The sequence below is a fragment of the Muscardinus avellanarius genome, assembly GCF_963383645.1.
Source record: "Muscardinus avellanarius genome assembly, chromosome: 2".
NCBI lineage: Eukaryota > Metazoa > Chordata > Mammalia > Rodentia > Gliridae > Muscardinus > Muscardinus avellanarius.
This window is the reverse complement of record NC_137787.1, coordinates 53,377,887-53,522,065: the sequence shown is the minus strand read 5'-3', so window position 1 is coordinate 53,522,065 and position 144,179 is coordinate 53,377,887. Positions and strand designations below refer to the sequence as shown.

Sequence of the window (144,179 nt, the reverse complement as noted above, 5' to 3'; positions counted from 1 at the left end):
CCAGGTTCAATCCCCAGTACCACAAAATAAAATAATAAAGTAAAAATATAAAAACAGGAAGGTTAAAAAACTCAAAATATGGCCGGGCGTGGTGGCGCACGCTTGTAATCCCCGCGCTTGGGAGGCGGAGACAGGACGGTTGCACAGGTTTGAAGCCAGCCTCACTTCAAACCTGTTTCCAAATAAAAATATAAAATAGGTCTGGGAGTGTAGCCCAGAGGTAGAAGGGTTTCCAGGAACCCCAGTACCACCAAAAAAATAATAATAAAATAAAAAATGCTTATTAGAACCTTTTAATTTTACAGAATAATAGGTTTCATTGTGGCAAATACATACACACACACACACACACACACACACGTGTGTGTGTGTGTGTGTGTGTGTGTGTGTGTGTGTGTATTTATTTATTTGTTTATTTGTGGTACTGGGGATGGAACCCAGGGGCATTCTATCTCTGAGCTACACCCTTATCCCTATATTTTTTTTTAATTTGAAACAAGGTCTCACTGAGTTGCAAAGGGCCTCACTAAGTAGCTGAGGCTGTCCATGAACCATGATCCTCTTGTCTCAGCCTCCTAGGCACTGGTGTTGCAAGTGTGTGCCACCACGCCCGGCTCTCATTGTGGCCTATTTTTACATGTATATACCATATTTTGATCATGTCCCTTCCTCACTACTTTCTTCTACCCTCTTCTCCCCTCCCTCACATCCTCTTCCTCTTCTCTAATAGTCTCCCTCCTACTTTCATGTATGAGGGAAAACATTCAGTCTTGTCTTTTTGAGTCCAGCTTAATTTGTCTAACATATATAAATCTCTAGTTCCATCAATTTTCTTGAAAATGACATAGTTTCATTCTTCTTTATGGCTAAATAATAAACCTTGGGAATATATAGCACATTTCCTTTATTTATTCCTCTATTGACATAACTGGTTCCATAACTTCACTGTTGTAAATTGTGCTGCTATAAATAAGTATATATATATATATATAAATTTCAGTATGCTGACTTTAATTCTTTTGGCTAAATGCCAAGGAATGGTACAGCTGGGTCATATGATGATTCCATTCCTAGTCTTTTGAGGAATTGTTACACTGATTTCCATAGTGGCTGTACTAATTTACAGTTTAGGGCTCCTTTTTCCTGAGTCCTCACTAGTATTTATTGTTATTTATATTCTTGATTATTGTCATTCTCACTGAATTTTCTTTTTATTTGCATTTTCCTGATATCTAAAGATATTGAATAAGACCACCATATTTGTCCATTTGAAAAATATAGTGGACATCATCAAATAAAAAGACAAAGAATAGTAAAATCATTCCTCCCATGTATCTGTCATCTAGCTTTAATATTTAACACATGCCTGATTCTTTTTCATTTATAACCCTTCTTCCCCCATCATTTTGAATCAGATGCAAATTATCATGATAAATATTCATTTGAATAATTATATTAGCCAACAAGAAATCTTTTTTCTCTATAATTCTGATTTTTTTCTACTTTTCTTGGAAACTTCAAAAGCTTCATTGCATATAGAGTACAGAATGAAGTACTGAATTCAAAAATAATAATAACTAGAGCTAGGATAATAATAATACTTCCTGCAACATATAACTAATTTATTATTATTATTATTATTATTATTATTATTTTATTTTTTTTTTTTTTGCTAGTACTGGGGTTCCTGGAAGCCCTTCTACCTCCGGGCTACACTCCCAGACCAGACCTATTTTATACTTTTTTAGTTTTGGAAACAGGGTCTCAAGCCAGAGGGGCTGGCTTCGAACCAGCGTGATCCTCCTGTCTCCGCCTCCCAAGCGTGCGCCACCACGCCTGGCGTCATATAACTAATTTAATACACCAATTATTATTTAAAACTAATTAGTAGCCAGGCCTAGTGGCACACACTTGTAATCCCAGCATTTGGAGGCTTAGATGGGATTGCAGTTCGAGGACAGCCTCAGCTACTACTTAATGAGGCCCTTTGCAACTCTGTGAGAACCTGTTTCAAAATAAAGAATAAAACAATAGGGCTGGAGGTGTAGCTTGGAGGTAGAATGCCCCTGGGTTCCAACCCAAAACACACACAAAAAATAATTAGTGCATTTGTATTTAAAAGTTTATTTATTTATTTATTTATTTGGTGGTACTGAGGTTCCTGGAAGCCCTTCTACCTCCGGGCTACATGCCCAGTCCTATTTTATACTTTTTTTTTAATTTGGAAACAGGGTCTCTCAAGCCAGCGCGGCTGGCTTCGAGCCTGCGTGATCCTCCTGTCTCCGCCTCCCAAGCACGGGGATTACAAGCGTGCGCCACCACGCCTAGCTAAAAGTATATTTAAAGGAAGCCAGGGGCCCCTGCCGAACTGCGCGTAGCACGCCAGACCCCTGGAGAAACCAGGCCCAGTAAGACGCTGGGTTCTGGGCGGGGGTCGCGGGCGGGGCACGCCTAATGGGGCCCGGGTCGCGGGACTCTGGGCCCCTGCCGAACTGCGCGTAGCACGCCAGACCCCTGGAGAAACCGGACCCAGTAAGACGCTGGGTTCTGGGCGGGGGTCGCGGGCTGGGCACGCCAGATGGGGCCCGGGTCGCGGTACTCTGGGTCCCTGCCGAACTGCGCGTAGCACGCCAGACCCCTGGAGAAACCAGACCCAGTAAGACGCTGGGTTCTGGGCAGGGGTCGCGGGCTGGGCACGCCAGATGGGGCCCGGGTCGCGGGACTCTGGGCCCCAGGCCGAACTGCGAGTAGCACGCCAGACCCCTGGAGAAACAAGGCCCAGTAAGACGCTGGGTTCTGGGCAGGGGTCGCGCGCGGCGCACAAAAGCCGGGGCCTGGGTCGCGGGACCCTGGGCCCCGGGCCGAACTGCGCGTAGCACGCCAGACCCCTGGAGAAACCGGACCCAGTAAGACGCTGGGTTCTGGGCGGGGGTCGCGGGCTGGGCACGCCAGATGGGGCCCGGGTCGGGGGACTCTGGGCCCCTGCCGAACTGCGAGTAGCACGCCAGACCCCTGGAGAAACCGGGCCCAGAACAGAAAAAGATAAAGAAAAATATCGGAGAGGTGGTAAGAAAGCCATTATGGATGCCAGGACACTGGAGATGCAGACAAAACTTATCTAAATGCACTGGAACTTATGGAAAAATTCGCCGTGAAAGAGGACTGCTATTTCTCTATATTGTTAAGAATCTCAGACATCACATATAAGGAGAGAGTTTAGCGGAGACCAAGGAGAAATGCGGTGTTGAAAGAGTTCTTCGCGATGGTGGTAGAGACTTGTATTCAGGAGAAGCAGAAACCGGATCTTACCAACTTTATTTTTTTGGAGAAATTACACCAAATGTCGAATGCTACCATCACGCATGCTTAGGAACACTGGACAACATTCAGAGTGGAAAAAGAGCCTGGGAAGGATTTGAAACGGTGGAGGCAGTGGCAATGCCAGTGGCCAATATTTGGGGGAGGCAGAGATCTGATACATTACAACTGGAACCTTTGAAATACTAACCACAGAGACAGTGATCGGAACCTGCTGAGGGGTTAGGCGGGCGCCGGGGCCAGTGGCCGACATTGGAGCTTGCTGTGAGGCAGGGCCACTACTGAGGCCTCCGTGGCCGGGATTGGAACCTGCAGAGGGGTTAGACCGATGCTGGGGCCAGCGAGGCCGGCATTGGAGCCTGCCATGATGCAAGGCTTGTGCTAGGGCCTCCGAGGTCGGGTCCGGAACTTGCTGAGGGGTTAGGCCGGTGCTGGGGTCAGCGAGGCCGGCATCGGAGCCTGCCGTGAGGCAAGGCCAGTGTTGGGGCCCCCGAGGACGGGACTGGAGCCTGCTGAGGGGTTAGGCCGGTGCTGGGGCCAGCGAGGCTGGCATCAGAGCCTGCCATGAGGCAAGGCCGGTACTTGGGCCTCCGAGGCCAGGATAAGAGCCTGCCGAGGGGTTAGGCCGGTGCTGGGGCCTCCGAGGCCAGGATAAGAGCCTGCTGAGGGGTTAGACCGGTGCTGGGGCCAGCGAGGCCGGCATCGGAGCCTGCCTTGAGGCAAGGCCGGTACTGGGGCCTCCGAGGCCAGGACAAGAGCCTGCCGAGGGGTTAGGCCGGTGCTGGGGCCAGCGAGGCCGGCATCGGAGCCTGCCTTGAGGCATGACCAGTGCTGGGGCCTCCGAGGCGGGGATCGGAGCCTGCCGAGGGGTTAGGCCGCTGCTGGGGCCAGCGAGGCCGGCATCGGAGCCTGCCTTGAGGCAAGGCCGGTACTGGGGCCTCTGAGGCCGGGATCGGAGCCTGCCGAGGGGTTAGGCCGCTGCTGGGGCCAGTGAGGCCGGCATCGGAGCCTGCCGTGAGGCAAGGCCGGTACTGGGGCCTCCGAGGCCAGGATAAGAGCCTGCTGAGGGGTTAGGCCGGTGCTGGGGCCAGCGAGGCCGGCATTGGAGCCTGCCTTGAGGCAAGGCCGGTACTGGGGCCTCGAGGCCAGGATAAGAGCCTGCCGAGGGGTTAGGCCGGTGCTGGGGCCAGCGAGGCCGGCATCGGAGCCTGCCGTGAGGCAAGGCCAGTACTGGGGCCTCCGAGGCCAGGATAAGAGCTTGCCGAGGGGTTAGGCCGGTGCTGGGGCCAGCGAGGCCGGCATCGGAGCCTGCCGTGAGGCAAGGCCAGTACTGGGGCCTCCGAGGCCAGGATAAGAGCTTGCCGAGGGGTTAGGCCGGTGCTGGGGCCATTGAGGCCGGCATCGGAGCCTGCCGTGAGGCAAGGCCGGTACTGGGGCCTCCGAGGCCAGGACAAGAGCCTGCCGAGGGGTTAGGCCGGTGCTGGGGCCAGCGAGGCCGGCATCGGAGCCTGCCGTGAGGCAAGGCCGGTACTGGGGCCTTCGAGGCCAGGATAAGAGCTTGCCGAGGGGTTAGGCCTGTGCTGGGGCCAACGAGGCCGGCAGCGGAGCCTGCCGTGAGGCATGACCAGTGCTGGGGCCTCCGAGGCCGGGATCGGAGCATGCCGAGGGGTTAGGCCGCTGCTGGGGCCAGCGAGGCCGGCATCGGAGCCTGCCGTGAGGCAAGGCCGGTACTGGGGCCTCTGAGGCCAGGATAAGAGCCTGCCAAGGGGCTAGGCCGGTGCTGGGGCCAGCGAGGCCGGCATCGGAGCCTGCCGTGAGGCATTACCAGTGTTGGGGCCTCCGAGGCCGGGATTGGAATCCTGCCAAGGGGTTAGACCGGTGCAGGGGCCAATGGCCAGCATCGGAGCCTGGCGTGAGGCAAGTTCACTCCTGCGGCCTCCAAGGTCGGGACCAAAGCCAGCTTAGGGGTTTGACCGGTTCAGGGGCCAGCGAGACCAGAACTGGGTCCTCCCATGAGGCAAGGCCGCTGCGTGAGCCAGCGAGGTCTGGATCAGTCCACTGAGTAGCCAGGCCACTACTGGGACCATCAAGAGTGGGATTGGTACTTGCAACGCAGCATGCACAGAGAAATATCGCAGAAAATATAAATCAGACGCTTCTCTTAATCAGCAATAACTAGGAGGAAAAGGGCAACAGGAAGAGGTTGAGCTATAGAAAGGGCCCTATAGTGAAGCAACTAATGTGATCAATCAGAGGGTATGTAATACTGGAGGACGGAGCCTCTTTAAAATGCAGGAGGTACATAAACAAATGTATCAAAGTAAATCACCAAAGAAGTGTGGGATGGAGGGAGGGGGAGGGAATGGGACGGGGGCTGGAGGAGGGCTAATTGGATGATGTGTGCTTGTATATCCTCTCAAGTCTTGTACTCCAATGTGATTGATATATGACTACAATGCACCAATTTAAAAAATAAATTAATTAAAAAAATAAATAAATAAATTACCAAAAAAAAAAAATAAAAATAAAGGAAGCCATGTACCCTAACTTGTTTTATAGGAACACAAGAAATGTACATCAAATAAACATAACAAATATGTTTTTTGCTTTTATTTCAAGATAGCTATTTTAGCATATTTGATTATTACACAAGCACCCTACAATTACTAAAAAGTACAATTTTAAAATGACTCTTTAAGGCCTGGTGCTCCTAATCCCGGTACTTAGGAAGCTAAATTGGGAGGATCTTGGATTTGTGTCCAGCCTCAGTTACTTAGTGAGGCTCTCCACAATTCGTGTGACTGGTTTTCAAAATAAAGAATAAAAACAGGGTTGGTGGTGTAGCTCAGAGGTAGAATTCCCCTAGGTTCAATCCCTAGTGCCACAAAAAATAAAAAAAATTAAAACACCCAACTCTTTGTATCTTAGAGGTTTTTTTTTTTTTTTTTTTCTTCTCTTTGTAATGCAGGGGATTGAACCCAGGGACATTCTATCTGACATATTTTCTATCTGACATATCTATTCTATCAGACATATTTTATTTTTTATTTGGAAACAGATCTTACTAAATTGTTGAGGATCTCACTAAATTGCTGAGACTGGCCTCAAATCTCCAATCCTCCTGTTTTAGCCTCCCAAGTACTGGAATTACAGGTGTCTGCCACTATGCCCAGCCTAGTCTTTTAAATCTAAGTCTTAGGAAATAAAAGATTATCATAGATGAGAGACTTCTCAAAGATCAGGAGAAAAAAATCTTTTCACCCTATACAGCCCCATCCCACATTAGTTAATATGATTTGATTTTTATTTAGGTTTTTTTTTTTTTTTTTTTTTTTGCAGTACTGGAGATTGAACCCAAGGGCATGCTACCACAGAGCTACACCTCTAGTCCTATGTTATCCTATTTCTTCTCTGCTTTATTATTTTAATTTAAAATATCACGTTATACAAATATTTATTTTAATTTTTTATTTTTTTTATTTTTGGTGGTACTGGGTTTCCTAGAAACCCTTCTACCTCCGGGCTACACTCCCAGACCTTTTATTTTATTTTATTTTTTTACTTGGAAACAGGGTCTTCCTAAGCCAGCAAGGCTGGCTTCAACCTGCACGATCCTCCTGTCTCTGCCTCCCAAGCATGGGTATTACAAGCATGCGCCACCATGCCTGACATAAATATTTTTTTAAAAATTAATAGAATTAGCCTGGCCTGGTGGCGCATGCTTGTAATCCTTGCGCTTGGGAGGCAGAGACAGGAGGAGCGCACAGGTTCGAAGCCAGCCGCGCTGGCTTAAGAGACCCTGTTTCCAAATAAAAAAGTATAAAATAGGTCTGGGAGTGTAGCCCGGAGGTAGAAGGGCTTCCAGGAACCCCAGTACCACCAAAAAAAAAAATTAATAGAATTAAAGATGTTTATAGGTACTCAGGCATGGTGGATCATGCTTGTAATCTCAGTACTTGGGAGGCTGAGACAGGAGGGTCTGGGTTCTCTGCCAACCTGAGCTACTTAGTGAAGCCCTCCACAACTTAGATCTTATTACAAAATAATAAAAACTAGGGCTGGTGTGTAGCTGGGAGGTAAAAATGGGTTCTATCCCCAGTACCGCAAAAAAAAAAAAATGTTTATCAGAAGAGACATTCCAAGAGGAAGTGCGGAGGTCAGCATTCCTGGAGAGTGGCACTATGGCAGTGAATTTTCTGTCATTGACAATATAGTGCTTTCTGATCATGACCTACATCTGACTCTATTTCCAACCCATCTAATCCCTCCTCTGTAATCTGACAGCTGTTCCTGCCACTCCACTATCCTATAAAAACAAAAAATAGACCAGTTGACCTCATTTTATCATATGAAAGCACTGTTTTTTGGTTCTTTGTATCAGAGGCCTCTCTGGAGCTCTTTGCAATGTTGGATAACTTTTCTTTCTTACCTCTGCTTACATGGCCCACGTTTTCTACTGTCACATCATGCTTTCCTGTTTTCAGGTCTCCATTGTTTGTCTCCAGGGCACTGTCCTTTGCTGGGCTTTCTCCGTACTAGCTCCTTTTTAGTATGCTCATATCTTTCCATTCAACCATCACTTCTACATGAACGACTTCATATCAACTCAGAGCCGTGGCTTCATTCACTCATTTATCCCCTCACGAAATATTGATTGAATACTTACAAAATGGCAGGTGTTACCAGCGGGTTCAGTCCTGTGGGGGCAAGTCCACTAGCGGTCCGGGGCCTCAGAAAGATGGGATAAAAGGCAGGCGACGTACTGCAGATTCTTATCTGCAGCGGTTCCTTTCCCTCTATGAATTCCTCAAGTTTTTAGTTACGACGTTTTGGAAAAGAAACCTGAAGTGGACAAAGGCTTCTTGAGCCAATGACACTTTATTATGAAAAACCCAAGAAATTTATACACTTCACCAGTAAAGTTAAGAGAAAGGGGGGCGGGTGTCTCTCAGCTGGCTGTTGGCCTTTGAAGAATTAACTTCTGTTTCTCTCCAAGGTCTTGCAGATAAGCAGTTGCAGGTGGCAGCCTCCCAGAATAGACAGGAATAGTCAAGGCTTGGGAACTTCTCAGGGGAATCTTCTTTTAACCCTTCCTGGAACTTTCCATCTTTTGGGCTCAGTTCATATAACAAGTGTGGGGAGATTTGGTAATTCAGGTATTGGCATCTTATCTTCTGAATCTGAAAGCTTAAGCATACTCACAACACAGTTTGGCAGACAAAATACCACAAACAACACCACAAGGTTCCCAGTTCCAATTGTCAGATGCATTTCCTTAACTGCTGAGCACTCTTCCTTAAACAACAAGCCTATTAAAAGAATCCACTTACCTTTAATAATCCACTTCCCTGTCACAAACTCTCTGCAACCTGCTTCTAACTTTCTAATTCCTTTCTTTCCCAGTTGGGACTTTCTTATGATAAGCTCTTCCTCATGCAAAAATGCTTTTCTTACTCTTACGGTATTTCTTTTCCTTCATACATATATATATTTAGAATGTCTGTCCTTTATTCTGTCATATTCATTTCTAACTATGCGGCCATTTTTTCTGTCTCCTGGGGTGCTCACACTGAGGTAAAAGTTAACAGTCTTTTTTTTGGGTCAATTGTATTTGGGCAGCTAAGTTGTTTCTTTAAGGTCACACACAAGGTTTTTCTCTGTCTCTAGGCAGGATTTCAAGGGTGAATAATTATTTTGAACTGAGCTACTTTTGCCGGAGTGATAGATAGTGATGAAGGTCGGAGGCCATTTGTGATTGCTGCAGCTGGGGTGCTTATCACAGTACCTGAATTCTGGCCAGTTTATTGTTGAGCAGAGCCAAGGACGTTTAGACAAATTATTAGAAAGTTTATCTCCACGGACTCAGTTTCTTTTTATAGTCCTAATTTCACATCACTGGAGCAATTCGTGTAGAAAGTTAAAAGAAATAATAGTGAAGGGTATCTAAAAGTGGGGGGTACTTTGGCCAGAGACAATACCTCCTTCTCGGGGCGTCCTTGCCGATTTTACTATGTGGAGTGGGGGTTCTCAACACATAGATGCCGAGGCAGCAGGATGTCTTGGCAGGCAGGAATTAAATAAATATGTTGGCATCCTCCCTTAGAAAAGAAACTCATCAGTCGGGCATGGTGGTGCACACTTGTAATCCCTGCACTTGGGAGACTGAGACAGGAGGATCATACAGGCTCGAAGCCAGCCTCATTTACTTAGTGAGGCTCTCAGCAACTTAGTGAGACCCTATTCCCAAATAAAATATAAAAAAAGAAACTCACAACTCTTATAACACTAGTGTGCGGCAGACTGGCTCAGCCAGGCACAATAAATCTGGCACTGAGTCCGCTCGAGACCGAGTTTCTCAGAAAGATGGGCAAAGGCTTCGGTTGCAGTTCTGCAGCCACTTATCTGCAGCGATTTTTTTTCCCTTTTTATGAAATAAACTCCTTTAAGTTCCTATTCACGGTGCTAAAAGTGGAGATTCCTCTCCAAGAAAGAATCTGACATGGACAAATACCTCTAGTGCAATTGACACTTTATTACAAGAACCCAGGAAAATTTATATCCTTCACCAGTGAGATTAATAGTTAAAAAAAAAAAAGAAGAAGAAGAGAAGTGTAATCACCACAAAACATGTAAACAAAGTAAAAAAAAAAAACAAAAACAAAAAAAAAACACTAGTCCGGGCATTCAGGATTAGCTCCGATTAGCTCCGGATCCTGTGACCAAATCCAGCCCCCTGCCCTTGAGCCCCCTGCCCTTGCAGACAGGCGGCTCCAAAGGGCAAATTCCAGAAGACACAGGCACGCCCAGGGCTTGGAGAAGATGGCCTCTTATGGAATCTCCTTTAACTCTTTTTGGAACTTTCCGTCCATATGGCAGGCATGGGGAGATATGGCGATCCAGGGGGATGTGATGGAGGTCTCCCAGGTTTCGTCCGCATTGCCATCTAAAGTCTGAAAGCTTAAACAAGCTCATAACATAGTTTAGCAGATAAACACCAAAAAGTAACATGAAGTTTTTAGATTTAGTTGTCAGATGTACTTCTCTAGCTGCTGAGCACTTTTCCTCAAACGATAGGCTTATTAGAAGCCTATTCCTCTTTTAATAATCCATTTTCCTATCACAAACCCTCTGCAACTTCCTTTTCTTTTCTGATTACCCTGATTCTCTCTTTCCCATTTGGGACAATCTTAGGATAAGCTCTTCTTCATCCAAAAATGCTTTCTTATTCTCACCATATTTCCTTTCTTTTACACTTACACATTTATTATATCTGTCCTTTGTTCTGACATATTCATTTCTTAACCACGTGGCACCTCCCTGTCTTGGGCAGCGCACATACTGGGTGTAAAGGTCAGAATCTTCCTAGCCTTCAGCTCTATTGTATTGGGCAGTATTAGCTGCTCATCAACTAGGCTGCTTTGAAGTAACACACAAAGTTTATCTTCTCTGTATCTAGGCTAGATCACAAGGAGAGGGAGTAAACAGAGGCACCGGTTGCCTCCCTTACAAGTTTTTAGGGCTAATGGTTTCAGGTGACTCTTAAGGCTTTTACTGTAGGTTAATGATGAAAATGAAGGTCAGAGATAGAGAGGAATTCTGCGTTTGTAATTGCTGTAGCTGGAACGCTTCCACAGCATCTGAATTCTGACTAGATTTTATTACCATTTGAGCAAAACCGAGGGCGTTTAGAGGCTTAGACAAATTACTAGAAAATTTATTTTCCACAGACTCAGTTTCTCTCACAGTCCTGATCTTACATCACTGGAGCAATTCGTGTGGAAAGTTAAAAGAATCATTACCAAAAGAATAGTAGTTATGAAAGAATATCTAAGAGTGGGGGAGTACTTTGGCCAGAGACAACACTTCCCCTCGGGGCTCTGCTTTCTTTAAGCTTAGTCAATTTCTTGCGTGGGAATCACATGCAGATGCCGAGGAAGAGGCGGCACTAGTGTCCAGTTTCCCTGTCTAGAATTTGTCAAGTCATCTTTGATGAGTCTTTTTCCCAATCCCTATAGTCATTGCTTCAATAAGGTGTCATTAATTTTTTGGTGTGGTGCTGGGCATTAAACCTAGGGACATTCTGCCTCTGAACTACACCCCCAGTACTTGGGAGGCTTGAACTAGAAGATCGCAGGTTCACTGCCAGCTTCAGCAACTTAGTAAGACCCGGTTTTAAATTAAGAAGTAAAATAGGGTTGGGGAATGTGGGTCAGATATAGAATAGCCCTGTGCTCAATTCCCCATACCATCAAACAAACAAACAAACAAAAAGTTTTGCTGGGCGTGGTGGTGCACACTTGTAATCCCAGTGTTTGGGAGGCTGAGACAGGAGGATCTCACAGTTTCGAAGCCAGCCTCAGCTACTTAGTGAGGCTCTCAGCAACTTAGTGAAACCCTGTTTCCAAATAAAGTATAAAATAGGTCTGGGAGTATAGCCCCTGGGTTCCACCCCCAGTACCACAAAAATTTTTTTTCAAAAAATTTTTTAAGAAGCTATAAAAGATCTTACTTTTTTTTTTAAAGCTACTTAAAGGTACTTAAACATTACTAAAGACTTTCAAATTTAAAAATATTTTAAAAAATGCAGAAGTTTCTACTTGTTTTTTTCTTGTTTCTTTGTGTGTGTGTGTGTGTGTATGTGTGTGTGTGTGTGTGTGTGTGTGTGTGTGTGTGTATGTGTGTGTATGGTAGTAAGGATTGAAATCAGAGGCATTCTACCTTTGAGCTACACCTCCAGCCCTATTTTTTTTATTTTTTTTATTTTGAAACAGTGTCAATAAGTTGTGTGGAGGGCCTCACTAAGTAGTTGAGGTTGGCCACAAACCTGTACTGGGATTATAAGCATGTGCCACTAAACCTGGCTTTTGTTGCTTCTTTTTATGTTATCACTACAACATAAATAAGGTAAGCCAGGTATATATAAGCAAAAACATGTTGTGTAACCAAAATAATCCATTAAAAAACTCATAGACCATTATATTCATAAATAAATTTATATTCAAACTTATTTTAATTAGCTAATTTTTTGAAAGTGCATTTGTTTATTTATTTTTGTATGCTACTGGTAGTTGATACAGGAGTGCTCTACTATCCCCACTAGCTCTTTTCATTTATTTTTTTCATTTTGAAACAGGATCTTGCTAAGTTACCACACACTAGCTTGAATTTGCAATCTTCCCATTTCAGCCTCCCAAATACTGGGATTACAGGCATATATCAGCACTCCTGGCTTGAAAATGCCTTTATAAAAATCACATGGGGAGCAGCTGCTATAATCATGAGAGAGTTTTTCCTCTGTATTCATTTCAGGCTGTATCTTCACGTTCCTGGAGAATTGCAGAATCGTGATTACTAACAAGCCAGAACTGTAATGCAAAGCACTGAATTCTTGATTACAGTATTTATAATGCTTTTTACCCATATAAATCATATCTGAGTGAATAAAGTGTACATATCCCCACAGCAGATTTTATCAGCAGTACCTCAGAGTATGTAATATAGTAGAATGAAAACGGGTAGCTTTTGAGATGGAACAAAAGGTCCACTGCTTACTCGTTCTTTTCAGTTGCTTTATCTGAAAGTGAGATTTAAAGAAGATTAGAGGCAATACTTGGAAAAAGATTAGCATAGCTTCTGGCATAGGCACATTCTACATCTGCTAAAAAGGGACATTATATGGAGCGTACAAAAACATACTCCTGGTGTACTCACACTTTCCATTTCTCTTCAGACCCAGGCCCCCTTGGCTCTTGTAAGGAAGTGTCCCTTCTTCAGAACAACTTCTTACCAACCATGTGCTCCCACAAGCAGTACCTCTTCCAATGGATGGAATCTTAGGCTTGGATCTCATAATATTTGCCTCCTCTTTCTTTACAGTGATAGGGGATTGAGAGTGGAGCTTTTTCCAATATCTCTGCAGCAGGCTGTCTTAGTGAAAAGGGGTTTTCCCCTTTAAAAACTTTTTGGAAAGCTATATAGTACAGGAGAATAAACATCATCTATCATATCATTGGGAGCTGAAATCATGACTTTAGATGAATTAGTTTATTTCTTTTTTTGTGTTTATGTGGTACTGGGGTTACTGGAAACCCTTCTACCTCCAGGCTACACTCCCAGACTTATTTTTTATACTTTTCTTATTTGGAAACAGGGCCTGTTAAGCCAGCGCGGCTGGCTGTGAACCTGCGCGATCCTCCTGTCTCTGTCTCCCAAGTGCGGGGATTACAAGCATGCCCCACCACGCCCAGCATTAGTTAATTCCTTTGGACCTTGGTTTCTCTTCTGTGAAAGGTTATATTGAGTTGGACAGAGTTTAAAAATTAGTATATTAGTCCTTTGTAGTGCCACACGCCTGTAATCCCAGTTCCTGGGAAGCTAAGACTTGAGAGTTGCAGTTCAAGGGTAGTCTCAGCAACCTAGTGAAGCCCTCAGGAATTTAGTGAGACCCTGATTCAAAATACAAAATAAAATAGAAAGCTGAGCATGGTGGCACACGCTTGTAATCCCAGCATTCAGGTGGCTAAGACCAGAGGATTGCAGTTGGCGGATAGCCTCAGCTACTTAGTGAGGCCCTTTGCAACTCAGTGAGACCTGGTTTCAAAATAAAGAATAAAAAATAGGGCAGGGGGTGTAGCTTGGAGGTCGAATGCCCCTGGGTTCCATCCCCAGGCCTGCAAATAAAATAAAATAAAATAAAATAAAATAAAATAGGGCTTGGGGTATATCTCAGAGGTAGAATGGCCCTGGGTTTGATAACCACATATACATCAATGTATTAACATCCAATGCTACTGCAGGCATGTTAAATATTATTACCAGGGATAACATATAACAAAATGTAAACAAAAATTCTATCCATCCTCTAAAGAATGATGTATTGCAAAGAACACTTGCTTTTGAGTAAGACTATGTTCAACCAGCCGTGTTACTATAACCTAACAGAAATATATACTGTGTGACCAAAGATTTTAAGTTCTCTATAATCATGAAACAGATACTGTGTACTTCACTGTGTTGTCATAAAGGCTGATTGCAATATTGTTTGTGTACTGGGAGACATAGCATCTGTTTCTCTTGAGGGGACCTTTAAGTTAAGCACTAATGCTAGTCTTCACTTTACCCAGCACTCAGTAACATATGACACAGCTGATCATACTTTCCTTTGAAAACAAAACAAATAACACAGTCAAGAAATGGGCAATTAAATTAAATGGACACTTCACAAAAGAAGAGATACAAATGGTCAAGAGATACATGAAAAAATGTTCAACATCATTAGTCATCAGGGAAATGCAAATCAAAACTATGCTGAGATTCCATCTAACCCCAATCAGAATGGCAAGCATAAAGATATCAAATAATGTCAAATGCTGGTGAGGATGTGGAGGAAAAGAAACCCTTTTACACTGTTGGTGGGAGTGCAAACTACTTCAGCTGCTATGGAGATCAGTGTGGAGATTCCTTAGAAAACTGGGAATGGATCCACCATATGATTTGGCTATACCACTCCTGGGTGTCTTTCCAAAGGGGTTGAAATCAGAGAACTACAGTAACATATGCATACCCATGTTCATAGCAGCATGATTCATAATAGCCAAAATATGGAACCAACCTAGGTCTCTATCAACAGATGAATGGATTGCAAAATTATGGAAAATACACACAATGGAATTCTACTCAGTAATAAAGAAGATCAAAATCATGTCATTTGCAAGAAGATGGAAAGACTTGGAGAACATTATGTTAAATGAGGTCAGCCAAGCACAGAAAGAGAAGGGACATATGTTTTTTCTAATATGCCCAAACTAGAAAGTATTAGGGATACCAAAGGGACTCCTGATAATGGAGGGGAAGCCTCAGCAAAACTAGAATGGAAGGGTAAGAGCGGAAGAAGGCTGAGGTCAATTAATGGAAAAGCTAAATTTGAATATGTGTAAAAGTATGAATGTAGCTTGGTCAACCTGGACACTCATTGTTGGAAAGGGGTAGGGGAAGTGGGGGAGCACCAAGCACTGTCTGATTGTATGCCATTTTCAATATGATCCACATTAAAAAAAAAAAAAACCCACATTCTTTACTTGTATTTTCAGAACTGTCTCTCTTTCCTCCCTCCTCCTGGACCTCGCATTCTTAGTCTCCCATGCTGAGTTCACTTCACCTCTCTGACCCGGTAAGAGCGTACATGGGGCTTCTCATGCAGCCCTCACAACCTGATCACATCATACAATTCACAGCTTCAAAATGGCACTTTTAGCCCGGCGTGGTGGCGCATGCTTGTAATCCCCATGCTTGGGAGGTTGAAACAGGAGGATCGCACGGGTTCAAAGCCAGCCTCAGCTACTCAGTGAGGCTTCCAGCAACTTAGTGAGACCCTGTTTCCAAATAAAATATAAAAAAGGTCTGGGAGTATAGCCCAGAGGTAGAAAGCCTCTGGGTTCCACCCCCAGTACCACCCAAAAAAAAAAAAATGGCACTTTTACGCTGATTACTTCAAAATCTACATTTAGGAAGATTGCTTTATTATAAAGTCCAGATTCATAAGTACAGTTGCCAACTTGACATTGTCATTTGGTTGCAAAAAAAAAAAAGACATGTTAAACTTAATATATTTAAAACTTCTTTTTGGGGGCCAAGATGGCGGCCACTGCAAGGATAGCTGGCAGCGGCCAAATAGGACATGTATTCCTCTGAAAAACCCCGGACATCAGATTTTGGTTTAATATCTAGTTGGAACAATATATAGAGACATTTATTACCATGACATCAACCTAAAATATAAGAGAGAAAAGACAGACCAAGATGGCGGAGGCGGCGGCGGTGGGAGTGGCGGTGGCCAGTATTCAAAAGAGGTAGATAAATCCAATCCAGCCTGCCTTGAACTGTTGGAGAAATCTCCCCCCAAAAAAGACAGCTCCTGCCCCACATGCTCAGGAATTCTGGACAACATACTATGTAAGAAAAATGTTTGGGACTTCCGGGAAGATGGCGACCGAGAAAAGCGGGGCTTAAGAGCCCCGCTAACAACAAATATCCATTACTACAAAATCAGCGCCTTTCAAAGCCAGAAAACAACATCACCAGAGAAACAAAAAAAAATCACCAGGCTCCAGAGAGAAAGCGGACTGAGAACAGAGCCACAGAGGAGATCCTCACGCCCGAGGACGCGGCAGCAGCGCCATACTGCCGGCGGCATCGGCGAATTCACGGGATGGCCACAGCAAGCCGAGGGGAGCCGCTGCGGAACAGCCAGGCGGGATTTCTCGGCGCAGAGGACATCTAAAGCTCCCAGTGTCTGAGCTCAGCACACGCTGCAGGGATTCAGAGTGGAAATCAAAACCAAGAAAAAAAAAAACGCCAGCCCAACAGCCGAGGGCGTAGCAGCGGCGCCATATTGCCACCGGCGGCAGCAGCAGAGAATTCACTACAGCTACATCTGCGTACTCAAGAACAGTGAGTCAAATTGCGGGCCACAGCGGAGAAATCCCAGTACTGTACTCACTGGGACTTGACCCAGTGGGAGAGGGGCGGTGGCAGTGATATCACACCATAGGAGAACGTGCAACCTGGCACCCCACACAGTCTAAAGCAGCCTCTATCGACTCTCTGGGTCGGAGACTCTGTGATACAACCCAGTAAAGGAGTAGTGGGGTCTGAGATACTACTGACTCGAGATCCAGAACACCTTAAGTGAAGTCATAGTGACCCAAGGGAAGAACCCAGAGAAGGCACAAACTTCCGAAATCATGGGAAAGAGGAATAGTACTGGAGCAATGAATGCCCACAACCCCACAACATCAGAACCCGATAAAACAGAAAATCAGAGATTTCTAGAAGATCAAATCAGGAAAATAACTGTAGAAATAATAAAGGTGCTTCGAAAAGAACTCAGAGAGAGCCAAAAAGAGATAAAGGATGCAATTAATGAAGTAAAGGCCTCAATTCAAAGCACAAACAACCGATTAGAACACATGGAGAACAGAATCTCGCTCTTAGAAGATGATCATTCCAAAAATGAACGCATAGTTTCTAATCTAGGAAAAAATATCCGACAGCAGGAATCTGATATTGAAGAAATATGGGCCCATTTTAAGAGAGCTAACCTAAGAATAATTGGAATAGAGGAGGGAAAAGAAAGTGAAACCAAAGGGATCAACAATCTCTTCAAGAAAGTAATAGCAGAAAATTTTCCATACACAGAGCAAGAGGTCGATACGCAGGTCCAGGAAACGTATAGAACTCCCTTTAGACAGGATCGGAGAAGAGGATCCCCACGCCACATAATTGTCAAAATGACCAATGTGGAAGCCAAGCAGAGAATCTTAAAGGCAACAAAAGCAAAGGGCCAAGTGACATTCAGAGGCAAACCAATTAGAATCACTCCAGACCTCCCAAACCAAGTTATGAGAGCCAGAAGGGCTTGGAGTAACATATTTCCAATTTTGAAAGAAAACAACTTCCAGCCAAAAATTTCCTACCCAGCAAAACTTTCTATCAAATTAGATGGAGAAATAAGAAGCTTCCATGACAAACAGAAACTGAAGGAATTTATGTCTTCAAAACCAGCACTAGAGAAAATACTCAAAGAGATTAACTACAAAGAAGAAATAGGTAACACACATCAGAACTAGAGAAACAAGATTTTCCATCCAACAGACAACTAAGATTGGTTATCTGTGGAGATTCATTATTTATGTTAGTCTGTTACCTATCTCTAAAGGGTATTGTTTGCCTTTATTGTTGTTAATTTTTAGGATTTCTAGTTGGAATATTAATATACCTTCAGATATAGCATTTGGAAATATTTTATCCCATTCTATTAGTAACTGTTAACTCTGTTTACATTGTCTTTGGATATACAATATGTTTTTTATTTTTTAGGGAGTTTGTATACTCTTCTGTTGCCTGTGCCATTGAAATCATATCCAAGAAATCACTGCCAATTTCAATGTTGTGAGGTTTTATGACCCAGATCTTCTCCTAAAAGTTTATAGTCTTAAGATTTATATTTAGGTCTTTTATCTATTTTGAGTTAATATTTGTATATGGGATTAGGTAAGGGTCCAATTTTATTCTTTTCCATGTAATTATTATTTTTCAACAATATTTAGTTAAAAGATTATTATTTCTACCACCAAATGTTTGTGGAAACCTTGTCAAAAATAACTTGACAATATAGGGAAGAATTTAGGTCTAGGCTTTTATTTAACTCCAATGGTTTATATAGCTGCCTTTAGAATAGTACTACACTGTTTCAATTATTGTAGCTTTATATGGTTTGAAATCAGAAAATATATATCTTCTAGCTTTGTTCTTTTTCAAGATCGTTGTGGGTACCTAGAGTCCATATTCCATATTAGGATAGATTTTTTTTTCTGTAAAATAAATATATAAATATATGATAGTTTCACCTAAAAAATAGAAAAAAATAGATTCTCTGTTAAGAAAGAAAGCAAAAAGAAATATTGAAATGTTATCTTTAAGTCATCAAAAGTTTGGTATCAGACAAATGAAACTGTTATGTGAGATTATCATTTTTAATTTTTGATAAATTGCTATAATACTAGATGTCAACTACTAAGCCAAGCATAGGAGGGGGGGATAGGGAGAGAACGGGGTGGGGATCGGGTGGGGACTGACTGGGCAATGTGTGCATGTATGTCTACAAAAGTATGTATCCCACTATGATGTAAGAATACAGTGCATCAATTAAAAATAAATATGAAAAAAAAAAAGAAAAATGCTTGGAAGAAGAGCCAAGATGGTGGTGGCAGCAGCGGCCAGTATCAGGGAGAGGCAGGTAGATTAATTCTAATCCACCCTGAACTTTTGAGGAAATCTCCCCGAAAGTAGACTGCACCTGCTCCGCATGCTCAGGGTCCCTGGACAACATACTATGTAAGAAAAATGTTCGGGGAGCATCCGATGGAGCCCCGCATAGTCGGGTCAGCTGGCGCCGTGCATCCCAGGAGCCAAGGGCACTCCTGGCCGCCGCACTCCTCTGCACAGCGCTGGGGTGGGTGTGCTAGGAACAGCAGAACCCGCTTTCCGTGGTGAAGCTGTGGCAGGGAGATAAAACACATTGCTACTAAGTACTTGGGCCCCCAACTCCTGCAAAAGAAACGTACTATTTTATTTTATTAAAAAATATTGAACAGGAAGAAAGATGGCAGTGGCTGCAGAGGGACCTAGCCCACAGCGGTGACGGTTAGCAGTGGCTGAATAGGACATGCATCCCTCTGAGAAATCCTGGACAACAGATTTTGATTTAATAGCTGATTGGAACAACACAAGAAACATTTCTAGTCATAACTTCTTATCTGAAATATAGGAGAGAAAGTGGAAAATGGTAGAATTAGAAGCAAGATGGCAGTGTGGTGCCCGCCACTGCAAGAAAACTGATTTTTGGAGGGATATCCCAGAAGGGATCAGAAAGCAGACTGCTCCTGCCACACATGCACAGGAATACTTAACAACAACATACTCTAGAAGACACCAAGAAGGTGGGGGCGGCGGCCAGTATTCAGGAGAGGCAGACAGATCAAACCAAATCCACCTTGAAGTTTTGAAGAAATCTCCCCAAAAGTAGACTGTTCCTGTCCCACATGCTCAGGAACCCTGGACCACATACTATGTAAGAAAAAGTTTTGCAGAGATGGTCCAAGATGGCAGCAGCAGGGGTGGCCAGTATTTGGAGAGGCAGACATATCCAATCCAATCCACCTTGAATTTTTGAAGAAATCTCCCCCAAAGTAGACTGTTCTTGCTGCACATGTGCAGGAATTCTGGACAACAAATTATGTAAGAAAAATGTTCGGTGCAAGGCGGAGGGAGCTTCGCCCGTATTACTGGGCTGGCTATCTGTGCGGGGCATCCTGGGAGAGTTCAATTCATGGCCCCTGTGCTCCTTGGCACTGCGCTGGGGGCCAGGGTGTACTTGGAGCAGCAGATCCTGCCCTCCATGTTGAGGCTGTGAGTCTCTGTTTTCAGTGGGGAGATAAAATCAGTTGCTGCTAGGGAATTGGGCTCTCAGCTTCTGTAAATGACATGTGCTATTTTCTCCTATATATCTGTCAATGTCCTGCCTACAAAGACAGGGACTACAACCTGCCCCACAGTGAGGTCAGGTCTGGAGCCAGCAAGGCCAGGCCCTGTGCCTGTTGCGCAGCAGGCCTGGCACTGGGGCCTGCTCCACAGCAAAGGGTTCCTTCAATTGTGTGGCCAGGAAGCACTAGAATCTGCTATTGCCTCACCTAATCTCTTAGCAGATCCAGGTAACCTCTATTAAAAAATTATTGGTTGCGAGTGGATCATTTTGTCAAAGTTACTCACCTTCTGGCTTTCGGGTTTTCAGTAAGTGGGAATAAGTGTGAAGAAATAGAAGCTCTGATATATTGGTGGTGGGATTTCCTTCTTAGAAGAAGGAAAACGAACTTACCATATGATCCAGCAATACCACCTGTGGGTATCTACCAAAAAGAATGAAAACCCAAATACCAAACTAATGTATGAGCAATCATGTTCATAGCTGCACAGTTCATCACTGCCAAACTGTGGAACCAGCCAAGATGTCCTTCAATGGATGAGTGGATTTCAAAACTATGGGATATGTATACAATGGAATTTTGCCCAGCCATAAGGGAGAACAAAATTATGGCATTTACAGTGAAATGTCACAAAAAATAAGAAATTAGATGCTTTTCTTAATGTGCAAAATATTAGGGAGAAATGGGAAACAGGAGGAACTCTAGATGAAGAAGGGACCCTACAGAGGAGCAATTAAGGTGACACATCTGAGGGGATAAGAGGGAGGATAAGGGAAACTCTTTAAAGCACATGATGTACTTAAACAAAGTCAATCAGGAAGCCAAGCATGGGTAGGAGGGAGGGGGAGGGAAGGGGTTAGAGATTGGGTAGGGGCTGATTGGGTGATGCGTGCATGTATATCTCCACAAGTTTTTTTTTTTTATCCCATTGAGATGTATGACTACAATGCACCAATAAAAATTTATTTAACAAAAACTTCATTTTTGCATTTCATGTCTTGGTAAATGACATGTCTCTTTTTCAGTTTGATAAGTTAATAACTTTGGAATTATTCAAATTTCCCTTGTATTGGTCTAATAATAAATTCTTCTTATTATTATTTATTCCTGCTGGGCACAGGAAGTGAACAGCAGGCTCCCAGTCAGCCACACCATCATGAAGGTAAACAACCAGCAGTCTACACGGTGTTATTTTGCTAAGCTGTGATGTTCTATAGGTTATGTGTTTTTGATCCATCCTTCCTTCCTTCCTTCCTTTCTTTTTTTCATGTGGCACTGGAGATTGAACCCCAGAACATTCTACCTCTTAGCTACACCTCCAGCCCTTTTTTCACTTAAAAAAAATTATTTTTATTATTTTTATTATTTTGGTGGTACTGGGGTTCCTGGAAACCCTTCTACTTCTGGGCTACACTCCCAGACCTATTTTATACTTTTTTAAAATTTGGAAACAGAGTCTCTTAAGCCAGCATGGCTGGCTTCAAACCTGCGCGATCCTCCTGTCTCCGCCTCCCAAGAACGGGGATTACAACCGTGCGCCACCACACCTGGCCAGTTTTTATTTTGAAACAGGACCTTGCACAGTCAAAGAAACTTCTCTAGTAAGGAACTATAGAAATGATTCTTGAAAGTATAGTCTTTGAAACAGGATCTTGCTATGTTGCTGAGGCTGGTCTTGAGCCTGCAATTCCTCACCACCCCCAAAATATTGGGATTCCATGCTTGCGCCACCACACCCAGCTCAATACACTTTCAGTTTACAATACTTTCAATTTAAGATGGGTTTCTTGTGGCTGCAACTCCACACTAAGTTAAGGAGCGTTGTGCAATGAGCACAACACAGGATCTATTACGTCATTGCTCTTCCCAGTTCCCTTCAGTGGCTTCCCATGTCACTCAGAATGGATACAAAGTTAGCAGCATTTCCCTTTGTCCTCACCTCCTCCAGTTCTTCCGCTAACTCACTCCCCTAAAGCCACATTAAGCACTGAGCTGTCTCTTGAACTCCTTATCCTATCTGCCAACCATTGTCTCAGCATTTCGCAAAGCTCATGACATAGACAATAAATGTGTTAGGTTTATCCCTCTGACAGAGAACTAATACCTAGAATATACAAAGAATTTCAAAGACTACACTAGCTCAGTGGAGCCAGAGAGGTGAAGCCAGAGAGGGAAAGGGAGGAGGAAGACTGAGGTTCATTCATGGCCATACTACTATTGGCTCTGTGTATATATGTGAATATACTATTGTCAGTCTCAGTACTCTGTATTGGGATGAGGGGAAATGGCAAGGTGAGAGGGCACCCAGTTCTGTGTGCATGTATGTCATTGTCAACATGATTTGCATTGTGATGTGAGACTATAATGCACCAATAAAAGCACATTAAAAATGTGTTAGGTTTAGACACTTCTGTTAAACATTTCCCCAAGTAGGGGTAGTGTCTGCACTTTAAGTCTCTGTTCACATTTCACTTAATCAAAGCTGGGCATGGTTGTGTGTGCCTGTATTTCCAGCCACTCTGGAGGGTAAGGCAGGAGGATTGGACATCTGAAGCCAGCCTAAGCAACATATGAGATCCCGTCTCTGAAACAAAATAACAACAATAAAAAATTCCACTTTACTAGGGAGGCTTTCTCTCACCAACCTGTAGCAAATAGCACATTGTGTTTTCACTCTGTTCCCTCATTTCATTTGATTTTTCATTTTAGCATTTATATGCATTTATGTATTTATTTATTTATTACAGTACTGGGGATGGAACCCAGGGGCATTCTTCCTCTGTGCTACACCCCCAGCCCTATTTTTTATTCTTTATTTTGAAACAGGATCTCACTAAGTTGCAAAGGGCTCACTGAGTAGCTGAGGTTGACCACGAAACAAGATCCTCCTGTCTTGGCCTCCCAAATGCTGGGATTACAAGCGTGTGCCACCATGCCCTGCTTCTTTTTAGCATTTAAATGATGACCCAACTTGGTTACACACACACACACACACACACACACACACACACACACACACTTTTTTTTTTTAATCAGTTCATGAATGTCCTCCACTCTTCCCTGGAGTATACGATTCATGAAAGAGGAAAGGGCTTTCTTTGCGGCTATAGCCCCAGTGATGGTAACAGTGCTTGGCTCATAAGCATGTGGAGTCCACACCAACCACTATAATAGTGCTTGGTGCTCAATATTTTATTTTGGGGGCATGGCAGTATTCCATAGGAAATAAGAATTAAGGCACTGGACTGAAATAAGCCTAAGTTTTATTTGTGGTCCTAAACACATTATCTATGAAATACAGACTATGTGATATATTTTGTCTGCATCTGAGTTTCTTCAGTTGTAAAATGTAGATGACAGTGTGTATTTTAATAAGCTTGTGGTGAAGTCAAATGGGGTATTATATCTAAAGCATTGTTAGGTGCTTAACATATAACACTAAAAATCTAAAAATTATAAGCACAGTGCTTACCATACATGGTAAGTGCTCAATTGTTATAATAAATATATGGATTGATTTATAGTTAGGCTTGTTTTTGATGAACCTGTGATTATTTAAATGATGCAAATAATTTCCATAATTTATTTTTTATTTTTTGCTGTACTGGGAATGGAACTCAGGGGCATTGTACCTCTGAGCTACACCCCTAGCCCTAATTTTGAGTCTTTTTAGTTTTTGAAACAGGGTCTCACTGAGTTGGGAAAGGCCTCACTAAATAGCTGAGGTTGTCTGTGATCCTCTGGTCTCTGTCTCCCAATTCTTAAGTTTACTGTTCTTTAGTAGATAATCTGGGATGGAAAGTACCTCTTTTCTTTTCTTGGTGCTGGGGATTGAACCCAGGGGTGTTCTTCCTCTGAGCTACACCCCTACTCCCTTTTATATTTTTAATTTTGAAATAGAGTCTTGCTAAGTTGCTGAGGGTGGCCTGGAACCTGCAATACTCTTACTTTAGTCTCCTGAGTACTGAGATGACTGGCTTGAGCTACCAGATATAGCTAACTACCATTTTATTTTATTTATTTTTGTGGTACTAGGAATTGCATCTAGGAGTGTTCTACATTTGAGATATAACCCCAGCCCTATTTTATGTATTTTATTTTGAAATGGTCTAAGTTGCTGAGGCTGGCTTCGAAATTGTGATCCTCCTGTCTCAGCCTCCCAAGTATTGGGATTACAGGCATATGTCACCATGTCTGCCTTAACTACCTTTTTTTTTTTGGTAGTACTGGGAGTGGAACCCAGAGGCTTTTTACCTCTGGGCTATACTCCCAGACCCATTTTCATATTTTATTTGGAAACAGGATCTCACTAAGTTGCTGAGAGCCTCACTAAGTAGCTGAGGCTGGCTTCGAATCTGTGTGATCATCCTGTCTCAGCCTCCCAAGCGCGGGGATTACAAGCGTGCGCCACCACGCTCGGCTTAACTACCTCTTTTGAAGACAGAAAATTTTGGTCAATAGCTCAGTCTTCTTAAGCCGCCAAAACAAAACACCATAAACTGTGAGGCTTCAGCAACAGAATTTCTCAAAATGTGAAGGCTAGGAAGTCCCAAAGTTAATGCGCAAGGTGTTGGCCTATTCGGTGTTCGTGGTGAGGGCTCCCTTCCTGGCTTTGTAGACTGCTGACTTCTCCCTGTGCTCTTACATGGCCTTTGCCTAGTCGGTGGAGAGGGAGGGAGGAGATCTCTTCCTGGTCTCTTGGAACCACAAATCTCATCAAGAGGACACTATCCTTATGACATAATCTGATCCTAATTACCAAAGGTTCCATCTCCAAATACCATCACATTGGGACTTAGTTATGGCTTCAGTTTATGCATTTTGAAGGGATACAAACATTCAGTCCATAACAGTCTATTTTAACTTTATGTAAGAAAATTTCAACAGCACAAATTTTAGTATGTGATGTTGGAGAATAAGTTTTCACTAACTGAAACTTCTTCACTTTATACATATGTCTATATATTTTGTCTAAGTCCACTTTATTTTATTTATTTATTTTGGTACTGGGGATTAAACCTAGGGGCATTCTATCTCTGAGCTATGCCCTTTTAATTTTCTGTTTGGAAATAGTGTCTCAGTAGGTTGTTGAGAATCTGATTAAATTTGCTGAAGATAGTCTCAAACCAGCAATCCTTCTGAACCTCTCAAGAACTGCGATTACAAGTGTGTGCCACCACTCCCGGCAAAATTGCACTAATAAGGGTTAGAAAAATTCTTACCGAAGAAATTCTGTAAACTAGGCATGGTGGCAGATGCTTGTAATCGCAGCATTTGGGAGGCTGAGACAGGAGGATCAAGGTTCGTGGCCAGCCTCAGCTACTACTTAATGAGGCCCTTTGCAACTCAGTGAGACCCTGTTTCAAAATAAAGAATAAAAAGATAGGGCTGGGGGGTGTAGCTCCAAGGTAGAATACCCCTGAGTTCCATCTCCAGTACCGCAAAAAGAAAGAAAGAAAGAAATCCTGTAGTTTCTTTTGCCAAACAAATCATCTTTTCATATTCAGAATCATCATTTTACTATTTGTTTTGTAAATCTGGATGTTTGCACACTTAATCGCTCTCAACTATGGGTGGAGGAACTTGCAATGTGTTTTTTAGAGTGCATATTTACTGCATTAAACCTTCTGCAGCTCTTCAACAGGTAAAAATGCTCTGCAGCTCTTCAACAGGTGAAAATGCAGGCAGAAAGTCCAAAAACACATAAACTTTAAGTCTTGCTAATCTACATATATAATAATTTAAAATTTTTTCAAATTTCATTTAAATTGTTGTCTCCCAAATACATGTAGCAGGGTTTTGTTTTGTCGTTTTTTTCTAGAAAGCGTTCCTCTTTCCAGTAAAAACATAAGCGAGGACACAGGAAGAAAGGCTTTCAGTGTCTGTGTCAGGGCCGGGGGCAGGCCTGACAGGAGGCGGCCGGGAGGGTTTGCACCGTGACTCAGGCGTTTGGTATGAGCCGGGGTGATTCACGGCCTTACCATGAGTGATACCAATCGAACATATCCAGAAAATAGCTGCCTTTAAAGAGCCAGCAGATATCATCGCTCTCTTCAATTCGGTCTAATGTTTTGCCATTCGGCATATATACTAAAACTAGATTTAAGCAGCTACCACCATTCGATGATTCTCCAGCAGATCCTTAGGTGCCTGCAGGGAAGATACAGCTTTTCAGCGGACAGGAAGAAGAAACGGCACCCAATCGGCGCCCGTTTCTCATTGGCCAATCAAAGCTCGTCTTACAGGCGGTTTGGGGAGCGGAGCTGGACCGGCGCGGGCGGGGCGGGCTGAGCCCTCACCTGGCGCCCGCGGTGCTCCGAGCCTGAGCAGCACCGGCCCGCAGTCCAGCCCATCTTTGTGACTGCGGGGTTTGCCGGGGGCTTTGCTCCCTGCCACTGCACTTGTAATGCACTCCCTTAACCAGGAAATTAAAGCATTCTCCCGGGATAATCTCAGGAAGCAATGCACCAGGGTGACCACGCTCACTGGAAAGAAAATTATAGAAACGTGGAAAGATGCCAGCACGCGCGTTGTGGAGGAAGTAGAGCCGAGCGGGGTGGGTGGCTGTGGCTATGTGCAGGACCTTAGCTCCGACCTGCAAGTTGGCGTTGTTAAGCCGTGGTTGCTCCTGGGTGAGTACATCGACTTGCCGCTCAAGCACCCAGTCCTTTCCACTGGTTTCTCATAACCCCTCACTCCTGTGTCTGTCCTGTCGGCTATCCTGATAAAAACTGGAACGTTTCCTTTGGGGGATGTGGAACTTCCGTTAACCAGATGGAGTCGTTTCTGCCCCCGCAATACACCCTTAAGAAGCATGGTTTCTAGTAGCACTTGGCACCTGGTATTTTGATTTTAGAAAAAGCTCCAAGCTCCCCCTACCCCCATTTTTCTAACTTTTCTGGAGGATAACACATGTGTTTTCTTGAATTATAGAAAGCCTTTAAAAATCTAATTAAAAGTGCCCACCCCCGTACTGGGGATGGAACCCGGGGTTGTTCTACATCTGAGCTACACTCCTGCCCTATTTTATTTTTTATTTTGGAATAGAGTCTCGCTAAATTGCTGAGGGCATCGCTAAACTGCCGAGGCTGGCTGAGAACCTGCAATCCTCCTGTCTCAGCTTCCTAAATCTTGGGATTACAGGATATGTCGCCACGCTTGACAAAAAGAATGCTTTTATCAGACAAAACAAGTAGCAAGGGCAAAAGTTACAGAAGAGTTGATAGTCGTAACTCTATGGAATATGTATGCGCCTCCTGTGGCCACATCTGGTCAAGCTGTTTTTGCAGTGTTGAGAAGGAAAACTTTTGGCTGTAAGTCTGATGGTTTTATGCTTTCCTATAATTTGGAAATACTGAATTCCTAAACAAGCATAGTCTACACAGAAAAAGGAGCAGGGTTGTAAAAGTACTAACTTGTATGTAAAAAATATGGTGTGGTGTTCTTAAAAAAATAGTGACAACGTGGGTCTAAATTACTTTTCACTTATGAATAGAGAAATTAAGGCCTGGAAAGATTCAATGACTGGACTAAATTTACCAGTCAATTTATTTAAGCATTCTTGAGTTATTATGCAGTTAATTTATGCATTCTTGAGCAGAACAGTGAACCAGGAAGCAGAAGGACCCAGGTACTATGTGAAGTGCACATGGCATATTATCCCTTCTAAAAACTCTGTGAAGTAGGGAGTAGAAACTCCATTTTACAAAGGGGATGTAGGAAATAAGATTGGTTAAGTAAGTTGCACAAGGCAACAGACCTAATCAATACCACAGGTGGGCATCAAGTCCAAGTCTGACCCACTGTTGGTCTTTATCATTATATCAAACTGTTTCAAATTAGACCAAATTTGCAGCTCTGCTCTGCTTTTACTTATCTGGGGTTAGCCTGGCTGTTCTATCAAAAAGCCAGGTGCATTAGTTGAAGTGACAGAATCTGCTTATTTCATAGGGCTGTATGACGTTGTTGTGAAAGGTTTTACAAAATCAATTGTTGTATATATATATTATATTTATCATTATATTATATATTTTATGCATTGTTAAATAAGATGAATTTATATTTATTGTACCAGGGGTAGAATTCAGGCACAGTCTACCTCTGAGCTGCACTCCCAGCTATTTTATTTTTTATTTTGAAAAAGGGTCTTGCTAAATTACTGCATGCTGGCCTCAAATCTCCTGAGATCCTCCTTTCTCAGCTTCCTGAGAACTGGGATTATATGTGTGTATTGCCATGTCCACCTTAAACAGGCTATCTTTAAATTCACTGAATAAATATCTCCAACTAGTTTCTGGAGCCCAGTGAAAAATGATAGCATATTCTCATCAAATAAAAATTTAAGTGAACCAGATAGCCAACTTGGCAGGTTCACCCAAATCTTGCTCCCCATATCTAAGAAAGAAAATATGTTGCCAGGCATGGTGGCACATGATTATAATTCCAGTTCTTGGGAGGCTGAGAGAGGAGGATCACAGGTTCCAGGACAGCTTTTACAAGTAAGAAGGTGCTCATTAACTTACTGAGATTCTGTCGTAATATAAAAATAAAATAGGTCTGGGGCTGTAGCTCAGAGGTAGAATGTCCCTGGGTTCAATCTCCAGTACAAAAAAAAAAAAAAAAAGAGAGAGAGAGAGAGAGAGAGAGAGAGAGAGAGAGAGAGAGAGAGAGAGGAAAAAAAGGAAAGAAAGAAAGAAAAGGAAAAAGAAAAAGAAAGAAAAAATAAGTCAAGGCACATGTTTCAGTTATTTGGCTTTCATTGTGGAATAATAGTTTAAGATAGTTATGGTTATTTCTATTATCCACCAATTCAGAGTCTTTATAAACTTTGCTTTCTTAAAAAAAGATTATTTATCTATCCAGATTGCACTGATCAATGACTGATCTAAGTATTGTTCTCATATTGGGGTTGGAACCTTCTCCAGGATCCTGAGAGAGTTCTTGGAAAGTGTGTAAATGGTACTGGGGATTGAACCCCTGAGGCGATGTTCTACCTCTGAGCTATACTTCTAGGTCTATTTTATTTTTACTTTGAAACAGAGTCTCGCTAGGTTGACGAATCTCACTATTTGTTGAGGCTGTCCTGGAACCTGTGATCCACCCATCTCAGCCTCCCATGTACTGGGATTACAGGGGTGTGCCACTACACACTAGCATGGGAGGCACTTTTGATATTAGTCTCCTCTCTCGACCAGGGAAGGGGACACTTTCACCAGGCACAACCTTTAGTCTTCTGAAAGACAGTAGAACATTTTTCTGCCTAGCCACCAATGCCTTATTCCTGAGGGACCCATGGATAGCTCAGTCTAAAGTTCTTCCACATGAATGATGCAGGGTTTTTTCTGGCTAGACTTGGTTTCTGTCTGGGAGATTAAAGTTGTTTCCAGGTTGATTCTAAGACCTTTCACCTCCTCAAAGCAGCATAGTTTCTTCCCAGCACTGCACTCCAAGCAATTTTTATTTTTGGTGCCATATACAGAAAATGGAGAACTGTGAAAATGTAATCTTGCCTTTTTTAGATAACTTATAAATGCTGATGAGCTATTGTATTTCAAAAATCTTACATAGTTTCTTGAATCATCTAACAGGTGGATAAAGATCTTGGTAAGCATTTTTGTCCTGAGTTTTGCAAATTATATTTTTACACAAACAAAAATCACTAAGACTTTTTTTTAAAATCCAGCTTGATTTGAGCTAGTAGAAATTTCCATTTCTTCTGAGTAGTTAAAAGGCACACTTAAATTTGTTATATCCATTCTGTTAACAAGTCTAAGCTGATGATATTTTGAGATTTTTCTCTTCAATTCCAGGCAAAAAGCTTGAGATACTTTATGAGGTCTATGTATCTGAGATATAGGAAGCCCAATATTCTTGGGAGATATTACATTGAATTTGTATAGTTCTTTATAATGTAAAATTGTTCACAAATATCATGTTGCCTTTAAGTTCTTATTTTTATCCACTAATGAATCTTCACTGCTACAAATTTATTGTGGTGCTGGAGATTGAATCCAGGGGCATTTTGCTTCCAAGCTATACCCCAGCCCTCAGCCCTATTTTATTTTATTTTTGTTAGGAAACAGGATGTTGCTAAATTGCTAAGGGCCTCACTAAGGTGGCTTCAAACCTGCAATCCTCTTGCCTCAGCCTCCCAAGTACTGAGATTACAGATATACACCACCATGCCTGGTTTAACTCTAAAAAATTATGCAGTAAAATTGACTTGGAATACATCTATCAATTCTTTCTTTCCTTCCTTCCTCCCTTTCTTTCTTTCTTTCTTTCTTTCTTTCTTTCTTTCTTTCTTTCTTTCCTTCTTTCCTTCTTTCTTTCTTTCATCTTCAGTGTTGGGGACCAAACCCAGGACAAGTATAGATTCATGTAACCACTGTTAAAATCATAACTTGAGTCTGGCATGGTGGCGCAAGCTTGTAATTCCAGTACTTGGGAGGCTGAGAAAGAATGACTGCAGATTTGAGAACAGCCTCAGTAAGTAGTAAGACTCCCACCAACCTAGTGAGACCTGTTTCAAAATAAAAAATATATATATCTGTAAGTAGTAAGACTCTCATCAACCTAGTGAGACCTGTTTCAAAATAAAAAAATATATATCTGGGGGTGTAGCTCAGAGGTCGATGCTCCTGGGTTCAATCCTTAGTATAATCCCCCCAAACATTAAATTGATATTTGTTTTTAATTTTACTTAAAATATTTTTACAAAAGAATGACATTCTACTTTTCCAAAACAAAAGTTTTTTTGTTGTTGTTTTTTTTTTTTGAATTGGAGATTGAACCCAGGGGGGACAGTCTACTGAAGAACTAGAACTACAGTCCCAGCCATTTTGTAATTTATTTTTTATTTTTTGTGGTACTGGGGATTGAACCCAGGGGCATTCTACCTCTGAGCTATACCCACCCCAGCCCTATTTTTTATTCTTTCTTTCTTTCTTAATTTTGGTGGTACTGGGGGTGGAACCCAGAGGCTTTCTACCTCCAGGTTATACTCCCAGACCTTCTATATATTTTATTTTGAAAGAGGATCTCACTAAATTGAAGAGGGCCTCATTAAGTAGCTGAGGCTGCCCATGAACCAGTGATCTTTCTGTCTCAGTCTCCCTCCCACATACAGGGATTACAAGCGTGTGCTACCACACCGGGCTGTAAATTTTTATTTATTTTTAATTTTTTTTGTGGTACTGATGGTGGAACCCATGGGCTTTTCTATCTCCAGGCTACATTCCCAGACCTATTTCTTATACTTTATTTGGAAATAGGGTCTCACTAAGTTGCTGAGAGCCTCATTGGCTTGGAACCTGTGCAATCCTCCTGTCTCAGCCTCCCAAGTACTGGGATTACAGGCGTGCGCCACCATGCCTGGCTTATGTTTTTATTTTGAAACAAGGTCTCACTGAGTTGCTGAGGGCTTCTCTAAGTTGTTGAGGCTGGCCTTGAACTTGATATCCTCCTGTCTCAGCATCCCTGGTACTAGGATTACAGGCACGCACCACTGTACCTGGCTCTAAAACAAAATTTTAATTTATTTTTTATTAAAAAAAATTTTTTTGTGATACTGATAGTGGAACCCAGGGGCTTTTCTACCTCCGGGCTACATTCCCAGACCTATTTCTTATACTTTATTTGGAAATAGGGTCTCAGCAAGTTGCTGAGAGCTTCACTAAGAAGCTGAGGCTGGCTTCGAACCTGTGTGATCCTCATGTCTCAACCTCCCAAGCGCTGGAATTACAAGTGTGCGCCACCACGCCTGGCTAAAACAAAGTTTGTTTGTTTTTAAAAAACAGTTTTAGAGACTTCCGGGAAGATGGCGACCGAGAAAAGCGGGGCTTAAGAGCCCTGCTAACAACCAATCTCCATTACCACAAAACCAGCGCCTTTCATAGCCAGAAAACACCATCACCAGAAAAACAAAAAAACCACCAGGCTCCAGAGAGAAAGCGGACTGAGAACAGAGCTCAGGGCCACAGAGGAGACACACGCGCCCGAGGACGCAGCAGCAGCGCCATACTGCCGGCGGCAGCGGCGAACTCATCGGACGGCTACAGCAAGCCAGGTGAGCCGCTGCGGAACAGCCAGGCAGGATCTTTCGGCGCAGAGAGGATTTAAAGCTCCCAGTGGCTGAGCTCAGCACACGCTGCAGGGATTCAGAGTGGAAATCAAAACCAGAGAAGAAAAAATACGCCAGCCTCATGGCCGAGGGCGTGTCTGCGGCGCCATATTGTTACCGGCGGCGGCAGCAGCAGTGAATTCGCCGAATCCAGTACAGCTACATCTGCGTACTCAAGAACAGTGAGTCAAATTGCGGGCCACAGAGGAGAAATCCCAGTACTGTACCTCACTGTACCCAGTGAGGGAGTGGTGGTGGCAGAGATATCACACCATAGGAGAACGTGCAACGTGGCACCCCCCCATAGTTTAAAGCAGCCTCTATCGACTCCCTGGGTCGGAGACTCTGTGATAAAACCCAGTAAAGGAGTAGTGGGGTCTGAGATACTACTGACTCGAGATCCAGAACACCTTAAGGGAAGTCATAGTGACCCAAGGGAAGAACCCAGAGAAGGCACAAGCATCCGAAATCATGGGAAAGCGGAATAATACTGGAGCAATGAATACCGCCCACAACCCCACAACATCAGAACCCGATAAAACAGAAAATCAGAGATTTCTAGAAGATCAAATCAGGAAAATAACTGTAGAAATAATAGAGGTGCTTCGAAAAGAACTCAGAGAGAGCCAAAAAGAGATAAAGGATGCAATTAATGAAGTAAAGGCCTCAATTCAAAGCACAAACAACCGATTAGAACACATGGAGAACAGAATCTCGCTCTTAGAAGATGAGCAATCCAAAAATGAACGCATAGTTTCTAATCTAGAAAAAAATATCCGACAGCAGGAATCTGACATTGAAGAAATATGGGCCCATCTTAAGAGAGCTAACCTAAGAATAATTGGAATAGAGGAGGGGAAAGAAAGTGAAACCAAAGGGATCAACAATCTCTTCAAGGAAGTAATAGCAGAAAATTTTCCAGACATAAAGCAAGAGGTTGATACACAGGTCCAGGAAACTTATAGAACTCCCTTTAGACAGGATCGGAGAAGAGGATCCCCACGCCACATAATTGTCAAAATGACCAATGTGGAAGCCAAGCAGAGAATCTTAAAGGCAACAAAAACAAAGGGCCAAGTGACATTCAGAGGCAAACCAATTAGAATCACTCCAGACTTCCCAAACCAAGTCATGAGAGCCAGAAGGGCTTGGAGTAACATATTCCAAACTCTGAAAGAAAACAACTTCCAGCCAAAAATTTCCTACCCAGCAAAACTTTCTATCAAATTAGATGGAGAAATAAGAAGCTTCCATGACAAACAGAAACTGAAGGAATTTATGTCTTCAAAACCAGCGCTAGAGAAAATACTCAAAGAGATTAACTACAAAGCAGAAATAGGTAACACTCACCAGAACCAGAGAAACAAGATTTTCCATCCAACAGACAACTAAGATTGGTTATCTGTGGAGATTCATTATTTATGTTAGTCTTTTACCTATCTCTAAATTGTATTGTTTGCCTTTATTGTTGTTAATTTTTAGGATTTCTAGTTGGGATATTAATATACCTTCAGATATAGCATTTGTGAAATATTTTATCCCATTCTATTAGTAACTTTTAACTCTGTTTACATTGTCTTTGGATATACAATATTTTTTTATTTTTTAGGGAGTTTGTATATTCTTCTGTTGCCTGTGCCATTGAAATCATATCCAAGAAATCACTGCCAGTTTCAATGTTGTGAGGTTTTATGACCCGGATTTTCTCCTAAAAGTTTATAGTCTTAAGATTTATATTTAGGTCTTTTATCTATTTTGAGTTAATACTTGTATGTGGGATTAGGTAAGGGTCCAATTTTATTCTTTTCCATGTAATTATTATTTTTCAACAATATTTAGTTAAAAGAATATTATTTCCACCACCAAATGTTCGTGGAAACCTTGTCAAAAATAACTTGACAATATAGGGAAGAATTTAGCTCTAGGCTTGTATTTAACTCCAATGGTTTATATATCTGCCTTTAGAACAGTACTATACTGTTTCAATTATTGTAGCTTTATATGGTTTGAAATCAGAAAATATATATCTGCTAGCTTTGTTCTTCTTCAAGATCGTTTTGGGTATCTAGAATTCATATTCCATATTAGGATAGATTTTTTTTCTGAAAAATAAATATATAAATATACGATAGTTTCACCAAAAAAACAGAAAAAAATATGCTCTGGTAAGAAAGAAAGCAAAAAGAAATATTGAAATGTTATCTTTAAATCATCAAAAGCTTGGCATCAGACAAATGAAACTGTTATGTGAGATTATCATTTTTAATTTTGGATATTGCTATAATACTAGATGTCAACCACTAAGCCAAGCATGGGAAGGAGGGATGGGGAGAGAATGGGGTGGGGATCGGGTGGGGACTGACTGGGCAATGTGTGCATGTATGTCTACAAAAGTTTGTATCCCACTATGATGTATGAATACAGTGCACCAATAAAATAAAATTAAAAAAAAAAAAAAAAAATAAATAAAAAACAGTTTTAGTAATGTATGATTTATAATATTTCTTTCTTATTCTTTCCATTAATAGTTTTACATAAGACTACAACATAAAGCATTCATTTAAAATTGGAGAAATCTGTTTCTGGAATTTAGAGAGAATTAACTGAAATTAATATTACCAAGTATTACATGAAAAACACAAACTGATTATCTGAAATTATGTTTTCTGATTTAAATTGTCTCCCTATGCTGTTAACATTCATTTTATTTTCTTATTGTTTGAAAAGGCAGAACATGCAAGTTACATTTGTTTTTGTCTCAAGAATGTTAATTTAAAGTGGTGGGGCACACCTGTAATCCTAGTATTTGGGAGGCTGAGACAGGAGGATCAAAGGCTCAAGGACAGTCTCAACTAGTACTGGGACTCTTGGCATCCTAGCAAGATCCTGTTTCAAAACAACAAATAAAAAGGGGTGAGGGGTGTGGCTCAGAGGTAGAAGGTGCCTGAGTTCAACTCCCAGTATAAATAAATAAATAAACAAATAAATAAATAAATACCGCTGACTTATATCCCTACCTCTTTTTATTTTTTTTTATTTTGAGACAAGCTTTCAGTAAATTGCTGATGCCTTAAATCCTTTTACCTCAGCCTGCTTCATAGCTGAGATTACAGACCTCTGTCACTATACCAACTTCAATACAATCATATATTGGAAGCCACTTTCAAAATACAAACAGTTTTGTGTTTGATTGTGTGTGTGTGTGTGTGTGTGTGTGTGTTTAATGAAAATTATCAAAGCATCCAGCATTGATAAATGTTTATAATAACAGTGTAGAGTAGGAAAAAGAAAAAATTTATTTTAAGTCATGTTTCAGGTTTTTTTTTTTTTTTTTTTTTTTTTTTTTAGTGGTACTGGGGTGGAACGCAGGGGCTTTTCTACCTCTGGGCTATACTCCCAGACCTATTTTATACTTTATTTGGAAACAGGGTCTCACTAAGTTGCAGAGAACCTCACTAAGTAGCTAAGGCTGGCTTTGAACCTGTGTGATCCTCCTGTCTCAGCCTCCCAAGCGCTGGGGTTACAAGCATGCACCACCATGCCCAGCGTATGTTTCAGTTTTTGCTAAAAAAAATAGAAATAGAATAGTGAAATCCTTTGTAACTCAGTGAGACCCGTTTTCAAAATAAAGAATAAAAAATGGGGCTGGGGTGTAGCTCAGAGGTAGAATGCCCCTGGATTGCATCTCCAGTACCACACATACAAAAAAAGAAAGAAATAGAATAAAATTATTTAAAAGATGGCATGTATACTAAATCACCAAATTCAGATTAACTTATTTTGAACCTATTTATCCCCCCCAAGGTTAAAACTTCCTACTGTAGAAAACTGAGAATTTTTAGAAAAGTTGTAAAGTATTTCAAATTTATAGAAAATTAAAGAAAATAATATAACAGACAATTATGTATCTACCATCTGGCTTTCACAAATGTGAATATTTTCATAGGCCAGTTTTTAAATTAGAATAAAGGAGAATGTGTGCTCAGTAAACAGCCTGTGAGCTTCATATTATCAAAAGAATATTGGCCTAAGAGTGTATTTGCTGGCCTTCAGCTACCTAATATCATGTAATAAAAGCTGGCTGATTTCCCAGATAAGGTGAGAAAAACACTGTTTATAGAGATGGAATCTAATTTTGGGAAAGTAAAATGCTTGAAATCTTTTAAATATAAATGCCCTATTTTTTAATTCTCCCTTATGAATTTTCTTATTAAGCCAGTTTCCAAGAGTGGGAGATCTGGGAAGCCAACTTTGACAGAAAAGAGACTAAAAGGGCACAGGCCTGCTGTTCGCAGAGTGTGGGTGGATCCTGCAGACTTCTAAGCTACTGGGTGGTTCCAAGACCAGCTGGAGCTCAGTCATTTTGTGTTTGCCTGATTTTCTTAATACCCACTTAGTAGCTTTAAAAGAAAGATATTTATTGTAAAAACTACAAATGAGTATAAGAAAATTACCTGTAACCCCACTGTTAGCATTTTGTTCTTTATACTTCATGCCATGCCTATTTTTAAGCATATATAATACTTTTGGTTCTATAAAAATGTCTGATGATGTTTTATAACTTGTTTTTATTACCTTTTATTTTGAGAACTTGTTTACATACATAAATGTTCTTTATTTCTTTTCTCTCTCTACATATATATGTATTTATCAACACCACTATATAATTATATGGTGGGATTTTTTATTTTTTTGGTACTGAGGATTGAGCCGAGGCATTCTACTTCCATGCTATACCCCCAGCCCTATTTATTTATTTATTTATTTATTTATTTATTGGTACTTTGATGGAATCTAGGGGCCTTCTATGTCTGGGCTACACTCCCAGACCTATTTTATATTTTATTTGGAAATAGAGTCTAAGTTGCTAAGAGCCTCACTAAGTAGCCGAGGCTGGCTTTAATCCTCTACTATCCTCCTGTCTCAGCTTCCAAAATACTGGGATTACAAGTGTGCACCACCACACCCGGCTTTATTTTTTATTTTGAAACAGGATCTTGCCAAGTTGCTGAGACTAGTTTCCAACCTGTAATCCTCCTGTGTCAACCTCCCAAGTACTAGGATTACAAATAATTGTAGGCTATGTGCCACCACACCCAGCCATAATTACATATTTTTATTTAATCCAGTTCCTATTTTGGCCTATTAGTTGCTTTATTTTTAATATTACAAAATATTGTGGTGAACATTATTATAGCTGATCACTGCAACATCATGTGTTGCACACAGCACTTGGTGAGCTTCCCCTCAGCTCCCATCCCACTCCCTCACCCTCCCTGTACACACCATTTAGATCACCACTAAAAAATTTGTGCATATACATCATGTCCATTAAAATATTTTCTTCATTGAGTATCCCTCCCCTTCTCTCCTCCTTCCCTTACCCCCCCCCCCCCCCGCCATCACTCGACTGGGATTTCTCCTCCTTTGTCTGGAGTCCCTCTTGCATTCAAATTTCTCTCTAGCTCCCACATAGGAGGCAGAACATCTGACCTTTCACTTTTTGTGACTGACTAATCTCACTTAGTGTAATGTTCTCCAAAGCCATCCATTTCTGCAAATAACATAATTTTGTTCTTGTGTATATCCCATAATTTTACAATTCATTTACCTGTTGACAGACACACGAAGATGGGTTCCATAATTTGGTTACTATGATTGTGCAGCTATGAACATAGATATGCATGCATTACTATGGTAGCCTGATTTCAATTCTTTTGCATAGATCTCCAGGAATGATATAGCTGGGTCATATGGTAGGTTCATTCCAATTCTTCTGAGGCCCCTCCAAACTCATCTTCAAAGTGGCTGCACTAATTTAGAATCCCACCAAAAAACATATCAGAGTTCCTACTTCTCTTCCTCCTTGCCAACATTTATCAATATTTGGCGGGGGAGTTGATTCTGGGGATGGAACCCAGGGGATACACTCCCAGACCCTATTTTATATTTTATTTGGAAACAGGGTCTCACTAAGTTGCTGAGAGCCTCACTAAGTAGCTGAGGCTGGCTTTGAACCTGCACAATCCTCCTGTCTCAGCCTCCCAAGTCCCGGGATTACAAGCATGAGCCACCATGCCCGGCTATATTTGTGTTTTTTTAATGATTGTCATTCTAAGTGGAATTAGGTGAAATCTCAATGTAGTTTTGATTTTTATCTCTCTGATTGCTACTGATGTTGAATACTTTTTCATATACTTGCTGGCTATTTGCATTTCTTCTTTTGAGAAGTATCTATTTAGTATAGTTGCCCATCTTTTTGATTGAGTTATTTGTTTTATTGGTAGTAAGTTTTAAAAAGTATTTGTATAGTCTTTTTTGATGAATATTAACAAATTGCCCTTCAGAAAATTGAACTGAAGTCCTGAATTGTTCATTTTTTTCTTTTTAAAGAGTAACCCAATTGTTACACAAATTTTTGTGAAAAGATAGATAATTATGTTCAAGGTGATAATATGATTTATTTATTACAGGGTCACAAGATGCTGCTCATGATCTGGATGTATTGAAAAAGCACAAGGTAAAAAGAAAACAGTGCTTCAAATCTGGTACCACATGTACAAATTATCTTAACTGTTAAATTTATTTAGGAAAAATTGTATTGGTTTATTTTTGGTATATTTCAGTTTAACTGTTAACATTGTGGATGTTATAACTTTTTTTGGTACTTCAGATTGAATCCAGAGGTGGAACTCTGACCTACACCCCCAGCCCTTTTTATTTTTTATTTTGAAGCAGGGTCTCCTTAAATTGCTGAGGGTCTAAGCTCCTGAGGCTGGGCTTGAACCTGAGATCTTCCTGTCTCAACCTCCTAAGTACTGAGATTACAGGCATGAGCCACCTTACCAAACTCAGGCAGTCATTTTAATAAAGTTGCAAAAGTAATCACACCTAATTTAAGTATGTGGATCTATAATCCATATTGATTGTGGATTAATTATAATATCCAAGTTTGATATTCTTCTCAACCTCCTTCACATAACCTCGTGACCCTAATCTTTTTTCTTTTTCTTTTTTTTTTTTTTTTGTGGTACTGAGGATGGAACCCAGGGGCTTTTCTACCTTTGGGCTGTACACCCAGACCTATTTAATACTTTATTTGGAGACAGGGTCTCACTAAGTTGCAGAGAGTCTCACTAAGTGGCTGAGGTTGGCTTCGAACCTGTGTGATCCTCCTGTCTCAACCTCCCAAGCGTTGGGATTATAAGTGTGTGCCAGCACACCTGGCTTTTTTTTTTTTTTTTTTTGGTAGTACTGGGGATGGAACCGAGGGGCATTCTACCTCCGAGCCACAATCCCTGCCCTATTTTTTATTCTTCTTTTTGAAACAGGGTCTCACTAAGTTGCAGAGGGCCTCACTAAGCAGCTGAGGCTGTCTGTAACTGCGATCCTCCAGTCTCAGCCTCCCGATGATGGGATTACAAGCGTGCGCCACCATGCCCGGCAAAGATCTATCTATGCTTTGAGTCTCAACTCATATACCGTCTCTTTCCTAGTTCCATTTTCTCCCATCTTCTTTTGTCCAAGTGATGTGATTTATGAGGCTATCGTAGTAATTTTAAAAAGATGACGATGCTGTATATAAGGGTGCAGAGGCATAGAGAGAAGCAAACGGAGAGGGTGAGGTTGAAGGAGAAGGAAGAGTCAGGGCTCATATCTAGTTTTCTTTGGCAACTAAGTATAGTCCATGAAATATGGGACAAAGCAGAGAAGACAGATTTTGGAGGAAAAATAATGAGCTCAGTTTGGGCCATTTTAATTTCAGATGCCATAGATTATCTAGGTAGAATTTTTGGTAGACAGTGTGATATATGGGGTCTAAAGTGTGGGGGAGAGGTGAAATCTAGATTAGGAAGCTGAATACAGCTTAGAAATGTGACTGAAATCACTGGCACAGGTGAAAACACTTTGGGGTAGTCAAAAGGCAAGAATCTCCACTTGCAGTAATGTGGAAGTATAACATTGTGCATCTCACTGGCTTATCTGTTCATAAAATATTAAACACCTTTTTTGTGCTAGTCCCCTTTCTAGGTGAAGATGTAGAAATACATAAGCAATAAGATCCCTGCTCTTAAAATATGATATTTTCAGATGAGAATATATTCTATAAAAAAATCAAAACATGCAATGAGAAGAATGGTGAGGTTATCTTGAGGTGATCTAGACTTTTCTTGGGATGGGACATTCTGCATTTCACCTGGGACCTTAGGATGCGCATCATGACTTAGATAGGAAAAGAGCAATCTTCAGGCTCAGAGAATTGCAAGTGTGAAGGATATCAGGGGAGCAGGTTCAGTAATCTGTTCTTTCCTTTTGGTTCTGTAATACTTGGTTCATCTGCCATTAAAGAACATGTTTTCTCTTCCTCTGTTATTTATTAAATGTGTAGAGAATAAAGACCTTGTTCTATTTATCTTCATCACCAACAACTCAGAAATTCTTTTTGGATAAAATTGAGAATGAACATTTGCAATTAATTCTCCAAGGAAAATAACTACTGATCATTAATCTGGAATTTTTATTTTTAGCTTACTGACTTGTATTTTAAATGGGCTCTCCTTTGTCCTTTTTTTTTTCTTTCTTTTTTTTTTTTGGCAAGTATGGAGATGGAACCCAGGGGCATTCGACCTCCAAGCTACACCCCCTGCCCTATTTTTTATTCTTTATTTTGAAACAGGGTCTCACTAAGTTGCAGAGGGCCTCACTAAGTAGTAGCTGAGGCTGTCCGCAAACTGCGATCCTTGAGTCTCAGCCTCCCAAATGCTGTGATTACAAGCGTGTGCCACCACGCTTGACTTCCTATTCTTAATACTACCTGACAGTGAGAAATAATGGCCTTAAATTACATAAGAATGTGGGAATCACTGTATTTTCTAACAGGAATCTTTGTTTATTAGTAATTTAACAAAGGTAGAACAAGTTTCAAGTCTTGTTTCCACTAACAAATCAATATTTTTTAGGGTAAAATGACAGAATCTGGAATTCTTTTTGCATTGGCCAGTGTTTTTATCTTATTTCTCTTGATATCTTAGTTCAAATTTAGCTTAACCTTGGTGGTGTGAAACAAAGACTTTTTTTTTGGTGGTACTGGGGATGGAACCCAGGGGCCAGACCACCGGGCTACACTCTCAGACCTATTTTATATTTTATTTGGAAACAGGGTCTCGCTAAGTTGCTGAGTGCTTCACTAAGTAGCTTGAGGCTGGCTTTGAACCTGTGCGATCCTCCTGTTTCAGTATCCCAAGCACTTTGATTACAAGCGTGCTCCACGACGCCCAGCTTGAAACAAAGACTTTCTAAAAGATCTTGCTATATCTGTACACAGTGACCCTGTTAATACTGCCTGGAGAAGGCAAATCCAAATTCAAGTCATTGAATAGAAGGTTTCTACACAAATTTAAGGATGCTGTAAAGCAAAAATATTTATTTATTTATTTATTTATTTATTTATTTATTATTTTGTGGTACTGGGGATTGAACCTAGAGGCATTGTATCTTTGAGCTACACCCACAACCCAATTTTATTTATTTACTTATCTATTTTGTGGAAATACAGGTTGAACCTAGGGGCATCTACCTACTAGTTGTGTAGTGTAGTTGTGTAACTACACCCTAGCACAATTTTATTTTTTATATTTATTATTCATTTACTTATTTTGAGGTACTTGGGATTGAACCCAGGGGAATTCTACCTCCATGCTACAACTCTAACCTTTTTTTAAAAATTTTAAACAAGGTCTTGCTAGGTCGATGAGAGTCTCACTACTTGCTGAAGCTGTCTTCAAACCTGTGACCCTCCTGTCTTGGCCTTTCATGTACTGGGATTGCAGGTGTGCTTCACCATGCGTGGCTTTTATTTTTTATTTTGAAACATGGTCTCACTAAGTTGCTGAGGGCCTTACTGAGTTGTTGAGGTTCCTGTCTCAGCCTCCCAAATACTGGGATTACAGGCATGTGCTACTGTGCCTGGCTAAAATTACTGATTTAAATATCATGGCATAGCCGGGCGTGGTAGCACACGCTTGTAATCCCAGCGCTTAGGAGGCTGAGACAAGAGGATCGCACAGGTTCAAAGCCAGCCTCAGCAATTTAGTGAGGCTCTCAGCAACTTAGTGAGGCCCTGTTTCCAAATAAAGTATAAAATAGGTCTGGGAATACAGCCTGGAGGTAGAAAAGCCCTTGGGTTCCACCCCCAGTACCACCAATAAATAAATAAATAAATAAATAAATAAATAAATATCATGGCATATTTCAAAACAGTATCTTAGGATTCAGTGCTGTAACTAGTAGACATTCTCTTGTGGAGAGCATCTCCAGAAATTTATATAGGAATTTATTTTTAATGTTTAAGAATGGTAATAATGACTGCATTCTTAATAAGGTACTCCTTGAGTACCTGGTGTGTGCCTAATAAAAGTACTTTGAAGATGGAAAATTAACTGTAAGATATAAAATGTTCCAATTTAAAATTACAGCACTGGCTATATTAGCAAATTACTGAAAATAGCTCTCTCGTTTAACAGTAGGGAACTGGCTAAATGGACCTAAATACACTCATACTATAGAATTCTATGTGGCTATGAAAGAGAAGACTAAAATAGTTCTCTATAAACTGATATGAACAGGTCTTCAGGACACATTTAAGTAGGGAGAAAAAATCCAAAGATGTTATCTTTGTGTAAGAAAGCCAGTACATAAATTATTTGCATAAAGACACTCCAAAAGAGTATGCAAAAGCCAAGTGTGGTTGTGCACACTGTAATCCCAATACTTGGGAGGCTGAGACAGTAAGATCTAGGTTTGTGGCCGGCCTTAGCTGCTTAGTGAGACCCTGTTTCAAAATAAAGAATAAAAATTGGGCTGGGGATGGAGCTTGGAGGTAGAATGCCCTTGGATTCAATCCTCAGCACCACAAAAAAAAAAAAAAAAAAAAAAAAAGAAGAGTACATAAGAAATCAGGGAAGGTGGTTACTGTGAAGGCGGGAGGTTGTGAGAGTAGAGACAAAGTAAAAACAAGACTTATTAATATTTCCTTTTTTCAAAAATTTGATCTTTTAACCAGTCAGAAACAAAATGTCAAATGGAAATAATAATGGCTAAATAAGAGGATTAAGTGAGACAGCCTATATGCCTGGCACATACTAAGTACTGAATAAAGAGACTATTCTTAATATCCCAGTTACAAAGACATTCCACCCCAAGGACAAGCATTATTAGGAACTTTATGACTAAGTTTTAGTTCACTGTGCTTTATTACCAGAAGGGTTTTAGGCAGGGTGCACCAGCACCACCTCAATTCAGTGTAGTTCTCTATGGTCAGAGCCATTCATTTGGCCAACACAAAAATAAATTGCATCTTCAGACAGCTAAACCACCCAGGCATTGGACCATTTAATAATCTACAATATTTGTAATGTGCTTTTATCTTTTAGTTGTTTTCCTAAGATTCTCATTTGGTCTTCTTCATAATCCTGTGATATATAGGGAATATATATATATATATATATATATATATATATATATGAAGATAATAAATTATGAAAGTAGTATAACCTTGTAACTGGTCTTTTTGGGATATAGAATATAGTTGTGAAGATGAAACAGGCACATCTGTTTTATAAAACATAGGAAGATGTTTTATAAGTCAGTGCAGAATCATTTAATCCTGACCAGGAGTACTACAGGGATGAGAGACTAACTTGACACAGTCAGGTGAGACTTCAGTGGGAGAAACAGAAGTACATTTCATACTGTATCATCTGAAGTTGCTCTTCCTTCTTTCTAGTTTCTCCTAGCTCTTTTTAAAAGTCTTTCCTAAGTAGATGGTTGAATATTTTTCTTTTATGTTGTCTTTCTTCCATGAGGCAGTTAGGCTAATAAATGGCCAATGCTGTCTGCATGAGACCTGTCTCTGAGTTTCTTATTCAAACAACCTGCCATTGTGAGCCACAGAAACCAACTTCGGCAGCCTGAGTGAGGAAAGAGAATGTCTATAATGATGCAAGGGAGATCCGTGGGCCCAAGGGCAAGGAGTGGTTATGCCTTGCTAGAGACTGAAGCCAGAGAATGGAAGGCCATCCAGGATAGCCCCTCCCTCCCACAGCCCTCTCTGCACATCTACTCCATTCATCTCATAAAATTACAGGAATTAGTTTCTCTCAGCCTGTAATAGAAAATGACCATGTTAAAGCTCTTGAGTTTGTGGATCACTCTACTGTTTTTTAAATGTATTTATTCATTTATTGGAGTACTTGGAATTAATCCAGGGGCATTCTACCTCTGAGCTATACCTTCAGCCTTTTTTTTAAAAAATTATTTATTTTGAAAGAGGGTCTAAGTTTTGGAGGGTCTCACTAAGTAGCTGAGGCTGGCTGTGAACCTTCAATCCTTTTGTCTCAGCCTCCCAAGTAGTGGGATTACCAACACACCTGGTTTAAATTTATTTAAAGATAGTCTGATCAGCCTAGTTTAGGTCAGCTATCCACTCAAATCTAGTCAGCTGTGCTGGGCAAGGAGTGGGACACTACCAAAGCCATGCCATGAGGGTGATAGGGGGTAAAAGAGGCATGGTGAAAATACCTGTGAAATTCCCCAAAATACTGAGGGTAGGCAAGACCTAATTTCTGTACTAAGAAAAGAGAATAGATACAATAAAAAGCCTTGTCATGATAAGAAAGAGTAAACTTTTTTTTTCTGATCCACTAAGCCTTTGGATTCATATTCTCTGTCTCTCTGTCTCTCACTGTCTGTCTCTCTCTCCCTCTTCCTCTCTCTTTCTCTCTCTGTACTGGGCATTAAACCTAGGGACACTCTACCTCTGAGGTATACCTGCAGCCTTTTTATTTTTTGTTTTGAAAAAGAGTCTAGCTAGGTTGCTGAAAGTCTCACTACATTGCTGAAGCTGTCCTTGAACCTTCAATCCTCTTGTCTCAGCCTCCCAAGTACCGGGATTGTAGGCATGCACCACCACATCCAGTTTCTACTTAATTTTTTTTTTCCCCCAGTACTCGGGATGAAACCCAGAGGCATTGTACCTCCGAGCTAAACCTCCCAGTCCTATTTTTTAGTCTTTTTTATTTTTGAAACAGTCTCACTGAATTGCAAAGGGCTTCACTAAGTAGCTGAGGCTCACCTCGAACCACGATCAGTGATCTCAGCCTCCCCAGTGTTGGGATTTCTTTTTTTTCTTTTTTTTTTTTTTGTGGTACTGGGGTTCCTGGAAGCCCTTCTATCTCCGGATTACACTCCCAGGCCTATTTTTACATTTTTATTTGGAAACAGGGTCTCTTAAGCCAGCCCGCGAGGCTGGCTTCGAACCTGCGTGATCCTCCTGTCTCTGCCTCCCAAGCGCGGGGATTACAAACGTGTGCCACCATGCCCGGCAAGTGCTGGGATTTCAAGCATGTGCCGCTACGGCCGGCTTCTTAAGTTTTTATATGTCTATTCCCGGATTTATGAGACAGATACTTTAAGCACTTTGTGCCAAGCTCTCTCACAGTGCTTACTTATCATAGCAAGTTGAGCATGTGCCTACCCTCGGGGAGTTTCTAGTGCAGTGAGGGACACGGGTGGTCTCTATGAGAGTACACAGAAGATGCGCTTCTGAGAGCCCTGAGGTCAGGGAAGGCTGCCTGGAGGAAGAACCATTCAACTTGGCCATGTTTAATTTTTTTTTTTTTTTGTTATTCTTGTTACACATATCAATATCCAGGTCTCTTTTTAGGTAATCTGATTCATGGGACTTAAAAAAATTGTTTTTCTTTCTCCTTAAGGTGACTCATATTCTCAATGTTGCATATGGAGTTGAAAACGCTTTCCTCAGTGAGTTTACATATAAGAGCATTTCCATATTGGATCTGCCTGAAACCAGTATCCTGTCTTATTTTCCAGAATGTTTTGAATTTATTGAACAAGCAAAAATGGAGGTAAGTTCTGTTTTGATCCACAGTTCTTCAAAAGCAAAAAATTGAAAAGTCTGGATCTGCTATCTAGTTTTTGTTTTTTTTTGTAGTGACTGTGAAAACACATTGTGAAACTTTCCCTCTCTCAATTTCCACTAATTTCTAGTGGTTCAATTCTCTAATTACTGTTTTTTCAATAAGATATTTACTTTTCACACTGATTCACTTCCTTATCTGACTGAGAAATGTTCATTCAATTTACTGAATTTTCCTTTGTAAATATGTAGTTAGATTTCTTTTGAAGGTTTATAACTGCCCATTCTGTGAGTAATTTGCAAAATAACCAAGTGGACTCTAGGATACATACTATATTACTGTTGTTAGTGTATATATGATGATTAATAGGCATTCATTTTAATGACTGAAGTAGGGATTATGTATCTTCATTCCTACCAATAGACTTTTAAGACTAAGACTACCTATGCATTGTTTTACTGAGACTATATGAAAATGATAATTAAAATGTACATTGAATTTAGAAGATCAATAGGCAATATAGTAGTTTAATCTTGGTGTTTGATTCAAGTCAACATTCTGACAGGCAGTGCTTCTAGGTTGGCTATTATCAATAATTATACTATGAAATGATATTATTTTATAGTAAGTGATTCTTTGTGTATTTTCTATGTATGGTATGAGGGATTTAACCTAGGGGCTACTCTGATTGAACTCCAAGCTATACCCCTATAGCTCCAGCCCTTTTGAAACAAGGTCTGTTGAGCTTGTAATCCCCGCGCTAGGGAGGCTGAGACAGGAGGATCGCGCAGGTTCGAAGCCAGTCTCAGCTGGCTTAAGAGAGCCTATTTCCAAATAAATATATAAAATAGGTCTGGGAGTGTAGCCTGGAGGTAGACAGCTCCTGGGTTCCATCTCCAGTACCACCAAAAAAACAAAAAACAAAAGCTATATAAGATGCCAGACGTGGTGGCACATGCTTGTAATCCCCGCGTTTGGGAGGCTGAGACAGGAGGATAGCACAGGTTCGAAGCCAGTCTCAGCTACTTTATGAGGCTCTCAGCAACTTAGATCCTGTTTCCAAATAAAGTATAATAATAGGTCTGGCAGTATAACCCGGAGGTAGAAAAGCACCTGGGTTCCACCCCTGGTACCACCAAAAAAAAAAAAAAAAGTTATGTAAGACAAATAGATGGGGAAGTATGGTGCACTTACAGAGAGACGTGTCTTCCCTAGAGAAACTAGCAATGACAGGACTAGGATCCAATTTAACTAAATTCTGCTTTAATGGTTTTCCCTTTACCTTCTCTCCTCCCCTTTTGCTCTCCCTTTCTCCCTTCCTCCCATTCATCTAGTAATATTTACTGAGTGCTTTATGTGCCTAGCACTATTCTAGGTGCCTTACAACCAGAGTACAAGAAAATAAAAAACTAATCAACTCTTATGTTCATCAGCCTTATTTAATAGAGGATATTTGGATGAAAATAAAGGAAATATTTTCTAATGTAAAGGCTAATATTGGTTATCCTATTCTCTTTTATTTTTTAATTTTTTTTTTCATGTGGGTCTGGGGATGGAACCCAGGGGCATTCTACCTCCAAGCTACACCCCCTGCCCTATTTTTTATTCTTTATTTTGAAACTGGGTCTCACTGAGTTGCAGAGGGCCGCAGTCCTCTGGTCTCAGCCTCCCGAATGCTGGGATTACAAGCGTGCGCCACCATGCCCGGCTTCCTATTCTCTTATAAACATTTTTTTACAGGCTCTAGAGTGTAGCTTTACAGTACAGCACTTAATAGTGTTAAAAATAAAAATGATATGTTTCTGAGCCAGGTTTGGTAGCATATACCTGTAATCCTAGTACTTGGGAGGCTGAGGCAGGAGTATCACAGGTTCAAGGCTAGTTCACAGTAACTTAACAAGACCTTGTTTCAACATAAAAACAGACTGAGGATTTAGCTAAGATATATAATGCTCCTGGGCTCATTCTCCAGTAATTAGCTGCTTTCCAAAGGAAATGTAGAATAAGTCTTAGGTAAGCTGGATGTGGTGGCACATGACTGCAATCTCAGTACTTGGGAGGCTGAGACAGCTGGACATGTTGGTGCACACTTGTAATCTCAGTACTTGAGAGGCTGAGATGGAGCACGGTTCTTGGACAGCTTCAGCTACTTAGTGAGACCCTCTGCAACTTAGTGAGACCAGAATTAAAAAAAAAAAAATAGAGCTGCCGGGCGTGGTGGCGCATGCTTGTAATCCCCGCACTTGGGAGGCGGACACAGGACGGTCATGCAGGTTCAAAGCCAGCCTCTCTGGCTTACGAGACCCTGTTTCCAAATAAAAATATAAAATAGGTCTGGGAGTGTAGCCCGGAAGTAGAAGGGCTTCCAAGAACCCCAGTACCACCCCCCCCCAAAAAAAAAGAAAAAAAAAAGAAAAAAAATAGAGCTGGAGGTATAGCTTGGATGTAGAATGCCCCTGGGTTCCATCCCCAGTACCGCAAAAATAAATAAATAAATAAATAAATAAATAAATAAATTTTGCATTATATTTTAGAATTGGTTATTCCAAAATTCATTTATTTAGTTTTCTTCTATGAGACATAGAAGCTTTTTCCAATATTTTGTTTAATGTAACAGCTTACTAGAGAAACACTGTAAATCTAAATAAACAACTAAATTCACCAAATTTTTAGGCGCACCTTCCAGTTTACTTAGAACACGTTACCCACTACTGTTTGCGTTTGCCACGTGCATCAATCCATTTATTGTTTTTGTAATGAAAGGTTTCTGGCTGAGTCATCTGTAAAGACAGAAAGCTGATTTAGATCACGCTTTGGACATAGAAAGTCCAAACGTCCTGGGCCTGGGAAGGGCCTCCTGGTGGGTGATCACAGTGTTGGGACACATGTGAGAGGGAGAGCTTCAGATCACCACACAGGAAGCCACAGCATAGGGAGGGGCCCTTCTTTAACAATTTGCAAGAACTAGCCAGGGGTCCACAAGAACCGCATTACTCCCTTCCAAGGGCATATCCCTGGGGACCTAAACACCTCTCGTAAGGCCCTACCTGTAAAAGGGTTGCACCTTCCATCATTGTCCAACTGGGGACCAAGTTTCCAACACAGTAAACCTTGGAAGACATGCTCAAACCATATCCAAACCAAAGCACCACGTTTGCATTGTCCAGTGGTAGTGTGGATAGGCATGAGTGCTTTCAAAGTGACCTGCTAAAAGTACGGTCCAGTTTATTACCAGCCCTCAGCAAGATACTAGGGTTGCACTCAAACCTTGTTTCATTTGTTGAGAGATTCATTCTTTCCCTCTTTCTTTCTTTCTTTCTTTCTTTCTTTCTTTCTTTCTTTCTTTCTTTCTTTCTTCTTTCCTTCCTTCCTTCCTTCCTTCCTTCCTTCTTTCTTTCTTTCCCTCCTTCTCCTTCTCCTTCTCCTTCTCTTTCTCCTTCTACTTCTTCTTGTGGTACCGGGAATTGAACCCAGAGGCACTCTAGCTCTGAGCTATCCCCCAAGACCAATTTTTTTTTTTTTTTTTTGAAACATGGTCTCAATAGGTTGCTGAGAGCTTCACTAAATTGTTGAGGCTGCCCTCAACTCTGCTGTTCTCCTGTCTCGGCCTCCCAAGTACTAGGATTACAAGTGTGTGCCACCATGCCAGGCTCATTGCAGAGATTCTGACTACCAAAATAAAGGAGAAAGGGAGGGAGGAAAGAGTGAGGGACTAATCTAAACACTAGACTTAGAAACAGTTGATTTTCATTCTTATCATTTATAGGCTGTTGTCAAACACTTGCAGATCACATTATGTCCAAGTTTTGTTGGAAGTTATATGTAAAGAAAAACTGGCTCAGTTTCATCCGTCAACAAATATTAATTATTCATTCTGGGAAGATGTGAGGGATCCAGACTTGCTCTTAAGGAGTGTGAAGAGCTATTCATAGCATTCTGAGAACAAAGAAAACTGTGAAATGCAAATGTCAAAGCATAATTGCTATCTGTCCAGAGCAAAGTGGTGATTTGAATTTTGAGAGAATAAATTTTTGTCACAGAAATGCAGAATAAATTAACTCATTCACTTAGCAAATATTTATGGAATACCTAGTATATGCCAAGAACTGCACTAAGTACTACTAAGCTTACAAGGATGGGCAAGATGTTTCTCCTGCCCTCGTCTCACTTGGAGAAAGGCAGTCTTCTTAGGGCAGAAGCCAGAGTTAACTATATCAGGAAGAGCAAAGGCCTTCCAGGGGGAAGAAAACAGCAACTGCAAAGGAGAAATTTGTTTTACAAGTTACTTGTCTTTTATTTTTGAGTTTTGGAAAAAGGATATGCAATCAATAATTTATCTGGAAATATTCTCAAGGATAATATGACACCTAGGGAATAATTAAAGTGTAGAAAGTAGGTAAATTAAAAGCTATAGAAAAGCAGCTGTTATTTAAAGAAAATAGTAAGAGAGAAGAAAAGATAACTAACATTAAAAACATTAGCTAGCCGGGCATGGTAGTGCATGCTTGTAATTCCCGTGCTTGGGAGGCTGAGACAGGAGGATCGCAGGTTCAAAGCCAGCCTCAGCTGGTTTAAGAGACCCTGTTTCCAAATAAAATATAAAATAGGTCTGGGAGTGTAGCCTGGAGGTAGAAGGCCCCTGGGTTCCATTTCCAGTACCACACACACACACACACACACACACACACACACACACAAAATTAGCTAGCTGGGTGTGCTGGCACATGCTTGTAATCCCCGTGCTTAGGAGGCTGAGACAGGAGGATCACATGGTTCAAAGCCAGCCTCAGCTACTTAGTGAGGCTCTCAGCAACTTAGTGAGACCCTGTTTCCAAATAAAGTATAAAGTAGGTCTGGGAGGATAGCCCAGAGGTAGAAAGTATCCATTATAAAACAGAAACAATATATAGCCATGAAATATTAAAAATGACCTTGGAGAATGTCTCAGTTATTAATCTTATGCTAATCTTAAAGCTTCTTTGGAGTATTTAATTAATTCATTTAAAGCTAAATGATGATCAGTATTTTTTTTCTAGTACTGAGGATTGAACATAGAGTTATTCTACCTCCAAGTTACAGCCCTGGCCCTATTTTTATCCTTTATTTTGAAACAGGGTCTCACTAAGTTGCAGAGGGCCTCACTAAGTAGGCAAGGTTGGCCATGAACCTGCAATCCTTCTGTCTCAGCCTCCTAAATACTGGGATTACAAGCATGCACCACCATGCCCGGCTCATTAATTATTTTCAAATTATTGTAATATACTTTTTGACATCTTAAAGTCATAAAAATGAGTTATTGCTGTAAAGTGAGAAAAGTTCCATATATATGTGTGTGTGTGTGCGTGTGTGCGCGCGCGTGTGTGTGTGTGTGTGTGTGTGTGTGTGTGTATGCCAAGTGAAGAATCAGGAAATAAAATACCTGCAATATCTAATTCTGTAGGTGTGCTCACAGTTCACTCCAGTGCATTCAGATCATTACCTTTTTAGAAGCTGGAAGTAGACCAGGCTGTATCTGCGCTGTTCCATGAACCCTATCATGTACATTATTCATGCAGTATTGTCGCATCAGCGCTGGTCTTGCACTGTGTCCCTTTTCACATGGAAAGTATCCTTTGCGAGTTACCTGAAACAGTTTTCATCTGTTAACCTCATGCTGGTGTCTGGTTACCTTTTCCACTTCATATTGTTATAAGCTATTTGTATCATCATGATTACCTCATAAGTTTAAATATTTTAAAGTCACTTTCTCTAGAATAAAATAATGTCCAAGGGTAGAATTTATTTCCCTTTGTGATATTTGTTCAGAGATTTCCATGTCAGTAACACTAGTTTCAGCCAGGTGTGGTGGCGCAGGCTTGTAATCCCAGTGCTTGAGAGGCTGAGACAGGAGGATCGTGGGTTTGCTGCCAGCCTTACCTACTTAGTGAGATCCTCTGCAATTTAGTGAGACCCTGTTTAAAAATAAAGAATTACCGAGCATGTTGGCGCATGCTTGTAATCCCTGCGCTTGGGAGGCGGAGACAGGAGGATCACGCTGGTTCGGAGCCAGCCTCGCTGGTTTAAGAGACCCTGTTTCCAAATTTAAAAATATAAAATAGGTCTGGGAGTGTAGCCCGGAGGTAGAAGGGCTTCCAGGAACCCCAGTACCACCAAAAGAAAGAAAGAAAGAAAGAAAGAAAGAAAGAAAGAAAGAAAGAAAGAAAGAAAGAAAGAAAGAAAGAATAAAGCTGGGCTTGGTGGCGCACACTTGTAATCCAAGCATTTGGGAGGCTGAGATAGGAGGATCGTGGTTCATGGTCAGCCTCAGCTACTTAATGAGGCCCTTTGCAACTCAGTGAGACCCTGTTTCAAAATAAAGAATAGAAAACAGGGCTGGGGATGTAGCTTGGAGGTAGAATGCCTCTGGGTTCCATCCCCAGTACCACAGAAAGAAAGAAAGAAAGAAAGAAAGAAAGAAAGAAAGAAAGAAAGAAAGAAAGAAAGAGAGAGAGAGAGAGAAAGGGAGGGAGGGAGGGAGGGAGGGAGGAAGGAAGGAAAGAAGGAAGGAAGGAAGGAAGGAAGGAAGGAAGGAAGGAAGGAAGGAAGAAAAATAAGCCTGGACGTATAGCTGGGATGTAGAGTGCCTATGGGTTCCATCCCCAGTACTGCAAAACAAACCAACCAACAGACAAACAAAAACCACTAGTTGCTGTTTGAAAAAGTTATATGGACCTCGAATGCCTCTAGCCTTCTGTTTCATTTATAACTGTGGCTTTATTTGTATATTCTGTGATTTTTCTCTTATTTACATACATGTGGCTACTAAGTAACTAGGGTTTTAAGTGTACTTTATGGGATTACTTTAATCTATTAAAGATACTGTTTCAGAATTCCAAATATACTGTCTCAGCACTTCAGTACTGGGTAGGCAGTTAGGGTGGGGAGTTGGGTAGAGGTTGGTTGATAGATTACTTGATTGATTTTCCATTCATTGCTTGCAATTAATTATATATTTGATTAATTAAATCTAATGAACCAACAAAATAGAATACTTACTTTATGGTTGTATGTAGCATAAGACTGTATAATCAATCTAATAAACATTCTTAAATGAATAATGCAGATTTTTCAAATTTTATTGCAGGACGGTGTGGTTCTTGTTCATTGTAATGCAGGAGTTTCCAGGGCCGCTGCCATTGTAATAGGCTTCCTGATGAACTCAGAAGACATCTCATTTACGAGTGCTTTTTCTTTGGTGAAAAACGCAAGGCCTTGTATATGTCCAAATTCTGGCTTCATGGAGCAGCTTCGTACCTATCAAGAGGTCAAAGGTCAAAGGAAGCAAGAAGTGTGACCAAACGCTGCCGGGACTGGAAAGAGGCCAAGCAGATAATGGGCAGATAGGATTCCTGAACTGACCTTTGAAGCTGTCTTTCCCCTTTCTTTAGAGGGTAGGATAGTAAAAATTCATTATTTTCCTACTTTTTAGAAGTAGAAATGGAGATCAATTTGATTGTTCTGAGCTATATTTGGATAGATTTTTAAATGATATTACTTTTTTATTATATTATTATAATGTTTTGTTAAGTGTTTCTTTAAATTATTAAGGGAAAATACCAGTTATTGATGTCCATAGAAGAAAAAGGTTTAAGTTTAAAATGCATGTTAGAGCATGCATTTTATATATCAGTTAATGAAGTCATTATTATTTTTCTATTCCAGCACCTATTTCATAAGTGAAAAAACTTGAAGTACGACTTGCCATATTATTTCAGAGGGAGGTAAATTTTTTTTGTAAAGAATATTTTTAAAGATAAAATATGAATGCCTTCAACTCTCAAAAGAGTACCAGAATCTAAAGATTTATATAACTTAATTAGTGGTTACAATATGCACAAAAGGAGTCTTCTTATGAAAATAATACCTAATCATTTTGATTTTTTAATTTAGTCCTTTTTCTTTTCCATTTCTCAAATGTTTGTATAGATGCCCTCCTCTTACATTACTATCAGTTTGTGATTCTATTCTCTTACATTTTTTGTGTGTATGTTTTTTTTTTTTATCTTGGGTACTAAGCGTTCTGCTTTTTGGGTCTGAAGTCATAATTTTTTAATGTTCTTGAATCTGTGGGGAAATGTTCATTTTTTAGATGTGATTTGTCCAATCACCTGTTTTATACTTCAGTATTCTAGAGAAGAGAGAGGGGAGGGAGGGAGGGAGGGAGGGAGGGAGGGAGGGAGGGAGGGAGGGAGAGAGAGAGAGAGAGAGAGAGAGAGAGAGAGAGAGAGAGAGAGAGAGAGAGAGAGAATGTGTGTGTGTGTTTTTTATTGGGGATTGAACACAGAGGCATTCTATCTCTGAGCTATACCCCTAGCCCTTTTTAAAAAAAAATATTTTGTTATAAAACAGGATCTTGCTAGGTTGCTGAGAGTTTCTCTTGAGTTCATGAGGTTGATCTTGAATCTGCAATCCTCCTGTCTCAGCCTCCCAGCTACTGAGATTACAGGCATGCACTAACACATCTGGGCAGGAGAGGGAGTACTGGGGATGGAACGTTGGGGCATTCTACCCCCTAGCTACACCCTAAGCCCTATTTTTTTATTCTTTATTTTGAAACAGGGTCTCACTGAGTTGCAAAGGGACTCACTAGGGAGCTGAGGCTGTCCGTAAACTGTGATCCTCCTGTCTCAGCCTTTCATATACTAGGATCACAAGCGTGCACCACCACACTTGGCTTGAGGAGAAGATATTTTTAAGAAAAGAAAAGTTACGGTTTTGTAAAAAATTTCAAAAGCATTATTAGGAGACCTAAAATCACTTAATTTTTGACCAGAGGCTTTGAATAGCTTCCTTTTTTTTTTTCCTGCAGCATTTCCATAGTAGTATGACTGAACATTATAAATTTGCTTTAAGATTTTAAATTTATCTTTAGCATAAATTATACCTAAAATTATCTAGGGTTATTAAGACAGATTTTATTTAATAATTTGTTTTTGCAGTACTGTGGATTGAACTCAGGCATTCTACTTCCAAGAGACACTCCAGCCACTCCAGCTCTATTTTTTTTTTTTTTTTTTTTTTTGGTGGTACTGGGGTTCCTGGAAACTCTTCTACCTCCGGGCTACATTCCCAGACACCTATTTTCTTTTTTTACATTTTTATTTGGAAAAAGGGTCTCGTAAGCCAGCGAGGCTGGCTTCGAACCTGTGCGATCCTCCTGTTTCTGCCTCCCAAGCGCAGGGATTACATGCGTGCGCCACTATGCCCGGCACTCCGGCTCTATTTTATTTTTATTTTGAAACAGGGTCTCCTGAGGTTGATGAGAGTCTCACTGCTTGCTGAGACTGTCCTTGAACCCGTGATTCTTCTATCTTAGTCTACTAAATACTAGAATGAGAGGTGTGTTTCACCACACTCAGATCTTTAGAAGTTTTCAAGTAGTCTTTTCTGACTTAAAAAATATGATTGCCATGAAGATTTTATCTTAAAAGTTCCCCAGCTTGCCGGGCGTGGTGGTGCACGCTTGTAATCCCCGTGCTTGGGAGGCGGAGACAGGAGGATCGCACAGGTTTGAAACCAACCGCACTGGCTTAAGAGACCCTGTTTCCAAATAAAAATATAAAAAATAGGTCTGGGAGCGTAACCCGGAGGTAGAAGGGCTTCTAGGAATTCCAGTACTACAAAAAAAAAAAAAAAAAAAAAAAAAAAGTTCCCGAGCTTGTCTTCAGTTCTGTGCATGGAATATACCTGTGCCTCTGGGAAGGCAGGATTTCTAAGTGCTGTCATGAGCAACAACTAAAAGTGATAAATATAAGTTGTATCTTGAGATTGCTTAGTCTGACAGGGTGCCATCATATGTAATGGTTTCAACTCTTGGCTTGTTTGAAGCATCCGCCCACATGTAATTAACCTGTAGTGAGCTGTTTGAAGCCACCCAAGTGAATCCCCCTAAGTAAGAGATTGATGTATAATGTTGTTTTTATGATCAGTATTGATGAGTGTTTGCTGGGTGAGCCATGAAAGCATTTATATAAACACAATTTCTTTTGCTGAGTGCTGTTTATTTTTTAGCCATTAAATCCTGTCACACGGGGCTCTTCTCTTATTTCTTCATGGTAGAAGGCATATTATTTTGTCTTAGTTTGTGGGCTGAGCTGTGCCTGCAGTGATCTGGTTATGATTCAAACATGTATCTTCTGTATCCTTTCCAGAAGTGTTTTGAGCATCAGTTTTGTCTTAACCTTAAATGATAGTATTATGCCACATCTAAAGTAGATCAATAGGAGCCAGGCATGATGGCACATGCCTATAATCCCAGTATTTGGGAAGCTGAGACAGGAGAATCACAGGTTCGAAGATAGTCTCAGCAATATAGTGAGACTCTCATCAAAATAAAAATAAAATGTGTTTGAAAGTGTAGTTCAGACATAGAATGCCTCAGATTCAATTCCCAGTAACACATACACACACACACACACACACACACACACACACACGCACACATACGCACACACAATCACACACACATCAATAAATGTAATTTGGTTATTTATTTATTTATTTTTGTGGTACTGGGGATGGAACCCAGGGGCATTCTACCTCCGGGCTACACTCCCAGACCTATTTTATATTTTATTTGGAAACAGGGTCTCTTAAGCCAGCTGAGGCTGGCTTTGAACCAGTGCGATCCTCCTGTCTCCGCCTCCCAAGTGCGGGGATTACAAGTGTGCACCACCACGCCCGCCTACAAGTTATATATTTAGAGTATAAGCTAGTTTAGATGTATGGAGATGAAGTAAGATCTCATTGGTATGACTGTGGCTGAATCTGCAAAGAAAACTCAATAGAACCTGTAAGCCTTTCAAGTTAAGAAAAGATGCTGAATAAATATTAGAATAAACTAATGAATATCGTAATTATGACTACAGTGAGACTGTTTGGACATAGTCTGGCACCCACCCCCATGTTTATGCACATTACTTCTTTGACCTCATTGCCTGAAGGTACTTTCTCTTGTGGTACTGGGGATTGAACCTGGGACCTAGGGACATTCTACCTTTGAGCTACACCCCCGGCCCTTTCTAATTTTTGAAATAGAGTCTTGAGCCTTGATTCTCTTGTTTCAGCCTCCTAAGTACTGGGATTACAGGCATGCACCACCAGGCCCTGCTGGCTTTCTCCCTTTCTCTGATTCAGCCTTGTGGGCCTCTTTGCTATTCCTAGAGTACACACTCAAGATCCTCTCCTTCTCTTCTGTTGTTCCCTCTGCTTGGAGCACTTCCTTCTACCCACCAGGGATATCACACCTTTGTTCAAATATTAGCTTAGTAAGCCTTCCCTGACAAACTCACTTAAAATTGCCAATTCCCAACACTTCTGTCTCCTTTTCTGTTTTATATACTGTACAGTTTTAATTATCATACTCTGTGTACTTTATTTTGTCACTGTTTTTCCCATCCAAGCTTGGACGCTCCGTGGTTTACTGTGTTGTTTATGCATAGCAGGCACTGAAAAATTTGTGTATCCCAAACAGGCATTTAAAAAGTGCTTGTTAGAAAAAAATGAGGGAATTTTTAGATTTTTAAAATACATATACATAATGAGATATCTTGGGAATGATACGCAAGTTTAAACATGAAATTCATTTACTTCTCATATCACATAGCCTGAAGGTAATGTTATACAGTATTTTTTAGTGTTCCTGAATTTTGGCTGTGACCCATCACAGCCAAATGTAGAATTTTCCATTATGGCATAATGTCAGCAGTCAGTTCCTATTTTGGAGCATTTTGGATTTGGGGTTTTTGGATTAGGGATGCTCTGTTTGCTTATATATAAATCTCCAAGAGCAGAGGAAGAAAATAATCAGTGTTACTCATTAAGTAGAAATTTTAAACAATTTCTGAAAGGTCACATGCAGGATTAGGGATAAAAGGGAGTATAGCTCAAATCATGTAAAGCTAGAATTACTGTGAGGGTAGAGTCATTCTAGGGTTGCTCAAAGCTCAGAAACTGCAGATGTGTAGAATCCAGGGAAGGAGTATGGCCATGAGGGCTGGACATGGAGGGTTGGGGGATGAGGAAACAGGCATTCCGTCGGCTGTTCTCCACGCACTTGTGCCAAAAGCGGTGGGGGCCTTTAGCCACTGGCTTAAACAAAGACATGGATGCTTGGGGTATTGAGGTAGATAGCTACATGGAATAAGGGACAATCCCTCATTCTACCACCACCATTGAAAGACAAGCTCCCCAAGTCCTCCTCATCACAATTAGCATAATTCAAATAGCATGATTTCCCTACAACAAGAAAGAAGGTCTTTGGCACAAAGTGGAGTACAGAACAGACCCAAGGATATATGACTATGAATTTTCTTCTTCAGGTCACTGATAGTTGGACTAGGACAACTCAAAGCCCCAAGCTCTCAGATTTACAATCTAATTAGAGATGGAGGAGACAAGTATTATATAAAAAGAACTTAACCAGGCGTGGTGGCGCACACTTGTAATCCCAGCATTTGGGAGGCTGAGACAGGAGGATCATGGTTTGCGGACAGCCTCAGCTACTACTTAGTGAGGCCCTGCATAATTCAGTGAGATCCTGTTTCAAAAAAAAAAAAAAAAAAAGTCAGACCTGAGTGCAAGATTGGTCCTTGGGGATGAACGTTTAAATGATGGGTAGAAAGCTGGGCATGGTGGCTCATGCTTGTAACCCCAGCATTTGGGAGGCTGAGACAGGAGGATCGCAGTTCAAGGACAACCTCAGCTACTACTTAGTGAGGCCCTTTGGAACTCAATGAGACCCTGTTTCCAAATAAAGAATAAAAAGTAGGGCGGGGTTGTGGCTCAGAGGTAGAATGCCCTTGGGCTCCATTCCCAGTACTACACACGTACGCACAAAAACTGTGGGTAGAGGAAAATGAATCTAGAAAAGACACCTAGCCATATGGTCAGAGATGGAGAGAAACCAAGAGTACAGTGTCAGATAAATCAAGAAGAGCCTGGAGAGAGTGCTCAACAGAAGCCAGTACTGCTAAGAATTTATATAAGATGAGGACAAGAAAAATCTTTGATTTAGCTTTGTGAAGGTAATTTAAAAATTTTTTAAACTTGGAAAGATCTGTGTTGGGGGAAAAGCCCAATTAATTTATTAAATGCTATGTATTATGCTGAATTGCAGATAAGATCAGTAGGTTAAAATTCAGTTATAAATATGCATATATATCATTGAATAAGTCTGTACTACACATGAGATTTGTAGTAGTATACCCATAATTCAAATGAAACAACTAAGCTAAGGCTTAGTAATGTCACATAATTAAGTAGTTAAAGCCAATATTTGAACCTGTCCTCAACAAAGTACTTGTTCTTTAAGACAATTATCGAGCAAGGAAATAATTATTTTTTTTCACTGACTTTTTACATAAGGTAAGACAGAATATATGACTATTGAATACCCTGGAATTTAAGCTTATTGATTTTTTGAATAAAACTTATTTAGAAAAAATGTATCTAGGAAGTTATAGAGTAGCATAGTTAATTACCACCAACATTTATAAACTCATGACTTCTCTTGTTTAATATATACCTCAGCGATCATCTTTCCTCTTCCCTTGCTACTCTCCTTTCTCAGCAGTTATTGCAAGGCAAATCCCAGACATAACTTTCTAAAGTCAGTTTTGCTTTTCTCTCAAGTTTTTGATTAAACCAATCTGATAGTTCAAATAGAAACCAGGAAATAAAATTTCATTGGAAAATTATATAAATACCTTTTTTATTTTTGGGGCGGCCGGGTGTGGTGGCAAACATTTGTAATCCCAGTACTTGGAAGGCTGAGACAGGAAGATGACAGTTTCCTGTCCAGCCTCAGCTACTTAATGAGGGCCTCTGCAATTTAGTGAGACCTTGTTTCAAAATAAAGAATAAGATAAGGCTGGGGTATAGCTCAGAGGTAGAATGCCCCTGGGTTCAATCCCTGGTACAGCAAAAAATAAAAATAAATAAATGAATAAATAATTTTTAATGTAGGGAATCAAATCCAGAGACATTCTCCTAACAAGCTCTACTCTCAGCCTTTTACAAAATTTTTGTTTTGAAAAGGGTCTCATTAGGTTGCTGAGAGTCTTGGTAAGTGGTTGAGGCTGGACTTGACCTGTGATCCTCCTGTCTCAGCCTCCTAAGTACTGGGATTACAGGCATGCACCACCATGCCAGGCTCAGAGTATGTAAATTTTGAAGTTACTTTTTCATATCCAAAAAGTGAAAGGACACATTTAATGGATTAAAAAACAACAGGGGACTCATCTGCACTCATGTTTCTTTTGATGTCTGGTTGCCTCGTTTTTGCTTGTTTATGATATGGAATTATAAGAAAACCACATGTAGTTTTTTTTTTTTTATGGTGGTGGTACTGGGCTTCCTGGAAGCCCTTCTACCTCCGGGATACACTCCCAGACCTACTTTATATTTTTTTAAATTTGGAAACAGGGTCTCTTAAGCCAGCAAGGCTGGCTCTGAATCAGTGCAATCCTTCTGACTCTGCCTCCCAAGTGCGGGGATTACAAGCGTGCACCACCACGCCTGGCCACATATAGTTTTAAAAAATGTAAAGTCATGGCTTTAGTCATTGTTGTGTATAGAGGTAAAAAATGCAAATAGTGAATGGGTTTGTATTTTTCTGGAGCTGATCCATACATCTTAAAAATCACAAAGGTCTTTTGGAGATCACTGTTTTGGGGCAGATGTTCTATGAAGTCATGATTTCTGTGTGCTTTGTGTGACATCACAGTGTGTGTGAAGGACAATGTGTGCTACACTGGCTGCCAGAGGCAGCAATGTTAACAGCAGGAGTGATCCAGTGCTCCCTCTCCTTGCTCTTTCTGAAGGTGACAAATTCCATCATTTTCCTAAAGTCTTGGTAAAGGTGGATATCTTTTCAAATTTTAAAAAGTTACTTGCTTCTTATAGAGTGATCTTTTAAGACCAACAAATTGACTATATATGTACAAATACTGCGTATTAGTAGACATTTGTAAATTGGTTGCTAAATATTCTGTATAAATGCTAGATACTGAAGCAGTTTGGCTGTGAATTCGGCAGCTATTGAAAATAAATAAATAATAATATTTTACATATTACTGTCTTTTCCAAAATGTAAGTAGAGAAGAAGGTATATATTTCAGAATTAAATTTCAGGTTGAGGTCTCTTTATATAATTAATTTTAAATATATGAATTAATTTTCAGGATGAGCTCTCTATAGCCCTATGTTTTCTACAAAAGAGTTTCATTTTTTAATTTGTTTCCACCAAATTGTTTCAGGGGTCACCTGAAGGTATGTTGATCAGAAGACAAGTTAGGGGACGAAAACCCTAACTTGTGCCAGGCGTGGTGGTGCACGCTTGTAATCCTAGCATTCGGGAGGTCGAGACTGGAAGATCACGGTTCACGGATAGCCTCAACTACTTAGTGAGGCTCTCCACAATTTAGTGAGACCCTGTTTCAAAATAAAGAATAAAAAATACAGCTGGGGGTGTAGCTCAGAGATCAAATGCTCCTGGGTTCCATCCCCAGACCCGCAAAAACAAACGAACAAAAACAAAAACAAAAACCTAACTTGTTTAATGAGTCTTAGAAGCCTCCTGATTTTTTTTTAGGCATCTGCATTGTACTTTGTGTGTGTGTGTGTGTGTGTGTGTGTGGTACTGGGGGTGGAAACCAGGAGCCTTCTAACCTCCAGGCTATACTCCCAGTCCTATTTTATATTTTATTTGGAAACAGGGTCTTACCAAGTCACTGAGAGCCTCACTAAGTAGCTGAGGCTGGCTTCGAACCTGCGTGATGTTCCTGTCTCAGCCTCCCAAGTACTGGGATTAAAAGCGTGAGCCACCACTCCAGGCCTTGCATTGTACTTTTGAAAAAAAGGTTCTCTATCAATGATCTATACAAATTAGCACTTTGATGAAATTTTATGTCTGAAAGGGCATTCAGTAAACTACTAATCCAGAACAGAAATAGGAATAGGTTCTACTTTGACATTTTATTCATAATGTTTTGAGTAGAAAGTAGACAGGCAAATATTATAATTGAAATAATAATATTCATGTCATAAGAATATGGTGAACATGATATTTTTAAAGATTGTAGTTTAGCCAGGCATGGCGGCACACCCTTGTAATGTAATGCTAATATTTGGGAGGTTGAGACAGGATGATCACAGCTTCACAGTCAGCCTCAGCTACTTAGGCCCTCACATCTTTGTTTGCAGAGAACCTGTTTCAAAATAAAGAATAAAAAATGGGGCTGAGGTATAGTTTGGAGGTAGAATGCCCCTGGGTCCAATATCTAGTACTGGAAAGAAAAAAGGAAAAAAGATTGTAGTTTAACAAGAAATATAAAAATAATGAAGGATAATCCAAGTTTTGGAAACATCATTATACAAGAAAGCAACAACTAGAATTATGAACAAGTATAGAAGTCTTAATTTATGATAATAAACATTATTTTTTGGGGGTAACTAGGATTGAGAACAGGGGCATTCTGCCTTTGAGCTACATCCATCCCTTGTAATTCTGAGCTACACTTCCAGCCCTTTTTATTTTTTGTTATGAAACAGGGTCTTGTTACATGGCTGAGAGTTTCATTATGTTTCTGAGGCTGTTCTCAAACCTGTGAAAATGAACTTAAGCTGGGCAGGGTGGCACACACTTGTAATCCCAGCATTTTGGAGGCTGAGACAGGAAGATCTTGGTTCATGGCCAGCCTAGCTACTTAGTGAGGCCCTTTGCAACTCGGTGAGACCCTCCTTCAAATTAAAAAGAATAAAATTTGGCTGTGGGTGGTAGCTTGGAGGTAGAATGTCTCTGGATTCCATCCCAAGTACCACACACACAAACACACAAAAAGAGAAAGAAAGAAAGAAAGAAAGAAAGAAAGAAAGAAAGAAAGAAGAAAGAAAAAGAAAGAAAGAAAGAAAGAAAGAAAGAAAGAAAGAAAGAAAGAAAGAGGAAGAAGAAAGAAACGGGGTCTTGCTAAGTTGCTGAGGCTGTCCACGGATCTGAGATCCTCTTGTCTCACCCTCCTAAGAACTTGGATCATAGGTGTATGCCACAGTGCCTGGCTGGGAAGCTCATTTTAGAATTCTCATTGTTTTACTCCCATGCCAAAGTGTTTGCTGCAATTAAATTTTAGAAAGCCTCAAAAGAAAGCCAGGCATGAGTGCACACACTTGTAATCCCAGTTCATGGGAGGCTGAGACAGGAGGATCTAGGTTCATGGCCAGCCTCAGCTACTTAGTGAGGCCCTCCACAATCTAATGAGACCGTTTCAAATAAAGCATAAAAAATAGGGCTGGGATGTAGTTTGGAGGTAGAATGCCCCTGAGTTCAATCTCCAGTATGGAAAAAAAAAAGCCTTATAGGAAATAGCAGAAGATGGGTGGATATTTGGGGAATAATAAGCTTGGTGGGACCAGAATTCATCCCAGAATATATAACATGTTTCAAATTATTATTGTGGTATAGGAGATTGAATCCCGGGACATTCTGCTTCTGAGCTACACCACCAGCCCTTTTGTTTATTTTTTTGTTTTTGAGATAGAATTTCTCTAGGTTGCTGAGGGTCTTGCTAATTTCCTGAAGCTTTCCTCAAACCTGAGGTGCTCCTGTTTCTGCCTCCCAAGTACTTGGATTAGAGGCATGGACCACCAAAGCAAATTGTTTTCATAAAGTTTGTAAATGGCAAAAGTAAGCAATATAGTTTTATTATACACATATTCAGAATGTGTGTGACTAATACTTGATGCTTTAATGCCTAAAGAAAAGCAGCAATGTGAAGGGGATGACAGAGGGGCACACAAGATTCTGCAATGTGGGGAGTTCTCATACACACGTCAGTAATATTCTTTTAAAAACACAAACAACAACAAATGCTGGTGAGGATGTGGCGAAGTGGGAACTCTAATCCATTGTTGGTAGGAATGCAAATTAGTGCAACCACTTTGAAAAACAGTATGGATGATCCTCAGAAGAATGGGAACTAACTTCCCATACGATATGATCCAACAATACCACTTCTGGGTATCTACCCAGAAGAAAGGAAACCAAACTACCAAACTAATGTGCTTATCTATGTTCATAGCTGCACAAATCACAATTGCCAAACTTTTGAACTAGCAAGATGTTTATCAACAGATGAATGGGTCACAAAACTGTGGGATATATACACAATGGAATTTTACTCAGCTATAAAGAAGAACAGAATTATGTCATTTATAGGGAAATTTATGGAACTGGAGAACATTTTGCTAAGTGAGTCACAGAAAATAAGAAATTGGATGCTATCCCTAATATACAGTAGCTAGGGAGAAAATGGGTCATAGGAGCAACTCTGGACAAAGGAGGAGAAACTATAGAAGAGCAAATAAGGCGACCTAACTGAGGGTGATGGGCTGGAAGAGGAAAATTCTCTAATGTACATGATGTACTTTAACATACACATCAAAGTCAATCACTAAGCTAAGCATGAGGAGGAGGGAGGAGGAAGGAATAAGGAAGTAATTGGGTAAGGGCTAATTAGGTGATGTGTGTATGTATGCCTCCACCCTCTTATACCCCATTGAGATGTATGACTACAGTGAATCAATAATCAATCAATACATTTTATGCAATAAAATAGCACACACAAGCAATGTTTTAATGTAAAATTGTGCCTAGGTTAACACAAAATTTAAAAGCAATTACATAGAGATAGTAGAAAAAACACTTCAAGAAAGGAGCGTCATGTATTAAATGCAGAAATCGACCCTTGGAAGAGGTACCGTTTTTTCAAGTCTACGTTTCCAGGTGTAGTAAAGCTGATGGATGTCAGTATTAGAGAAACCCACGTTAATTATGAAACAGTAAAACAAACAAAAAAACAAGAAAAAACCTGTGGGGACCAAAACCACTTTCGGAAACACAGATCCCACACTGGTCCACTACATTCTTTTTTTTTTCGGTACCCAGTACCGAATGGAACACAGGGGCATTCTACCTTCGAGCTATTTTTAGTCTTTTATTCTTGAAATAGTCTGTTCGTGAACCGCGATTCTCCAGTCTCAGCCTCCTGAAAGTGTAAGGCATCATGCCGGAGGCCCACTACATTTTCTTTTTTTTTCTTTTTTGCGGGTTTGGGGATGGAACATTTGACCTCCGAGCTACACCCCCTGCCCTATTTTTTATTCTTTATTTTGAACCAGAGTGTCACTACATTGCAGAGGACCTAGGCTGTCCGCGAATCTCGACCCTCTGATCTCAGCCTCCCGAATGCTTGGGATTACAAGCGTGCGCCACCGTGCCCGGCGGCATACTACATTTTCCACGAAAATCCTTGAAGTTTCCGAGGGTGGAGCAAAGACACTTGCCCAATTTCGAAATGGCTCCAGCGCCGACACTTTAGGAATGGCGCATGTGCGGAAGTCACGTAGCCCCATAAGGCAGAGCGCCCCTGGCCGTGGGGAGGGTTTCCGCCATTTTTGAAAATTGGGAAGGTCCGGGGATAAGAGTAGTTGCCGCCGTCGCGATGGCAGCCTTCGCGGTGGAGCCACAGGCGCCCACGCTGGGTGAGTGAGAACTGCTTTACTTGCTGGCACTGCCACCCACACTGCGAGCCTGGAAGCGGAGAAACCTGGAAGGCAGCGGCCATCAGGCTCTGTATACTGGTTTCAGTTGCGGAGGGGGCAGCCTCTGGGTCTCCCCAAGTTCCGGGTCAGTAGCCCTTGGGGGTGTCGCCGCCCTGCAGCCTCCTGGAAGCCGCAGGCACTGGCGGGGCGGTGGCGGGGCGAGGGAGGGCCCGGGCCGGGACCGAGCTGGGTTCTGGGGCCCCACGCAGCAGCCGCGCCATGCTGGCCATACCTGAGACTCCCCGCCACGCCCGCGACCCCAGGCTGGGTTACTGGCTTCCGGGGCTCCCGGAAGCGTCTGTGGGAAGGGACTGAGGGGCGGACAGGTGGGTGGGCGGTGCCCGGGACCGTGGGTTCGGGCTGCAGCGGCTGGTCACCTGTGCCTGTAGTTCCTGTTCTGATTCCTTCCCTCTCGCAGGCTTTGCCGAGGAATCTGTTATTAATGGAAACGTGAATCGTGTGACTTGTGATTAACCAGGTGCTGGTAATCATTGACAGCCTTAATAGTATATAGTAAACAGTTTGTACGGTTTTTCCCGCCTTTATTTTCGGAATGTGGTCTATTGTAGGTCTTTTCCCTTAATTAGTCACGGAATGATATTTAAAAGTTTCATTTCTGTTATTTATTGGGGAGGCTAGTTGGAAGATGTCGATTTTTTTTTGATTATTGTTATTATTATGTGTGTGTGTTACTGGGGATTGAACCCAGGGGGCATTCTACCTCCGAGTTACACCAACAGCCCTATTTTATTTTTATTTTGAAACAAGGTCTCCTTAGGTTAATGAGAGTCTCACTACTTGCTGAGGCTGTTCTCAAACTTGGGATCCGCCTTTCTTAGCCACCCAAGTACTGGGCTTACCAAGTTAAAGTAAAGCGTATGTACACATGTTGGTTTATTTATTTTTCATATTATTTAGAGGCAGAAAACTATACCTTGTCAATTCCAGGGCTTTCTATTCTTTTTGTTTCTGAGGATTGAACCCAGAGCCTTCACACAGGTGCTGTTGAGCCACAACCCCCAGTCCTCAACAAAGACCTTGTAGTGTACACATTTGGTGGGGTTTCAAATGGAAATAAACCCATTGCCTGACCAGAAGTCTTGACACTGGCTGGTATTAAATTGTTGGTGAAGTCATCATACTATGGATATTCTGGGCACCCTCCATTGTGACATTCCCAGCATCTATTGATACATTAAGTCAGTCAACAAAATGCACTAGCTGAGTAAAGAACAGTGCAGGACTATTTAGGAACACAGATGAAAATGGAATTTAAGACATGTAGGACCAATTAGTTAAGCTGTTGTAACTGAAATTTAGCCTGAGGGATGATTACTGAAGCCCAGATTGACAGCCTGTTTTGGGCTGGGCTGGTGGCATAGTTTGTAAGTCCAGTGCTTGGGAGTCTGAGACAGGAGGATCTGGTTTTGATGATGCTAGCCTCAGCAACATAGCCAGGTCCTCCAGAACTTGGACCCTTTTTCATAATAAAAAATAAAATAGGGCTGGAGTGAATCTCAGAGGTAAAATGCCCCTGGGTTCAATCCCTGATAACCTCCCCCGTCCCACAGACACACCAGAGCTTGTAGTTCCCTCTTCTCTTCTCTGGTGCATTCTACTATATCAATATATATCTAGATATATCAGAACTTTCTTGACCTAATTATTATGCTTGTCATATACTTTTTTCTTTTGGAGGATGAGAAAGTGAAGGTAGTTTGTACCAGAAACTTTGTATTATATTGTTAGGGTTTTCTACATATCTGTTCAGAATATGCTTTTGTTTTGTCTAGGTTTGAGTTTAATATATATTCTTTGGAAGTATGTAATAGTATCATGCAACATAATTGTCACTTGCAAAATGACTACAATGTAGCCGGGTGTGGTGGTACATGCTTGTAATCCCAGCATTTGGGAGGCTGAGACAGGAGGATGGATTCATGAACAGCTTCAGCTACCTAGTGAGGCCTTTTGTACCTCAGTAAGACCATGTTTCAAAATAAAGAATAAAAAATAGGGCTGGGGATGGAGCTAGGAGGTAGAGTTCCCCTGGGTTCCACCCCCAGTACCAGCAAGGGGGAAAATAACTACAATGTAATAACAGTTCTTTATGTCTTATTCAATATATACTTTATCCTTTTCCTCAATTATTTTGCTATTTTATATGCTCTTATTGTTAATAGCTAGGCTTACTATAATGATAAATAAGAGGTGGGATAAATAACTGACTTTTTTTGTGTGTGTGGTACTAGGGATGGAATCCAGGGGCATACTATCTCCAAGCTACACTCTTAGCCCTGTTTTTTTTTTTTTTTTTTTTTTTTTAAATTTATTTTGAAACAGGGTCTCACTGAGTTGCAGAGGGCCTCTCCAAGTAGCTGAAGCTGTCCATGAACCGTGATCCTCCTGTGTCAGCCTCCTGAATAATTGATAGTTTTTTAATAGCAAGAAACAATTTTTTGAAGTTAAAAGTAATAGTTAATAAAAAACCATATAAATAACATATTAAACATTTGACCTTTCTGACTGCTCTGAGTCATATTCAGACTTGTCCCTTAGTTAAAAATTAAGTTTGCAGAAATTGCAAACTGTACATTTACACATTAACCACTAAACATTTTTTAATTATAAGATACTGGTAAGCTAGGTGTGGTGGTACACGCTTGTAATCCTTGTACTTGGGAGATTAAGACAGGAGGATTGCAGGTTCATGTCCATGTCCATCCTTAGCTACTTAGTGAGGCCCTCTGCAACTTTGTAAGACTCTCTGCAACTTAGTAAGACTCTGTTTTCAAAGTGAAAGATAAGATAGGGCTGGGGGTGTAGCTCAAAGGTAGAATGCCCCTGCGTTCAATTCTCAGTACCACCAAAAAAAAAAAAAAAAAAAAAAAAAATCCAAACTAGTTACTGGTAGTAAAACGACATCTAGTATTTATTGAGCACTTGCTGTATGTATATTTGCTATCAGGTCAAGAGATGTACTTGCTGGAATTCTTTTTTATTTAAAGGGTCCCACTAAGTTGCTGCACGTCTTCACTGGCCTTGATCCTCGTCTTAGCCTCCCAAGTGCTAGAATGACAGGTGTGTGCCACCATGCTGAACCGACTTGCCGACTATTCTAATAAAACCTCTGTTACCCTTATGCCCGCCCCCCATTTTGATAGTAGGGATTGAACCCATGGCCATTCTACCTCCGAGATACACCCCATGCTCTATTTTATTTTTTATTTTGAGACTGGTTCTTCCTAAATTGCTGAAACTGACCTTAAGCCTGTGACTCTCCTGACTCAGCCTTCCAAGAACCAGGATTACAGGCATGTGTCGTCATGCCTAGCTCCTTATACCCATTTTATTAGACATCTTGAGCTCCATCTCTGACATAATAACTGTGCTTTTCTTATTGTGCTATTTTTCTCTGAAATTAGAATATGTTATAGCTTCTTCATCTTCATAATGAGAATATGTGTCCTATAAATTGGGAAGATTGATTTTGATTGATAATTTTGATGTATTTATTCTCTCCTTAAATTTACTTTTTAAAATTTTTTTGACAATACTGGGGATTAAATGCAGAGGCATTCTACCTCTGAGCTACACTCCCAGCCCTATTTTATTTTTTATTTTAAGACAGGGTTTCACAAAGTTGTGGAGGGCCTCATTAAAGTAGCTGAGGCTGGCCATGAACCTGTGATACTCCTGTCTCTGCCTCCCAAATACTGAGATTACAAGTGTGTACCACCACACCTGGCTTAAAATGACTTTATATTAGGGCAACTTACTGGTTTTATCTTATTTATTTATTTATTTATTTATTTATTATATTTATTTTTTGTGTGTCCGGAAATGGAACCCAGGGGCATTCAACCTCTGAGCTACACCCCCTGCCCTTTTTTTAATTCTTTATTTTGAAACCGGATATTACTGAGTTGCAGAGGGCCTTACCAAGTAGCTGATGTTGTCCGCGAACCCTGATCCTCTGGTATCAGCCTCCCGAATGCTGGGATTACAAACGTGCACTACCACGCCCAGCTTACTTACTGATTTTAGTACTCCTAACTTTAATGATTTTAAAAAATGATCCAAAAAATAAATCTGTAACTCTTTTCAATATATTTCTGAGTTAGGATGCTTTTATGTCTGTGATTTCTTAAGTGCTATACTGTGCATGATTATAGTTATATCATGAATGACTTGCTGTTTCTATGTGTGTGGGGGGAGAAGAAATGGGACATATAGCAAGCCAAACCTGTTGATTATTATTTACTAATACTTTGTGTAAAAATCAGAACTCTCTTTGCTTTTAATTGTTGCATTGCAGCTACTTAGTGAGGCTCCATAACTTAGTGAGACCGACCCTGTTTTAAAATAAAGAATAAGAAATAGGGAAGAGGCTGTAGCTTGGAGGTTGAATGCCCCTGGGTTCCATCCCCAGACCTGCAAACTAGCAAACAAACACAAAAAGAACAAACAAAACAAAACAAAACACTTCTGGCTCCGAGCCACACCTCCTGCCCTATTTTTTATTCTTTATTTTGGAACAGGGTCTCACTAAGTTATGGAGTGCCTCACTAAGTGGTTGAGGCTGTCTTTGAACCCCAATCTCATCTGTTAAAGATTAATATTATAAAAATAAGATAATTTTATGTTTTTTAGAAATTATTTTATTGGCTTTTAGCTGGGCGTGGTGGCACATGCTTGTAATCCTAGCATTCGGGAGGCTGAGGTCAGAGGATCACAGTTCGTGGACAGCCTCAGCTACTTAGTGAGGCCCTTTGCAACTCAGTTGAGACCCGGTTTCAAAAAATAAAAAGACAAAAAAATAGGATTGGGGGTGTAGCTTGGAGGTAGAATGCCCCTGGGTTCCATCCCTGGTACCAGAAAAAATTATTTTATTAGCTTTTAAAATAAATCTAACTATTGTTTCATAATACTTAAGAGTTTTGATTAAATTTTCAAAATTATTAATGCTTGATTCTTGCATCTTGTCATATTATAATGGAAAAGTCATTCACTTATTAATTTGTTTATTAATTTAGGATCGGAACCAATGATGCTAGGTTCACCCACGTCTCCAAAAACAGGAGTTAATGCCCAGTTTTTACCTGGATTTTTGATGGGAGATTTACCAGCTCCAGTGACTCCCCAAACTCGATCAATTAGTGGCCCTTCAGTAGGAGTAATGGAAATGAGATCACCTTTACTTGCAGGTAAGTAAGTTGCTTACAATAGTTTTACAGTATATCAATATATCTACAAAATTTTAAAAGAGTAACAGGTGCAGCATCACCCTCTTCACACTTTTAACAATGTAAACAATTAAATAGTAGCTTTATTATAAAACATTACCTTTAGCTGGGCTTGGGTATTTTGTTACAGTGATAGAAAGCTAACAACACATTATAACTATTTATAGAATTCATCTCTGCATTTTCAAATTAGACCTCATTTGACTGAATATGTATTGTTCTTATATTTTAACATAAATTATTAAATGAAATTCAGTTCGATAACTTATTTCATCAATTCTTTGTGTGTGGGGCAGGGGGTACTGGGTTTGAGCCCAGGAACATTCTACCTGTCAGCTACACCCCAGCCCAATTTTATTTTTATTTTGAAACAAGATCTCACTAGGTTGATGAGAGTTTCACTACTTGCTGAGGCTGTCCTTAAACCTGAGATCCTCTTGTCTCGGCTTCCCAGTACAAAAAGATTATAAGCTTTCGCCACCACATCCACAATCTTTCATCAGTTCTAAGAGGCACTTTCTGTCCCTTCCACACATACACATTTTTTGTAACATCTCTGAAACAAATGGCATCTTAGCACTGTATCATATTTAGCATTTTTCTTCCCTAGTGATATTTGTTTATTTATTTGTTTATTTATTTTTTGCAGGTCTGGGGATGGAACACACGGGCATTTGACCTCCAAGCTACACCCTCTGCCCTATTTTTTATTCTTTTTTTTTTTTTTTGTGGTACTGGGGTTCCTGGAACCCCTTCCATCTCCGGGATATACTCCCACGGGCTACATTCCCAGACCTACTTTTTTTACTTTTTTATGTGGAAACAGGGTCTCCTAAGCCAGCGAGGCTGGCTCCAAACCAGCGCAATCCTCCTGTCTCCACCTTCCAAGCGTGGGGATTACAAGCGTGCGCCACCACCCCTGGCTTATTCTTTATTTTGAAAACTGGTCTCACTGAGTTGCGGAGGGCCTCACTAAGTAGCTGAGGATGTCTTCAAACCACGATCCTCTGGTCTCAGCCTCCCGAATGCTGGGATTACAAGTGTGTGCCACCACCCTAGTGATATTTAAAATCATGGTGAAATACAGCATGTATGCTCATATGAAATATAGCACAAATTTTTTTTTTGATCAGTGGTTCTGGAAGTTACAGTAATTTATACTGCTTACACCTCTATCCCAAGAGCCTTAAAATGAAGGCTTTTTTTTTTTTTTTTTTTTTTGGTGATACTGGGGATGGAACCCAGGGGTTTCTACCTTCAAGTGATAACCCTAGACCAATTTTTATTCTTTATTTTGAAACAAGGTCTCACTGAGTTGCAAAAGGCCTCACCAAGTAGCTGAGGCTGGCTGCGAACTGCCATCCTCCTCTCTCAGCCTCCCAAATGCTGGAATTATAAGTGTGCACCAAGACGCCCGCCATATAACTATTGTTTTTATTTGGCTTTTCTGTAGTGATCTTCCTGTCTCAGCCTTCCAGGGACTGGAATTACAAGAGTGCGCTACCACATCCGGCTTAAAAACTAAGTTTTTATTTTTACTAACTTATTATTTTGAAACCTTTTACTCAAAGTACAGTCTGTGGATCAGCAATTCTGGTTTCATTTGGGAGCTTGTTAGAATAGTATAATCTCAGACTCCACACCACACCTTTCAAATCAGTGTCTGAATTTTAAAAATACCTTCAGATGACTGTTAGGCATATTAAAGTTTGCATAGCTCTAGGAGACAAGAGTTTCAGTTTTTCAAAAATATAAAATTTAAGCCAGGCTTAAATCTTATAAAACACCTTTAATCCCAGCATTTGGGAGGCTGAGACAGGAAGATCACAGGTTGGAGACCAGCTTCAGCAACTTAGTGAGGCCCAGTTTCAAAATAAAAAAATAAAAATAGGGCTGGGGGTATAGCTCAAAGGTAGAATAAGAATAACAAAATCTTACTAGAAAGATGACAGATTCCCTTGCTTTCTCACCTGGCTTTACTGTTTTGTACATTGTAGGTGGCTCACCACCGCAGCCAGTTGTACCAGCTCATAAAGATAAAAGTGGAGCTCCACCAGTTAGAAGTATATATGATGACATTTCCAGCCCAGGACTTGGATCAACACCTTTATCTTCAAGAAGACAGGTGATAAACATCTTCTCATGGTCCATAACTATGTTTTTATGTGGCTATACAGCGAGGGTCAGTAATTTGAAATTTTTTCCTTGATCTGTCTAGTGTAACTGGTACACAGAATAAACATTACAGATATTTATCATAGAATCTACTTACATGATATTTATGAAAAATCACTTTTAAAGCTCAGCATGGTGGCACATGCTTGTAATCCCAGCATTACAAGCTGTGAGACCCTGTTTCAAAATAATGAATAAAAAAAAAGGACAGGGGGTGTGGCTTGGAGGTCGAATGCCCCTGGGTTCCACTCCTAGTACCGCAAAAAAAAAAAAAAAAAAAAAAAAAAATTAAATAAAAAGTACTTTTATTAGCCGGACTTGGTGACGCACGCTTGTAATCCCAGCATTTGGGAGGCTGAGACCTGGAGGATCGTGGTTCGCGGACAGCCTCAGCTACTTAGTGAGGTCCTCTGCAACTCACTGAGACCCGGTTTCAAAATACAGAATAAAAAATAGGGCAGGGGGTGTAGCTTGGAGGTCGAATGTTCCTGGGTTCCACCCCCAGACCCGCAAAATAAATAAATAAATAAATAAATAAATAGTATTTTTATTTATTTATTTTTGTTGCACTGGGCATTCTACCTCTGAGTTAACCCCAGCTCTATTTTATTTTTATTTGAAACAGAATCTCTAGGTTGATGAGAATCTCACTATTTGTTGAGGCTGTCTTTGAACCTATAATTTTCCTGTGTCAGCCTCCCAAGTTCTGGGATTACAAGGGTCTGCCACCATGCCTGGCTATATATTTTGCCAGGATCCAGCCCTAGCAAGAGTTGGGGGTCCGTGAGCAGTGGGGTGAGGAGTCAGCGAAGTACGGTGGAGAAACAGCACACAGACTCAATGGAGAGTGGCTGCTCTCTTTATTTTCGGTTTTGGCAAGCATTTTATACTTTTCTTTTTTGGCTACATTTTACTCTTAAAATTTTTTCCAGAATTAATTCTTCAGTAAGTATACAAAGAACTAATACATCAAGGCAAGGTGACAGATGACCAGTTTCTTTTTTAAGGGAACATTTCCTCTTACAAGCAACCATGGCAAAGATCAGAAGTTTATTATTAACTACTAATATAATATCATCATAATATCCTCTGCTAAGCATTATACTCTCTGATTAATATACACCATTGTTTTTTAATCAATAGGCACTACTGAGGAGAGGAACGTTTCATACTTTCCCATGTCCCAAGGCTGTGCCTGGGTACCCATCTATTCTGCTGCTGTCCACGTACCCACTATACAACCAAAGGGGGTAGGGTTACCGGGGGGGTCAGTAGCCACTCTACCCTAGCCTACCTCTGATTAAATATGCTGGCTTCCCAGAACTCATGATGGTGGGAACAACTTGTCTTGGTTCTGTTTTAGGTTTATTGTTAATATTTGTTTGGGAAAAGCCTGGGGAGGATCGGTTGCCTTTAAAGCTTGTTCTGCTTGTTATTGTCTGAGTCTTTATAGAATTTTTGTTAGATGGGTCATTTGTAAATTTAAATACAACCCATGCATAAATGTTACAGCTTCAGGGAGTAAATCTTAAATTACTTTAAACAATTTTGGGCCATTAATAACATTAAGTCTCAAATATCTTTTTGGTAACAAGGCCAATTTTAAAAAATCCCCAAATCCCCATACCTAATACCTTTTCCCCAGAAGGAGATTTCGCGTGCCCGTTCCAGGGAATGTCTGCCGTGCAGCGTTCCTGCTAAAACCAGCCGTGCTCAGTTTTAGGCTGGGAAGAAGGCGCGGCAATATTTATTTTCATGTGGGTAATTCTGTGGTCTTTTAAGTATTTTATGCACTTGCCTATGCCCCCAACCTATTTATATACATGTAGAATATGATTATGGCTTAAATCATTCCAATTCTAATTATTTAAGAAGTTTAATATTTATACATAATTTTGTAAAAGAATAAATGAAGGTTTAAGATTTTATCCAGATATGGAGTGTTTGGTAAGGATTTGAGATTTTTGTTTTGTGAATGTTTCTGTTAATATAAGCTGGGTGTCTTTTGTTTCCTTTTCTTTCTTTCTTTCTTTTTTTTTTTTGTGGTACTGGGGATTAAACTCAGGGACATTTTACCTCTGAGCAGCTCCCACCCCTTTCCCAGCCCTGTTTATTTTTAATTTTGAAATAGGGTCTTTCTAACTTGCTAAAGCTGGCTTCAAGTAATGGAATTACAGGTGTGTGACACCTTGCTCAGCCTCTTATCCTTTTATAGCTATGTTCAAAAGAGCTATCTTCTGCATATTTATGAGCTGATCATTTAGTTTGTTCTTGGTGTAGGTATTCTGATGGAAGTGCTATGTTCTGGTTGGTCTAAGTGTTCTGATGATGTTCTTTTTGGTCAGCATTATATTCATGATACCAATTCTGTTTTTAATGGGACTGAAAGAAACATGATTGTCTTAATATTTAAAAAGTACTTGCTACTCTGTACAAGCCCTGATCTAACTTCTCTCATATGTTTTAGTCCTCACAAGCGAAGCTACGCTGTATAAAATTTATCACTGAGAAAGATGAAGTAATTTGTCAAGATAAGGCAGCTAGATTATGGATGACTTCAAACTCTGTGCGGATCTAGAGGCATTGTGTGTAATAGGCAATGCTATTACCATGGTAGCTGTTGTCAGTTTGAAAAATAGTGTGGCTGCTGCTTTTCTTGTATGTGCTACTAGGGATTGAACCCAGGGGCCTCTATCTTTGAGCCCCACACTCAGACCTGTTTTATTTTTATTTGGAAACAGAGTCTCACTAAGTTGTGTTGAGCCCTCACTAAGTAGCTGAGGTTGACCACAAACCTGTGATCCTCCTGTTTTACTGTTTTAGCTTCTCAAGTACCGGGACACAAGGGTGTGCCATCACACTTGGCTTGGCTGCTGCTTTTTTTGTGTGTGTGATACTAGGGATGGAACCCAGAGGCATTCAACCTCTGAGCTATAGCCTCAACCCTATTTTTATTCTTTATTTTGAAACAGGGTCTCACTTAGTTACAGGCTTCACTAAGTAGCTGAGGCTGGCCGAGAACCTGAGATCTTCCTGTCTCAGCCTCCCAAGTACTGGGACTATAAGCATGTGCCACCACGCCTGGGTTTGGCTGCTGCTTTTTCTTCTTCTTTTTATTTATTCTTTTGTGGTACTGGGGTTCCTGGAAACCCTTCTACTGGACTACACTCCCAAACCTATTTTATATTTTTATTTGGAAACAGGGTCTCTTAAGCCAGCAAGGCTGGCTTCGAACCAGCGAAATCCTCCTGTCTCTGCCTCCCAAGCGCAGGGATTACAAGTGTGTGCCACTATACCCGGCTTGGCTGCTGCTTTTAATAGGAAGTTCAGTAGCTTTTCTAGTTATAAGGGTTCTTTCCTATCATTGTTATGTCTAGTTGAAAAAAATAACAGTTAAATTGATAAGTTCTTTATTAAATGCTTCTGCTGTTTGATTTGGAGACTTTTTTTTTTTTTTGGTGGTACTGGGATTCCTGGAAACCCTTCTACCTCTGGGCTACACTCCCAGACACCCATTTTTTTTATATCTATCATTAAATCATATTTAGTGAAGTTTTTTTTTTAAATTTTTAATTTTTTTTAATTTTTTTTTCTTTTTGGTGGTACTGGGGATGGAACCCTTCTACCTCCGGGCTACAGTCCCAGACCTATTTTATATTTTATTTGGAAACAGGTTCTCTTAAGCCAGCAAGGCTGGCTTTGAACCTGCGGGATCCTCCTGTCTCCACCTCCCCAAGCACAGTGATTACAAGTGTGTGCACCACCACGCCCGGCTTTGCCACGTGTTTTGATAACAGAGCTACACCCCCTGCCCTATTTTTTATTGTTTATTTTGAAACTGAGTCTCACTGAGTTGCAGGGGGCCTCACTAAGTAGCTGAGGCTGTCCGCGAACTGCCATCCTCCTGTCTCAGCCTCCTGAATGCTGGGATTACAAGCATGTACCACCATGCCTGGCTGGTCAGATTGTTTAAAATGCTCATGGGTCATAATTTATAGAGAATCTTTTTGACTTGAACATTGATTCCAGAGAATTAAGGTGGAGTCCCTAAATCATTGCTTCACCTCGCTAGTTATGAAAGAAGTCGAATAATAAAATTATATCTCCTAGCCGGGCGTGGTGGCACACGATTGTAATCCCCATGCTTGGGAGGCTGAGACAGGAGGATCGCGCAGGTTCGAAGCCAGCCTCAGCTACTGAGTGAGGCTCTCAGCAACTTAGTGAGACCCTGTTTCCAAATAAAATATAAAATGGGTCTGGGAGTATAGCTCAGAGGTGGAAAGCCTCTGGGTTCCACCCCTAGTACCACCCCCCCCCCAAAAAAAAAAATTATATCTCCTAGTATTCTCTCAGGTTTGGATATAGCTGGAGTTCAGATTTCCTTAGTTTAATGAGAATCTGTTTTTTAAAAACCTTTGTATATTTATTTGTAGAGAGTCTATTTTTGTATTTTGACTGAATATTGTCAGTTCTTTTATAGAATGACATATAAGAACCTTACTCTTTATTTTTTTTCCTATATAAAGGGGATATTAATGTAAATTTTTAGCTTTGTAAAAAGCTAAAATTTTACTAGTAGTGGTAGGGGTATGCTGTCTTAGGTTGTATAGACTGATTTCAGTCTGTAGTATTTCATGATTTGTGACTGTTTAAAAAATTCTGTTAACTTTCTGTTTTTCCATATGAATTTGGTTATTTGAAGAAGTACTGTTATCGCTCTCATTTTCTATATTCTGCATGTGCATTAGGAACTAAAATACATACCATGTTATAGTCTATAAAAATTTTCTTACCTGGGCGTGGTAGTGCATGCTTATATTCTCAGTATTTGGGAGGCTGAGACAGGAGGATCAGACGTTCGACTACTTGGTGAGTCCTTCTGCAACTTTATTTTGACCCTGGCTCAAAGAATTACAAAAAAATAGGGCTAGGGATATAACTTGGAGGTAGAATGGCCCTGGGTTCAATCCCCAGGTCTGAAAAAAAAATTTTTTTTCTACTGAAACTTTTTTCTTTTTCTTTTTCTTTTCTTTCTTTCTTTCTTTCTTTTTTTTTTTTTTTTGTGGTACTGGGGGTGGAACCCAGAGGCTTTCTACCTCTGGGCTATACTCCCAGACCTTTTTTATATTTTATTTAGAAACAGGGTCTCACTAAGTTGCTGAGAGCCTCACTAAGTAGTTGAGGCTGGCTTCGAACCTACGCGATCCTCCTGTCTCAGCCTCCCAAGCGCGGGGATTACAAGCGTGCACCACCACGCCTGGCAACTTTTTTCTTATTGTAAACAAAAAATATTCTAAATGATCTAGCATATTTTGGATTAATACTGCTCTACTTAAAAATAGAGAGATTGGTGTGGAGCACACATGCCTATAAGACCAATACATGGGAGGCAAAGATAGAAGGATCAGAGTTTTGAGGCCAGTCTTAGTAACTTAGCAAGACCTTATCTTAAAATAAAAAATAAAATGTGTGGGGGATGTCCTACATGGAGATAGAATGCCTTTGGGTTTGCTGGGCGTGGTGGCGCACGCTTGTAATCCCCGTGCTTGGGAGGCAGAGACAGGAGGATCGCGCTGGTTTGAAGCCAGCCTTGCTGGCTTAAGAGACCCTGTTTCCAAATAAAAATATATTAAAAAAAGGTCTGGGAGTATAGCCCGGAGGTAGAAAGGTTTCCAGGAATCCCAGTACCACCAAACCAGCAAAAAAAAAAAAAAAAAAAAAAAAAAAAAAATGCCTTTGGGTTCAATCAGTAACACACACAAAAACACACACAATACCTTTGGGACTGTGCACTAATTAGAGGTAACTATAGTACTTGATAGAAATGTGGTTGTTTTTTGAACCAAGCCGTTCAGTAATTACTGTGTTTATGTTATGGTTAGCATGTTGCATTTGTATTTTAACCCAGTTTGTGCCATTGTTCTGGATTTGGAACAACTATAAAAACTTATGTTGAGCGCCGGGCCTGGTGGCGCACGCTTGTAATCCCCGCGCTTGGGAGGCGGAGACAGGAGGATCGCGCAGGTTCGAAGCCAGCCGTGCTGGCATAAGAGACCCTGTTTCAAAAATATAAAATAGGTCTGGGAGTGTAGCCCAGAGGAAGAAGGGCTTCCAGGAACCCCAGTACCACCAAAAAAAAAAAAAAAAAAAAAAAAAAACAAAACTTATGTTGAGCAACAAATATACTACTTATGGTAACTTTGAAATAATATTTGAATATTTATTACTTTTGTAGAATGGAACTTGGCACCTAATGTCTTAATATTTTCTTCTGTTTTCATTTAGACAAACATTTCAGTAATGCAGAGTCCATTGGTTGGAGTTACAACTACCCCTGGAACAGGTAAGCAACTCCGATCTATTCTGTACTTTTTCACTAATCGATGCCCTTTGTTGATAACTGCCAAGTTTTTTTATTTTATATTTTGAACTTGGAGACTTTTTTTTAGATGTCAGTAACTTTCTTCAGGAAGGAAATGCTTATATACATTGATTATTTTCTGAACTATAAGTATGATAGGATATTCTATCCCCCCAAAAGGATATTCTATCCAAAATATTGTGTTTTAGATAACATTGCATCCTTAATGTTTGAAGTGTTCTTTGAGTCTTTTAAAAAATTGTAATTAAAAGAGTGGTTTCAGGCCAGGCATGGTGGTGTACTCTGTAATCCCAGCATTTGGGAGGCTGAGACAGGAGGATCACAGTTCTCAGGCAGCCTCAGCTACTTAGTGATTTTGCAACTCAATGATCCCCTGTTTTAAAATAAAGAATAAAAAATAGGGCTGTGGGTATAGCTCAGAAGTAGAATCCCCCTGGGTTCCATCCCTAGTACTGGAAAAAAAAGCAAAAAAAGCCATTTCAATTAGGAAAAAAAAAATTCAGACTGAATATTAAAGGTATTTTGAAAGATATTAATGCATAACTATAAATCTGTATGCCCGACTACAAAGAACCATTGATTATATCTAGTTCTTTTTTAAATTAATGACATCTTTTATCACCAACAGTTACCATTATTAGCACGCAATTTTTTTTTTTTTTTTTTTTTTTGTGGTAGTAGGGATGAAACCAAGGGGCATTCTATCTCCAAGCTATACCCTAGCCCTGTTTTGTATTCTATATTTTGAAACAGGGTCTTACTGAGTTGCAAAGGGCCTAAGTATCTGAGTCTGGCTGCAAACCTGGATCGTCCTGTTTCACCCTTCTAAGTGCTGGGATTACAAGTGTATGTTACAACTTCTTACTGTTCTCAAGTGGGAGAACACAGGAATAAAATTAAATAAACAGCCTGTTGTTAACTTTTCCCCTAGTACAGCAACTTCCATAGGGATGTTATAGTTGTAGAATAATTTATTAAAATACAAAAACTATAAACTGGGCATGGTGGTCCATGCCTTTAATTCCACTATTTGGGAGGCTGAGACAAGAGATTTGCAGGTTATGAGATCAGCCTTAGCAATTTAGCAAGACCTTGTTTCAAAATGAAAAATATAAAGGGGAGAGGAGATATATCAGAGGTAGAATCTCACTGGGTTTAATCTCTGTATTCCCTCCAAAAAACAAAAGCTATGATAGGAAAAATACGCCTATTATAAATTGGCCACTGGGAGCCACTGCTGCTTTTACTTTGAATTTAAGGAATTTATATATAGAAAATCTTAATGGGGGATAAATAAAAGAGAATATTTTTGAAAAGATATGACAGATGTGGGTGCTTATGCGTGGCTAGTAATAAGCAAGATATAGAAAAAGGAGCCAGGTGCAGTGGTACATGCCTGCAGTTCCAGTATTTGGGAAACTGAGACAGGATTGCACGTTGGAGGTCAGTATGTAGTAATTTAGTGAGACCGTGTATCAAAAATAAATATTTAAAAAAGGTCTGGGGTGTAGCTCAGAGGTAGAACCCCTCTAGGTCCAATCCCATACCACTACCCCCCCCCCAAAAAAAAAAAAAGATATTGAAAAAGGAAGTTGTTTGGAGAAAATTAATTGAGAGGAAAACCTAGACTTCACTTAATATCTACTTTTTAAATGTCTGTATTAAGCATTAAATAAGTGCTAGTCTTTTGTGTAATTTGTAATTTTAGCTTTCTGAGATTGGCAGGTTTTGTAAAGAGATGTCATGGAATATAATGGGATAAGCATTGTTTTATGCTTGGTTTTTTTTTGTGTGTGTGTGTGTTCAATAAGGAGTAGTTTGTTTTTAAATTCTGTAATTGGTGTAAAGATCTCTTTTAGAATCTTATTTCTGGTGTAGGAAAATCTTGGTCATATGGGAAAAAAACAAAATCTGCATTAAAGAATATCAGAGTCTTTCAACTGTAGGCTACAATTGCCCCGGTAAAGAATATTGAGTATGTTCTGTCTTTGTTCTTCCTCTCAGTTTTATTTAGCTGTATTTTAATTTTTCCCCTACTTCTTCCCTTTTATTTTTCTTAGTTTTTATCTTGAGAAGTTCTTTCACTTATTTATCAGCTCTCTTTCTAAACAGTAGGCCATTTATTAATGAACTAGAATCCTTATTTATCTTAGCATATTGTTAATAGATTAAATCTGCTATTAGCTGATACAGTATTTTCTGGCTTTTTTTTTTAAAGTGGGACTGAGTTCTAATAATGTTCCCAGAAATGGAGAAAAAAGATATTTTTCTTTTTTTGATCTAGTTTAGTGGCCCCTTCTGTGTGCTTCTGTAGAGTTGTCTGTGCCTGGTTCTTTATCCATTATTAGTTTATCAGTTCTTTCAGAAAAGAGACTTTTTAAAAATATCTTCAGTGTATACCCATCATAGAACCAGGCTTGAAGGGGTCTCAGTAAAATGTTCATTGAATATGTTGATGTGTCGGGGATTTCTCTCTGGCACTTGGGAGGGAGAGACCTGAAATGATGGACATGGACAATTGCCTCTCATGCAACTGACAATTTTATTCTCTTAAAACTAGTTTCTTTATACCCTTTTTTCAGCTAAGTTAAGTATCACATCCTTATGGGAAAAAGCAAACACCGAAATACCCTGGGGAATGTTAGGGATAGGGAAGGTGTCATAAATCACTAAGATACAAAGAAACTACCAAACACAGGGGAGGGCAGAGAGACCTAGTAAAGGATTACTAAAAATGTGATTAAGATAAGTTCCCACTCCCACTGGGGGGCCTTGGGTTACGAATTCCGGAGGGGACTGGAGTTCCACCTGGAGTCTTGGGGGAGTCTGACCTTTCGCCAGCCCCCCTTTAACTCCTTTGGAATCTTTCACTCAGGCTTTGTCCATGTCCTTCATCATTGATGGATGTAAATTGTAGTCAGTTGAATAGAACAATATATCCCTATTCTAGTTCCTGGAATCTGTGACTATTACCATTATGGCTGCCAAAATAAGATTAAGGATCTTGAAAGGAGGTGGTTTGAGAGATAAAGAGGTGGCTGTGGGGTGTGGGCTTGAAGAAGGTGATCCTGGATTGCCTGGGCGATTCCTAAACCTAATCACAAGTCTCCTTTAAGAAAGAGGCAGAGAGAAATTTGACATAGAAAGGAGATGTAGAGAGAAAAGTGATGTGAGACAGGCAGAAATTGGAATGTTGCCCAAAGCAGGACACAAGTGATGGAATCTCCCCTCGAGTCTCTAGCAGACACCTACCTTTGCATGCTGGTAACCCAGCTTGGAATTCTAGCCTCCAGAACTGTAAGTGAATACAGCCTGTTTTTGTTTTTGTTTTTTGTGGTGATAGGGATTGAACCCAGGGGCATTCTGTCTGGGTTACATCCCCAGCACCCCCGCCCCTTTTGTGGTACTGGGCATGAAATCCAGGGGAATTCTAACACCCCAGCTATACCCCCAGCCCTATTTTACTCTATTTTGAAACAAGGACTCACTAAGTTGTGGAGGGCCTCACAAGTTGCTGAGGCTGGCTGCAAATCTGCAGTCCTCATATCTTAGCCTCCCAAGCACTGAGAGTACAGGCTTGTGCCACCACACCCAGCTCTCAGCCCTTTTTTATTTTGAAGCATTGTCTCTTCGGATTCATCTAAGTTTCTAGTGTTGAGTTTTTTTCTAGATAGCGTTTCTTTCCCTTTTCCTTACATTCTTGTTTTGATAAAGAACAGGTTTAAGTAGCTTTCTCAGGAATCTTACATACAAAGTAAAATTTAAGACCTTGTGGTGGAAATGTTCTGTTTCTTTGTACTGTGTTCATACTTGTTTGGCTGGGTATACTATTTTATTTTATTTATTTATTTTTTAATTGAGTTTTTTTTAATGGCTGAGTAAAATTCCATTGTATACGTATCCCATAGTTTTGTAATCCATTCATCTGTTGATCTTGGCTGGCTCCATAGTTTGGCTGTGGTGAATTGTGCAGCTGTGAACATAGATACACATGTATTAGTTTGGTTTCCTTTCTTTTGGGTAGATACCGGGCACAGTATTTTAGATTGGAATTTCAGAGGCACAATTTCATTGTCTTCTACCTTCCAGTGTTCCATAGAAGTTTGCTGCAACAGTTCTGAGTATTCATAAGTGACCTGTTTGGGGAGAAATTTATGATTTCTCTGTTTTTGTGTTCTTAATTTGATGAGTAAGTATGTTTTGAGGAAGATGAGTATGTTTTTTGCTTCTTTTACTAGGGAGTTGATGGATCCTTTTAAAAGTCAGGACACATCATACATTTTTGTGAAATTTCCTTGTACTCTTTGATAATTTTCCTTTGTTTTCTCTTACTGAAATTTCTTTGTGTGTGTGTGTGTGTGTGTGTGTTTTATTACTATAGGGATTTCTAATTTTCTAATTTTTTCTTACATTGTCACTTATATCTGTATTTTACTTCCCAGAGATTTCCTCGGTCAAGATTTTCTTTTGCCTGTCAATTTACATTTGTGTGTGTGTGTGTGGTACTGGGGATGGAACTCAGGGGCATTCTCCTTCCGAGTGACACTCTTAGCCCTATTTTTTATTGTTTGTTTTGAAACAGGGTCTCACTGAGTTGCAGAGAGCCTCAGTAAGTAAGTAGCTAAAGCTGTCTGCGAACCTGTGAGCCTCCTTTCTCAGCCTCCTAAATTTTGGATTACAAGCGTGCGCTACCACACCTGGCTCATTTTACATTTTAATTTCTTTTTTTTTTTCTTTGAATACTGGGGATTGAACTCAGGGACATTCTACCTCCAAGCTACACCCTCAGTCTTAGTTTTTATTCTTTATTTTAAATCAGGATTTCACTAAGTTGTGGAGGGCCTCACTAAGTAGCTGAGGCTGGCTGCAATCTGAGATTTTCTCGTCTCAGCCTCCCAAGTACTTGGATTACAAGCACGTACCACTATACCTGGCTTGTCATTTTAATTTCTAAGAAACATTTTTCTTCCTTTTCTTTGAATGTACTTAGACATGTAAAATGTAAATATCTTAATAATTATCATTTTTATTCATCTTATTGTCTTGATCTATTTCTTGTTTTCATTTTTCACTTCTATTATTATTAGAAAAAGCACATTTAAAGCTGGGATTGTAATCCCAGTACTTGGGAGGCTGGACAGAAAGATTGAAGGTTCAAGGCCAGTCTCAGCTACTTAGTGAGACCCTATTTCAAAATAAAGAATGAAAAATAGAACTGGGGGGTGGAGCTTGGAGGTAGAATGCCCCTGGGTTCAGTCCTCAGTACAGCCAAAAAAAAAAAAAAAAAAAAGGGAAGGAAAAGCACATTTATTGAATGAGATACTAAAAGGCTCCTTGGAATCTTATGTGTGTATGTAGGGCTCAAGCATTGGCAGAGGTAGGGGAGAACTAATGGAGAAGAATCTGTTTAGAATCTGTTTTTGCTTTTTCCTAGGTTTTGCTGTAAAAGGATTGAGATAGAGGTTTGTGTTTTTGTTGTGACAGCTCAATTTCAGCTTCTTATAAGTTTTCCCTAAGAAGAATCCTCCTCTTTTATACTTTTACTGGTGCTTTGTAACCTTATGTCATAATGTAATAGCGATAGTGACATACATGTACACAACACGTGGTGGGCTTTCCCCTGGCTCCCCATTCTCCCTTTCCTGTACAGGATATTGAGATTGGCATTGATATTCTCACATATGTATATAATGTCAGTGGAAGTATTTCCTTCTACAATTCTCCTCCTACCCTCCCCAAGACCATCCCCTTCGCTTCACTGGAGTTTCTCCTTTATTATTTAAAGTCTCTCTGTATCCCAGTTAATCCCTAGCTTTCTGCATATGAGAGAATACATATGACCTTTTACTTTCTGTGGTTGGCTAATCTCACTTAACATAATGTTCTCCAGGTCCATCCTTTTCCTGCAAATGACATATTTTGTTCTTTATTGATGAGTAGAATTCCATTGTATGGATATCCCATAATTTTGTAATCTATTCATCTGTTGATGGGCACCTAGGTTGGTTCTATAATTTGGCTATTGTGAATTGTGCTGCTATAAATAGGGAAATGCATGTATTGCCATATAATCTGATTTCAGTCCCTTTGTAAAGACACCCGGCAGTAGTATAGCTCGATCATATGGTGGGTCCATTCCCAGTTTTCTCGGGAATCTCCACATTGATCTTCTCATAGCGGCTGCACTAATTTGCAATCCCACCAGCAGTATTCCTATTTCCCTACATCCTCACCAGCATTTATTGATATTTGACTTTTTGTTGATTGCCATTCTAATTGGGGTTAGATGAAGTCTCAGTGTCACTTTTCTTTTTCTTGTGGTACTGGGATGGAACCCAGGGGCATTCTGTCTACAAGCTATACCTGCCAGCCCTATTTTTTATTCTGTAGTTTGAAACAGGGTCTCACTGAGTTGCAAAGAGCCTCACTAAGTATCTGAGGCTGTCCTCAAACTGTGATCCTCCTGTCTTAGCTTCCCAAATGCTGGGATTATAAGGATGCACCACCACACCTGACTTTCAGTGTCAGTTTGATTTGCATTTCCCTGTTTGCTAATGATGTTGAACATTTTTCCATGTATTTATTGGCCATTTTATTTCTTTTGTGAATTGTCTACTTATCTCTTTAATAGTTCAGTTGTCCATTTCTTCATTTCTTGATTGGGTTATTAGTTTTTTTAATGTTAAGTCTTTAAAGTTTTTCAAATACTCTAGATATTGGTCCTCTTTCAGAGAACCCGTGGTCTCCAAAATCTGAGGCTTTCAAGTGTGATTATCATTTGGTGTTGGAGGGACTAGAGGTGAATACAGGTGTTCTGATTCACCATGCTTAATTAGATGTTCTATCTGTTGTTCAGTGTACTTTTGGGTATAATGAATTGTCAAGCTGCAAAGTCTGACAAAAAGAGTTCCCACAAGAACTTCAGACACCAGCTGAAAGTTTAAGGATGTCTTCAGGGCCACCACTAATTCAAATTGCCTAGCTATAAATTTGGTGGTTCTAAAGATTTGATAATTTACTGGAAAGACTCACAGAAACCATGGAAAGTATTGTTCTGATGACTAAAGTTTTATTAGAGCAAAAAGATGCAAGCTAGAACCAAAAGAAGATTCTGGGAGGATTCCATATGTGAAATTACCTTCCACTCTGATCAGGGGACAATTCATATATGAAGTATGCACAGAATATCACTAAGTAGAGGAGTTGATTGGTGCTTCTGTGTCCAGAGTTTTATTGGAATTTTATTATGCAGGTATGATTAAATCATTGATCAAATGAACTCAAGCATTAGTCCCTCTCGTCTTCCTGGAGGAGGGATGATATCATGTGGCTCAAAGTTTCTACCTTGTTACTCTAAACTATTAGTCTAGTCTGAGGATAAAGACACATATTTTGCTGAGGAAATTCCCAGGGTTTAGAGGTTGCTTCCTAGGAACCAGGAATACCACACATCACAGTGGGATGAATCCAAATTATTTTTTTTCTTTCGGTTCTGGGGGTGGAATCCAGGGGCATTCCACCTTCGAGCTACACCCACAGCCTATTTTTTATTCTTTATTTTGAAACAGGGTCTCACTGAGTTGGAAAGAGCCTCACTAAGTAGCTGAGATTGTCCGGAACCGCAATCCTCTTGTCTCAGCCTCCCAAATGCTGGGATTAAAAGCCTGTGCCACTACACTGGCCGAAATTCTTAATTTCACATTGTGATACTTTGTTTCATGGTTAGAAGGTAACATAACTGCCAGGAACCTCTTTTTGCTGTGGTTTAAAATGGACTACTCGTTTTATCTTTTGTTTTTATTGAGTTCAGTGGTCTATTTTGAAATAATTCAATCTGGTCTTTAATCGAAGATATTTTCATAAAGGGTAATGAAGTCTTTTGCTTTCCACTTTAAATTGATTTTATGAAGAATGTTTGAATAGTGATTTACCAAGGGAGACAAATTATAATTCAGTCTCATGTAGTTTGATAGGCACACTTTATTTTCATCTTATAAAGCATAGTGTGTGGGTACTAAAAGTGTGATTTAGAGGAAGTGAAATCAGTGGGCAATTAAACATTAACTAGGTGGGGCAATTATGCTAAACTTATGTAAATACTTTTAGATTACATATAAGTAATTATATTTTTAAGAGTAGTTGACAGGACAAAAATCGGATTGCTTATTCATTTGAGACCTAATTTTGATTTATTTTAGTTTTAAAGGTCATAATGGTTTTCTCAATTTGAGCCTTCATTTAATTTCTTGCTTGAAGGTTATTACATGATGTAGCATAACTAAATTGCACCTTCATAATGGCAGTACAGGATGTAAAAGATTGGATTGGCTTCAGATTTTATAATAAAATGCTTTTTACTGTCTTTGGTTTGCTAAAGCATGTCTTTACAGTAAGAACTAAGTTTATTTAAGGGTCTCTTCTATCAGTATGTGCTTCTGCTTAGTTTCTAAAGGATTAGTTAATTGGTTGATAAGCAGATTTTTTAATTTAATTTTTTTGTACTGGGAATTGAACCCAGGGGCATTCTGCCTTTGAAGTACACCCCAGCCCTATTTTATTTTTATTTATTTTAAAACAAGGTCTTATATGTCTTATATGTTAATGAGAGTCTCACTAAGTAGCAGAGACTGTCCTTGATCCTGCAATCCTCCTGTCTCAGCCTCCCAAGTACTGGGGTTACAGGTGTGTGCCACCATGCCTGGCTAGCAGATATTTTTAAAATATACATTTGTCAAAGTGGAGTGTTTCATTTTAAGTGAGCCATGTTTTAGAAATATGTTGTACCTATTAGATGCATCTGTGGTGATGAGGGGAAAATTGTAAAATGTATTAAAGCATATATGTAGTATAGCATTCCTTTAAATTACTTTGAATTGTCTCTTTTTATTTGAGTGTAACCAGTTTTAAGTTGTGTGTGTGTGTGTGTGTGTTTTACTGGGGGTAGAACCCAGGGGCTTTTCTACCTCTGGGCTATACTTTCAGACCTATTTTTATACTTTATTTGGAAACAGGGTTTCACTAAGTTGCTGAGAGCTTCACTAGGTAGCTGAGGCTGGCTTTGAACCTGTGCAATCCTCTTGTCTCAGCTTCCCAAGTGCTGGGATTACAAGCGTGCACCACGACACCTGGCTTTAAATGTAACCAGTTTTAAAAGTCAGGTAATTCTGTAAGAATAATGTTTGTGTTATTATTTCATTCTTTTCTATACCTTTTTGTTTTTTATAGTTAATATTTATTGGCTGTTTTCATTTGCTATTATAAAATATTTGAATATTTGCTTTTCAAACTTTCTGGCATATATAATTTGCTTTTTAGCCTTGACTACTGGTTGAACATGAACAAGTAGGGTCAGGCTTGAGCATCCTTCCTTTTTTCTTAGAGGATCTGGATAGTTATTATCTTCCTTGGCCTAAAAAATTTAAATGAAAATTCCAGAAGTAAACCATTTTGAATAGTGTAATGCAGACTTACATTGTTTCTCTGCATCTTGCCCTGAATCATCTGCCCAGCACATCCATGCTATATATTCTTCCTGCCTGTTAGTCACTTGGTAGCCATCTCAGTTTTCAGATCTTCATTGCTTGTGTTCAAACCTGATTTTCCTAAATAATAACCCAAAAGATGCTGCAAAAAGAAACTATAGGGTTGGGATGTATTTCAGTGGTAAAGTACTTGCCTTGTAAGTGCAATGCCCTGGGTTCAACCTTGGTACCTTCTTCCTCCCCCCTCCCCCCAAAAGTTTGCTTTAAGTGGTCAAAGTTTTTGACTTTGTAAGAAAAAAATCATATGCTGAAGTTGCTAAGATCTGTTTTGATGACAAACCCTCTGTTGAATAGGAAAAATTTGTGAAATTCCCAAAAAGGCACAAGAACATAAGTTTGTGTTAGTTTTGCTGTCACACATCAAACTCCAAAAGTTACTGCCACAGTTTATGATAAGTGCTTAGTTAAGATGGAAAAGATTTTCAGTTTGTGGTTTGGGGCCGTCTGTGGTTTTACATGTCCTTTGGAGGTTTTGGAATTTATACATTGCAGTTAAGGGGGAACTAATTGGAAGAGCAAATACACAATAAATATTGAATAGATTTTGTTCTTTTTCTTTTTTTGGTACTGGGGATTGAACACAGGGCATTTTACTTCCAAGCTACATCCCTAGCCCTATTTTTTATTCTTTATTTTGAAACAGGGTCTCACTAAGTTCGCTTAGGCTGGCACAAACCTGTAATCCTCTTGTCTTAGGTTCTCAAATACTGGGATTACAAGTATGTGGTACCACACCCGACTCTTGAGTGGATTTTATGTATTTGATTTCCGGTTATTTTATTTTCTCTGGAGTAAGATATTTGGATTTTGTTTTGTAATACTTTTTGGGCAGAGGAACTAACAAGGAAAGTGGTAGGTTCAGAAGATTTATCAAACAGAAGTCCTTGAGGTTGTCTGAAAGGTTTTTGTGGTAGGTTTAACCAGAAATTAACAGGACATTTGGCAAACATATAGCAAGCAAAACATTTGCAAACTCTTAAGGCATTTCCAGTGATAAATGACTTTGTCTTCTATGGAAGTATGAAATTGACATGTAATCACAGTTGTGTGTTTTGAAGTATTTATGTAATTGTCAACTTTAATATGTTTCCTTTTAAAATCAAAATCATTGTTTTAAAAGAAACCAAAGTGTTTATATTGTTAACTAACTTACTAAATATATTACTGTAGGACAAAGTATGTTTAGTCCAGCAAATATTGGTCAACCACGAAAGACGACACTATCTCCCGCCCAGTTGGATCCTTTCTATACTCAAGGAGATTCTTTGACATCAGAAGATCACCTTGATGACACTTGGGTGACTGTGTTTGGGTAAGGTTTTGAGGTTTTTTAGAAAAATGCTGCCACCCCAACATTTGAAAATGATTATCATCAAATAATTTTGAAACAGAGTCTTACAAAGTTATTGCATTCCAGCCTCAAATCTGTGATCCTCCTATCTCAGCCTTTCAAGGACTGGGATTACAGGCATGTATCAGTCACTCCTGGTCTCCTAGATACATTGCTTTTCTTTCTTTCTTTTTTTTTGCGCAATACTGTGGATGGAACCCAGGGGCATTCTACCTCCGAGTTACACCCTCAACTCTAGTTTTTATTCTTTTACTTTGAAATAGGGTATCCTGAGTTGCAAAGGCCTCACTGAGTAGCTGAGGCAGGTCGCAAACCTGGATCCTCCTGTCTCAGCTTCCCAAATGCTGGAATTGCAAGCATGAGCCACCATGTGCGGCTCCCTAGATACATTTTGAATAGACTTTTGTAGTTGAACAATAATTTAAGTGTGCTTAATTTACAGATGAAGAAATGGAAGTATAGACAGATAAGGTGGTTTGTTTAGAGGTTCATGTCTAGTTAATAGTAAAATTAAAGCAAAAGCTGAGCATTGTAGTGCATGCTTGTAATCCCAGTACTTGGGAGGCTGAGGCAGGGGGATCTCTTTTTTATGTATACTTCCAGAGGGATTTTATGTGTTACTGGATTCTATTTTGATAAAGAATAGGGTCATTGAATTCCTTTGATGTGCTGGAAACCCCTGCTCATCTCTATTTTCATAGCCTTTGGGCTGGCTTCTTGAATTTCTTTTATATTTAAAATTTTACTTCCCCTCATAAAATATCTCTTGTTTTTGAACACTGATTTCTGTTTCTAACTCTGTTTTTTAGGCTCAATAATAATGGTTTCAGTTATTCCTAGTTATTAGGTAAACTATGTACAATACTTTGTCTTTTTTTTTTTCTTTTATATTTATGATACTGTTCTAAGCTGGGCGCCATAGTGCATACCTGTAATCCCAGTATTTGGGAGACTGAGATAGGAGGATCAGGTTCAAGACCAGCCTCAACAACTTAGTAAGACTCTTAAAACCTAGTGAGATACTGCTTCAAGACAAAAAGGGGTTAGAAATATAGCTTAGAGGTAGACTGCCTCTGGGTTTAATTTCTAGTACCACACACACACACACAAAAACAAACAAAAAAAACCAGGTATTGTCCTAGCTCTTCGTTTTGTTTTTTACTAACCCTTTATATGAATTTATATTTTTCATAAAAAATTTATTGTTAACAAAAACCAACATCACTTTTCCATATCACCTCCAAAACATGATTTGCAAGATCCTTGGTAACAGGATCTTTTTATTTTTTATTTTTATTTTGCCATGTGTAAGAGAAGGTACTACTTTTTTTTTTTTTTTTTTGCGGTTTGGGGATGGAACTCAGGAGCATTCTACCTTTAACTTACACCCTCAGCCCTGTATTTTATTCTTTACTTTGAAATAGGATCTCATTGATTTGCAAAGGTCCTCACTCAGTAGTAGCTGAGGCTATCCACAAATTGCGATCTTCCTGTCTCAGCCTCCCAAATGCTCGGATTACAAGTGTGCGCCACCGAGCCTGGCTTTTTTTTTTTTTTTTTTTTTTTTTTGGTAGTCCTGGGTGTTACGGATTGGGAGAATATGGGTTGTGGGGAAACTGTTCCTGGGGACCTCTACTAAGGTCTCGGACACAATTTCCCTCAAACCACAACAAAACCCAAAACGACCAAAACCAGAAAATTACCGCGGGTTCTTGTCCTAAGCTAAGAATAAATATACATAGCTTGGACAGTTGCTGGAGATTTAAAGAACTTTATTAAAAGATAGAAATACAGAGGATAGGTACAGCTCCATACCAGACTGGCATGGAGGGGTGACTCGAATGAATACACCAAAGGGATCACACGTAAACCGGAATTTTTATACCCATGACCTCCATCTTGTTTATGTGATTCTGACATAGTGAACTCTCTGTAAGGTACCTCCCCTTACCCTGTAAGGTACCTCCCCCAACAAGGTGTGGCAAGGTGTCTCCTTTCATGAAGGTCGACCCCTCCTACCATCCTAGCTAGCTTATCTAATCATGTAGATCTGTCTTTAGATAGAGAAAGGCCTAGTTCTCCTCTCTTATTGACTTGCTAATTACATCTAACTAAGTCAATCTAAGTTTCAATAGCTGTTTGCTACCTGACCAAAGCCAAGCTTTTCTCTCTTCAGGTCTGCCGCCATTTTGACACAATTATTTTTGAAATATCTTAATAATCAGAGCTTTCTCAAATCTTCGTAGGCCATTCCCAATACTGGTACAAATATTTTACTTATATAGATCTTATATATGTTTACTTTCTTGCTTATTTTTGTTTTTTTTTATTATTTTTATTTTTTGTGGTACTGGGAGTGGAACCCAGAGGCTTTCTACTTCCGGGCTATACTCCCAGATCCATTTTATATTTTATTTGGAAACAGGGTCTCACTAAGTTGCTGAGAGAGCATCACTAAGTAGCTGAGGCTGGCTTCGAACGGGGTGATCCTCCTGTCTCAGCCTCCCAAGCGCAGGGATTACAAGTGTGCTCCACCATGCCCGGCTCTTGCTTATTTTTGTGAGTCAGATTTTTTTAAGGGTTTTAATCTGAGCTCCAGATTATACAAACTTCTAGATAAATGTTTCTCTATTGCTGACAGTTATTGCTGCTTTTAACTATTTTTGTTTTCAAATAGAAAAAAGCTTTATTTTTTGGATGATAAAAAAGTATTATCTGAGCCGGGCATGGTGGCGCATGTTTTTAAAATTACCCGCTCTTGGGAGGCTGAGACAGGAGGATCTCACAGGTTCGAAGCCAGCCTCAGCTACTTAGTGAGGCTCTCAGCAACTTAGTGAGACCCTGTTTCTAAATAAAGTATAGAATAGGTCTGGGAGTATAGTCTGGAGGTAGAAAAGCCCCTGGTTTCCACCTCCATTACCACCAAAAAAAAAAAAAAAAAAAAGTATTATCTCATTGCCAGATAGTCATACTGTAAAAAATTTTATAAAGAGGTAAAAACCACTTAAGAGTTTTCTTATTCAGAGATATAACAATCTTTTATTTATTTGTATATTTTTGGTACCGAGGTTTGAACTTAGGGCATTCCACCTCTGAGCTACATCCCCAGCTATACATGAGTGTGTGTGTGTGTGTGTGTGTATGTGTGTGTATTTTAACTTTGAAACAAGGTCTTATTAAGTTGCTGAGACTGTCCTTGAACACTGTCCTTGCCCTGTTTTTGTTTCCTAAGTACTAGTACTATAGGTGTGCGCAACCACACCCAGCTTGATTACCATCTTTTGAAATGACTATATTCTATGAATGTTTATACTGAATTTTATTTATTTATTTATTTATTTATTTATTTATTTATTTATTTATTTATTTATTTATTTATTGGTGGTACTGGGGTTCCTGGAAGCCCTTCTACCTCCGGGCTACACTCCCAGACCTATCTTTTTTACACTTTTTATTTTGGAAATAGGGTCTTCTAAGCCAGGCGTGCAGTTGGCTTCGAACCTGCGCGATCCTCCTGTCTCTGCCTCCCAAGCGCGGGGATTACAAGTGTGCGCCACCACGCCCGGCCTAATTTTATTTTTAAGAACTAAATTTCAGAATTTTTAGGCAGTGTTGAATGTACAGTGATATTATATAATTTATATTTTTCTCTTCTAATAATCATGATATGCCAAAATACTACATATAAGTACACATATACTATGAAATAAATTATATGTAGATATGCAGCTTTGTAATCATATTTGAAGGGCAGTGGTAATGGCTTTGAGAGTGGAAATTTTAGAGATTTCAGAGATGGACTCTGGGAATAGAGAATAAGAGTCAAAATGAATGTTAGTGTATTTGCTTTTGAGTGATGGTTATTGATACAGTTAGACTAAATGGAGAAAATAAGATGATTAGGGATCTCTCAGTAATGTTCTAATCATAGATTTCTAAATTCCCAAACTTATGCTTACTGCCCCTTTTTCAGAAAAAAATTACTCTTGGGTGGCTCTACCTCTCCCTTATTTTTATTCAATACCATCTGATTATATCCAAGGCTATTGCCCTACCTCTGGGTACTCCTACCACCCGATTATTTCTATTCAGTGCCATCCAATTATAACCAAGGCTATTTGTCCTCCACCCCACCTACCACCCCATTATTTCTATTCAGTGCCATCCAGTTATAACCCAGGCTACTTCCCTAACCCTCACCTTCACCTGTCTTCCAGTGTCTTCCCCTTCAAGTGAGGGGGACCATATCACAGACCATGGGAATCTATATTCCCAAATATAGATTGGGAGTAATAATTTATCGAAACTTATAAGTTTGGTAATTTGCATTTGTATTAATAGTGAAAGTTGACTGTTTGTCTGGACAACTCTTTTTTTCAGGTTCCCTCAAGCATCTGCTTCCTATATATTGTTGCAATTTGCGCAGTATGGAAATATCTTAAAACATGTGGTAATGTATACTTTTTTTTTTTCCAATTCAAGATTTTAGCTAAGGAATGAGAAACTGAATTGAGGGAGACTGTTTCAGAATTATGTCTATTTTTTTCCTACATCAAAATTCTGTCAAGTTTTGAAAGAATATGTCCTTTTAAGTCTGGAGAACTCAAAGTTGCTTACTGTTTGATAAAAAGGAATGGAGAGAAAAGATAAGAGCATGAGAGTTTTGGAATTCACCCCTCCTTTCTCAGATAGTTTATGGTTTCTTAAAGAATGATGCATTATGCCAAATAGTATATAACTTTTCCAATTTAGTGCTTATAGGGAACAAAGGAGGAAGAGGAAGTTTCTGAACTGTTAAGTTTTTAGAGCTCTTTATCTTATAGAGGGCTTAAAAAAAAAAGATCATACCTTGCACAACAAAGTATACCAATTTATTTTCCGATTACTACAGACTTAACTCCTTTACAAAATCATATTGAATACAGTTTAAGAAGATTCCATAGTAAATGTTGATGAATCGTTTTACAAGAAACAATTATCTTTTGAGAATTACTTTTAGAAAATATTTGCCATATATCCTTTATTTAAAGAATTGAGAGCTGGATAGATGTTAAGAAACTGTTTCCTTAGGGTTCTTGTTGAATTCTAATATATAGCTTTTCACAGAGCAGCATATAAATAGTGAACATTCAATCTGGGCGTGATGGCACACGCTTATAATCCTAGCATTTGAGAGGCTGAGACAGGATCGCGGTTCGTGGACAGCCTCAGCTACTTAGTGAGGCCTCTGCAACTCAGACCCTGTTTAAAAATAAAGAATAAAAAATAGGGCTGGGGGTGTAGCGCAGAGGTAGAATGCCCCTGAGTTCCATCCCCAGTAGTGCCAAAAAAAAAAAAGAACATACAAATTTATTCTCACACTTCTATTTTCTAATAGAGTTCATTAGGTATAGATTTTATATTTTATATCTTACAATATAACTTTATTCTTTGCAGATGTCTAATACAGGAAATTGGATGCATATTCGTTATCAGTCTAAACTGCAGGCTCGGAAAGCCTTAAGCAAAGATGGGAGAGTATTTGGAGAATCCATCATGATTGGTGTAAAACCATGTATAGATAAAGTAAGTTATTGGTGATAGAAGGACAATAGCCTAGTCTATATGAAGAGCACAAGATGTTGGTTGGCCTTGGTTATTATGCCACTTGACTTCACTGTACCTCTTTTTCTTTGTCAAATAAGATACTTGAAGTACTTTTTTTTTTGCGGGTCTGGGGTTGGAACCCAGGGACATTTGAACTCTGAGCCACATCCCCTGTCCTATTTTTATTCTTTATTTTGAAACAGGGTCTCACTAAGTTGCGGAGGCCCTCACTAAGTAGCTGAGGCTGTCTGCGAACCACAATCCTCCAGTTTCAGCCTCCCAAATGCTGGGATTACAAGCATGTGCCACCACGCCCGGCTACTTGTAGTACTTTTTGTGGTAAGCAAAACTTATTTAATTAAAGCCTCAAAACTTTAGAGATAATCAGTCATAACCCCTTTATTTTTTGGATAAAGAGGCCAGTAGGGACTAAGTAACTTGCTCAGAGTTGTTCAAGGTGAGGCCTAGATTTTAGGTCTCTTGACTGCTAACCATTCTATTTCTTGTACAGAGCAATATTATCCATTCTTTTTCTGGATGAACTAGTTCACAGGAATGGTAGCTTATGCCTAACTTTTATGTTTTTATTTTTAGTACTGGGAATTGAACCCAAGGATGTTCCACCTCTTAACTCTACCCTTCAGCCATATTTTGTTTTGAAACAGGATCTCATTAAATTGTTGAGGCTAGCCTCAAACCTTCAGACCTGTGATCTTCCTGTCTTAGCTTCCCAGATACTTAGTTTACAGGCATTTGCTACCACACCTGATAATTCGTTAGGTATAGATTTTATATCTTACAATATAACTTTATTCTTTGCAGATGCTAATACAGGAAATTGACCTCTATTTTCTTTTAATTTTGTGTGAGTGCTCCTGTGTGGTACTAGGAATTGAACCCAGGGGCATCCTACTTCCAAACTACATCCCCCAGCCCTTTTTTAATTTTTTTGTTTTGAAAGAGTCTTGCTACGTTGCTGAGAGTTTGCCAAGTTGCTGAGGTGATCTTGAGCTTGCGATCCTCCTGTCTCAGCCTCCCAAGTACTGCAGTAAGTTACTGAGTGTGCCTTCACACCCTGCAGTGGTTAACTTTTAAATACTAGAAGCCTTTTGTTGCTCATTTTTGTTTCAAAACATTTAAATATTATTTTATATTTATATACATATTAAGTAATACTGAGTACAATTTACTTTATGGCTTATAAGTTTATCGTGAACATTCTTTGGGTAAATATATTCAAACTTGTGCTACATATGGGCAGTATGCATGTTGTTAGTATACATAGGTTAGTGAACACAGCTGTGGTTCCTGTCCTTAGTCCATTGTGGCTGTACAGTTGCATAGTTACTGTATTACACTGTAATAGATGTTTGCAGAGAGTAGAGGGATTGTTGGGGCACTAAATAGCTTTGGACTCTTGATTCTCCCTTCTACTCCAAGTTTCCCTGAGAATTCTTGTATTTTATCCTTGTTTATTTTTTCATGGTGTTTGCTAGAAGATTCTTATGTTTGTGGTTCATAGTTGTTGATTAAGGTAACTAAGTTGGGAATTTTGGCTGATCATTAGATCTCAAATGCTTGTAAGAAGCATATTGTCTTCTCAAGCCTAAAATTATTTGAAGGATTGAGGTCAAATAAAGTATGCCTCCTTTAATACATTTCTGGAAGTAATATAATACTGGATAATCTGTTATGTTTATAAAATAAGAAATTGTTTCTCTGTTTCTCCAGAGTGTCATGGAAAACGGTGATAGATATGCACTGTCATCTCCATCTCTAGCCTTTACACCACCAATCAAAACCTTAGGTACACCAACACAACCTGGAAGTACTCCTAGGATTTCTACCATGAGACCTCTTGCTACAGCTTATAAAGCTTCAACGAGTGACTATCAGGTATTTTAATGATTGGACGATAACGATGTATTTAAAGGCTTAGTGTATAACATGTTTCACTGTTTGTTGGATTGATATTATGCATTTCTTGCTGAGGTGTTTGCCTTGTTGAAATATTTAGAACTTCTTAAGTTTTATATTTTAAAGTTAAAATCTTTGCTCAATTAGAAAGTTGCTTTGAATTTTTAAAAACATTCTTTTCTGGCACTGGTGATACAGCATAGTGGTAGAGCTTTGCTAGCATAAGCAAGGCCCTGGGTTTGATGGCCAGCACTGGAAAATGTTTGCCATTTATTAAGACAATTTGAAGTTTGTTTTTGTTTTTTCTCACTTTTTTTTTTCTTTTGGTGGTATTGGGGATAGAATCCAGGGGCCTTCTACCTCTGGGCTACACTCCCAGACCTATTTTATATTTTATTTGGAAACGGTCTCTTAAGCCATCTGAGGCTGGCTTCGAACCTGTGTGGTCTTCCTGTCTCAGCCTCCCAAGCATGGGGATTACAAGCGTGCGCCACCACACCTGGCTTTTTTCTCACTTTTCTATCAAAAGAAGACTATGAAAAAGCTCTTTATACCTGTAATCCCAGTATTTAAGAGGCTAAGATAGAAGGACCATAGGTAGGAGGCCAGCCTCAGCAATTTCACAATGTCCTCAGCAACTTGTAGAACCCTGTAACAAAATAAAATAGGGTTGGGAGTGAATATCAGAGCTGGAATGCCCCTGGGTTTCATCCTCAGTACTACAAAAAACAAAAAAGTTCATTACAGTTTTTGCACACAGAAGCATGACTTATATTGTCCTTTACTAGTTAGACAAGAGTTGAATTTAACCAGCTGTAGGCTCCAGTCCTAAAACATATAAAATGGTTGTGCCTCCAGTAGGTCAGAGAGTGAGAGTTTAGTTTTTTTTTTATTTCCCTGAAATTTGGAGATCATTTTCGACCTGCTTTTTCCTTTTTTTTTTAACCTGTCTGTAAAATTCCTCATTACTTTCAGATTCTGTGTTATTTACTCAGTTTTTTTAATTTAAAGAGATGTAATTTGCTTTCCCAAGAGAATGTGATTTTGGCATTCTTAAAAGGATAAATATAGGCCAGGTGTGGTGGCACATGCTTGTAATCCCTGAGCTTGGGAGGCTGAGACAGGAGGATCGCACAGGTTCAAAGCCAGCCTCAGCTATTTAGTGAGGCTCTTGGCAACTTAGTGAGACCCTGTTTCCAAATAAAATATAAAATAGGTCTGGGAGTATAGCCCGGAGGTAGAAAGCCTCTGGGTTCCACTCCCAGTACTACAAAAAAAAAAAAAAAAAAAAAAAAAAAAAAAGGATATATATAGCCAGGCATGGTGGCGTGTGCTTGTAATACCCGCGTTTGGGAGACGGAGACAGGAGGATCGTGCAGGTTTGAAGCCAGCCTTTCTGGCTTAAGAGACCCTGTTTCCAAATAAAAATATAAAAAATAGGTGTCTGGGAGTGTAGCCCGGAGGTAGAAGGGTTTCCAGGAACCCCAGTACCACCAAAAAAATAAATAATATATAATATATAAAATATATAAAAATAAATAATATATATAATAAGATATATATATATTTTTTTTTTTAAAATTGTTTTCTGCAGGGCTGAGGGTCAAACCCAGGGCTTTGTATGTCCTAAGCAAGTGCTCTGCCACTGAATTAAATCATCTTCATCCCTACATGAATATATTATAAGCCCATACATATTTAATCCTTAAAATATATAATTGACTGTTATAAGTATATTATATATGTTAAATTGGCCATTACAGTAGAATTGACTGTCACTGAAGAAACTATAACCTAATAGTGTCATTTTTTCCCCCCTGTGTGTTGTATGTGTTTTATTAGGTTATTTCTGACAGACAGACGCCAAAAAAAGATGAAAGTCTTGTATCCAAAGCAATGGAGTACATGTTCGGCTGGTAGTATGATATGAACTCAGAACTCAACTCAACATGGAGGCTGCTACATTAAAACCAGAGTTAGCTGGGTACTGCCAGTGTCCTTCGGTTAGTTGTATAACCACATCTGGCAGTGTTGGATAGCTATCTCACACATCTTTTAGAAGCCTTTCTTTAAGGACACAACCTATTTGTAGCTCCCACTTAAAAGATGCTTGAGGATACATTTTGAAGAAAACCAGATATCTCTGTAGATAGGATTTTGTGCTTTCTGATACTGCATGCGTAAGCACAAAAAAACTCAGCATTTATTATTATTAAATAATTGAATTTGTGGTGAGGCTTCATAGTCTTCATGAGCAGATGGGTGAATTTCGTGAAGGAGAAGTACAGCTGCTTCTTCCAAGACACAAAAATTATAATTAGCAATTTGAATTATGGTCTTTTAATTTAGATAGTATTTAATATTTTAATTATCTTTGTATATGTCCTTTTGTGGATTGTCATCTTTTGCTATTCTTAAAACTAAGCACCCTTTTTAAGAACCTACTAAAGTCTCTTGATAATAAACTATCAACTATATGTACTAAATCTTTTTGAAAGGTTGATTTATTTGATTATGAATTATTGTAATATTTTGGTGTTCATTGAAATAGAGAAAATGTTATTAATGTTGATATACCTGTAATTCAGCTTCAGTTACCATTAAGTTTTGTATACTTGGTGCATCCTTGTCTCAGATGTGGTATAATTTTAACCTAAATACATAAAAAGTTACAGTATCAATATTAACAAAGTTCTTAATTTCTTAATATCTAATATTCAGTCAATTTAAAAATTTTCTATTTGTCTTCATAGTGAAAATTTTAGTTTGAGTCATGATCTACATTAGGTATACGCAGTGCATTTTGTTATTTTGTCTCTTAAGTGTCTTAAAATCCCAATTGGCTCCCTCTCTCACTATCCAACACACTGACTTTGTGTCACGTAGGAGCCATATGAGTTGTATGGTGTCTCACTGGCTGAGTTTAGTCAGTTGCTTTCTTGTTCAGCTTGCTCACTATTTATATCCTCTAAGTTTATTCTAGAGAAGATTAATTATAGAGTCTAATTTTATTTTTCCTGGAAGGAATACTTGATAGAAATATGTCGCACTTTATATTATATTAAGTCAAGTGTCCTTTAATTCTAATTGTCTCACTTTAAAGAATAGTTAGCTTGATCACTTGGTATATTATACAGAAGCCTGACATATTCATTGGAAAGTTCTCTGCAAACTTTATATGTAAAAAAAAATGCAATAGCTGGGCATGGTGGTGCACGCTTGTAATCCCCGCGCTTGGGAAGCTGAGACAGGAGGATCCCACAGGTTCGAAGCCAGCCTCAGCTACTTAGTGAGGCCCTCAGCAACTTAGTGAGACCCTGTTTCCAAATAAGATATAAAAATAGGTCTGGGAGTATAGCCCGGAGGTAGAAAGCCTCTGGGTTCCACCCCCAGTACCACCAAAACAAACAAACAAACAAACCCCATGCATTAATGTTACTTTCCCGAATCCAGTAATTTCATTACGGACTGTGAAATGATTTCTCCAAATCTTATTCCTCTTGCATTTATGAGCTGGAATTCTTGTATGTGGAAGAAACTTGCTACCACTAGAAGATTGCTTGGTTACCATCTTGTATACATGTGTTTACACATATGTATTCTACATAATGGCAGGATAAATACTTAATCCTTTCCCTTTATTAGTTTTCTGAGTAATAATGTAGTCCTTTGGCAACTGCCAGTATTATTTTGTGAGCCTGAGAAACTTATTTTTCTTTTGGTAACACTATGCACTTGGGGCTTTTAGAAAAATTCTTTGTGTCAGTCAGTTGCAATTGTTTTTGTTTCTTTTTTGAGACAGGGTCTCCTTAAATTTCCCCCATTGACTTTGAATATGTAATCCTCATTTCTCAGCCTTCTAAGTACTGGAATTATAGTTATGCCATGTGGCAATAAAGGAGGTTTTTAATTGAAATATTATTTGACCCTGGTATTATATAGATACCTAGGTATTTAGGTAATCTGCATCTGTCCTCATGATAATACATTTTTATAAAGAGTAACTAAATTCATATTGTATCGAAGGTTTTGATATGCTTCTTAAATCACAGCAAACTACAATTGAGTATTTTAGTTGTGAGAAAAGGCATGGTACTGAGGAATGCGCTGGAATGGATGAAAGTTGATTTGCCATCATTGAGTATTTTAGTTATGAGAAAAGGCATGGTACTGAGGAATGCGCTGGAATGGATGAAAGTTGATTTGCCATCACAGTTACAGTGTTTATTCAGAGAAGTGGTAAGTTGATGTCTTTCTCTTCTAACTTAATAGGATTATATCTTATATCCTTTTTCCTTATAGGCAGACCTGAATTATTCAAGCAAAAACTGGCTACTAAACTCCATTAAAACATCCTTGTAAGCCGGACATGGTGGTGCACGCTTGTAATCACTGTGCTTGGGAGGCTGAGACAGGAGGATCACACAGTTTCGAAGCCAGCCTCAGCTACGTAGTGAGGCTCTCAGTAACTTAGTGAGACCTTGTTTCCAAATAAAATATAAAATAGGTCTGGGAGTATAGCCCAGCCCTGGGTTCCACCCCAGTATCAACCAACAAACAAACAAACAAACATCCTTGTAGTAGATGTCTTAATTTAGTGTGTATGTGTGGGTGTTTTACTGGAGATTGAACCCAGGGCCATTCTACCTTTCAGCTATACCTCCAGCTCTTTTTATTTTGAAACAAGATTTTGCCGAGTTGCTGAGACTGGCCTCAAACCTATGATCCTCCTATTTTAGCCTCCCAAGTACTGGGATTACAGGTGTATGCCACCTTGACTGGCTACACATATCTTTATGAAAGAGCTGTTTGTTGTTTATTGGAGGGGACATTTTTCTGGGTAGATCTTCATGAAATGTGAAGTCTGCTTTCTGGCTAAAATATATATATATTTTGCTACATTTAGTTTTGCTTTTTCTCCTAATGTCATTCTATCCATTTGTTATGGTTTGAATATTAAATGTCCCCAGAAAAATTCTTGTACTGACAATGCAGAAATGTTCAGAGATGATGTGAAATGTTGATTTTGGGGCCCAGCCCTATCAGTGGATAAATTCATTCCAGTAGAATCACTGGGTGGTAACTGTGGCCCGTGGTGTGGCTGGAAGGGACTGTGTCTTTTCCCCAGCGGCTCTCCTTTGTCCTACCCTGCTGCCATGTTTCTGCTTTGGAACCAGCTAACCATGGACTGAATCTCTGAAAACATGAACCAAATAAACCTTTCTTCCTCTAAGTTTGTCAGGTATTTTGGCACAATGACAAAGTTAACTAATATACTATTGTTGAATAGTCACATTTATTTTAAAAGTTCTGGGGAAATCTTGGGAAACAATGCTGCTCTATTTCTCAGCACTATACAAAAACTACAGAAGGGAGATCCCCATGAAGCTAGAAAGGCCCTGAACCAAGCCTCCTACTACAAGTTCAGAAAAGCAGGTTAACACAGAAATACCATAAAATCGTACTCATATTAAGTTAAAAAAATAAGATGAGGAAAAAATAACATAACCATAGAAATTCAAAGCATATCAGAAAAGCATCCATAAAATCGATAAAACCATGATGTTACTTAAAATTGCGTTATAAAAATGTTTAGAAAATGATACAGGATGTGAAAGAAGAGCAAAATCAGAATTTGAAAAATTTAGCCAGGTGTGGTGGCAAATGCCTATGATCCCAATACTTGGGAGGCGAGATAGGAGGGTCACAGGTTCAAGGGCAGCCTCAGCAAGTAGTGAGATTCTCATCAACCTCATGAGATCCTGTTTCAAAATAACAATAGGGACAGGGGTAGATGAAGTTCTGCGGTAGAATGGCCCTGGGTTCAATCCAAGAATTTGAAAAATTCTGAGAAAGATATTAGAAATAAAGGAAAAAATCCAGAAATTTAAACTAAAGTAGAATAAGCAAAAACAGATAAGAACTTAAGGGAATAATAATGCCCTGAGGGGAATGGAAGCTAAAAAAAAACGAAGGTTGGTAGACTCTATCAGTATTGACTAAGTCCTTATATTTAATACATGAGTGTTGAAATGCCTGGTATTTTTCATTATATGGTTACTCTGAAAAATGTAGAAGACACGAGAGAATTGCATCTGTATGTACTTGCTATGGTTGCTATGGCATTGAAAAATTCTTCTTTAACCAAAACTGGCCTCCTTTTTAGTCCAAGTCCTAGAATTGGCTTATATATGGAAGTTGGGTAAATGTGATTTTCTGAGTTCAGCTGACATTAATCATATATAAAAGATATAAGTATATATGAGATGTGTATATATATAATCTGTACCTAATCTTTTAAAATCATAACAAGCAATACCATTTCTAGCCGCTTCATTTAAATCTATATATTTTAGATAGTATCCTATATCAGAAGATAGCTGGCAGAGATTTTTCTCCTAGTCTGTAGTCTCTCTTCAGACTTTATAGTTTTCTTTGCTGTTCAGAAGCTTTTGTTTGTTTTTTTGTACTGGGGATGGAATCCATAGGCATTCTACCTCTGAGCTACACCCCCAGTTCTATTTTTTATTCTTTTTATTTATTTATTTTTTGGTGGTACTAGGGGTGGAACCCAGGGGCTTTTCTACCTTCAGGCTATATTCCCAGACCTATTTTATGCTTTGTTTGGAAACAGGGTCTCACTAAGTTGCTGACCACCTCACTAACTAGCTGAGGCTGGCTTCGAACCTATGCGATCCTCCTGTCTCAGCCTCCCAAGCGCAGGGATTACAAGCATGTGCCACCACGCCCGGCCTATTTTTATTTTTTTTAAAACAGGGTCTCGCTGAGTTGCAAAGGGCCTCATTAAGTAGCTGAGGCTGTCTGTGAACTGTGATCCTTTAGTCCATCCAGAAGACTTAATTTGTTGCTGTCTCACTTATTGATTCTCATTAATAGGAGGGATCTGGAGGAGATCACACTAAATGCTTGTACATGTATTTTGTATCTCTTTGAACCTCACTATGATGTATAATTTCAATATCCCAATTACAAAATAAAGCATCTTGGTAAGTCAAGAGATAGAAGCTAAGCTGGGTATGGTGGGGCACACTTATAATTCCAGCATTCAGGAGGCTGAGACAGGAAGATTGCAGTTCGCAGGCAGCCCCAGCTACTACTTAGTGTGTCCCTTGCAACTCAGTGAGACCCTGTTTCAAAATAAAGAATAAAAACGAGATGGTGTAGCTCAGAGGTAGAATGGCCTGGGTTCCATCCCCAGTACTGAAAAAAAAAAAAAGATTGAAACTTATAAACTCCACATGCTCCATTCCAGTTTCATTTTTCTTCCCAACACAAGCACTATTGCAAATTTTAAGTTATTATCCAAGTGTGTATTCCTAAACAGTATAGTTTTTAATCTTAAAAATTAATCATTTTAATCATTTTAAGTATTTTATTTATTTTGTGTGTGTGTGAGTCTGGGGATGGAACCAGGAGCATTCGACCTTTGAGCTAAACCCACTGCCCTGTTTTTTCTTTATTAATATTATTGTATATTTTGAAACAGGGTCTAAGTTGCAGAGAGCCTCACTAAGTAGCTGAGGCTGACTGCAAACCGCAATCCTCCGGCCTCAGCTTCCCAAATGCTGGGATTACAAGTGTGCACCACCATGCCCGGCTTTTAAGTTGTTTTTAATCTTCAGCCTATCCTTAATTTTTTTCCTTTTACGGGGATGTGTTGCATTAGGATGTTTCTGTCATTGATGAACCACATATGTGACAGTGGTCTCATAAGATTATATCACTTAGTGACATCATGGCTGTCTTAAAGTACATTTATACTCTGTTCTTACAGTGACAGAATTGCCTAATGCATTTGTCATAATGTATTTTCGTTATGGGATACAGTATTATGGGATACTGTTAAGGAATCAGTGTCATTCAAGGTATAGTATTTCTTGTATTAAGGATTTGCTGATTGTGTACTCTTGGTACAGTGCTACGTGTTCTCTGTATTTTGAACCAAGTAACTGGATCCAGAGGTTCAGGTTTGATCTCTTGGCAAGAGATCTTTTTTTCTTCAAAGACCCATCAATTTACTCTGAATTGCAAAATGATGATATTCTAGTCCTATGTAATCAGATATTTTATAATAAAATAGTCTAATATTTCTTTACCCATTATTGTAATTTGTAGAGAAAAAGAATGTGCTTATAAGTTTTTGTGTTTTTTTTTGCCTGTACCGAGGCTGGAACTCAGGCGCATTCTATCTCTGAGCCACACCTCCAGCCCTAGTTTTTATTCTTTATTTTGAAACAGTCTCACTGAGTTGCAAAGGGCCTCACTACGTCGCCGAGGCTGTCCTTGAACCACATCCTCCTGTCTCAGCCTCCCGAATGCTGGGATCGCAGGTGTGCGCCACCACGCCCGGCTGGCACACATAAGTTTTTGAGCTAATGAATTGGCTCTCTTTCATTCTGTAGATGTGACTAATTTGTTTCTTTATAAACTCTTGGAAATTTGTTTCCGTATGAATGCTTGGAATCTATCAATCATCTGTCATCTCTCTGTATGTGGAGGTTACTAGAAATGAAAGGCATTTTATCTTTGAGGTATACCTTCAGCCCTATTTTTTTTTATTATTTTGAAACAGGGTCTTGCTAGGTTGCTGAGAGTCTCACCAAGTTGTTGAGGCTGGTTTCAGACCCATGATCTACCTGTCACAGCCTCCCAAGAACTGGGTTTACAGGCATGTGCCACCATGCCTTGCTGAATTAAGTATAATTGATGCTTTGTGGGAAAATGGTAATTCTAGGCTAAAGGTAGAAAAAGTAACAAGATGACGATATTTTGTGACAGATAATGAAGAAGCTCCCCAAAACTAGTATCAATATTGTCAAGTTAAAATAAAAGCCAACATGAGTCAAAAAAGAGGTTCCCAGAGATGGGATGATGTAGCTTCAATATGTTTCTTTTATAATAAACTGAAGCATCAGCTGCTTGTTTAAATTTGTCTGGTTACCACAATGATCTAAAACTTTTTTAAAAAACTTCTTTTCCCATTCTCACTCCTCCTCTTCGATTTTTTATTGTACTGTATGTTGAAGAGCATTTGGCCATTCCAGTGCTATACTTTCCCTTTTAACTTTTGACTGTTCTTATATGTACCAATAACTATATTTCTTACTCTTCTTTACATGTATGATTTCCTATTCATTTTGACTGTTGAAACTCATTCCTTAGTATGTTTTTGTATTATTTATGAACATATAAACACTGAATTGCTACCTATGGAAAAATGTGAAAGTCAATAGTGCTGTAAATGAAGCCTTTGTTTTAATATTTTCTCTATACTATAGTATTTATTTTCTTCTGTCATATAATGATACTCTTTTTTTTTTTTTGTTGTTGTTGGTGGTGGTCCTAGGGGTAGAACCCAGAGGCTTTCTATCTCTGGGCTATCCTCCCAGACCTATTTTTTATATTTTATTTGGAAACAGGGTCTCACTAGGTTGCAGAGAGCCTCACTAAGTAGCTCAGGCTGGCTTTGAACCTGTGCGATCCTCCTGTCTCAGCCTCCCAAGCATGGGGATTACAAGTGTGTGCCACCGTGCCCGGCTAATGATACTCTTAAGACATGATGATAATCTAATTTCCCTTATAAAGTACTTGCCATTTTTGCATATGGTAAGCATTTTTAAGAGTAATTTTTTCTTAAATATGTCTTAGTTTAGTAGTCTTAGATACAGTATAGTAACTGAGAGTTTGACGAAGCCTTTCATACTTTTCATATTGTATCTAAAAATACTGACCCCGAAACTTTCATAGATGATTGTAAAGTTATTTTAATTATAAGATTTCTTTTGAATTGCTGTTTTTACTGCTTGCTCGCTTGCTCCTTCCTTCCTTCCTTCCTTCCTTCCTTCCTTCCTTCCTTCCTTCCTTCCTTCTTGGTGCTGGGATGGAACCCAGGGGCCTTCTGCCTTCAGGCTACACTCCCAGACCTATTTTATATTTTTATTTGGAAACAGGGTCTAACTAAGCTGCTGAGAGCCTCACTAAGTAGCTAAGGCTGGCGTCGAGACCATGTGATCCTATTGTCTCAGCTCCCAAGTGCTATGATTACAAGCCTGCACCACCATGCCCAGTTTACTGCTCTTTTTTGATGGCTTAATTTTCCCTTTTTTTGCTTTTATTGGTGCATTATAGTCTCACATCTTAACTTTTAAGAAATCCATATTCATATTTTTGTATTTTGTTTACCTCTCTTCAATGTTCATTTTCTCTTAAATACAGTTTTTTTTTTTTTTTTCTTTTTTGTGGTGCTGTGGATTGAGTCCAGGGGCATTCTACCTCTGAGCTACAACCCGAACCAACCACCTCCTTTTTTTTTTGGCAGTACTGGGGTTGAAACCCAGGGGCATTCTACCTCTGAGCTACACCCCCAGCCCTATTTTTTAATTTTTATTTTGAAACAGGGTCTCACTGAGTTGCAGAGGTCTTAACTAAGTAGCTGAGGCTGGCTGAGAACCATGATCTTCCTGTCTTAGCCTCCCACATGCTGGAATTACAAACTTGTGCTACCATGTTCGGCTTTATTTTATTTTTTTAATTTTTAATTAATTTATTTTTCTATAGTACTGGGGATGGAACCCAGGGACATTTTACTTACGAACTACATCCTCAACCCTACTTTTTATTTATTTTGAAACCGGGTCTCACTGAGTTACAAAGGGCCTCACTAAGTAGTTGAGGCTGTCCATGAACCGCGCCTCCTGTCTCAGCCTCCCAAATGCTGGGATTACAGGCATGAGCCACGATGCCTGGTTTGAAATGATTTTAAACTTTTGACTTTTTTTTTCTGGATTCTGTACCTCGTTTCTTAGTTTTCCCTATTCTGTTTTGTTGTTCTTTTGTGCGCTTAATTTCTTGATGTCTTTTAGCTCTTTGGGATAGGTTTTATTCTGTTTTATTCTTATTGGGGGCAAGTCTTTGTCAAGCTTTCACTTTATCCAGATGTCACTCTCCTCTTTTTATCATACTTTTTTAACTGTTAATCAGTGGGAGATATTTTATAAATTTAAAGCATCTATCTCTTCTTGGTTGTTTCTTACAAGTAGCTAAGCAGAAATAGTTTTCAAAGCATTTTTTAAATGGAAATTTTAAACAAATAGTTTTCAAAGCACTTTTAAATGGAAATTTTAAATAGAAAATTTAAACATTTTCTATTATTGGAAACAACATTTGTGTTCCCAATACTTCTGAAGCATACTTCTCAAACTACAGATGTATCGATGTATCTCCATCTTGTGGTGACTTGTCAGAAGTGTTGAAAATGAAAGTTTTAAAGTAAACAAAAATCAGGAGCTGGAAACTGAGGTAAAATTGTTGTATCTAAGCTTTTAGAAATATTGACACCTTTTTAAAATACCATCTTTCTGCGTTTTTTAAAGCTTGATTTTAGTCTTACTATACTTATTTACCCTGTGTGTGTATATTGCTGGGGATTGAATCCATGATATTGTACCTTGGAGCTAGATGCCCTAGCTATTTTGGTCATTTGCTTGTTTTAAAACAGGGTCTCACTGGGTTGCTGAGGCTGATCTTGAACCTACCTTCCTCTTGTCCTCCCAAGTACTGGGATTACAGGCGTGCAATACTGTGCAGGTCTTCCTCAGCCATTTTTAAAATTTAAATTTAAAATTAATTTTTGGTACTGGGGATTGAACTCAAAGACATTCTAACTCTGACCTATACCCCAGTCCTATTTTATTTTTATTGTGAAACAAGGTCTTGCTAGGTTGATGAGAGTCTCTCCACTTGCTGAGGCTGTCCTTCAGCCTGCAATCCTCCTGCTTCAGCCTCAAGTATTGGGATTACAAGTGTGTGCCACCACACCCGGCTTAATTTATTTTTGTTTTGTTTTGAAGTGGTCTAAGTTGCCCAGGTTGGCACCAAACTTATGATCATCGTGTCTAAGCCTCCCAAGTACAGGGATTACAATTACTGGCATATGCTATTATTCCTGGCCACATATTTACTTTTATTATAAAGGATCAAAAATGTTTTTTGACATGAAATATAAAAAATATTTTTGGGAAAAAACAAGTAGGAATAAATACCTGAGCCATTTTTATTTTTCAATTTCTTTTTGAATAAAGTCAGAGGAATTTTAACCTTGGCTAATTAAAATATAGAACCATTATTTATATAATTTAAAAAATAGAAATGACTAAGAATTAAGGAGGCTTATCTTAGTGCTTCTACTATGTCTACATGGTCTGCAAAAATCAGAAATTAGCCAGGTGTGGTGGCGCAAGCTTGTAATCCCAGCATTTGGGAGGCTGAGACAGGAGGATCGCAGTTTGCGGACAGCCTCAGATACTTAGGCCCTTTGCAACTCAGTGAGACCCTGTTTCAAAATAAAGTATAAAAAATAGGTTCCATCCCTAGACCCGCAAAAAAAAAAAAAATAGATTATATATTCCATCAGTCAATATTTGTAGAACTTAAAACAAGTCAAGTAATATTTATTGAGCTCCTAAAATGTTCAAAAGGCATTGAAATATATCACAGAAATATGAACTTTCCCACTCAAGCTCACATTCTTATCTAAAGAGATATCAGGAAACAATTATCATGAATATAAAGAGTAATAGGTACTAATGAGAAAAAAATGATCAGGAACACTAGAGTATTAAGTTGCTTATAGTAGGCCTCATTGAAAAATTGAGATTTGAACAGAGACTTGCAGGGTGATAAGGTGGTCAGTAGCGTATAATAGAGGAAGACCATTCCAGGCAATTAAGATTGAAGGCAGGTTATTTTCTAAAATGATGGGAAAAAAAAAACTGGGTGTGGTAGTACATTCTTATAATCCCAGTATGTGTGAGGCTGAGACAGGAAGGAGAATCACAGGTTTGCAGCCAGCCGCAGCTACTTATTTTCCAAATTAAAGGAATTAGTTACCCTGTTTCTAAATAAGAGGCATAAAATAGGTCTGGGGGTGTAGTTTGAAGATAGAATGCCCTTGGGTTCCATTTCTAGTACCATCAAAAGAAAAAGGAAAGCCAGGTGTGGTGGCGCACGCTTGTAATCCCCGTGCTTGGGAGGCTGAGACAGGAGGATCGCACAGGTTCGAAGCCAGCCTTGGCTACTTAGCGAGGCTTTCAGCAACTTAAGTGAGACCCTGTTTCCAAATAAAATATTAAAAAAAAAAAAAAGGTCTGGGATTATATCCCGGAGGTAGAAAGCTTCTGGGTTCCACCCCTAGTACCACAAAAAAAAAAAAAAAAAAAAAAAAAAAGAAAGGAAGAAAGAAAGAAAGAAAAGGAAAGAAAAAAAGTTGGAAAACAGGGTTTTGTGTTTTGGTGTGTTAAAAGAACAGCATGATGAAGACTGAAGCTGAATGAACAAGGGGAACAGGAAGGGAAGAGCTCAGACGTGCTGGGGACTTAGATCACACGAGAGCATCTGGACTTTAATAAAGACTGGCTTTTATTCTTTGGGGTAAGCAGAATAATGACCATACCTATGTCAGTGAATATGTTACATGGTATGGGGGAATTATGTAAATATGTTAAGGGTATGGACCTTGAAGTGGGAAGGTTACCAGATTATCCCATTGGGCCTAATTTAATCATTTAGCCCGAGGAAGATCCCTCCCTGCTGGTCAGAGATGGAGCCTCTAGAATAAGTATGGCCTCAACTAACAGCCAGTAAGAAGATGGAGACATTGGTCCTACAACTGCAAGAAGCTGAACTCTGCCAGAAACCTGAACGAGAAAGGAAATGGAATTCTCCCTGGTCTCCAAAAGGAGCATAGCTCTGCTGATTCCTTGATTTAGACTTGTGAGAATCTAAGCAGAGAATTACCAGAGTTCACCTGACTTCTTGCCCACCGGAACTTGTAAGATAATAATAAATTTGTGTTTTTAAGCCACTATATTTGTGATAATTTTTTTATGGCAGTAAGAGAGAACTAGTACACTTTGAGTGCAACAGAAAACCTGGGGCTACTTTTAAGAAGAGGACCATGATGGTAAGGCTAAGAGCTTTCTGTGGTGTAATTTCTATGACCTCTCAAAAGCACTGGTTTTCATAGTGTTCAGCTTTGGTGGTAGAAAGTGGAGTAATTTATATTCTTGATATCAGATATTATATTTTGAAAGCTTAAAAAGCTTTTAATTCTTCACAGATTGCAACACTACTCAATTTCTCCCCTGGAAATTCAGATTAATATTATCTAGAACAAAAGATGAATTGAGAGTTATTAAACAAGAAAAAAAATCACTCTGTAACAAGGCCAAACCTATCCCTGAAGCCAAACCTAATCCTTCTTTTGCCCCCCCATTTGTCCCACAAATGAATTTCTTGAAATTAAAGTTGCTGAAAATTAAAAGAGGAATAAAAAGATAGTGTCTTTAAGCTTATATTCCAATGTTTCTTTAAATATTGATATGTTTTACAAGGCATCCCATTTTGGCTGCCTGAAATAACAGCATGTGAGTTTTATGAATCAATCATCAGTATATTTTATAGAGTATAAATACAGTAGATCTAGTTTCATTTGAGGTAATGGATTTCAACCTTGGTCTACAGAGCTTTTCCATTCATCCATAATTAAGAAGTTGTAACTATAGGAGAAAACTGGTGCCAACTCTAAAAGTACTAAAAACAGGACAGCATTACTAATAGAATGTCCTTAAGAAATTTTCTCAGAACCAAAAAGGCATGTATAGGGATCTTAAAATACAATTCAGGGTGCATAGATTTCAGTAGAAACGAGAATGTGTCCTGTTAGAGAGTCCCTTTTTTTTTTTTTTTTTTTCTGTATGGAGATGGAACCTAGGGGCATTCTACCTCTGAGCAACACTGCCAGTGCTAATTCTTTATTCATTATTTTTGAAACAGGGTCTCACTGAGTTTAAGGAGCCTCACTAAGTAGCAGAGGCTGTCCTTGAACCACGATCCTCTGGTCTCAGCCTCCCAAATGCTGAGATTACAAGCTTGCGCCACCACTGGCTAGAGTCCTTTTAAAGATAAAAAGAAGAGGTGTAGATGGGTTGTGGAGTTTGGTTGTCAAGAATTTTGACTGGAGCTGGGTATTGTGCTGCACACCTGTAATCCCAGTACAGGAGGCTGATACTGGAGGAGTGCAGGTTATAGGCCAGCCTCAGCAACTTAGCAAGGCCCTCAACAATTTTCAAAAACAGGACAGGTCTGGAGGTATAACGAAAGAGGTAGAATGTCCCTGGGTTTAATCCCTAATACCATACACACAAAGAATTATGATTAGAGGATAAATTTACTTCTATAGCTTATTGATCTACCAAAGACCAGCACAGACCATATCACTGTTAAAGGAAAGTTTATACAATCATCAGGACACTTTCCTGAGCAATAATTTTGATTTGATATGGCAGCACATTCATAGAGTGGACATCATAAGGTAAGAGTTTGGGCCACAAAGTAAAGTCATTGCTGTCAACTTTTCCAATTAGAAGGGCATTATTCAATAAATTACATTTAAGTGATAATATAATATGTTAGCCTTTGGCTATCTTCCTCTATCGCATCTCAGTAGTATTATCTGGGGAACCTCTGTGGTCCCTTATAACCTTTCAGGGTACCCATGAGATCAACATTTTTTGTAACAATAAGACACCACATTTCCTCTCTTATTCTTACAGGAATGTATAGAGGAGTTTTTCAGAGTCTACATGTGATGACAATATATTATGGAATATGTAGTTATATATTCTTGTGTTTTAAATTCAAAGGGGAAGCCGAGCGTGGTAGTGCATGCTTGTAATCCCAGTACTTGGGAGGCAGAGACAGGAGGATTATGCAGGCTCGAAGCCAGTCTCAGCTACTTAGTGAAGCCCTATGCAACTTAGTGAGACCCTGTTTCAAAATAAAATGTAAAATAGGTCTGGGAGTATAGCCCAGGGGTAGAAGGCTCCTGGGTTCCATCCCCAGTCCAAAAATAAAATATATTCAAAGGGGACAGGTTTTAATAATTTCTAAGAGTACAAAGAGATTTTTCAGTTTCAACACCAGTGCCCTGAAATGTCTCAAGGAAATTCTGATACTGCATCTGTATTTTGTGTATTACCTTAGGTTTTACAGATTTTTCTCAAAAAAATTTTTTTACAGTAACTATCCTTATAAGCAAATAAGTTGAGCTAATATCTCATTGTGGTTTTTTATTTGTATTTCTCTGATTACTAGTGAAGATAAGTACTTAAAATTTTTTCAATTGGTGCATTATAATTTTATATAATACTGGGATTTACTGTGGTATATTTCCTCATGCACATAATATAAATTTGGTCAGTTTCCTTCTCTAGCCCCTTGCCCCCTTCCTGTCCCTATTCTCCTCCTCTCCTCTACTGATATATTTCATGGGGTTCACTCCTTTTCTTTTTCTAGCTTCTACATAGGAGAGAAAACCTACAACCCTTGACTTTTTAAGTCTGGCTTATTTTACTTAACATGATATTATCCAGTTCTGATGATGAGTACTTATTCATAGACCTTTGGACATTTGTATGTCTTCTTTGGAGAAATGTCTTTTCAAGTCCCTAACCCATTTTTGTTGGGTTATTAATGTTGGTTGTTGTTGGTGGTGGTAGTGGTGGTATGTGTGTTGAGATATATGAGTTGCTCATATTTTGGAGATTACCTTACTAGGTATATGATTACCTTCTCTGCTGCCATTCTATAGGTTGCCTTTTTTGTGGTTGCTTTTTTTTACTATGTTGTTTTCTTTGCTGTGCAGAAACTTTTTAGTTCAATGTAGTTTTATTTGTTTTTGTTGTTTGTGCTTTTTGTGTTATCCACAAAGTTATTGCCAGGACCAATGTCAAGGGTCTGTTCTCCTAGGATTTCTTCTAGGAATTTTATAGTTTCAGATTTTTTAAAAAAGTCAAAACCATGCCGGGCATGGTGGCACACGCTTGTAATCCCTGTGCTTGGGAGGCTGAGACCGGAGGATAGCACAGGTTCGAAGCCAACCTCAGCTACTTAGGCTCTCAGCAACTTAGTGAGACCCTGTTTCCTATAAAATAGGTCTGGGAGTATAGCCCAGAGGTAGAAGGCCTCTGGGTTCCACCCCCAGTATCACCAAAACACACACACACACACACACACACACACACACACACGTACGTCAAAACCAGCCAGGCATGGTGGCACATGCTTGTAATCCCCACACTTGTGAACCAGAGACCGGAGGATCGTGCAGGTTCAAAGCCAGCTGTGCTGGCTTAAAAGACCCTGTTTCCAAGTAAAATATAAAAAATAGGTGTCTGGCATGATGTATTTAGACAAACGTATTGATATCAATCACTAAGCTAAACATAGGAGGGAGGGTTAGGGAGGGTAGAGGGTGGGATTGAATGGGGGCTGACTGGATGATGTGTGCATGTATGTCTACAGAAGTCTTTTTTTTTATTACACCACTATGATGTATGAATATAATGCACCAATAAAAAAGAAAAGAAAAAAAATAGGTGTCTGGGAGTGTAACCTGGAGGTAGAGAGGTTTCCAGGAACCCCAGTACCACAAAAAAAATAAAAAAATAAAAAAATAAAAACCATTTCAAGTTGATTTTTGCATATGGTGTAAGGATCCAGTTTCCTTCTTTTATGTGCTATCTGGTTTTCCCAGCACTATTTGTTGAGAGATTATTCTTTTCTCATTGTGTATTTTTAGCATTGATGTAAAAAAAAAATTTGCCTCTGTATGGTTGGCTTTGTCTGGACTCTATTATTTTTGCATTGGTCTCTGTGTCTGTATTTATGACAGCACCATACTATTTTGATTATTGTAGCTTCATAATATATTTTAAGATAAGTATGCTGTCTCTAGTTTTATTCTTCTTTGTCAGAATTGATTTGACTACTTATAATCTTGTGGTTCCAATGACTTGCAGACTTTTTTGTATTCTGTAAAAATGTCTTTGAAATTTTGAAAAAAATTACATTGAATTTATATATGACTTTGAGTAGTATGGAAATTTTAGCAATAATAAGTTTTCCAACTCATGGACACAGGATGTCATTGAATTTTATTTAGCCTCTTTCATTAAAGTTTTGTAGTTTTTAGTATATAAATCTTTCATGTCCTTAATTCCTAAATATTTTATTCTTTTTGTTGTTATTGTAAGTGGGATTGCTTTTCTATTTTTCTTTTCAGATAGTGTTAGTATGTAGAAACACATCTAATTTTTGTATGCTGATTTTATTAACTTATTTGTGGTACTGTGAATTGAACCCAGGGGCATTTTACCTCTGAGCTACACCCCCAGCCCTATTTTACTTTATTTTGAAATGGTCTTAGCTAAGTTACTATGCACTGGCCTTGAACATGCCATCTTCCTGTTTCAGCCTCGAAAGTATAGGATTATAGCCATGTCCTACCACACCTATCTAGTGTGTTGATTTTATATCTTGGAAATTTACCGAATTTATTAGTGCCTGACATGTAGTAAATATTATATAAGTAAATGTTAAATAAGTTGTTAAATGCAGACTTTATATTATTAGTGGGCAATTATAGAGCTTGTGTTATTGTTAATTATTTCATAAAGAAAAATAAGTCTTCAAAAATAATTTTACTAGTGAGTTGGATGAATCTTAACATTTATAAAATATTTTACTACTTTTTTGTGGTACTGGTGATTGAACCCTACGGCATTCTACCTATGAGCTATACCCCCAGCTGTGTCTTATATTTATTTTGAAACAGGGTCTCACTAAATTACAAGAGGCCTCACTAAGTTGCTGAGGCTGGCTGTGAACCTGTAATCCTTTTACCCTTCCAAGTACTGGGATTACTAGTGTGTGCCACCATGCCCAGCTCTTTTATTGCATTTTAAACACTGCACTTAAAAGTGCTGTTTGAACCAACTTGCTGTAGAGAGTGGCAAGTCATCAATACAAGCAATAGTACTTATAAATCTGTTCAAGTAGCAAATGTACATTTATTTATTTATTTATTTATTTATTTATTTATTTATTTATTTATTTTTGTGGCACTAGGGATGAAACCCAGGAGCTTTCTATCTCTGGGCTACACTCCCAGACCTATTTTTATATTTTATTGGAAACAGGGTCTCACTAAGTTGCTCAGAGCCTCACTAAGTAGCTGAACCTGTGCAGTCCTCCTGTCTCAGCCCCCCAAATACTGGGATTACAAACGTGCGCCACCACACCCGGCTTAGCAAATGTACATTCTTTTAAATGTTATCAGGAATCTTCCCTGAGTGGTTTTTTTTTTTTCAAGTCTGGGGATGGAATCTAGAGGCATTTGACCTCCGAGCTACACCCCCATGCCCAATTTTTTATTCTTTATTTTGAAACAGGGTCTCACTGAGTTGCAAATGGCCTCACTTGGTAGCTGAGGCTGTCCGCGAACCACGATCCTCCCAAATGCTGGGATTACAAGCGTGCGCCACCACACCTGGCCCCTGAGTGTTTTTAAAGCTATCAAAGTTTGAGGTTATCAAATCTGTGACTATACAAAAATACAGTCCATTATAGCTTTAAGAACTACATATGTTAGTTTTGCTTCTTTGCTGTGCAAAGTTATGTTACTATTCCACTATAAGGCCCTTTGTATTCTGCCAAAGATACTGATTTTTGATGCTCCTAAAGTTGTTATTTATAGTTTTATTAAACTTGATATATACTATTTAGGAGCCCATTTTGAAAAACATGCTCTGTGAAAGAGGTTTTTCCAAAGTAGGAAAAAAAATACTTTTACAGGGTTTAGATCATGAAAGTGGTAGAATTGGGTCTGGGGTTAATAAAAAGAAAGCACTTGAAGAGGAAGAAAAAAAGTGCAGAATGACAGATGCAAATAGATTGATAACTATATGGCTCAGATGCCACAGAGTATCTCAGGTTTAGTATGCAAGTGCTGTTATAAACTGATGAGGCGTAGAAGGGCCCAGAGCATCTGAGTAAGATGGTCCATGAGACCAGAGCCAAGAAGCAAGAGACATAAACCTGTTTGGATGCATGATTAATAAGCCATATTTTGGAAATCTCAGACAAATTTTATTTTGCAGAATTCTTGGTGGACTGATCATTTTAAGTAATGCAGTCATCATGGGGTACAAAACCTTTATTCCAAGAGACTGGCAAGAAGTCATAATTTGAAAACATATAGGAACTGATGAATAAAGTTTGGTATTTTGATTTTCATTCTTTTGGGTAGATACCCAGAAGTGGTATTGTTGGATCATATGGTAAGTTCATTTCCATTCTTCTGAAAATCCTCCATCCTGTTTTACAAAATGGTTGCACTAATTAGCAGTCCCATCAACAATGTACTAGAGTTCCTACTTCTCCACATCCCTCCCCAGCATTTTGTTGTTTTTGTGTTTAATAATTGTCATTTTAATTGGAGTTAAGTTAAATCTCAGGGTAGTTTTGATTTGCATCTCTGATTGCTAGTGGTTTTTCATACATTTATTGGCCATTTGAATTTCTTCTTTTCTGAAGTTTCTATATGTCTAACTATATACAGAAAAATGGGCATAAACCCCACTTTCTAACCCAGCACAAGAGTCAGTTCAAGATGTATCAAAGACATGGAAATCAAACCAGAGATCTTGCAGCTCAATTAAAATTGGCTGTTTTAATTTCTTTTGTTAAATACATATTTAGTTACCTTGCTCATTTTTTGATTGGGTTATTTGCTTTCTTAGTGGTGAGTTTCTTGAGTTCTCTATATATTCTAGTTCCTTAGTCTTTTATCAGTGGAGTAGTTGGCTAAATTTTTCTCCCATTCTGTTGGCTCTCTGTTGAGGTTCTTGATAGTTTCTTTTGTTGTACAGAAGCTTTTCAGTTTAGTGCAATCCCATGTATTGATTCTCCTTTTAGTTTCTTGTGCCTTTGGTGTCTTGTTGAGAAAGTTTTTACCTGGGCCTATCTGTTGAAGTGTTGAACCTGTGCCCTCTTCAAGGTGCTGCAAAGTCTCTGGTCTGATTTCCAAATCTTTGATCCGTCTTGAATTGACTCTTGTGAAGGGTGAGAAAGTGAGGTTTATGTCCATTTTTCTGCATATGGTTAACTAGCTTTGCCAACACCATTTGTTGAAGAGGCTATCTTTTTTCCAGTGTATGTGTTTGGCCCCTTTGTAAAAAATAAATTGGCTATAAGTGTGCAGATTTGTTTCTGAGTCTTCTATTCTGCTCCATTGGTCAATGTATCTGTTTTTGTGCCAATGCTATGCTGTTTTTATTACTATGGCTTTGTAGTATAAAGTCAGGTATTGTCATTCCTCCTGCATGGTTCTTGTTGCTGAGAACTACTTTGGTTGTTTTTTTTTTTTATCATCTAGTGAGTAGCACTTGTATTTGGTAGGGATTCCTTAAATCTGCTCAAGTAGAACCAAGATGGTGCATAGTGTGCTTTCATTGAGTGGAAATTGTTGATTCCAGAAAACTAGAAGTTGTGTCTGAAGACAAGGACCATTAGTTGTTTATAATGTTTCTCAGAGCATTTGGCAGATAGAAACTTAATAAATGTAATGTTTTAATTGTCATGTATTTATGTTTGTTAAATTGGTAAATGTTGCTATCCATTTGTAAAAAGTTGGATCTGAATCCTTACTTCTCACCATGAACAGGAATCAACTCGAGATAGATCAAAGACTTAGAAATTAGACCAGAGCCGAGCATGGTGGTGCACACTTGTAATCCCTGCGCTTGGAAGGCAGAGACAGGAGGATTGCACAGGTTCGAAGTAAGCCGTGGGCGCTGGCTTAGGAGACCCTGTTTCCAAATAAAAATGTAAAAATAGGTCTGGGAGTGTAGCCCAGAGGTAGAAGGGCTTCCAGGAACCCCAGTACCACCAAAAAAAAAAAAAAAAAAAAAAAAAGAAATTAGACCAGAGACTGTGAAGTTATTAGAGAAAGGCATAGGATCTACACTCCAACATATAGGTACAGGGAGTAACTTTCTCAGTAAGACTTCCAAAGCACAGGAAATTAAAGCAAGAATTAATAAGTGGGATCTCTTCAAACTAAAAAGTTTCTTCTCATCAAAGGAAATAATCAAGAACCTAAAGAGGAAGCCTACAGAATGGGAGATCTTTACCAGCCACCACTCTGATAGGGGGCTAATATCCAGAATATACAAAGAGCTCAAAAGACTCTACACTAGCAAAACAACCCAACCAAGAATTGGGCAACTGAAATGAATAGACATTTCACAAAAGAAGAGATACAAATGGCCAATAGATACATGAAAAGATGTTCAACATCACTAGCCATCAGGGAGATGCAAATCAAAACTACACTGAGATTCCATCTAACCCCAGAGTGGCAAACATAAAGAAATCAAAGAACAACAATTGCTGGCGAGGATGTGGGGAAAGAGGAACTCTTTTACACTGTTGGTGGGAGTGCAAAGTAATTCAGCCACTAGGGAGATCAGTATGGAGATTCCTTAGAAAACTGGGAATAGATCCACCATTTGATTTGGCTATACCACTCCTGGGTATCTTTCCAAAGGGGTTGAAATCAGAGAACTACATTAACATATGCATACCCATGTTCATAGCAGCACAGTTTGTAATAGCCAAAATATGGAACCAACTCAGATCTCCATCAACAGATGAATGGATTGCAAAATTATGGGAAATACACACAATGGAATTCTATTCAGCTTTAAAGAAAAATAAAATAATAGCATTTGCAAGAAGATGGAAGGAACTAGAGAACATTATGTTAAGTGAGATTAGTCAAGCACATAAAGAGAAGGGACATATGTTTTCTCTAATATGTTCAAGCTAGGGAGTAGTAGTAATACCAGAGGGATTCCAGATGATGGAGGGGAAATCTCAGCAAAGCTTGAACGGAAGGATAGGAGAGGAAGAAAGCTGAGGTTGTTCAATGGAGGAGCTACATATGAATATGTGTAATAGCATAAATACAACATGATTAACCTGGACACTCTCTATTGGGGGGGGAGAAAAGGGAGGGGGAAGGGCATGAAGCACAATGTAAATGTACACCGCTCTCAATATGTTCCACTTATAAAAAAATGAAAATTAAAAATATTGGTAAATGTTTTCCAAAAATTTTCTATGTTCAATTGGAAACAAAATAAAAAAAACACAATATTAATAGAAAAAATTCAATAATATAGCAGAAGATAAAATCTATAATAAAATATAAAATTGGGGTGTTATAGAATTATTGTCATTGAATTTCTCCAGCTATTGAATTTAAAACTTGTTTGTCCATTATAAAACATGAATAACACTAACATTTTACATAACCTTTAATGTTTGTAGTGTAGCCTCAAAATCCATGTTCTCATATCACAAAAACATTTAGTGCTAATGAATTGCACTCCTCCTTATAAACAACTACATGGTTAAGTAGTAATCTACTTACGTAATTAAGTAGTAGGAGTGTATATACTCCTTATAAAAAACTACATGATTAAGGAATTGATCTAAACATGGAAGTGGAGCAACCACAGGGTAAATATTTTTGTCTTGGATCAATTGGAACCAAGGATTACTTAAGACGAAAGTACATTATTTTAGCTGGGTTGGCGGCACATGCTTGTAATCTCAGTATTTGGAAGGCTGAGACTGGAGGATCATAGGTTTGCAGCCAACCTCAGCATTTTAATAAATCCCTCTGCAAATTAGTGAGACCCTTTTTCAAAAAACAACATAAAATAATAAAATAAAATAGGTAGAATGCCCCTGGGCTTAATAATCTCTTCTGTCTCTGTCTCTCTGTCTCTGTCTCTCTGTGTCTGTCTCTCTGTCTCTCTCTCTCCCTCACACACACACAAAGAAAAACCACCCAAATATTAGTTTAACAGCCATAGCTCGTATCCCTTCCATACTAACAATTATATTCAATGCTTTCTAGTTGCTGTTATAACCAGTGATGTAATGTCAGTGCATTATTTGACAAGGAGAAAAGTTCTCAGTAAGGTTGCTGTATATAAGTATTAATAAGCTTTGAAAGCCTAACACCACTGACTGTCAAACCTATGTATATTAAGTGTGAATTGATGAGGTTTTCTTCTCCCAAGAGGGAAACAGCTTGCATTTGGTAGCTTGCATTTGTTGAACAGTGATGAGCAAAACACAGGCAATGCCAGTTTGATAGAAAGCCTTCCACTGAGAGGAATGACCTTTAAAAAGGAATGTATAAACAGCATCAACATAATCAGCTGGGGTAATATTTTTGGGTTTGCAGTTTAGAGAGCAGTAAAGTACATTTATTGACTGATTTAGTTTTTTAAAAATTGTGCCCTTTTGGGCAATCACCTCAGTGTAGAATTAGAGTAAAAAGAAATGACAACAAAACAAGAGCAACTAAATAACACAATGAAATAGTGTTTTTAAAAAGTAAGGCTCTTAAGGTAATATTACTGTGAAAAGTTTTTTTCAACTCAGTTTCATATTATACACCACAAGTAGGAAGCACTGGTAGTATTTATAAAATTTGGTATGGAAGGGATATCTCATGACAGTTAAGCCAGTGTATTTTCACTTTAGTTCTTAATTCCAAGTTGATCTATGGCTTCTGTTATTTAGAATAATGCCAAGAATACTCAGACCATGTATTTTCTTCTATAATATGGTAAAGTACCCTTTCTGTTATTCAGGGTAAGTAGTTAGGTCTAGTGACCACCCTCAAAAAAAAAAAAAAATGTGATGATCTGGAAAATATCCCTGCCAGAAAGAAAGTGAAAGTAGCCTGTTGCTTCTGGTCCCAGAATATGAGAGAGATAGAAAGTCAGCCATAGGTTTCTCACTTCCTCTGTCTTGGATGATAAATTTGCAAGAAAGCCAAAATTAGAGTAGCTTTTATTCTACTTTGCTTTTAGAAAGCTGATATAAGCCTGCCATGCAGGGTGATTCTGTGTCAACACAAGAGGCCCTAGTGTGTGGCGATGTTGGGTGAACGTGCTGGGAGGATGGTCTGAGATGACAGTCATGGCTTCCAGATGATTTAGTTGCATCTGGAAGAGATCTTATTGGGAACTTGCCCAGAAATGTTTGCTATAGTACTGAGAGAGGCCAGACACTCAATGGAAGTCACTTCCAGACTTCATGAAAATACCTACACAGCAGGCAAGGTCTGACTGGGAAATGAGTCAGTGAGGGGGTGGGTGGGATAGGGTGAGTTTCATTGGGCTGTGTCTTCGCAAAAATAACATTCTATATACTCAGAAAACGACTATTTCTCAAGCAATTTGGTATACCCAAGAGTTACATCAGCCATCCTACAGTGGCAGGCTGCATGAAGGGATAGTCTCTTGAATCCTGTAAGCTTTTTCCTATATTCAGATTTAGGCTGAGAAGAGGAAGCTAGTAAAAGAAGCTCTGATATTTGAGTTGGTGGACTATTTTGCCTTATAGAAGTTGTTTAAACTGGAGCTAGTCATTGGCAGTTTTGATATAATCTTGTCCTCTTACTTCCAAATGGGGGTCTGCAGATACCAGCTACAGCCACGCCCTCTTGGCATCTGCATGCTAATTATTCATGCAGTCCATAGGCAATATCTCAATGTGAGAAATAAGCCCCGAGAGGTGTGGTCGCTGGCCAAAAGTATTCTCCACTCTTAGATATTCTTTCATAACTATTATTCTTTTGGTAATGATTCTTTTAACTCTCCACATGAATTGCTCCGGTGGTGTAAGATCAGGACTGTGAGAGAAACTTAGTCCGTGGAAAATAAACTTTCTGGTAAACGTCCTTGGCTTTGTTCAAATGGTAATAAAATTTAGTTAGAATTCAGATGCAGTGGCAGCATTCCAGTCAGTAATTACAAATGCAGAACTCCTCCCTATCTTTGACCTTCATTAGCCAAGGGCTGAAAGGAATCTTGACCTTTGCACCTAGTAATAGCACTGCCTGGAGATAGAGTGACACCACCTGGTTAATAAGCCTATCATTTGAGGAAAAGTGCTCAGCTGCTAGAGAAGTATATTTGACAACTAAATCTAAAAACTTCATGTTATTTCTTGGTGTTTACCTGCTAAACTGTGTTATGAGTTTGCTTAAGCTTTCAGACAGCAGATTGTATAGCAGAAAAAATCCAGCAGACATTCATCGAAATAAAGCTGGAATCTCGGACTTCGTCCCCCATTCAGCTCAAAGAATGTTGCTAGATAGAGAAGGACATTGGACTAAGCCCTAGGAATAAAAGTTCTGAAAGGGTTAAAGAAAACTCTTAAAAACTGGACTCCTCAAGTGATTTTGGGTGTGACTTTTGTTCTTCTGGAATTAGCCCACTAAAAGCCTCTGCAGCTGCAAGGCCAAAGAGGCTGACCCGGAGCACAAGACCCACCTGGGGTAATGGGACTGATTTCAATCACAAAGACCTGTGATATCACAGGCCTTACTTTTATCTTGTTCAGGGTTGGTAATCTGCATGTGTATCTCACTATTGTACCTTGGGTGTTTTGCACTTTTTTACTAGAGAATCACTGGGAGATGGGAATATATAAAAAATCTTGTGTCTAGAATAAAGTGTTCGATTGCACAAGAAACATTGATCCATGTCAGGTTCTTTTCAGAAGCGCCGCTAATAGGAACTTATAGAAATTTATTTCCTAGAAGGGAAAGAATCGTTGCAGATTAGAATCTGCAATACGTCACCCTATCCTTCCCCATCTTTTCTGAGATTCTCGATCGCGAGTGGACTCGCACCCCAATCCCCAACTGAGTTGGTTTATGGCAGGGGTCTACTATTGAGAAGAACATTGAGTTACATAGAGTCAGACTTTTCTTTGTACATTTCAGGAGTGGTGTACATCTGAGTATCTGCCAGCAAGTCTACCGTACTTTTTCATACTCCTCTCCCAGTCCTCACTCTGAGAAGGGATGGCTTCCCTTTTAACCTAGGAAACTGAAGTAGTAATATGAAGAGAACTTCCACAAGTTTCAACCATTGCATCTACCCACCCACAATTTTTTGTGACCACATACTCTAACATCACTTCTATAACTGTCTGATCTCCCATCCAAGGACATCTCTTTTACTAGGATACTATTATTGCTGAATACATTTTTGTTCCTGATTATTTCATCATAAAACACATATCATACTATTTCTCTTCATTGAAAACAATTCTTTTAAGCCGGGTGTGGTGGCGCACACTTGTAATCCCAGCACTTGGGTGGCTGAGATGAGAGGATCGCACATGTTCAAAGCCAGCCTCAGATACTTAGTGAGGCTCTTAGCAACTTAGTGAGACCCTGTTTTCAAATAAAATATTAAAAAAAAAATAGGCCTGGGGATGTACCCTGGAGGTAGAAAGCCCCTGGTTCTACCCCCTAGTACCACACATACACACGCAGAACCCAATTCTTTTAAATACAATTTGATTCTTTAGTTCCATATCTCTGCATGTTCGTAAGTCTGCATGTTATACCAAAACATCTCTGATTTCTCTCTTTAATGCTTTTAAAATTTACTACCACAAATTTTCACTCCAGTTATTCCACTAGTGCTGCACTACAATCAGTGATTTCCATTTTGTTCCATGTTAATTCTCTCTCTTCTGGCTTGACTTACCATTGGCACTTGGTGCAGTTCATGGCTCTCTTTCCTCTTTCTCTTACTGACTGCCCTTTCTTCCTCACCCTTATTGGCACTTCATCACCTTTCAAACATAAAGTGGACATAAAAGAAGTCTTGTGTTCCATTCTATTAGTGGTTCCATACTACTTCTAGATCAGGGCATAGAAGATACAGTCATTCTTCATTATCTGTGGAGGATTCATTCCAGGACCCCAGTGTGGGTACTAAAAAATCTTCAGATCTCAAGTCACCTATTTAGAATTGTGTAGTATTTGCATAAAACCTATATATATATATATATATATATATATATATATATACATATACATATATATAAATCCTATATATATTTTAAGATTGTCTCTAGATTATAATATATAATACAATGTACTTAATTTATATAAATGGCTATTATCTCAAATTATGTTATATCTGTGCAAATATGTCATATTGTGGTTTTTATTTTTTTTGCGGGTCTGGGGATGAAACCCATGGACATTCTACCTCTGAGCTACACCCCTGCCCTATTTTTTATTCTTTATTTTGAAACAGAGACTTACTGTGTTGCGGAGAACCTCACTGAGTAGCTGAGGCTGTTCAGGAACCACAATCCTCCAATCTCAGCCTCCCAAATTCTAGGATTACAAGCATGTGCCATCATGCCTGGCTTTATACTGTGTTTTAAAGAGAATAATGACAAGAAAAATATTCATGTACAGTACAGACACATTTTTTTTTTTTTTTTTAATTTTATTTTATTGGTGCACTGTATTCATACATCATAGTGGGATACAAACTTTTGTAGACATACATGCACACATCGCCCAGTCAGCCCCCACCCGATCCCCATCCCATTCTCTCCCCATCCCTCCCTCCCATGCTTGGCTTAGTGGTTGACATCTAGTATTATAGCAATTTATCCAAAATTAAAAATGATAATCTCACATAACAGTTTCATTTGTCTGATACCAAGCTTTTGATGACTTAAAGATAACATTTCAATATTTCTTTTTGCTTTCTTTCTTACCAGAGAATATTTTTTTCTTTTTTTTAGGTGAAACTATCATATATTTATTTTTCAGAAAAAAATCTATCCTGATATGGAATATGGACTCTAGATACCCAAAACAATCTCGAAGCAAAAACAAAGCTAGAAGATGTATATTTTCTGATTTCAAACCATATAAAGCTACAATAATTGAAACAGTGTAGTACTGTTCTAAAGGCAGATATATAGACCATTGGAGTTAAATACAAGCCTAGAGCTAACTTCTTCCCTATATTGTCAAGTTATTTTTGACAAGGTTTCCACGAAGATTTGGTGGTGGAAATAATAATCTTTTAACTAAATATTGTTGAAAAATAATAATTACATGGAAAAGAATAAAATTGGACCCTTACCTAATCCCACATACAAGTATTAACTCAAACTAGATAAAAGACCTAAATATAAATCTTAAGACTATAAACTTTTAGGAGAAAATCTGGGTCATAAAACCTCACAACATTGAAATTGGCAGTGATTTCTTGGATATGATTTCAATGGCACAGGCAACAGAAGAATATACAAACTCCCTAAAAAATAAAAGAAAATATTGTATATCCAAAGACAATGTAAACAGAGTTAAAAGTTACTAATAGAATTGGATAAAATATTTCCAAATGCTATATCTAAAGGTATATTAATATTCCAACTAGAAATCCTAAAAATTAACAACAATAAAGGCAAACAATACAATTTAGAGATAGGTAAAAGACTAACATAAATAATGAATCTCCACAGATAACCAATCTTAGTTGTCTGTTGGATGGAAAATCTTGTTTCTCTGGTTCTGGTGAGTGTTACCTATTTCTTCTTTGTAGTTAATCTCTTTGAGTATTTTCTCTAGCGTTGGTTTTGAAGACATAAATTCCTTCAGTTTCTGTTTGTCATGGAAGCTTCTTATTTCTCCATCTAATTTGATAGAAAGTTTTGCTGGATAGGAAATTTTTGGCTGGAAGTTGTTTTCTTTCAGAGTTTGGAATATGTTACTCCAAGCCCTTCTGGCTCTCATGACTTGGTTTGGGAAGTCTGGAGTGATTCTAATTGGTTTGCCTCTGAATGTCACTTGGCCCTTTGTTTTTGTTGCCTTTAAGATTCTCTGCTTGGCTTCCACATTGGTCATTTTGACAATTATATGGCGTGGGGATCCTCTTCTCGGATCCTGTCTAAAGGGAGTTCTATAAGTTTCCTGGATCTGTGTATCAACCTCTTGCTCTATATTTGGAAAATTTTCTGCTATTACTTCCTTGAAGAGATTGTTGATCCCTTTGGTATCACTTTCTTTTCCCTCCTCTATTCCAATTATTCTTAGGTTAGCTCTCTTAAGATGGGCCCATATTTCTTCAATGTCAGATTCCTGCTGTTGGATATCTTTTTCTAGATTAGAAACTATGCATTCATTTTTGGATTGCTCATCTTCTAAGAGCGAGATTCTGTTCTCCATGTGGTCTAATCGGTTGTTTGTGCTTTGAATTGAGGCCTTTACTTCATTAATTGCATCCTTTATCTCTTTTTGGCTCTCTCTGAGTTCTTTTCGAAGCACCTCTATTATTTCTACAGTTATTTTCCTGATTTGATCTTCTAGAAATCTCTGATTTTCTGTTTTATCAGGTTCTGATGTTGTGGGGTTGTGCACATTCATTACTTCAGTGTTATTCCTCTTTCCCATGATTTCGGAGGTTTGTGCCTTCTCTGGGTTCTTCCCTTGGGTCACTATGGCTTCACTTAAGGTGCTCTGGATCTCGAGTCTGTATTATCTCAGACCCTACTACTCCTTTACTGGGTTGTATCACAGAGTCTCCGACCCAGGGAGTCGATAGAGGCTGCTTTAAACTATGGGGGGTGCCAGGTTGCACACTCTCCTATGGTGTGATATCTCTGCCACCACCACTCCCTCACTGGGTCAAGTCCCAGGAGGCACAATACTGGGATTTCTCCTCTGTGGCCCGCAATTTGACTCACTGTTCTTGAGTACGTAGATGTAGCTGTACTGGACTCAGTGAATTCACTGCTGTTGCCGCCGCCGGTGGCAATATGGCGCCTCTGCCACGCCCTCGGCCATGAGGCTGGCGTATTTTTTCTTCTCTGGTTTTGATTTCCACGCTGAATCCCTGCAGCGTGTGCTGAGCTCAGCCACTGGGAGCTTTAAATGCTGTCTGCGCCGAAAGATCCCGCCTGGCTGTTCCGCATCGGCTCACCTCGGCTTGCTGTAGCCGTCCGCTGAGTTCGCCGCTGCCGCCGGCAGTATGGCGCTGCTGCCGCGTCCTCGGGCGCGTGTGTCTCCTCTGTGGCCCTGAGCTCTGTTCTCAGTCCGCTTTCTCTCTGGAGCCTGGTGGTTTTTTTGTTTTTCTGGTGATGGTGTTTTCTGGCTATGAAAGGCGCTCTTTTTGTGGTAATGGAGATTGGTTGTTAGCGGGACTCTTAAGCCCCGCTTTTCTCGGTCGCCATCTTCCCGGAAGTCTCTCACGTGTAACCAGACACATTTTTTATTGGTGGATTATAATTATCCATACTAGTAGAATTCATTGTGACATATTTGCACAGACATAATTTAAGTAATTTAATCCCCTACTCTCTTTGTTCTTCTCTTTCTCAAATCCCCATCTTCTACTCTGCTGGTCTCAGCCTCCCAAGTACGGTGATAACAGGCATATACCACCATGTCTGGCCTTTTTTTAGTTCTTTATGTATTCTGGACATTTATTATCTGTCAGAAGAGTAGCTGGCTAAGATTTCCCCCTTTCTGTATGGTATCTCTTCAGTCTGTTGATTTTTTCTTTTGCGGCACAAAGCTTCTTAGTTTGATACCATTCCATTTATTGATTGTAGGTTTTATTTCCTGAGCTTTAGGAGTCTTGAGGAAGTTACTCCATTGGTCTAAGAGTCTGTTTTTTAATGCCAATACCATGTTGTTTTTGTTATTGTGTAGTATAATTTGAAGTCAGATATTGTGATATCTCCTGCATGGTTCTACTAATTAGAATTGCTTTGGCTGCTCTCAGTCTTTTGTTCTTCATTTGAATTTTAGGGCCATTTTTTATAGTTCTGCGAAAAATGACATTGATATTTTGCTGGGGATTGCATTGAATCTGTACATTGCTTATGATAATATGGTTGTCTTGACAATATATTTATTCTGCCTATCTAGGAACATGGGAGGTCCTTTCATCTTTCAGTGTCTTATTCAATTTCTTCAGTTTTCCATAATTCTTATTATAAAGGTCTTTGTTAGATTTATCCCTAGGTATTTTTTTTTTTTGAGGCTATTGTGAATTAAATTGTTTTCTGGATTTTTTTCCAGTATATTCCTGATTGGTACATGAAAAAGCTATTGATTTTTTAATTTACTATTTTGTTGCATTTAATTAGCTTTATAAATCTTCAGGTGGTGCTTTTTGAATCTTCTAAGTATAGGATCATGTTATTTGTAAACAGTGACAATTCAACTTCTTATTTTCCTTTTGTATCCTTTAATTTTCTTTTCCTAATTGCTCTGGTTAAAATTTCAAGTTTTGTATTGAATAGGAATAATGAAAGTGGGCATCCTTTTTTTGGTCTTGATTTTAGAGGAAATACTTCAATTTCCTACCTCTTCCTCATTTACTGTGATGTTGCCTTTGGACTTAGATAGCCTTTATGATGTTGAGGGAAATTTCTTCTACTCTTAGTTTCTTCAGCAGTTTTTGTCATGAATAAGGACTGAATTTTGTCAAAGGCTTTTTCTGCATCTATTGAGATGATTATGTGATTTTTTTCTTCATTCTAGTTTTATGGTAAATTATGTTGACTCCTCTTTGCATTCCTGGAATGAAATCATCCTGATCATGAGGTACGATTTTTTTTTTTTTTTTTTTGTGGTAGTGCTGAGGACTGAACTCAGGGGCATTCTACCTCTAAGCAATACCCCCACCCCAATTTTATTTTTTATTTTGAAACAGGATTTTGCTTAGTTTCTGAAGGTCTCACCAAGTAGCTGAGGCTGTTCTGAAACCTGTAATTCTCCTGTCTCAGCCTACAATTATTGAGACGACAAGTGTGCACCACCACTCCTGGCTAAAGTATTTTTGTATGTTGCTGAATATGATCAATAATATATATATATATATATATATATATATATATATATATATATTTTTTTTTTTTTTCTTTCAGTACTGAGGATAGAACCCAGAGTCATTCTACCTCCAAGCTACACTCCCAGCTCTATTTTTTATTCTTTATTTTTGAAACAGATTCTCACTAAGTTGTGGAGGGCCTCACTAAGTAGCCGAGGCTGTCGGAAAACCACAATCCTCTGGTCTCAGCCTCCAAATGCTGGGATTACAAGCATGCACCGTGACCACGCCTGGCTATCAATAATATTTTACTAAGAATTTTGCATCAATGTTTACTAAGGATATTGGTGTATAGTTTCTGTTCTTGATGTACTCTTGTTTTAAGTGTCAGGATGATACTGGTTTTATAGAATGAATTTGTTTTTTCTATTCCGTGGAACAAGCTGAGGAACACTGGCATTAGATCCTCTTTAAAAGTCTGATGGAATTCAGCTGAGAATCCACCTGATCTTGGGCTCTTCATTGTTGGAAGGATTTTTATTTTGGCTTTGATCTCATTGTTTAATATTGGTCTGTTTAGATTATCAGTATCCTCTTGGTTCAATTTTGATAGGTCATATGTGTTTAGAAATGTTTATTTCTTCTAGATTTTCCATTTTATTAGAGAATAAATTTTCAAAATAGTTCCTAATGAGCCTCTGGATTTCAGAGATGTCTGTGGTGACATCTTAATCTTCATATCTGCCTTTATTAATTTGAGTCTCCCTTTCTTCTCTCTCTGGCTAAGGATATCAATCCTATTTATCCCTTCAAAGACCCAACTCTTCATTGCATACATCCTTTCTTCTTTATTTCCTTAATTTATGCTCTGATCTTAAATATTTTTTTCTTCTACTGGATTTGGAATTAGTTTGGTCTTATTTTTCTAGGACCTTGAGATGTATACCTGAAATTTTTCTGATATTTTTAATCTGGGTACTCATAGATATAAGGTTTCCTGTTAGAACTTTTTTTTGTGTGTGGTACTGGGGTTTCTGGAAGCCCTTCTCCCTCTGGGATATACTCCCAGAGCTATTTTATATTTTTATTTGGAAACAGGGTCTCTTAAAGCCAGTACAGCTAGCTTCGAACCTGCGTGATCCTCCTGTCTCTGCCTCCCAAGCGCATGGATTACAAGCCTGCGCCACCATGCCCAGCTAGAACTGTTTTTATAGTATCCCAGAGATTCTGATATTTTATATTTGATCTCATTTGATTTTAATCAATTTAAAAAGTTTCCCCTGACTCCTTCTCAAACCCATTTTATTGTTCAAAAATATATTACTTGCCGGGCGTGGTGGCGCACGCTTGTAATCCCCGTGCTTGGGAGGCAGAGACAGGAGGATCGGGCAGGTTCGAAGCCAGCTGCGCGCACTGGCTTAGGAGACCCTGTTTCCAAATAAAAAATGTAAAAATAGGTCTGGGAGTGTAGCCCAGAGGTAGAAGGGCTTCCAGGAACCTCAGTACTACCAAAAAAAAAAAAAAAAAAAAAAAAAAGAAAAAGAAAAAAGAGAATTCCACTGTTTATATTTCCCATAATTTTGTAACCCATTCATCTGTTGATGGATACCTGGGTTGGTACCATAATTTGGCTTTTGGGGATTGTGCTACTATGACCATGGCTATACATAAATTACTGTAGTCCTCTGGTTTCAACCTCTTTGTAAAGATAACCAGTAGTGGTATAGCCGGATTGTATTGTGATTCCATTCCCAGTTTTTAAAGTCATTTCCATAGTGGCTGCAGTAATTTGCAATTCCACTAACAGTGCAGAAGAATTCCTATTTTCCCACATCCTTGCCAACATTTGTTATTTGACTTCTTGATAATTGCTATTTTAATTTGGGATAGATAGAATCTCCCGGTAGAGGGGTGTGTGTGTGTGTGTGTGTGTGTGTGTGTATGTGTGTGTGTGTGTGCGCGCGCGCGTGTGTATGTGTGAACACCTTTTAATGTCTCACCTTTTTTCCCCCAGAAGATTTGTAACAAAAATACATGGAATTTAATACAACTCACAGTACACTGGGCAATTAACAGAATCTAAACAAGACCAGCCTATGAAGTAATCTCTTTTTTAGGGAAAGAACATTCCATTCCACCAAGAGAGAATGACAGCATGATTAGGCACGATTATCTCATACTGCCTATTGTTCTAATCACAGCGACTGTCAGACTTTGGGAGAATTAAAAACAAATAAATAAAAGCGAACACAGTCGAGCACCCTCCTCTTTCCTTTTTCTCACTGTCTTCATGAATAAGTGGGATGAGGATGTAAGGCAGAGCGTGTGGACAGGGGCAGGTTCTGCTGACAGAATGCCAGGCAGATCCACAGGTTCCCTGAAGCAGCCCAGAAATGTACTTTGAAGCAACCACTCAGTGCTACAGGTCAATACAGGTTGAGGGGAGGGAAGGAAAAAAGAGCTATAAGAACTGCTGGCAAGGCCTGATGTCCTGGCAAAGGCTCTAGCCCACCCGTGCAGTGAGAAAAGCTGGCCTAAGGACACTCATCTGTAGACCGGGCAGGAGTCAATGTCTTGGAATGCCAACAGAGCATGAGCACTTCTGCCAACTTCTGTCAGGTATAGTTGTTCACTCAACAGAAAGAGTCAAAATGACTTGGTTTTAAAATGAAAATCCTTCACATCCACCTCTGCTCAAAACAAAAATAACTTATAATATTAACAGCTTCCTTTTAAAAGCAATTACCTCACAAGACTTAAATCTTATGTATGGAAAGGTTTTCTTTCCTCTGAATGTAGATTTTAGGAAGGAATAGATATACATACACTCAAAATAAAGCCTTGATTCTCTGAGTATTTTTAGCTTAAAGCTAAATCCACTAAACAAAAACAGAAAGTTTTAAGCAAGTTAAGCATTTTCCATTGCAAATGATCTAAGCTCACTTAGACCAACACACAGTAAATTAAACCAAATTAAGAGTTGTCCCCTAGGGTGCACTGCCTCTATGACAAGTCATGGTGGGGACTGTGCTTTGCTTCCAAGTCCCATGCAGTGGAGTATTATTTCCAACAGGTTGGCTGAGTAGCAATTTTCCTTCCTAAACAGAACTTAAAATAATAATGATCAGTGATATAGGATGGGGCAACTTTGGCAAAACTCAATTACAGTCTTGCTTGTTTTGGACATGTAACTTATTAAAGAAGACAAGGCTAAGCAGGTTGGTAAAACAGAACAGTACATTTTGGTCATATGGTAGTTCTCTTTCATGGATAAACTATGTAGATTCCAAGTGAGCCCAATTTTCCATGCAGCGTGACATTACATGCGGGGACACTAGCCATGACTTGCTTCTGGTCACAAATTGATTGTTAGCATTTTTCATTTCTAGTATCATTAACCCCATGGAGAAAAAGAAGTATAATCAATGGTAGACAGCTTGAGATGAGAATAAAAAAATATGGAATGCTTCACGAACTTGGTGTTATCCTTGTGCAGGGGCCATGCTAATCTTCTCTGTATTGTTCCAATTTTAGTATATGTGCTGTTGAAACGAGCACCTCCCTATAGTTTTGATTTGCATCTTGCAACTCACTGATGGCTAATGCTGTTGAACATTTTTTCATATATCTATTGGCCATTTGTATCTCTTCTTTTGTAAAGTGTCTATTCAATTCAGTTGCCCATTTCTTTTCTTTTTTGTGGGTCTGGGGATGGAACCCAAGGGCATTCAACCTCTGAGCTACACCCCCTGCCCTATTTTGTATTCTTTATTTTGAGACAGGGTCTCATTAAGTTGCGGAGGGCCTCACTAAGTAGCTGAGGCTGTCCATGAACCACGATCCTCCTTGTCTCACCCTCCCGAATGCTGGGATTACAAGTGTATGCCACCACACCTGGCCTCGTTGCCATTTCTTGATTGGGTTATTTGTTTTGCTAGTGTAAAGTCTCTTAAGCTCTTTGTATATTCTGAATAATAGCCCTCTATCAGAGGGATAGCTGGTAAAGATCTCCCATTTTATAGGTTTCTCTTTAGAGTTTTAAACTTTCTCTTTTTTTAGATGCTTTTTCTTTTATTTTTAGACTCTTGATGGTTTCCTTTAATGAGCAGAAACTTTTTAGTTTGATGCCATCCCACTTGTTGATTCTTCTCTTAATTTCCTGAGCTTTGAAGGGCTTGTTGAGGAAGTTTCTACCTGTGCTTATATGTTGGGGTGTTGGGCCTATACCCTCCTCTAATAGCTTCACAGTCTCTGGTCTGATTTCCAGGACTTTGATCCATCTTAGGTTGATGCCTGTGCAGGGTGGGAGGTAAGGCTTTAGTTTATTTATTTATTTATTTATTTATTTTGTGGTACTGGGGGTGGAACCCTGAGGCTTTCTACCTCCGGTCTAGACTCCCAGCCCTATTTTATATTTTTATTTTTGAAACAGGGTCTCACTAAGTTACTGAAAGCCTCACTAAGTAGCTGAGGCTGGCTTTGAACCTGTGTGATTCTCCTGTCTCAGCCTCCCAAGCGCGGGGATTACAAGCGTGCGCCACTATGCCTGGCTTCTAGTTTAATTTTTCTACAAATGAATAGCCAGTTTCCCCAACATTTGTTATAAGGCTCTTTTCTCCAACGTATGTGTTTAGTGCTTTGTCAAAAATTAATTGGCTATAAGTGTGTGGGTTTGTTTCTGTATCTCCCATTCTGTTCCATTGGTCTGCATGTCTGTTTTTGTAACCCAAGACATTCTGAACCAATACATATAAAGGCCAAGTTTGTAATCTCTAGTTTTAACATGCTCCCCTGGCAATCCTACTATAATTTTCATCTTCCTTTTTCTGTTAAAATAGTTCCAGTGATTATTTTTGTCAAGTTGAATCACAGGAAATCTGAAAAAGTTTCAAGAGAATTTAATGTTTTGTGGGATATTGAAAGGATTTAGGGGTACAAATAATGTTATTTTTTTTCTTTTTTGGAAGATTAGTTTTGTAAGAGAAAATCAAGCTGGCCTTTATGGTACAACCTGTAATCCTGGTACTTGGGAGGCTGACAGAAGAGGATTGCAGGTTTGTGGCCCTCCTCAGCAACTTGATGAGTCCCTATTTTATTTTATTTTTTAAGATTTAAAGAAGTTTATTAGAAAGATAGAAATACAGAAAATAGAAATACAGCTCCATACCAGACTGGCATGGAGGCGAGTCCCTATTTTAAATAAATAAATAGAAGGGGCTAGGGATGTAGCTTGTAGATAGAATGCCCCTGGGTTTATCCCCAGTACACATCTCTACACACACACACACACACACACACACATGAGAGGGAGAGAGAGAGAAAGATAGACAGAGAGAGAGAAGAAAGAGAATATGAATCAAATCACTAAAGATTTGCTTCCACTGAAACCTGAATTTCACTTTTACTATTATTTTTTATGAAATCAAAATGATAGAATTCTAATTAGGGTCTAAGTGTATTTTATTATAAAATTCCCCCAACCTTAAGACAAATAAAATACCTAGGAATAAACCTAACCAAAGATGTAAAAGACCTCTACAATGAAAATTATAAAACATTTCCTAGATCTAGGAAAATCAGTCATGAATTTTATAATGGAGAAACAAAACAAAACAAAACAAAACAAAAAAAACCAGACTAGCCAAAGCAATTCTCAGCAATAAGAACCATTCAGGAGGCATCACAATTCCTGACTTCAAATTATACTACAGAGCTATAGTAATTAAAACAGCATGATATGGGCACAAAACAGGCACACAAACTAATGGAACAGAGTAGAAGTTACAGAAACAAACCCAACACTTATAACCAATTGATTTTTGACAAAGGGGCCAATTCATAAGCTGGAAAAAAGACAGCCTTTTCAACAAATGGTGCTGGGAAACCTGGCTATTCATTTGTAGAAAAATGAAACAAAATCCTTTCTTCCTACCCTGCACAGATATCAACTTGAGATGGATCAAAGACCTGGAAATCATACCAGAGACTGTGAAGCTATTAGAGGAGGGTGTAGGTTAAACACTCTAACATAGAGAGATAGGTAGTAACTTCCTCAACATGACCACCAAAGCTCAGGAAATTAAAACAGGAATCAACAAGTGGGATGGCATCAAACTGAAAAGTATCTGCTTATTAAAGGAAACTATCAAGAGTCTAAAGAGAAAGCCTACAGAATGAGAGATCTTTACCTCTGATAGAGAGAAGATCTCCCTCTGATAGAGGGCTAATATTCAGAATATACGAAGTGCTTAAAAGACTTTACACTAGCAAAATAAATAACCCAATGAATAAATGGACAACTGAATTGAATAGACACTTTACAAAAGGAGAGATACAGATTGCTAACAGATACATGAAAAAATGTTCAACATCATTAGCCATCAGGGAGATGCAAATCAAAACTACACTGAGATTCCATCTAACCCCAACCAGAGTGGCAAGCATAAAGAAGTCAAATAACAAATGTTGATGAGGATGTGGGGAAATAGGAGCTCTTCTACACTGTTGGTGGAGTACAAACTAGTTCAGCTGCTATGGAGATCAGTGTGGAGATTTCCTAGAAAACTGGGAATGGATCCACCATATGATCTAGCTATACCACTCCTGGGTATCTTTCCAAAGGGGTTGAAATCAGAGAAGTACAGTAACATGTTCATAGCAGAACAATTCAAACTTGTCAAACTATGGAACCAACCTAGGTCTCCATCAGCAGATGAATGGATTACAAAATTATGGGAAATACACACAGTGTAATTCTACTCAGCAATAAAGACAAAATTATTTCATTTGTAAAAAGATGGAAAGAACTGGAGAACATTATGTTAAGTGAGATTAGCCAAGCACAAAAAGAGAAGGGACATATGTTTTCTCTAATATGCTCAAGCTAGGGAGTGTTTGGAATACCAGAGGGACTCCAGATAATGGAGGGGAAACCTCAGAAAAGCCAGGGAGGAAGAGTAGGAGAGGAAGAAGGCTGAGGTTCATTAATGGAAATGCCACCTGTGACTATGTGTATAAATGTGAATGTAATATTATTAATCTAGACACTTTGTATAGGGAGGGAGGGAAATGGGAAGGCGGGGGTGGGGAAAGGGCACCAAGTACTCTATGAATATATGCCATTGTCAATATGCTCAAATTATGATGTGAGACTATGATGCATCAACAAAAATATTTATATAATAAAAAATACCCCAAAATGTGAGATGGAGAGAAAAACTTTTTAAAACTGAGAAATGATGTTACATAGCTTAAGAGAAAACAAGTATACATGGAGAGTATTTGTGAAATAAAATATTAGGCCTTTTTTGTTTTGAACCATTTATAACAAACTACTTTTGTAAGTAAAACATTTAAACAAATACATAGATCAGTAGGAAAGTGAGCACAGGCTTTCTTACATCTTGCAGCCATTTGAAGACTATTGAGTTTAGTGCTTAATCAATGAAAGTTCTATTGTATAAACCAAATATTTTGAAATTAAAAATTTAAAAATATTAAAGTCTTTATTAACGGTTTTACTGAAAGCTGTATTATTTATTTGATTGTTCCATTGCTTTATGAGTCCAGAGTTAAGTCACCTTTTATCCTAAGTGGAGGACAAATAATGTGTGGTCCTTAAAATTTCCTTCTATATTTGATTAAGATTAAATCCAGATTTTTAAAAATAAAAGTCAAAGTAACACTATCATAAAGTATACTTGCTTTTAAAAATAAACTTTTATGCCAGGCGTGGTGGCGCACGCTTGTCATCCCCGTGCTTGGGAGGCAGAGACAGGAGGATTGCGCAGGTTCGAAGCCAGCTGCGCGCTCTGGCTTAGGAGACCCTGTTTCCAAATAAAAATGTAAAAATAGGTCTGGGAGTGCAGCCCGGAGGTAGAAGGGCTTCCAGAAACCCCAGTACTACCAAAAAAAAAAAAAAAAACCAAACAAAAAACTTTTATTTTGTAACAATTTTATATTTATAGAAATGTTGCAAATATAGCCTGATTTTACTTCTTATTTTTCTTTAATTGAAAAATAATAATCAAATATATTTATGAGTACAATGTGATGTTTGTATGCATTCAATATATACATTATGAAATTATTCCTGTTGTATTTCTTACTAAGTTTCCTCTAATGCTAGCATCTTATAGTACCATAGAACATTTTCTAAAATTTAGAAAACAATATTGGTGTATTATTATTAACTAAGCTCCAGACTTTATTTGGCTATCACTTGTTTTTTCACTGTTCTTTTTATCTTCTATGGTTAGTCCAGAGTTCCACATAGTATTTAGTACCTGGGCCTTATGGGTACATACATAAAAGATTTCCATAGGCTGTATGCTGCATAACTTGGGAGTGCTAAGTATATTGCTGTGCCAGACACTGGTCATAGTGTTTTCCGCCCTTTTAACTTATTTAATCATCACCACAGTCCTAGGAGGTAGGCAATGTAAATGATTTGTATTTTACAAATGCAGGCACAATGGACAAAGAGATTATATAACCTTGTAAAATCAAATAACATGGCCAATAAGTGGAAGAATTGAGATTTTAGTTACAGAGTCTGTGTTCTTAGAAACATTTAGAATCTGGAGATTGCCTATCCCATCTAAGTAGCTATGAAAAATGCACTCTTTATTTCAGTGAACTAGCTAATTAACCTTAAGTCACTCAATCTTTCTGGACCACGGTGTGATCATCCATGAAATCATAGAAGTGTGTTACACAATGTATTCAAACTTCCTGCCTTAAAAAAAAAAAAATCTGTGACCTGCGTGTGGTGGCACACACTTGTAATCCTAGTACTTGGGAAGCTGAGACAAGAGATTGCTGGTTCTCAGCCAGCCTTAGCTACATAGTGAGACCCTCTGCAACTTAGTGAGACCCTGTTTCAAAACTGAAGAATAAAAAAATAGGGCAGGAGGTGCTGTATACCCAGAGTTCTAGCAACTCAGGAGGCTGAGGTGGAAGGATCACTTGAGCCTAGGAGTTTGAAGTCAGCCTGGGCAGCATGGTGAGATCCCATATCTGAATCAAATAAATGACCCAAAATGCTCAAATTTATGAAATTGAAATATTCATCTTTAAATATAATTTTCAGCTCAGAGACATAGCTCATTTCTGTTTTTCTGTCAATCAACATTTTAAAAATAAAATGTTCATAAAAATGAGACTAGTTGATATTAAAATTCCAATTTTACTTTTAAGGAGATGCTATGTATTAAGGTAAGTTTTTTCTTTGCCTCAGGTTGTTAGGTTGTTGATTTCAAATTTTCTATTACATTTTTGAATACTACTCAATTCTACTCCTTGTATTTCAATAAAATTAAACTAAATGAATGTCACTTCTCATGTAGGAATGAACAAGCAAATAAACAGTATATAGCCACATATTTTAGTAGATTAGACTGAACTGAAATTACCCCTCATGCTGGCACTGTAATAGGCTATTGATCTTAGATTGCATTTTCTTTTTTCTTTATAATTGAATTCTGTTCTCAAGTAAAGGAGCATGTGCATTTTTAGGTTGTGTTTAGTGTAATAAAAACTGCATCTGGGATCATTTTTATCATATGCTCAATGGAGGATTAAGCCCTGCATAGAATTCACGATTAAATATCTATTAAAAAAAAAGAAATGCATCATCTTTTTGGAAAGTATTTTCCCCAAAGTACTAATACTTAGATTTTAACCATTATAAAATCAGAATATATGAAAAACTGTAGAGTTTTTCCCTATGAATGACAACTAACAGAAGATACAATATACTTAGATTTCCTGGGACTAAAAGAAATTAAAATGAAAATAAATAGAGGGCTTAAAATAAACTAAAAATATCTCTTCATTTTTCTTGATACCTCTGAACTAGCTAGACTGTCCAGCCCTATTTTATTTTTTATTTTGAAATAGGGTCTCACTAAGCTGAGAATGGCCTTGAATTTGTGATCTTCCTATCTCAACTTTTAAAATATTGGGATTACAGGCATGTACCACAATGCCTGGCAACTGAAAACATCTTTAAATAGAAAATAGTCTGCCAAATCTAAAGGTGATTTTCCTTCTTATGCCAGACTGTCTTTTGATTCTTTCAAATGGGATGAGATAGAAATTTTAGAATGCTAAGAGAGACAGATCATTTTAAAACTTACTTTCCTCCCTCCCTCCCTCCCTCCTTCCCTCCCTCCCTTCCTCCCTCTCTCCCTCCCTCCTTCCCTTTTTCTTCCTTCCTTCCTTTTTCCTTCCTTCCTTCTTTTGGACAGGGGATTGAACTCAAGGTGATCTACTTCTGAGCTAGACCCCCCCAAGTCCTATTTATTACAGCAGGTTATTCCTTGTTCTCATGATTTCAGAAGTTTGTGTCTGTTGCTTTTGATAGATTTCTCTCAGTCTTTAGGTATCAGCTGGTATATCCAAGGGAAAGTTGTATTGTTTCAAAAGTGAAGTTTGAAGTTTGAGTGAGTAGGGAAGTGAAGTCGTAAATGGAAGAATAGGGTAATGCCTCAGATAGGATCGAATAGAATGAGAGTATGAGTTTGGTAAGGTAGTATATACTAGAGATTAGAGATACTGAAAATTTAGTAGTATTGTAGTAACCAATGTAGAGTTTCTGTTATAGTGATGTGAAGTGGATTTAATGAAGCAAGGAAGAGAGATGAAGAGGAAGAATAAAAGAAAAATAGAAAAGGGACAGAAGAGAGTATGTATGTACAAGGGGAAGATTTGGAAAGGGTTTGGGAAGAGGCTAACAAAAAATAGGCATGCACATTCACACACACACACACACAAACAAAAAAACAAAACAACCCCAATGACAAATTAATGAAATTCTACAAACAAATGACTACTCAGCACACATGGCCTCTGCAGTCTCTCTCTGTGCTGATATCAGGTGCCACCAGCACCTTTCCTGCTGTATTCCTGGTTTTATGAGTCTTTCTCTGTCTATGCAAATGGTTGGTACCAATGGGGCTGGATCTAGTGTTAAGCATAGGTCACCCTCCATGCTTTCTATAGATTTGGAGTCTCGCTATCTCCTTCCCTTTGTAGGTGGTGGATGCCTCTGAGACCAAACTAAATGTAAGAGTCTGTTCTCCACAACTAGGGCTGGTCTGGTCTGGCTTCTCCCCATTCACCACAACTGGGTGGTCTGTGGTGATCCTGGAGATCCTACTAGTTGTGTGTAGTGTTAAGTGTAGGTTAATCCCCATACTTTCCACTGATCAGAGCCTGAGTCTGTCTGAGCCTCTGCAATGTCCAATATCAGATTTTATCCCTACCTTCTCTGGTTTAATCTGCAAAGTCTCAGACTCAGGGAGTTTATCTCATCTGCATGAGTCCCTAGTGGCTCTGTGAAGAGTATTCTCCCATGGGAAACATGACTTCACTTATGGTGGTTATTGAGTGCAGCTATGGATCTTTGGAAGTGTCGTAAGCTCAGCCACTACTGCTGCAGGTTGTAGACTCCACCCCCTCCTTTGCTGGGTTGAACTATAAATTCTTAGACCCAGGGCATTTATCATGGCTGTGGTAGTCCCTGAGTACACCACGCTTGGGCATTCTTCTGTGGGACCTTGTCTTTACTTATGGTTTTGGCGCATGCCAGTTTGGATCTCTGGAGGGCATGGTGTGCTTGGCCACCTCTGCTGCAAGTTGTAGCCAGTGTTTGCACAGGAGGAACTGATGATTTACAATTCAAATGATCTGCAGCTGCTTACTTCAGGTCCTTGGATATTTTCCTGGTGTCCCTGGATTCAGGTGTAGTGAGGCAAGATGGTGCTGCCATGGCGCTCTTGGCCATGAGGTGGGCAGGTTTCTTTTCTGGTGTTGAGCTCTGCTCTGGATCCCTGGAGAGCAGGGCAAACTTGGCCGCCACTGCTGGAAGTTGTAGGCAGTGTTTGCACAGGAAGAACAGATGGCTTACAATTCTGATGGTCTGCAACTGCTCACTTCAGGTCCTTGCTTGTTTTCCTTTTTGTTTCTGGAGTCAGGTGCTATGAGGCAAGATGGCACCACCACACCACTGCAGCGCCCAACGCCGTAGGCAGGCAGGTTTCTTTTCTGCTCTCTGATCTTCTAAACTTCTTTTAACCTGTCCCTTGTATTCTTTGTTTTTATTCTTCTACTGATAGTATTTTCTGGCTTTGTAGAACTCTGTTTTTGAGGTAATAGAGATTGGGTGTCAACAGGACTGGTATGTCCTGCTTCCCTTGGTTGCCATCTTCCTAGAAGTCAGGAAGAATATTTTTTAAAATACCACTACCACCAGGCATGGTGGCACACGCTTGTAATCCTGTGCTTGGGAGGCTGAGACAGGAGGATTGCACAGGTTCAAAGCCAGCCACAGCTACTTAGTGAGGCTCTCAGCAACCTAGTGAGACCCTGTTTCCAAATAAAAATATAAAATAGGTCTGGGAGTATAGTTCAGAGGTAGAAGGCCTCTGGGTTCCACCCCCAGTACCACCAAAAAAAAAAAAAAGAAAAAAAAAAAAAGAAAAGGCTCTTACTAAGTTGTTGAGGGCCTTGCAAAGTTGCTGAGTGTAGCCATGGACCTGGAATGCTCCTAACTCTGTCTCCCAAGTACTGGGATTACAAGCATGTGCCACAACACCCACTCAAAGGAATGGAATTGTATGTATGTATGTATGTATGTATGTATGTATGTATGTATTGTGGTACTGGGGGTGGAACCCAAGGGTTTTCTACCTCCGGAATATACTCCCAGACCTATTTTTTTTTATACTTTATTTGGAAACAGGGTCTCACTAAGTTGCTGAGAGCCTCACTCAGTAGATGAGGCTGGCTTTAAACCTGTGCGATCCTCCTGTCTCAGCTTCCCAAGCTCTGGGATTACAAGTGTGTGCCACCATGCCCAGCTAAAGGAATGGAATTTTAATGTCAAATTAGTAGGAAGAACATTAAGATACATAAACTTGATGTTATTGAAGAATTATAGCACTGATTTTATTTTCTCATTGTTACTTAAACCTATGAAACTGTCATATTACTGTACGGATCCTCAGATTGATATTTGAGGTTTACTGAGCTAAGAGAATATTATGATTATTCAGGTATAAAATAATGAGACCTTTGGACAGGAGATAAAAGAATAAAATAAGGGAGACAATGATAGAAAAACAACAGCATTTGGTGATAGTTTGGATAGGGAAGATGAAGCAAAGGAGTGAATGATGCCTACACAAATTATACTGTAACCTCGTATAGTTCATATTGTCTAATATTAGTAGTTGGTATTGCATATAGTATTATCCTAATTAATTTCTTAACAGAGACTATAGGATGTCATGTCAACTGAATGATATCT

General features: G+C 39.2%; 2 protein-coding genes across 2 annotated transcripts; both read left to right on the top strand.

Annotated features, from left to right (window-relative positions):
• Positions 1–26,766: 26,766 nt before the first annotated feature.
• Positions 26,767–53,599, top strand: DUSP19 (dual specificity phosphatase 19; the record flags this gene model as incomplete). The annotated part of the gene is made up of 4 exons (XM_080690053.1): positions 26,767–26,992; positions 38,955–39,001; positions 46,372–46,406; positions 53,542–53,599. The coding sequence occupies 4 exons, from the start codon at positions 26,767–26,769 to the stop codon at positions 53,597–53,599; spliced, it is 366 nt and encodes a 121-aa protein (XP_080546179.1).
• Positions 53,600–65,900: 12,301 nt separating this feature from the next.
• NUP35 (nucleoporin 35) lies at positions 65,901–100,172 on the top strand (the record flags this gene model as incomplete). The annotated part of the gene is made up of 9 exons (XM_080689820.1): positions 65,901–65,993; positions 71,090–71,260; positions 73,297–73,424; positions 79,760–79,817; positions 90,569–90,710; positions 95,130–95,199; positions 96,186–96,314; positions 98,067–98,231; positions 100,095–100,172. Exons 1-9 carry the CDS (start codon positions 65,954–65,956, stop codon positions 100,170–100,172), a joined length of 981 nt encoding a protein of 326 aa, XP_080545946.1. The 5' UTR covers positions 65,901–65,953.
• Between the last annotated feature and the right edge of the window lie 44,007 nt (positions 100,173–144,179).